This window comes from Pelobates fuscus, chromosome 6 (genome assembly GCF_036172605.1).
Source record: "Pelobates fuscus isolate aPelFus1 chromosome 6, aPelFus1.pri, whole genome shotgun sequence".
In the NCBI taxonomy this organism is placed as follows: Eukaryota; Metazoa; Chordata; class Amphibia; order Anura; family Pelobatidae; genus Pelobates; species Pelobates fuscus.
Window position 1 is genome coordinate 301,724,704 of NC_086322.1, and position 144,179 is coordinate 301,868,882.

Below are 144,179 nucleotides of genomic sequence, written 5' to 3' on the forward strand. Positions count from 1 at the left end.
GTAACACAAGTCTAGGGGACGGTGCTGTGGGTTCAGAGTAACACAAGTCTAGGGGACGGCGCTGTGGGTTCAGAGTAACACAAGTTCAGGGGACAGTGCTGTGGGTTCAGAGTAACACAAGTTCAGGGGACGGTGCTGTGGGTTCAGAGTAACACAAGTTATGGGGACAGTGCTGTGGGTTCAGAGTAACACAAGTTATGGGGACAGTGCTGTGGGTTAAGAATAACTCCAGTTTAGGGGACAGTGCTATGGATTCTGTGTAACCCCAGTTTAGGGGACGGTTCTATGGATTCTGGGTATTGGTCTTTGAGGGCACTACATTTTGGATTCAGGGCAGTGTGCCCTATATACTGCATTGTGGGTTTAGTCGTACTATGTTATGCTTCCATACTAGGTTTATCGTGATGTGCTATGAGTTTAGATGTACTGTGCTGTGGGTTTAGATTTACGGATCTGTGGATTTAGATGTTTCGAGTTGTGGATTTAGATGTACGGAGCTGTGGGTTTAGATGTACGGAGTTGTGAGTTTAGATTTACTGATCTGTGGATTTAGATGTTTCGAGTTGTGGATTTAGATGGACAGTGCTGTGGATTTAGATGTACTGTGTTGTGGGTTTAGATGTACGGAGTTGTGAGTTTAGATTTACGGAGGTGTGGGTTTAGATATACTGTGTTGTGAATTTAGATGTACAGAGCTGTGGGTTTAGATATATAGAGTTGTGGGTTTAGATGTACAGAGCTGTGGGTTTAGATATATAGAGTTGTGGGTTTAGATGTACTGTGTTGTGGGTTTAGATGTACGGAGCTGCGGATTTAGATGTGCAGAGCTGTGGGTTTAGATGTACGTAGTTGTAGTTTTACATGTACGGAGCTGTGGGTTTGGATGTGTATTTAATTGTACGGAGATGTAGGTTTAGATGTACGGAGCTGTGAATTTAGATGTACGGAGTTGTGGGTTTAGATTTATTGTGTTATGGGTTAATTATACTGTTCAGTGTATTTAGATGTATGGATCTGTAGGTGTAAATGTTCAATGCTGTGGGTTTAGATGTACCGATCTGTAGGTGTAAATGTTCAATGCTGTGGGTTTAGATGTACGGATCTGTAGGTGTAAATGTTCAATGCTGTGGGTTTAGATGCACCGATCTGTAGGTGTAAATGTTCGATGCTGTGGGTTTATATATACGGATCTGAAGGTGTAAATGTTCGATGCTGTGGGTTTAGATGTACGGATCTGTAGGTGTAAATGTTCGATGCTGTGGGTTTAGATGTACCGATCTGTAGGTGTAAATGTTCAATGCTGTGGGTTTAGATGTATGGATCTGTAGGTGTAAATGTTCAATGCTGTGGGTTTATATATACGGATCTGTAGGTGTAAATGCTCAATGCTGTGGGTTTAGATGTATGGATCTGTAGGTGTAAATGTTCAATGCTGTGGGTTTAGATGCACCGATCTGTAGGTGTAAATGTTCGATGCTGTGGGTTTATATATACGGATCTGTAGGTGTAAATGTTCGATGCTGTGGGTTTAGATGTACGGATCTGTAGGTGTAAATGTTCGATGCTGTGGGTTTAGATGTACGGATCTGTAGGTGTAAATGTTCGATGCTGTGGGTTTATATATACGGATCTGTAGGTGTAAATGTTCGATGCTGTGGGTTTAGATGTACGGATCTGTAGGTGTAAATGTTCGATGCTGTGGGTTTAGATGTACCGATCTGTAGGTGTAAATGTTCAATGCTGTGGGTTTAGATGTATGGATCTGTAGGTGTAAATGTTCGATGCTGTGGGTTTATATATACGGATCTGAAGGTGTAAATGTTCGATGCTGTGGGTTTAGATGTACGGATCTGTAGGTGTAAATGTTCGATGCTGTGGGTTTAGATGTACCGATCTGTAGGTGTAAATGTTCAATGCTGTGGGTTTAGATGTATGGATCTGTAGGTGTAAATGTTCAATGCTGTGGGTTTATATATACGGATCTGTAGGTGTAAATGCTCAATGCTGTGGGTTTAGATGTATGGATCTGTAGGTGTAAATGTTCAATGCTGTGGGTTTAGATGTACCGATCTGTAGGTGTAAATGTTCGATGCTGTGGGTTTATATATACGGATCTGTAGGTGTAAATGCTCAATGCTGTGGGTTTAGATGTACGGATCTGTAGGTGTAAATGTTCAATGCTGTGGGTTTAGATGCACCGATCTGTAGGTGTAAATGTTCGATGCTGTGGGTTTATATATACGGATCTGTAGGTGTAAATGTTCGATGCTGTGGGTTTAGATGTACGGATCTGTAGGTGTAAATGTTCGATGCTGTGGGTTTAGATGTACCGATCTGTAGGTGTAAATGTTCAATGCTGTGGGTTTAGATGTATGGATCTGTAGGTGTAAATGTTCGATGCTGTGGGTTTATATATACGGATCTGTAGGTGTAAATGCTCAATGCTGTGGGTTTAAATGTATGGATCTGTAGGTGTAAATGTTCAATGCTGTGGGTTTAGATGTACCGATCTGTAGGTGTAAATGTTCGATGCTGTGGGTTTAGATGTATGGAGTTGTAGATTTTGATGTTTGATGCTGGGGTTTAAATGTACAGAGCTGTGGGTTTATGAGTTTTTAGATTACAGTATCAACACACAATGAATGGACACTAAAAAAGTAACTGAAGTAACTGAAAAATGCTAATCTTATATATATATTTCTATATAATATGCAAAGTATATTAGAAATTATTGCAGTAACAGAAACCAAAAAGCACTTAAAAAAAAAAGAAGGATTTTGTTATATTGAATTAAATCGTCAATACGGGGACACAGACGCCTCGGGGTTTCTTTGCTAAACAGTGAATTGTTGTGAACTGAAAACTAATTGCAAAATTCTGGCTAACATAAACGAGCTGTGACTGTAACCGAGCTGGAGAGCTTTTACAAATCAGCTACTTCCATCCCTAGTTTGCAGTTTGGTTTTCACTCTGTTTCAGTTTAATATTAATTAACGTACAAACTATAATAGTATTCAAAGAGTTTCTTGTATGAAGGACCATAATACAGACACTTACTGAAGTTAACCCGGTGTGATCCACTATTCCAAACACAAGGCTCCCCAGGAATGTCCAGACAATACACTCAGGTCCTTGTTTCCGTTCTGTGTAGTTGAATGAGCAATCCTTGGGGATATCCTAGCAGTGAATTTGCAATTAAAAAAGCCATTAACTTATTTCACAATTTATTAGGGCAAGAGAGAGTGCTTGGCATCAGGTCTTGAACATCAAAACATAAATGTCAGAAACCTGGCTCTCCCCCTCTGACACTGCCACCCCTGCATCTTTGTCCTTCGGTGGTCTCCAACTTACCCACAACCCAAGAAACTCTGAATGTAAAGGTGGTGGTGTTGGGTTTCTCCTCTCCCCTCACTGCTCTTTTAAACCTCTTCACACCCCCCCCTTCTCTCTCTTTCCCATCATTTGAAATACACTCAATTCGCCTTTTCAAACCCTTCTCTGCTAACATTGCTGTTATTTACCGTCCCCCTGGTTCCCCTCTTCTCTTCCTTGACCACTTTGCTGCCTGGCTACCCTATTTCCTCTCTTCTAACATTCCATCCCTAATTCTCGGGGACTTCAATATTCCTATAAACCCACCTTTGTCCTCTGCAGCCACTAAACTACTTTCAATGACTTCCTCCCTCGGGCTATCGCAGTGGGCAGATTCTCCCACCCATGTAGCTGGCAATACCCTTGACCTAATCTTCACTTATGCATGTACAGTATCTAATATCTGCAACACTCTATATCCACTCTCTGATCACCACCTCTTATCATTTGCTCTCACGTACCCCCTCACCCAAAAACCTCAGCCTAACCCCCCTCAACTCAGGAGGGACCTTAATTCTCTTGATCTCCAACAGTTGTCAGCTGACATTGATTCACAACTGCTGTCCATCCCTTCCCTCTCCTGTCCTTCACTGGCCATCTCCATATATAACTCTACTCTTACATCTGCCTTGAACACTGCAGCGCCACTCCAAACAAGCACCTCGAGGAGGACCCGCCCCCAACCATGGCATACTAAATCAACGCGCTACCTGCAAAGATGCTCCCGTTGTGCTGAACGCTCCTGGAGGAAGTCTCGTACACAATCAGACTTTCTCCATTATAGATTCATATTGTGTTCATACAGTGCAGCCCTTGCCCTTGCCAAACAGTCCTATTTTTCCTCTCTCATTAGTTCATGTTCTCGCAACCCCAGGCGTCTCTTTCACACCTTTAATTCTCTTCTTCGCCCTGCTGTGGCCACCCCCAAAACTAACCTTACTGCTGATAACTTTGCATGTTACTTCACTGACAAGATTGAACAGCTAAGGAAAGAATTCTCCCCTCCTTGCCTTTCTGTTTCTCAATCACACATAGATCATGCCTTTCCTACCCTTCAGACATTCTCCCCAGCTACTGACCAAGAGGTGGCTGCTCTTCTTTGCTCCTCTCGCCCCACCACTTGCCCGCTCGATCTTGTCCCATCTCACCTTATTAGATCTCTCTCCACTTGTCTTGTGCCTTCTCTAACACACATCTTCAACTGCTCGCTCTCTTCTGGCATCGTCCCTGCTGACCTTAAACATGCCACTGTAGTACCTATACTAAAAAAAACATCCCTCGACCCATCCACCCCCTCTAACTACCGTCCCATATCCCTGCTCCCTTTTTCCTCAAAGCTTCTGGAAAGACTTGTCTTTACCCGTGTGTCTCATTTCCTCAATTCCAACTCTCTCCTTGACCCCCTTCAATCTGGCTTCCGCCCTCTCCACTCTACAGAGACTGCCCTTATCAAAGTTACTAACGACCTAATCGCAGCTAAATCCAAAGGCCACTACTCCATACTAATTCTTCTTGACCTCTCAGCGGCCTTTGACACCGTTGATCATGCTCTCCTTCTTCAAACTCTTCAATCACTTGGTCTCTGTGACTCTGTCCTCTCGTGGTTTTCCTCTTATCTCTCCCAACGCTCATTCAGTGTCTCCTTTTCTAATGATACCTCCTCCTCTTGCCCTGTCTCAGTTGGCGTTCCCCAAGGCTCCGTCCTTGGTCCCCTTCTATTTTCTCTTTATACTGCCTCTCTTGGCAAACTTATTACCTCTTTTGGATTTCACTACCACCTGTACGCTGATGACACCCAGCTATATCTCTCCTCCCCGGACCTCTCCCCTGCCGTCCTGCAACGTGTCACTGCTTGCCTTTCTTCCATCTCTGACTGGATGTCCTCCCGCTTTCTGAAACTCAATCTCTCAAAAACTGAGCTCCTTGTCTTTCCTCCTCCTAATACTGATCCTCATCTTTCGCTCTCCCTCCAAGTTTGTGGTACCAACATTAGTCCATCCTTGCAAGCACGCTGTCTTGGCGTCATACTTGACTCTGGTCTCACCTTTGAGTCTCACATCCAGCATGTTGCCAAATCCTGTAGATTCCATCTTAAAAACATAGCCCGCATCCGCCCCTTTCTTGCACCAGATACTACCAAGGAGCTTGTCCATGCTCTAGTAATTTCCCGCATGGATTATTGTAACCCTCTCCTGATTGGTCTTCCCAATAGCCGTACTGCACCCTTACAGTCCGTAATGAATGCTGCTGCTAGATTGATTTTCCTCTCTAGTCGTTTCTCTCACACCTCACCCCTCTGCCAGTCCTTACATTGGCTTCCTGTATGCTATAGGAGTCAATTCAAGGTACTAACTCACACCTATAAAGCACTGAACAACTCTAGCCCCTCTTATATCTCCTCACAGATCCATAGGTATGTCCCTTCTCGGTCTCTCCGTTCTGCCCGTGACCACCTCCTGTCCGTTGTCCGCACTCGTACGGCCAACTCGCGCTTGCAGGACTTCTCGCGGGCGGCTCCCTTCCTATGGAATAGCCTGCCTACCGCCATCAGACTCTCCCCTAGTCTTGCATCTTTTAAGAAGTGCCTTAAAACCCATCTCTTTAGGAAAGCTTATGGCCTCCAAGACTAACCCTTACCTCACATACCTGTCTCTTGCCCTCTCCTAAAGGGCAGCCCACCTTATTTGATTGTAAATTCCTGTCCTAATGTGTTTTACACCCCACCTCCTATAGAATGTAAGCTCGTTTGAGCAGGGTCCTCTTCAACCTATTGTTCCTGTAAGTTTATCTGTAATTGTCCTATTTATAGTTAAATCCCCCTCTCATAATATTGTAAAGCGCTACGGAATCTGTTGGTGCTATATAAATGGCAATAATAAATAAATAAATGTTGCTATATTGCGGAGAAGATTCTGTAACAATTTTTCTCTCTATGACTTTTGATTACATTTTTTGCAGCAATTTCTAAAATATTAAATTGTAAAAGTATCTTTGAGTGATGGTGTTTTCTGAGTGCCGTTTCATTCTATGTTTATGTTTCTCATTGTGTTATCTCCTTTCCAGGGGCAGGAGAACCATTGTTAGTTTGTATACCGAATCGTTATACAAACCAGGCTTAGTATATGGGATTGTGAGTTTATGGTACCATGCACTTGGCTAAAGGGACACTCCCAGCACCATAACTTCATATCAATGGTGTTGCTGGTGTCTGGAGTGTCTGTTTAATAGTTCTTTTCTATGGGGGTGTTATACTGCATTGTAATTTGATGGTTCTTGTAGCGGAGCGCTAATTTAACATAGACTTTCTCCGCTGGTATTCCAAGAGTTGCTCAGGATCAAGTAAATTATCACAGGAGGAACAGCATAAATAGTAAATAAAATAATCCACGAATATCCCATCACCCTTCCCAATAACTGGACGAAACACAGTATCAGGGCAGAACTGAAGTTTAATGACACATACTCTGCTTTTATGCAATTCTCCCATGCAAGGGAGACACCCACAAAAAATAAGGCATTCTCCAATCACTGACTGGTTACATCCCACACATCTCCTCCCCTTAGCCTCAGAGATAACACAATTAACTGTACATTTGAAACATACTTTTTTACCCGTTGTGACGAAGTGGCCTTCGCCACTTGGTCCTGGAGAGGCCTGCTTGCCAGCCTCCTCCCCTGTGACTATGACTCTTTGATGTATTTGGCTGTAAAAAAGCCCCTGTTCTACCTTCAGACAGACTATTTATGTAGGTTGCTTTATTTCTCTTGTGTTTGTAATGTGTAGTGTAATTGTTTATAGTGTGTGTGTGTACTGTGAAATGTATTGCCTGCTCTCTTGTACTGCTGAGGTTTGCTACCAACTAGGGGGATTTGGCTATGGAGCTTGTCTAGTGCCCTCTGTTGGTAGCAACAGCAAAATGCACTACCGGAATAGCAAGACTGGTTCATTTGCATATTCAGGTAGATTTGCATATTGCTAATTCTGCAGGCACGTGAGATATTTTCTGTTAAATATTGTCTCCCTCACCCCTTTAAAACTATGCCATTGTGTTATAATAAGTCACTGTATGTTGCCTGCTATGATTTGACTGTTTGTAATTTTATTGAGTTTTCACAGCAATGTTAATGTAATGACTATATGGGCTAGTCCCAAGTAAAATAACGTTTTAGACAGTTCTTCTTGATCCCTCAAAATGTACTCTTGTCTCATCATTGGAGGGAGCTGCTATAAATACACTGGGGATTGCTATGCTCTGCTTGAATCACTTAGCTCTTTTAAGAGCTTGTTCCTGATATGCTCTCCTTGGAGGAGAGGTCTTCCCCACATAGTCCTGGATGCTGGAGGTTGATACAGGGTGGAAGGAAGAGGTCTTGCCCACACGGTCCTGGAGGACAGAAGCTATCCAGGGTGGAAGGAAGGCGACGAGACTCTAGTCAAGCTACGGCGGTTGAGGAGTCTGCGGTGGTTGTGGTGTCCGGTGCGGTGTTTGTGGTACTCGGCGCAAGCTAGGAAGCGTCCATCAACGGAGGGTACTCGATCGGAGTACGGAAGGTTCCTTTACACCCGTTTTCTAGATGTACCCCAAAACTATGACTTACACCCATACATTACATATATACCCTGATCTGGGTGGGCAACATACTCAAAAATCACCCAGATCGGTTCAGGGGTTCGGGAATTTCTTGGAGGTCTTCGTTTTACCGACCGCACATGAGGTGGTAGCCGAAATGAGTTCCATAGGTTTTGGCCTTGCGGTCGGTCTCCGTTCGTGTGGTGAAAACCACAAAATAATGGGCTCTGCCTCGGTTCATATGATTCCCCTCGTTCGGGTGCATCTTTTCACCGAACGCCGTGCCGTTTGTCTGTTTTCTCATGAACGGGTGGAAGTATGGAGGTCTCTGCGGTGTTCGCGTGGTTGAGTGTCCGATTTGGGTTCCAGACACTCGATGACCAATCACCGCTGGTGCGTTCGTATGGCAAGATGGCCGCCGCCACGTGTTCGTATGCCAAACAGCGCCCACCAAGGGAATACATAGTGTGTTCGTGTGTTTATCAATTAGGAAAGTGTGAACAATGGTGGGGAGGTCAATTAGAGCCACGTTCCTCTCCGGGGTGGCCTGGTTGTTCGGTAGTTTGTTTGTCAAACGGAGGTATTTAACATGTCTGCAAAGGGGTTTCTACCGAACAACCAGACGAATGCTTCAGCAGCTAACTTGTTACTTCTTTGCTTAAAAGTAACGAACTGTTGGGAATTGAACATAATACTGCAACAATCCAAGTTATGGACAGCCAAAATTAATGACGGTGATTAGTAGCCAAACGCAATTCGCTACAGTTCTGTGCTGGTGGGTCAAGGTTTTGTGCTCTGGGCGTGTTAGGGTTCTGTGTACGCTGTATTGTAGGTTTATGGTACTGTGATGTGAGTTTAGGGTTCTGTGTACGCTGTATTGTAGGTTTATGGTACTGTGCTGTGGGTTTAGGGTTCTGTGTACGCTGTATTGTAGGTTTATGGTTCTGTGATGTGGGTTTAGGGTTCTGTGTACGCTGTATTGTAGGTTTATGGTACTGTTCTGTGGGTTTAGGGTTCTGTGTACGCTGTATTGTAGGTTTATGGTACTGTGCTGTGGGTTTAGGGTTCTGTGTACGCTGTATTGAAGGTTTATGGTACTGTGCTGTGGGTTTAGGGTTCTGTGTACGCTGTATTGAAGGTTTTTGGTACTGTTCTGTGGGTTTAGGGTTCTGTGTACGCTGTATTGTAGGTTTATGGTACTGTGCTGTGGGTTTAGGGTTCTGTGTACGCTGTATTGTAGGTTTATGGTACTGTGATGTGGGTTTAGGGTTCTGTGTACGCTGTATTGAAGGTTTATGGTACTGTGATGTGGGTTTAGGGTTCTGTGTACGCTGTATTGAAGGTTTATGGTACTGTGATGTGGGTTTAGGGTTCTGTGTACGCTGTATTGAAGGTTTATGGTACTGTGATGTGGGTTTAGGGTTCTGTGTACGCTGTATTGTAGGTTTATGGTACTGTGATGTGGGTTTAGGGTTCTGTGTACGCTGTATTGAAGGTTTATGGTACTGTGCTGTGGGTTTAGGGTTCTGTGTACGCTGTATTGTAGGTTTATGGTACTGTGATGTGGGTTTAGGGTTCTGTGTACGCTGTATTGTAGGCTTATGGTACTGTGATGTGGGTTTAAGGTTCTGTGTACGCTGTATTGTAGGTTTATGGTACTGTGCTGTGGGTTTAGGGTTCTGTGTACGCTGTATTGAAGGTTTATGGTACTGTGCTGTGGGTTTAGGGTTCTGTGTACGCTGTATTGAAGGTTTATGGTACTGTGCTGTGGGTTTAGGGTTCTGTGTACGCTGTATTGTAGGTTTATGGTACTGTGCTGTGGGTTTAGGGTTCTGTGTACGCTGTATTGTAGGTTTATGGTACTGTGCTGTGGGTTTAGGGTTCTGTGTACGCTGTATTGTAGGTTTATGGTACTGTGCTGTGGGTTTAGGGTTCTGTGTACGCTGTATTGTAGGTTTATGGTACTGTGCTGTGGGTTTAGGGTTCTGTGTACGCTGTATTGAAGGTTTATGGTACTGTGATGTGGGTTTAGGGTTCTGTGTACGCTGTATTGTAGGTTTATGGTACTGTGCTGTGGGTTTAGGGTTCTGTGTACGCTGTATTGTAGGTTTATGGTACTGTGCTGTGGGTTTAGGGTTCTGTGTACGCTGTATTGTAGGTTTATGGTACTGTGATGGGGGTTTAGGGTTCTGTGTACGCTGTATTGAAGGTTTATGGTACTGTTCTGTGGGTTTAGGGTTCTGTGTACGCTGTATTGTAGGTTTATGGTACTGTGCTGTGGGTTTAGGGTTCTGTGTACGCTGTATTGTAGGTTTATGGTACTGTGCTGTGGGTTTAGGGTTCTGTGTACGCTGTATTGTAGGTTTATGGTACTGTGCTGTGGGTTTAGGGTTCTGTGTACGCTGTATTGTAGGTTTATGGTACTGTGCTGTGGGTTTAGGGTTCTGTGTACGCTGTATTGTAGGTTTATGGTACTGTGCTGTGGGTTTAGGGTTCTGTGTACGCTGTATTGTAGGTTTATGGTACTGTGCTGTGGGTTTAGGGTTCTGTGTACGCTGTATTGAAGGTTTATGGTACTGTGATGTGGGTTTAGGGTTCTGTGTACGCTGTATTGTAGGTTTATGGTACTGTGCTGTGGGTTTAGGGTTCTGTGTACGCTGTATTGTAGGTTTATGGTACTGTGCTGTGGGTTTAGGGTTCTGTGTACGCTGTATTGTAGGTTTATGGTACTGTGATGGGGGTTTAGGGTTCTGTGTACGCTGTATTGAAGGTTTATGGTACTGTTCTGTGGGTTTAGGGTTCTGTGTACGCTGTATTGTAGGTTTATGGTACTGTGCTGTGGGTTTAGGGTTCTGTGTACGCTGTATTGTAGGTTTATGGTACTGTGATGTGGGTTTAGGGTTCTGTGTACGCTGTATTGTAGGTTTATGGTACTGTGATGTGGGTTTAGGGTTCTGTGTACGCTGTATTGTAGGTTTATGGTACTGTGATGTGGGTTTAGGGTTCTGTGTACGCTGTATTGTAGGTTTATGGTACTGTGCTGTGGGTTTAGGGTTCTGTGTACGCTGTATTGAAGGTTTATGGTACTGTGATGTGGGTTTAGGGTTCTGTGTACGCTGTATTGAAGGTTTATGGTACTGTGCTGTGGGTTTAGGGTTCTGTGTACGCTGTATTGTAGGTTTATGGTACTGTGATGTGGGTTTAGGGTTCTGTGTACGCTGTATTGTAGGTTTATGGTACTGTTCTGTGGGTTTAGGGTTCTGTGTACGCTGTATTGAAGGTTTATGGTACTGTGCTGTGGGTTTAGGGTTCTGTGTACGCTGTATTGTAGGTTTATGGTACTGTGCTGTGGGTTTAGGGTTCTGTGTACGCTGTATCTTAGGTTTATGGTACTGTGCTGTGGGTTTAGGGTTCTGTGTACGCTGTATTGAAGGTTTATGGTACTGTGCTGTGGGTTTAGGGTTCTGTGTACGCTGTATTGTAGGTTTATGGTACTGTGATGTGGGTTTAGGGTTCTGTGTACGCTGTATTGTAGGTTTATGGTACTGTGCTGTGGGTTTAGGGTTCTGTGTACGCTGTATTGTAGGTTTATGGTACTGTGCTGTGGGTTTAGGGTTCTGTGTACGCTGTATTGAAGGTTTATGGTACTGTGCTGTGGGTTTAGGGTTCTGTGTACGCTGTATTGTAGGTTTATGGTACTGTGCTGTGGGTTTAGGGTTCTGTGTACGCTGTATTGTAGGTTTATGGTACTGTGCTGTGGGTTTAGGGTTCTGTGTACGCTGTATTGTAGGTTTATGGTACTGTGCTGTGGGTTTAGGGTTCTGTGTACGCTGTATTGTAGGTTTATGGTACTGTGATGGGGGTTTAGGGTTCTGTGTACGCTGTATTGTAGGTTTATGGTACTGTGCTGTGGGTTTAGGGTTCTGTGTACGCTGTATTGAAGGTTTATGGTACTGTGCTGTGGGTTTAGGGTTCTGTGTACGCTGTATTCAGGGCCGGCCTTAGGGGTGTGCGAGCTGTGCGGCCGCACAGGGCGCCATGGTGCAGGGGGCGCCCTGCGGCCGCATAGCTCACACGGCATGTCTGTTAGCCGCAATGCTAACAAGACATTTGCCTTGGGCGGCATTTTCCAGGGGGCGGCAAAAAAAGCCGCTCACAAATGCCCAAGGCAAATGTCTTGTTAGCCTTGCGGCTAACAGACATGCCAGGCTGCTGGGCGGTTGGGCGGCGCTGGCGGGCGGCTGGCGAGGGAACACTTCCTCTGAGCTGTATGCTCAGCTCCCTCGCGCGCCGCAGAGTGAGGCTGGGAGCCGGAATATGACGTCATATTCCGGCTCCCAGCCTCACTCTGCGGCGCGCGAGGGAGCTGAGCAAACAGCTCAGAGGAAGTGCTCCCTCGCCAGCCGCCCGCCAGCGCCGCCCGCCCAGCCCAGCAGCCACTGGACCACCAGGGAGGAAGAGACCCCCCCAGCATTCCCAAAGGTAAGGAGGCTGGGGGGGTGTCTAAATAAATTTTAAAAAATTTGTTAATGTGTGTGTGTCTGTGTCTGTTAGTGTGTGTGTATGTTAGTGTGTGTCTGTGTATGTTAGTGTGTGTCTGTGTCTGTCAGTGTGTGTGTATGTTAGTGTGTGTCTGTGTATGTTAGTGTGTGTCTGTGTCTGTTAGTGTGTGTCTGTGTATGTTAGTGTGTGTCTGTGTATGTTAGTGTGTGTCTGTGTCTGTTAGTGTGTGTCTGTGTCTGTTAGTGTGTGTCTGTGTATGTTAGTGTGTGTCTGTTAGTGTGTGTGTGTGTCTGTGTGTCTGTGTCTGTTAGTGTGTGTGTATGTTAGTGTGTGTCTGTGTCTGTTAGTGTCTGTGTATGTTAGTGTGTGTCTGTGTCTGTTAGTGTGTGTCTGTGTATGTTAGTTTGTGTCTGTTAGTGTGTGTGTGTGTGTGTGTGTGTATGTTAGTGTGTGTCTGTGTTTGTTAGTGTGTGTCTGTGAGTGTGTTTGTCTGTTAGTGAGTGTGTGTGTGTCTGACTGTGTGTGTGTGTGGCTGTCTGCCTGTGTGTGTGTCTGTTTGCCTGTGTGTGTGTGTGTGACAGGGTGTGTGGGAAGGGGTAAGGAGTGGGGGAGGGGGGGACGGGAAGGGGGGGCGCTGTGAAGATTTTTTGCACAGGGCGCCCAAATGCCTAAGGCCGGCCCTGGCTGTATTGTAGGTTTATGGTACTGTGCTGTGGGTTTAGGGTTCTGTGTACGCTGTATTGAAGGTTTATGGTACTGTGGGTAATTATAGCCGGCCAGTTAACAGACCGAGTAATCCTTTCTATGCTGACTGCTGTCATATGAGATATAAGCTCTCCGTAGCTTTTTTGCATATGATTCTTTATTAAGAAACACATTTTAGCTTTGCCTGATACCAGATATCTTGACTTAACCATTTTAAGAGACAGACAGCAATTGACAGGCTCATGTATGGAAATCACCAGGTTCAAATCATGTATAGAAAAACAAGAAAATGCGCATTGTGTAAATAATAACAGATTATATCGCTGCATGTAAAGCATGATCCAGTTCAGACTAGAGGCCAGTGGGTTAATGCACCACTTGTAGAAATCTGTGTGCGACTTGAAGGCTACGGTTCGAATAACATCTGCCATTCAATTTTAGCTATGTGCCTCACTATAAAAGGAACACTCCAATGTCCGATGTAGTGAAGGCGGGGAGTGGGTCCCAGCGGATCCAAGGTAAGAAGTCAAACCATTCTAAAACAATTTGACTACTTACAATTGGATGTTGCCTGGACACTGTAGTTTGTTATGATGCTTTAATATTAGCTGTAACATATTCCATATGATTACACAGATTCTCACCTGTTACTTTTCTGAAACCTTATTTGTGCAAAGTGTCATTACAAATAAAAAGAATAGGCTGTTACTCGAGGCCTCTGGAAACCAGACTAAAACTTCTCAGAGTTTGGTAGTTACTGGGAACTTGTACTGTCAGGTCTCTGCAGGCGGTGGCTCGTCGCGATACCTCAGCACTTCCGCTTTCTGCGAGCGGCGACTTACGGTGCCCGCATGCCGCTCAGATATGTCAGCATCCTCCAGTGGCCTGCGGGTCGCTGCACGCTCACATGCGGCATGTTTAAATAGGCGCCCAGGTCAGTCATCTGACTCGGCGCAAGAGTGACATCACAGGTCAAAGTGGGAGGTACAAGTACCTTCCACATGTGATAATTAACTCTGATTGGAAATTAGCTAATCAGAGTTAACTTAAGGGTATTTATACTTACTTTTCCCATGTCTCCTTGTCATGTTGTGGTCTTTTGATAGCCCAATAGCGCGTATACTCTGTCCGTTTGTCTGATTGTCTGGTTACCAAATTTTTGGCTTGTCTCACTGTTTATCCTGCTGTCTCTGATCCTTGACCTCGGCTTGTCTTATCGATTATTCTGTCTCTCTGGTTCCCTCTGACTTTGGCCTGTATTCTAACTTTTCTCTGTGTGCACAGCCCGGCCACTCTAAGGACCAGTACTGCACTTCCTGTGTCTGTGTTCTGTCAGCGTGTCTGGTCCTGGAGTTCGTGACATGCACGCTCTTATGACATTGAATGGAACATTTAGAGGGGTGTTCAGTAAAGGGAGAATTGTCAGAAATTCAAAGGAATTTCAAATTTAAGGTCGAAATAACCAAAAGGTAAGAATTCTCCAAATGAGCCGAGCTTTCAGTTCAGCCTTAAATTAGAAATTCACTTTGAATTCTCATTTTAGTGAATAATAGTGTTTAAATGTGTGACAATTCTTCTCACTGTAGAGAATAAGCCTGTTACATTTCAATGTATTAGAACTTACAGTAGTTCTAATGTTGAGCCTTCATGCAGTGGTTTAAGTGAGTCCTGGGCAGTATGTAGATATTGCAATGTTAGCACAATGAGCATTATTCATCAATAAATCAGATAAGGCAGGGTCAGTAAACGCCAAGGAAAGCCAGCCAAGTGAATCTAATTCTCAGAGAAAATAATCTCCCTAAAGATCAATCAACATCTGATCAGAGAAAGCATCATCACAGAAGAAGTAAGCAATATATTAATCCTATTTACATCAGACTTTATTCACTACACTTTAAGTTTACGATGAACTGACTTGGGAATTGGCAGCATTTAGCTCAAAATAGCCAAGCTTCAAATGTAGTATATTATTGATGGGAATTTTTGGAACACTAAGTGACTTTGAAATTTAGGCCATTTGAAATTTAGGAATTTTTCCAAATTCAACAATTTGGACCTAAAATGATAACTTCACCTTGCATGTCCAACAATTCACACTTCAGTAATAAACCTGGCAAATTATGTATTTCTCTTCCCAATCCATCACGATTCATCGTTTAGTGAACAAAGCTCATCATGTCTGTCTGTCGGAGTCTGTCTCTCTTTGCATTCTTTGTATTGATCCAATGATTGGCAGATTTATCATGTTTTCTAGAACACATTATAATTCTATATGCTAACAGATGGCTAATGAAAGTGTAGCCCTGCAGTATGTAATAAGCTGCAGCAAGAGCGGTCTAGGAGGAAAAAAATGCATATGTAAAAAACAAAAATGCAAAATTACGTGGTTTTTGTTTTGTTTTTTCTAAATATTTCCTATGTCCCCAAAATCAAACCTTGTCATGGCTTCAGAACTTGTTTCTGGAGCTATACTGAAACTACCCCTTTACTGCCAGGCACGACATTCCTTGTACATGCAGTGGCCAATCAAATGATTCCCATAGAGAATGCTTCCATAGACAGTGCTTCCATTGGAGAGAAAGGTGGATTGCGGCGATAGCCACGTATGTGCATTGTGTCCACAATGGATCCATTGGAGAGAAAGGTAGAATGCAGTGATGTCGTGTGGTCAGGGCTATCCTTATCCATATTTTGTTTTGACAGCAGTTTCATTATTTTGGATGTCTTCTTTCTTCAATTAGCTTACTGTGCATTAGAAGCAATGGCTTGTTCTGCTCTCCCACTGCAGGCTTAGCAATGTCGATGCTTGGAACATTATCCGGCTCTTGGCCTCGGACATAGGAATGTTCTTCTCTGGTATTTTAATCCGAAGAACCTGCAAGAAACTGGTGAGATCAGATGCCCCAAAGAGCTGTCTTCGTGTGAGCAGTCAGGAAGAAGAAGAGTATGATGAAGAGGTGCGATTTCCTTCCTTTCCTCCCTGCAGGTTTTTCACCTAATGTGTTATTAGGTATCAGCTATGGTAATGGGGAAAATATACGAAAACTTCAATTTGAGGAGAAGGGTGTATGTATTAAACAGAGATATAACAATGCAATTGGAAAATTAGACTTTGCGTTTTTTCTTGGCTTTTTTCCCCTTTTTTTACCGAGTTTAATGACTAAACCACCCTGGTCTAATATGAAGCCGAGGGGTAAGAATTGTGTTTCTTCCTATTGTTACTAGACAGTTCTATAACATTATGTAATACCTGCAGTATATATTCTTAGTAATATGTACAGTATATGCTGTGTAATACCTATAGTATACCTTCTTGTACAGTGTGTGCTTGGTGATGTGTACAGTTTGTGGGCTTAATATGTACAATGCGAGTTTAGGGATACGTACAGTGTGTGTGCCTGCTGATACGTACAGTGTGTGTGCTTGGTGATATATACAGTGTGTGCTTGGTGATATATACAGTGTGTGCTTGGTGATATATACAGTGTGTGCTTGGTGATATGTACAGTGTGTGTGCTTGGTGATATATACAGTGTGTGCTTGGTGATATATACAGTGTGTGCCTGCTGATACGTACAGTGTGTGTGCTTGGTGATATGTACAGTGTGTGTGCTTGGTGATATGTACAGTGTGTGCTTGGTGATATGTACAGTGTGTGCTTGGTGATATGTACACTGTGTGTGCTTGGTGATATGTACAGTGTGTGTGCTTGGTGATATGTACAGTGTGTGTGCTTGGTGATATGTACAGTGTGTGTGCTTGGTGATATGTACACTGTGTGTGCTTGGTGATATGTACAGTGTGTGCTTGGTGATATGTACAGTGTGTGTGCTTGGTGATATGTACAGTGTGTGTGCTTGGTGATATGTACAGTGTGTGTGTGTTGATATGTACACTGTGTGTGCTTGGTGATATGTACAGTGTGTGCTTGGTGATATGTACAGTGTGTGTGCCTGCTGATACGTACAGTGTGTGTGCTTGGTGATATATACAGTGTGTGTGCTTGGTGATATGTACAGTGTGTGTGCTTGGTGATATGTACAGTGTGTGTGCTTGGTGATATATACAGTGTGTGTGCCTGCTGATACGTACAGTGTGTGTGCTTGGTGATATGTACAGTGTGTGCTTGGTGATATGTACACTGTGTGTGTGTTGATATGTACACTGTGTGTGCATGTTGATATGTACAGTGTGTGTGCTTGGTGATATGTCCACTGTGTGTGCTTGGTGATATGTCCACTGTGTGTGCTTGGTGATATGTACACTGTGTGTGCTTGGTGATATGTACAGTGTGTGCTTGGTGATATGTACACTGTGTGTGCTTGGTGATATGTCCACTGTGTGTGCTTGGTGATATGTGTGGTACATAGAGCTGGGTTGGCATAATCACTGGATGATGATGCGGTTGCATTATGTATAACGGTAGCTGGTTTTATTTCATGTAAGGAGTCGGAGAATGAAAGTGAATTGGAGGAAAGTGGCGATGAGACGGGTTTTTCGACCGATGAAGACATCGTAGAGCAGGAAGGAAATGACACCAGAGCCAAATTAATGGAGAAAATCTCTGTGTTCATCACCGGAATAAAACTCCTGTTTGAAGCGCTTTTCACCACGGCTGGGAAGGTGGTCGTAACCCTCCTCCTTGGCATTGCAGGTATTACAGCCTTTCCTATCATTAGCCCTATAAACAGGGAGCCTAACTGTTAGTATGAGCAGCCACAACCTCCCTGCGCTCTGAGCTATATGTGCCTCTTCTGGAAAAAATAATATATTTTATTAATGTTGCTATGAATGAAAAAAGCAGGGGTCAATCTGTGTTGATGTTATAACCTGCTGGCATTTATTTGGGTTGGGCATGGGATCTGGAATATGCATCTCTTGGGGGCACCTTTTTGCATCCAGGGTAATGCAAGGGCCACTTTCTTTTCCAGGGATAATTCTGCCTTCGGTCACATCTGCGGTGTATTTTGTCATCTTTCTGTGGCTGTGCTCGTGGTGGGCGTGTAACCGCAGTGTTAGTCTTGTGCTCTTCAGCAGCCTCTGTGTCTTGGCTGCCATCTTCAGTGCTGGCCACTTGACTGCCATTTACCTCTATCAGTTGCCATACTTCCAGGAACTTATCCCCCCTAATGATTTATTCTCCAGGTGAGACTCTGAATACAGTGTAATGATACAGATACATTCATTTTTTTTGTCCTAAGATGTGCAGAGCAATGCGGTGGATCGGTGGCTGGAATACATTTTACTCACCAATCTGGATACCATGAAGCTGTGGTCCAGCGTTGAATGATGATGCTTGTCTGCATAAACACTTTCAATCGAGATTGTCTTCGTACCAAATTGGGGATATTATTATCTTATTCTCTCCCCCTTCTCTTCTGTTCATTCATTTAGGCTTTTTGGAATGACAGCCATCGTTCGAACCAATGGCACAGAACTGTGGGTCGTCTGTCTTCATCAAAACTTGCACTGGCCAGATTTTCTGAATCCCTTTATCTTGCTCATCCTGTATTATACACTGGTCATGCTCCTTCATCAGTGGGGTCCAATGCCGATGGTAAGGGCCCGAGGATATTCAAAATAAATTCTGTAAAATCAGCAAGGGTGTCTGTATAACACGTGGGCACTTCTCCCAAATGCATAAAATGTTGGTTTGGTGATATGGTATGGATTTGATGAAAGAAAAAAAGTAATTTTTAAAAAATAATTTTGACTGAAATTAGAATATTATGTAATATTGTGTATTATTTTGTCATGAATACAAATAAATTGGTACCTCTTTTTAGTGGATATCCTGACTTACTTATGTAATGTGAGGTCAGTCCTCATTTAGAACTCTCTGGTCAGACGCTCCACTTATCTACCAAGTCCATTCACCGTTTGAAGTAAAAGTGGATTTTTCCAGAGTCCACTTTTGCAACTACCTGCACAGTCTTTGGTCCGGTAAGCTATTCTTGAAACCAAAGAAGACTTAGAGGCAGCTGAACCCATAGAGCGCAGGTGAGCCAGTAGGTGCATTGAAAAGTGGTATTTACTTAAATGTATGCAAGATTACTCAGCTATACAAATCTAGATTACATTATACATGTCATTCTTTATTTTAAATAATAATAAAAAATGTTGAGAGCTTTCCTTTAATACAGTGTGGATTTAGTGATGGTGTGTGTGCTGTGTTGTGTTTGTCAGGAGGAAGCTGAGGACAACAACATTGAGCTCTCCAAAGAGAAGCTTGAAATGGACGGGATGCTGTGGGTCACAAATGCTGAAATGATTCAAGTAAGTTAGCAATTTCCAAAATAACTGTCTGTTCCCATGATTCTTTAAACCATTTATGGCTGTCATGAAACTATGTCTGTTCCCATGATTCTTTAAACCATTTATGGCTGTCACATAACGTATGTCTGTTCCCATGATTCTTTAAACCATTTATGGCTGTCACATAACGTATGTCTGTTCCCATGATTCTTTAAACCATTTATGGCTGTCACATAACGTATGTCTGTTCCCATGATTCTTTAAACCATTTATGGCTGTCATGAAACTATGTCTGTTCCTAAGATCCTTTACACCCTGTATGAGTGTCATATAATGTATGTGTGTCCCTAGTTCTATAGAACTTGATATGTGATAATTCATGTTACCAATCCATAGAATTTAGCAAGGGTTTATTAGTGTTACCAGTCTGCAGAATCTATTATATGAAGATCAATGTTACCAACAAGGAGTCCGTGCAACGTGATAATTACGTACTTACTCTTTTGGATCGTAAGGTTCTATCAAGTGATAATCAGTGTTACCAATCGTAAGGTTCTTTGAAGGGATAATCACTGTTACCAATCGTAAGGTTCTATGAAGGGATAATCACTGTTACCAATCGTAAGGTTCTATCAAGTGATAATCAGTGTTACCAATCGTAAGGTTCTTTGAAGGGATAATCACTGTTACCAATCGTAAGGTTCTATGAAGGGATAATCACTGTTACCAATCGTAAGGTTCTATCAAGTGATAATCAGTGTTACCAATCGTAAGGTTCTATGAAGGGATAATCACTGTTACCAATCGTAAGGTTCTATCAAGTGATAATCAGTGTTACCAATCGTAAGGTTCTTTGAAGGGATAATCACTGTTACCAATCGTAAGGTTCTATCAAGTGATAATCAGTGTTACCAATCGTAAGGTTCTATGAAGGGATAATCACTGTTACCAATCGTAAGGTTCTATCAAGTGATAATCAGTGTTACCAATCGTAAGGTTCTATGAAGGGATAATCACTGTTACCAATTGTAAGGTTCTATCAAGTGATAATCAGTGTTACCAATCGTAAGGTTCTATGAAGGGATAATCACTGTTACCAATCGTAAGGTTCTACCAAGTGATAATCAGTGTTAACAATCGTAAGGTTCTATGAAGGGATAATCAGTATTACCGACTGTAAGGTTCTACCAAGTGATAATAACTGTTACCGATTGTAAGGTTCTACCAAGTGATAGTCACTGTTACTGATCATAAGGTTCTACCAAGTGATAATCACTGTTACCGATCATAAGTCACTGTTTCCAAACTATCAGCTGAGTCTGCCACATGTCTCTCTCCATCTCTCAGTCAGAATACGTATCACATAATGGCTGGCAGGAGCTTCCATTACTAAAGTGTGAGCTCCATCAGGGGCATAGTGATTTCACCGTGCCGATTTACAGTGAGGAAAAGGACATTTCTGAAGGATCAGGTCAGTTCTCCACCACTCTATTTCACTATATCTAAAGTATTGAATGGATACTCTAACCAAAAAGCTGTACTTTACGAAAAGGAGGTTGAATGATGTTGTAGGGGTTTGAGGAAGGACAAGTGCGGCATGGAGGGAGTAACCATGGGTTGCTGACATCGGGTTCAAAATTACGCAGAATTTACATTAGCCATCTGGAACTATTGCCCACCCAGGGCCCGTGCAAGGATTTCTGCCGCCCTAGGCAAAGATCCATTTTGCCGCCCCCTCATGAAAGCAAATACAATCTCACAGGGGTTTATTCACTAAACTCTGAATTGTAGTGAGTTGAAAAACAAATTGAAAAGTTTAAGCAAAAACACCTGAACTGTGATTGAACTGTGTAGCCGAATTGGAGAATTCTTCTAGATCAGCTATTTTGGCCTAAATTATGACATATGGTTTTCAGTTAGGTCTGCCTAGTACACACATACTGCCTAATACCTACATCAATACACACATACTGCTTAATACACACATACTGCCTAATACCTACATTCATACACACATACTGCCTAATACCTACATCATTACACACATACTGCCTAATACCTACATCAATACACACATACTGCTTAATACACACATACTGCCTAATACCTACATTCATACACACATACTGCCTAATACCTACATCATTACACACATACTGCCTAATACCTACATCAATACACACATACTGCTTAATACACACATACTGCCTAATACCTACATTCATACACACATACTGCCTAATACCTACATTCATACACACATACTGCCTAATACACACACACTGCTTAATACACACATACTGCCTAATACCTACATTCATACACACATACTGCCTAATACACACATACTGCCTAATACCTACATCAATACACACACACACTGCTTAATACACACATACTGCCTAATACCTACATCAATACACACATATTGCCTAATACACACATACTGCCTAATACCTACATCCATACACACACACTGCTTAATACACACATACTGCCTAATACCTACATCAATACACACATATTGCCTAATACACACATACTGCCTAATACCTACATCCATACACACACACTGCTTAATACACACATACTGCCTAATACCGACATCAATACACACACTGCTTAATACACACATACTGCCTAATACCTACATCCATACACACACACTGCTTAATACACACATACTGCCTAATACCTACATCAATACACACATACTGCCTAATACCTACATCAATACACACACACACTGCTTAATACACACATACTGCCTAATACCTACATCAATACACACATATTGCCTAATACACACATACTGCCTAATACCTACATCCATACACACACACTGCTTAATACACACATACTGCCTAATACCTATATCCATACACACACTGCTTAATACACACATACTGCCTAATACCTACATCCATACACACATACTGCCTTATACATGCATTCATACATACATACATACATCCATAAACACACATACGGTCTAATACATGTATCCATACACAAAAATAGCCCTCTCCCCTCCCAGTAACTAATTATCTCCAAGCACAGAAAAAACATACGTTTTTCCAAACACCCCAAAAGTACCCTAAAAATACATAAAAACTCCACAAAAGTTACATCCCCTGATAGTCCTGATCTTAGTGACAAACATATCCAAAAATCACCCAGATCAGTTCAGGGGTGCAGGAATTTCCTAAAAGGTCGCAGGCATGGTCCCATGAACAAAACAGTTACAGAGAATCAGGGCTTGCGGTCGGTCTAGATCGGCAGTTTAAAAACGAACAAACTACCGAGTCAATGTTCTTACCCTGGAGCTTGTTCTCCTTGTTCGTGGGAACGTTTCCACTGAACAGTGTCTTTCTAAGTGTTGTCGAACCGAACACAGGCAATCATGGAAGTCCAGCGGTGTTCGGGAGTTTGAGTGTCCGAAAATAGTTCCATTAACTCGACGACCAATCACCGCTGCCTGGTTTCATGTGAACAAGATGGCCGCCACCTCGTGGTCGTCCATAGGAATTGCGGCCATCCAGACAAACATTTAGAACACTGCGGTGGAAATTGCTAGAAAGTATCATTTAGGCTTAGCAAGCTCCAGGGTGGTCGCCGGTCCGTGTGGCTGTTCGGTTCCCGAACCATATAGTCCAAATACACGAACGGAGACTTTTATGTCACATTTTACAAGGTCCATAGTCTGTGGGCAGGAGGCTGGCAAGCAGGCTTCTCCAGGAACTTGTGGCAAACTCACTTGTAAAGGGGAGTTTGTCACACACATACTGTCCAATATCTACATCCATAAACACACTCTGCCTAATACAGGCATCCATACACACACCCTGCCTAAGACATGCATCCATACACACATACTGCCTAATACAGGCATCCATACACACATACTGCCTAATACATGCATCCATACACACACCCTGCCTAATACATGCATCCATACACACATACTGCCTAATACAAACATTGTACATTGAATACATAATTTATCGATGTGGTAAATTATGTATTCAATGCATTTGGTGAATTTAATTTATAAGACTAGCACAGACGAGCACACACACTGGCAGACACACTTACTGACAGACACACACACACACACACTCACTGTCAGACACATACTCAGTCACTGATAGACACAAACACTCACAGACACACACTCACTGACAGACACACTCACTGACACACATACAATCACTGACACACAGACACACAATCACTGACACACAGACTCACACAATTGTATTTTTGAGGCAAATTCAGCCTCCCTACCTCCCTGGGGTCCAGTGTGGGGCAGCTTCTCACTCCTCCAGCTCGCTGTTTAGTACGCCGGGGCCGGAATTACGTCATATTCCGGCTCCCGGCATCACAGAAGGCGCGCAAGGGAAGTGTGAAAAGCTGCAAGAACAGCATCCATCGCCGCCCACAATACAGCCGCCTGTCTCCTGTCCCCCTCTCCTCTGGCATTTCTCGGCAGAGCTGACACCTGCCATCAAGGTAAGCAGGTGCCTGCTCTGTCATACTGAAGAAGGACAGCTTCGGGACGTCCTGAGGTGGCCAGTTGGCCACTTCGTGGGCCCCCTGTGACAGAGCTCCTCTGGGCACCCCCACTTTCCCTGGACTATTGACAACTTTGTTTCAGTTAGCTTTCCCCCTCCGGTTAATTTACCACTTATTATTTATCATTGCTTACTTTTGTCATTTTACTTTCTTACATTTATTTTCAGCAACTTTCAGTGTAATTACTCCCCACTGAATTACAGTGGACAGTCTCTTATTCTTGGTTTTTCATATTTATTTTTGTTTTACATTCATGTGTTCAAGCACGGATATCATTGTCCCATTTCATTCTCTTTTCTGTGAATGTGTTTCTGCTTGATGACTCTCCTGTCTCTAGAGAAGAGAGCTCTCCGGGTTTATTCCCACTTTGTAAGTTAGTAACTGTATCTTTTCCTGTGTAGAAGCTGAGGAATCAGTGGAAGTCCTGGAGACGGATCAGAAGCCCAGTGGACTGGCTGTGCTGGGGCAGTTTATCATGCGGCAGAGTTATGTCAGCGCTTTAATTGTCATGATGGTGAGATCTTGGCTATCCTCAGACACGCAGTGGGTACTGAATCCAGCAGTATACCTAAGGTGGCAATGAGTTCAGGGACATGACTCCTGGAGTGTGTTCCAGGTGATCTAATGCTAGCAAGATGGGGGATTGTTCCCCACCCTTTACTCTGTGAGTGTATGGCTTCTGCATTACCTGATACAGCCACTGTAATGGAAGATATCTCTGGTCCCTCACTCTAGATCCCCAGAAGAACAGTCCTGGGGACACTTGAAATGTACCAGCATGCACTCTGATCTGTGCTGGTGCATTTAGATGCGATGCTGGGGAAACATCTGCATTTTTGTTTTCTTTCTTTAAGCAGCATTTGAAAGCAGTTTGACAGAAAAGAAAATGTACAGCAACTCCTAGCATCAAAACTGCTACAATAAGCTGTAGTCACCATTGTGAGTGGGGGTGGAGGGGCAAATATTTCCAAGCTCCAAGCATCCTAACTACTACAGTTACTGCATAGGATATAATGCTAGTAATGTCCCCTGTCCAATAGTGTCCCTTGCCCCAATGTTCCCTGTCCGGTCGTGTCCCCTGTTCGGTAGAGTCCCCTGTCCCAGAGTACCCTGTCCTGTTGTGTCTCCTATCCCAGAGTAACCTGTTCGGTAGTGTCCCCGGTCCTAGAGTACCCTGTCCTTTTGTGTCCCCTATCCTAGAGTACCCTGTCTGGTAGTGTCCCCTTTCCCATAGTAACCTGTCTGGTAGTGTCCCCGGTCCTAGAGTACCCTGTCCTGTTGTGTCCCCTGTACCAGAGTAACCTGTCCTGTTGTGTCCCCTGTCCCAGAGTAACCTGTCCTGTTGTGTCCCCTTTCCCGGAGTAACCTGTCCGGTAGTTTCCCCTGTCCTAGATTACCCTGTCCTGTTGTGTCTCCTATCCCAGAGTATCCTGTCCGCGTAGTGTACCCTTTTCGGTAGTGTCCCCTGTCCTAAAGTACCCTGTTCGGTAGTGTCTCCTATCCCAGAGTAACCTGTTCGGTCGTGTCCCCGGTCCTAGAGTACCCTGTCCTATTGTGTCCCCTATCCCAGAGTACCCTGTCTGGTAGTGTCCCCTTTCCCATAGTAACCTGTCTGGTAGTGTCTCCGGTTCTAGAGTACCCTGTCCTGTTATGTCCCCTGTCCCAGAGTAACCTGTCCTGTTGTGTCCCCTGTCCCAGAGTAACCTGTCCTGTCGTGTCCCCTTTCCCGGAGTAACCTGTCCGGTAGTGTCCCCTGTCCTAGATTACCCTGTCCTGTTGTGTCTCCTATCCCAGAGTATCCTTTCCGGGTAGTGTACCCTTTTCGGTAGTGTCCCCTGTCCTAAAGTACCCTGTCTGGTAGTGTCCCCTGTCCCAGAGTACCCTGTCCGCTAGTGTCCCCTGTCACAGAGTACCAATGTAGCTGAACTGGAACAATACTCCTTAACTCTAACTATTTTTCCAGCTCGCCTGTTATGGGCTAAACTGTTCAATTTCCTTGACAACTCCACACAATTGTCAATTTATTGAATATGTGAATAAGCCCCCGTGTACCATCTAACATGAATTTATTCCTAATGTTTTATTATGGTTTCTTTTCACACATCCTGTCCAGGTGTGGAGTATCACACACAACAGCTGGCTGACATTTGTCCTGTTAATCTGGTCATGTGTCATTTGGATGGTGCGAGACCGGCGGAGATATGCTATGCTCAGTTCCCCTTTCCTGGCTTTTTACGCCAATATCCTTGTTGTCCAGAACTTCTTTGTGGGACTTAAGCTGTCTCAGGATGAGCTTTTCCCAGGAATCCCCACCTCTGTGCTTATTGACTTTGATCTGAAGCCATACCCCATGCCGTGCATTCACCTGGGGATCAAGGTGAGATATTTTATCCCTGCTCTTAGGATTTAACCTTGTTACATTATAACCTAATTATCCCAGGTGTAACTGGGGGGATCGGTGGGTTTCACAGATTGCTGTAAGGAATAGTTATACTTGTGTCATCTATTAAATATATAATGTGTGTTAGCAGTGTTTGGGGGGCACTGGGTAAAGACGTGAGAGTTTACAGTAGACAGAGCTATATAATATGTGTTTATATGTGTGTAATACAGTTTCCCCTATACGTCTTTTAGATCTTATATTTTTTTTATGGACTTCTGCATGCTATGTAATAAAAACATTAGCTGGAACTATATGTAAGCCACCCCAGATCTGTTCACAACGTGTCAGTGAATCCTTACAAACAAGGGGAAGATATGATATTCCGTTATCATGCCGATATCTATTCCAGATATTCTATGCCTTTACCTTCTGGATCCTGTTAAGGCAAAACCTAAAGGAACGACAGCAGCTTCTGGAAGATGGTGAAGAGGATCTGAAAGAAGTTACCGTGGAAGAAAGTGGTGAGTAAGTCATTAAAAAGGGGACCATTGTTTCTCTGTAAATGACGCAATTGAATAAAACATTGAAAGACGCCTATTAATGTTAACCTGTTTTTATATCGTGCTCCATTTTCCTTTAAATTTATATTAAAGATTTTGCAAATTACATCCGCTTCAATCCAGGAACAGTCAGGGAAACCATTGCATGGAACGAGGAAAAAACATTGTATCTGTTTCTCCCTCTGTCTCTGTGCTGACTGACAGGTGCAAAGGGCGGAGCTTATAGCAATTATTGACAAATATCAGGACAATGGATAAAATGAGTGTAGTCACTGCTTCAACAGATACTTTGCAGGGAAATGCATTTTTAAGGATTAAACACAGTGTAAAACTCATGATTGTGTAGCTTGCAAAAAAGATTAATGTAATGTGAGGCAATGTAAATAGCAATATATGAAATGAATACAAGTATGCATTGTGTGCTTTTTCCTCCTGTTTACTGATACAGATACTCAGCAGCCTTCAAACGCTTTCGTGGAAATGGTGGGCTCCCTGGTGCGTGGCACCCTTGTGAAGTACTGGATTTACTTTTGTGGCATCATGTTTTTTGTCGTCAGTTTCAGAGGCAAAGTGATGGTCTACAAGATTCTTTACATTGTGCTGTTCCTGTTCTGCGTTTGTTTGTACAAAGTGAGCAATATTTGAGTTACAACCTATTTCCGTTTAAGCAATTGATAATTTTGTTAAACAGTACAGTATGGTAATGTTAGAATGCTCTTGGCAGCTGAATGGAATTGGGCAACACTGACGTCTGAGGGATTATGGAGGTGAAATAATACATCTTAAAGAGACACTCTAGTCTTCAAAGCAACTTTAGCGTAATGAAGCAGATTTTATGTATAGATCATGCCTCTGAAGTTTCACTTCTCAATTCTCTGCCATTTAAGAGTTAAATCACTTTTGTTTCTGCCTATGCAGCCCTGGTTGCACCTCCCCTGTCTGTGACTCACACAGCCTGCATGAAAAAATTGTTTCCTTTTCAATTAGATGTTAACTTGCTTTAGAAGTTTTTATTTCCTGCTCAGTAACTTGAACTTTAGTCACACACAGCAGGCTCCTGTAGGTTCTAGCAATCTATTAACAGAACAAAAGAAATAAGAATGTTATATGTCTGCTTTTTCGTTAATTAGTATCTTCTTATGGCATGGACCTGTGTTACAGATTCACTATGAGTGGTGGAGAAAGGTCTTGAAATATTTCTGGGTTACGGTCGTCTCGTACTCTATGGTAGTTCTCATAGCTGTCTATGTCTATCAGTTCAAGACCATCTCGGGATTTTTCCTCCAGATTCTTGGAATGTCCGAGGAAGGGTGAGACAATGTACACATAACTGTATAAATGGACCATGTTGAGCAATGCCCTTGGTCTTTCTTAACGCTCTTACTGTATCTGTATTCAAACAAGGATCTTTAATTGGATACACTAGTAAGATAAGCAACAGTTGTAAGGACTAGCTTTCATCTAATCAGTGTTCACTCTAAAGGGTCTCCTCCAGGACAGTATGACCAATAAACTGTCTATTCATCACATGAGTGTGCCTCTTTATCCTTTATCGAAATTTCTGTCACTTTCCCTGTGCTAAAAGTGCATCTGCTTTAGCTTTCCTCTTATGTCACTTTACCTTTGGTGCATTGCTTTGTGAATCTACACACTTGCATTTAGGGCTAAGTAACCACAGAACATTCATTGAACTTGTCCTGTGCTTGTTAACTTGTGATTTCTCTCTGAATCCCCTGATAAACTGTGCACAGCCTCATATGGCAGTTGATGCATAGAACACAATTCACAGATTACTTTCTCCATACAAAAGTTGTTAATAAAATGAACTTGCCATTTTTTACAGTAACTAATACCAAATACTGAATAGGCCACCTGACGGTAGCAGATTGATCTCACTAATAGGCCACAGGAGGCAAAATGAGAAAACACAGAATCAATCTGAAAAACTGCAGAAAGATCTCAAATGGAGTAATGATGGCGCAAACCAAGGGCACAATTTAAGATGACAAAATATATCACTTTTAGTACACAAATAAATTACAGATAAGAAAAAAAACACACTTTTCAGATCACTTTGATACATCTCTCACTTGGGATCTTTGCACGAGAATCTTCCATTCATCCCCCAAAACTTTCCTATCAACAGGAATCTGCCCCTTCACCCTGAGAATCTCACCTTCACTGTGAGACTTTGAGAATCTTCACCCTTAGAACCTGTGTATTCTGATTGGAATTAAAAGCCTTAATAGTTGGTTCTACAGATACCAGAGAAACTGATTTCTAAGTCCTTACTTTGATTATATAGTATTGAGACGATGTAAGAATGGTGATACTTGTATGGTGGTAGCTCTGTACTATTTGAAAGCACTGAGTAGATGTGATGTCTTTTCACCCACCAGCCTGAAGGACCTGGGATTGGAGCAGTACAGCACCGTGGAGCTGTTTGCTGGGATTCTCCTGCCGTCAACCTTCCTGCTGGCTTGTATTCTGCAGGTTTATTACTTTAACGATGACTTTCTGAAACTCACTGATCTCAATAACATCCCAATTAACCAAGAAGGCGTCTCAGACAGGTTAGTGCCGAGTATTTATTTATAAGGTTCCATAGAATACAGAACGTTCCCTCTCACATAAATAGACATCTGGAAATGTAATAAGCTTAAAGGCACACAGTATGCTGGACGTGAGCCTGTTTTTAATGCACTGTATAGATAAGTAATGGAACTAAACATAATGCTTACCTTTAAAAACCCTAAAAGCGTAGCACAGACAAGTATGTGCAGTAAGCGGCCCCCTGCCAGAGCGAGGGGAGGCTTCACCAGTTGAAAACCTTTCTTCTTTTTTTTCTTAACCCATAAACTCCTTTGGAAATGCAATTTTTACCCCAGTTTATCACACAGGATGAATCAAACTGCTCAATAAATTGGTAAAAGCTATACCTTGGCTACTATCAGTTTTTTTGCAGCCTCCTCACAGAGAGGACAGAGGTGGATACTCGTTGGATGGGTGCCCTCAGCATGCATACATTACACAGTTCTTGGACACATCACATCACTGAGGCAGTGGGCAGGTTTATAGCTGTGTGGTTTATTTAAATAGCTACACTTATGAGCCACACGGTGCAAGGCGCATCTCTCAAGTGCATTGCAATCTATGCAGAATGTAGGTAGTTATGGTACTTAGAATTATCCCATAAGGAACGCTCTTGGCTGGTTGACCCCATTTTGCAATTTCTTGCATGTGAACATCAAATTTGGTAAAATAATAATACCCAAAAATAATACTATAAAAAAATGCTAAACTTTGAAGTTCCTCAGTTTGCAGAAACCCTGAGGGTTTGCAGTTTTCTGCAATGAGCTTTGCTTAATCCATGAAGTAAGGGATGATGGGATATGTTTGGCACTCAGCGTTGACTCAGCAGTTACTTACCAGTACAGTTATAATACACTGTGTGCGGGGAGACAGGGGGCCTCCTTACACCATAACCTTATAGCTGCAGTTATAATACACTGTGTGCGGGGAGACAGGGGGCCTCCTTACACCATAACCTTATAGCTGCAGTTATAATACACTGTGTGCGGGGAGACAGGGGGCCTCCTTACACCATAACCTTATAGGCTCAGCTTTAATACACTGTGTGCGGGGAGACAGGGGACCTCCTTACACCATAACCTTATAGCTGCAGTTATAATACACTGTATGTGGGGAGACAGGGGACCTCCTTACACCATAACCTTATAGCTGCAGTTATAATACACTGTATGTGGGGAGACAGGGGACCTCCTTACACCATAACCTTATAGCTGCAATTATAATACACTGTGTGCGGGGAGACAGGGAACCTCCTTACACCATAACCTTATAGCTGCAGTTATAATACACTGTGTGTGGGGAGACAGGGGACCTCCTTACACCATAACCTTATAGCTGCAGTTATAATACACTGTGTGCGGGGAGACAGGGGACCTCCTTACACCATAACCTTATAGCTGCAGTTATAATACACTGTGTGCTGGGAGACAGGGGACCTCCTTACACCATAACCTTATAGCTGCAGTTATAATACACTGTGTGCTGGGAGACAGGGGACCTCCTTACACCATAACCTTATAGCTGCAGTTATAATACACTGTGTGCGGGGAGACAGGGGGCCTCCTTACACCATAACCTTATAGCTGCAGTTATAATACACTGTGTGCGGGGAGACAGGGGGCCTCCTTACACCATAACCTTATAGCTGCTGTTATAATACACTGTGTGCAGGGAGACAGGGGACCTCCTTACACCATAACCTTATAGCTGCTGTTATAATACACTGTGTGCAGGGAGACAGGGGACCTCCTTACACCATAACCTTATAGCTGCAGTTATAATACACTGTGTGCGTGGAGACAGGGGACCTCCTTACACCATAACCTTATAGCTGCAGTTATAATACACTGTGTGTGGGTATATAGGGGACCTCCTTACAAATCTGTATTACAATATGCAGTGTCCTATACCACATACTGTAGCTGCAATCTTATAATAATACAATTCATATTGGTTTTTATTCTGTTTTTTTTTTTATTCTTAGTGCGAAAAAGATGGAAAGCCGTGTCCTAATTCTGGCCAGCATGTGAGTTATATTATGTATAACTATAGTATGTATTATATGTGTGTCCATTTAATAATAAAAGCAGTGAGTCTGCAGTAGAAGGGTCACATTTTGGATGTAAAGCATTCTAGTCTAGTCTTTCTCCCATGGAGTTAGCTATATAAATGATGCTACTGACAAGCTTTTTGTAATCATTGCTTCTATTAGATTTGGCAACAGTCTGCCTGCAGACTTGGTCCATCCACATTGCACATGTTTAGCTGGACTAATTCTGTCTATTTACCAGTGCATTCGAGCATTCGGTTGCATATTTCCATAATATAGTTGCAGATTTTATTATATGATAATCACATTGACCTGGATGAAACCACAGAAAAACAAACATGCTTTCTGTTTATTTCCAGAATTAAAGAAAATATTGGAAGCCTTCAGAAAAAGTAAGGAAATGCCTGTAGATGATGAAGTGAATGTTATTATACTCAAGGTTATCTCACCACACCTTGTGTGCCGTACAGTCTCCTTACCCCTTATAAGCAGTTTTTGGTAAACATTGAGCACAATTTGCCTTGCAGGTTGGATGCTGACCGCCAAACCAGCGCTAGTCAGAGCACATTGGAAAAAATAGACAATATTACTGCAGACGGAGACGGGAAAAAGGACAGTCAGTCATCTGCTGGTAATTACTCAGGAGCGTTCTATCAGACGCACTCCATGATGAACATTAGCTAATGGTTAAATAAGATGCTTAGTCTGAAATACACTATGATGGTTGTCCAGGTTCCCACCTACTGATCACCCAACACCCCGATCTCTCTAGCTCCACACCCATCAACCTCCGAGGGGTGAATTAACTAACTCCCGTACCCCTCTTCTAAATGTCCATATGAAGCCTAACCATGTCATGCTGGCTGAGGGTGCATTGATACAATATTTTCCTTCAATAAAATCAAGCAATGAATATTAACCGAGATAACAGACACTGCCGCTTGCTTTCTGTGTTATTCCTTTAATACATTAAAATGACAAAGCTCCGAGTATTGGGCATGTCTGACCGGTGAAATGCTATCAGAGGGATAGCTCTCACAACCCCACCATATGCCCCATAGAACTCAATGAGAAACTAAGGACTGGTGTAAGTACTGCTGTAAGATGCTGCCATCCACTGTCTCTCTGTTTGTCCTCCCTAGAATTGTCAAACAAAAGTTCTGCTACCCTGGACACAGAGGTGGAGAACCCGTGGATTCTGGTGATAGACAAGTTAATGTCCATACTGCTCAGCACATTGAGACTTATCCATAATATCCAAGTGCTGATATGGAGACTCTTGGAGCTGCACATTATTAAGATTGTATCCACCATCATCATCTGGATCACACTTCAAGAGGTACCCAAGGGGATGAGGGTTGGTAACATGCCTCTGAGTAGACAGGTTGACATTCACATTCCATGGCAGGTACTGGGTGAGATTGGTAGGTCCCATGAGATCCCATTGTGCATCTCATGATAGAAGCCGTGGTTCACGTAGTCTTACTTTTTAGCACAAATGTTTCTTCTGACAGTTGAGTTAAATCAGGCAGTGCTCAGACAATGTGTTTTGTTCCCAGGTGTCACTGATGAACTGTCTATTCTACATCCCCTGGGTGTTTGCTCTGCCATACTCTCACCTCCGGCCATATGCTTCCAGCATCTCCACCGTCTGGTCCTGTTTCATGGTCATCTGTAAAATGATGTATCAACTGAAATTCGTCAAACCCCTTGATTATTCCTCAAATTGCACAGAGGTAAGCGGATCTTTTACCAGCGATAGCGATAGCGTTAGCAACAGACAGTTTTGATTGTACCCATGTTATGGGCGCCATATTTGCTCAAAATCCACACACTCTGTCCTTCTCATATATTCTATATAAATTAAAAGTTATGTTTATGGTATTTATGTATTGTATTGTATGGCTGTTAATCTTTTCTGACATGTGGGTTCTTGAAGTTGTTTTTTCTTTGTGCAAATGTCTGAACATAAGCTGAGAGACTCTCCCTATCAATGCCATCACAATACATACAAAACTAATGTTATTGTCGAAGTGCAACGTCTGCATCAGCAATTCAGCACTCAAACCTAGTTTATGATGATTTATATTATTTTGCTAGTTTAGAGGTTATGTTTAACCCCTTAAGGACCAAACTTCTGGAATAAAAGGGAATCATGACGTGTCAGGCACGTCATGTGTCCTTAAGGGGTTAAAGAACACCTCGAAATGAAAATAGTTGTGCTGTATTAATAGCCCAAGCTTTTGGTAAATAAGATCCATAAGGCTTAGTTAAAGCTGGGTGTAAGTTTTATTTTAGAAACTTGTTTTCTTTTCCTGGAGTTACGTAGCCTAGCACATTGTCACGGCTTTGATCTTGTCCCCAGGGCCTGTATCACAATGGAAGCCTGTACAGTTCAGTGACAGATGAGCTACTCCAGAAGTCTGTACTATACACGTCTCCTGTGGACCCTGCATTGTGGTGTGGTGGTCTCAGGAAGTGCACCGACAGCGTCTTACCCTGTCTCCAGGTGAGAAGCATTCCTGGAGCGATCGTGATTTACTGCCCATTCTCTCAGTGACTCCTTAAGTAAACCTTAGAGCCGAAACAGAGCTACTAAAGTTATTATTATTGCCATTTATATAGCATCAACTTAGTCCGCAGAACTTTATAATACTATAAAGCCGGAATTTAACTAGAAATGAGACAAACTAGCACACATTTGGACAGGAACAATAGGTTGATAAGGACTCTGCTGGAATGAGCTTTAAATCAAAAGGGAGTGGGGTATAAAATACAATAGGGACACGATACATGTCATTGCATGCTGGAGCAGAATTGTCTTATCACTTACTGGTGTGATCCGGTATTGGGGTCATCGAAGGTGGTGCGGGGAGACATCAGACTCCCATCTAACCCTGAGCTAGTGGCAGTATAAATCAGATGATCAGTATACAAGAGCCCCATATTAAACCAACTCTGTTCTACTAGCAACTTACAGAAAGCATGGCATTGCCATGGGGCACTGGGCACAGTGTACTTGGTGCTAACCGCAGTCCTTGATTCTCTGTCCTGCAGAATCATCTAACTATCCTGGCAATTATGGCCATTGAGGCCACTGTTTACCGTCACCAGCTGTATTATCGTGTCCATAACAAGCTCTCCGCTCCCATCACTGGCAGCATCTTTGATAAGATCACCCGAAGGCACCTAGATGATGGACTGCTGCAATGTATCAAGTATTTTGTCAATTATTTCTTCTACAAGTTTGGACTGGAGGTGAGTAGTATCACAGTATTCTAAATGAGAGTATGTAAAGCGGTGGAATGAAGAAATGCTTGAACAATCCGTGAAGGAACGTTCTGATTCTAGCTCTGGGTAGATTCTCGTGTAGGAGTTTTGAGGCTGATTTTAGTCAGTTTTTCTCTCTTGTCATGTATGTGAATACTAACAGGTCTAACCATAACCTTTAGTGCTGCACAGGATAGTGAACTCTCTGCAAGGCCATATTAAGAGCCCATTGGGCCTGGTGCTAACAATTATAATGGGCCTAAATATAGAATCGTAATGACAGAAAACACTAAAACAGTCATACCTCCCAAGCGTCCTGTATCTGGTGCTAGAGGGAAACTCACAGGATTTAGCTATCAGAAAAAACATACCGTATTTATCGGTGTATAACACGCACCTCATTTTCAGAAGGAAATTCCAGGAAATTTCCACCCCTCCCATAGTATTCCCCCCCCTCATCCCATAGTGTTTCCCCCCCCTTTCCATAGTATTCTCCCCCCCCCATAGTATTCTTCCCCCCCTCCCATAGTATTCTTCCCCCACTCCCATAGTATTCTCCCCCCCATAGTATTCTCCCCCCTCCCATTGTATTCTCCCCCCTCCCATAGTGTTCCCCCCTCCCATAGTGTCCCCCCCTCATCCCATAGTGTCCCCCCCTTCCATAGTATTCTTCCCCCCTCCCATAGTATTCTCCACCCTCCTCCCATAGTATTCTCCACCCCCTCCCATAGTGCCCCCCCTTTCCATAGTATTCTTCCCCCCCTCCCATAGTATTCTCCACCCCCCCATAGTGTGTCCCACCCCTCCCATAGTTTCCCCCCCCCCTCCCATAGTGTCCCCTAGTGCACTTTCCCTCTTGTCCCATATTTACTTACCTGCCTTGAAGCGTGGGCCGGCTTCACAGCGTGCACCGCGGTACTGGAACTTAAATTTCAGGTTCCGGTTTCTGGCAGGACTGAAAGGAAGTGTGCACACAATAGTGTGTGTGCACACTTCCTTTCAGTCCCGCCGGAAACCGGAACCTGAAATTTAAGTTCCAGTACCGCGGTGCGCGCTGTGAAGCCAGCCCACGCTTCAAGACAGGTAAGTAAATGTGGGATATCGGCGTATAACACGCACCCATGATTTTCCCCCTATTTTCAGGGAGAAAAAGTGCGTGTTATACGCCGATAAATACGGTATATTAATCTCTCGCTTTCATCTTTTTTTAATGTAAATCCATACCAACTAACAGCAGTGTTCAGAGGCGGGGGCGGGGTAAAAGGGCAGGCCACTGACGCGAATCACGTAACCAGAACCGCCTAAAGAGGCAATTATGCCCAAAAAATCTGCCAGAGGAATTAGAAGGTCAGCCCTTGCGTGAATGCATGTCAGGCTGTCTGCCAATCATGCAGGCTGGCCAACTAAGGGCATACTTTGCAGAGCCCTGAGCTTGGCATAAAAGGTCTAATGATACACTTGTTCCAAGGACAGTCCCCTAGCACTCGCTGGTCCACTTGTCTCCTTACCTTTTTACTAGGAGGCAGAAGTTCCTGGTATATAGTCTGGGACAGAGGAAAGGTGTATGTAGTGAGTGTAGAAGAAAGGGAACATACCACAGTGTTAGAGAGACTGAAGCAGCAAGAGCATTTTCACAAAGTGCACAAAGTCAGCTTTACCTTAACTAATTTAATCTACACAAGTCTTATTTCCCTATATTCACATGTGAAGAGTAGTAATGGGCCTATTTCATGTGCATGGCCCTGGAGCTGCAGCTCCATCAGCCCCTATGTTAATCCGGCCCTGACCCCCTGTTACAGGAGTATTTGTAAGATATGAAAACTGAAAAGAAGTGTAGAAATCCTCAGCTATTTCTCCTGTAACTGAGCGCCTCCATCTTAGCTCCCTGTCAATCACTCTTATATGTTCCGTCCTTTTCTCAATGTTGACTTCCGTGTGCAATGAAACAGTACTTCTTTCTCTTCTTTCCATTTAATAAGTTTCCCCTGGTTTTATCATGTTTGAACTGGATTATGATATAACTTGCTATGTGTTTAAAACAATAACAGAGCACATCATTAAAACAAAGGTTAACACAAGTTGTAGCTGATTTTCATTGTTTTTACTCAGTGTTGTAAATTCCAGAGAAGTGACGATTTCCCTTTAATGTATACTGATACAGATAAAGGCGCTGATTGCTGGAGCTCAGGTTATGTAAAGTCCCCACCCGATCCTTCCTTTCTCCTTTAGGTCAGTTTTGTGATATCTGTGAATGTCATAGGACAGCGGATGGATTTTTACGCAGTGCTTCACTCTTGCTGGCTAATGTACTTACTGTACCTGCGCCGACGAAAGACCATTGCCGAAGTCTGGCCGAAGTACTGCTGTTTCATAGCCAGTATCATGACTTTACAGTATGTGTTGTGTATTGGAATCCCCCCTGCGTTCTGCACAGGTAATCTCCCTAATCCAGACTGGGGATGTGGGGCATAATTCACCACAGCAGCAGGGAATTGGTACAATAGCAAGGTTCCATTCACCATGGCAGCAGGAAATGGGTACAATAGCAAGGTTCCATTCACCATGGCAGCAGGAAATGGGTACAATAGCAAGGTTCCATTCACCTTGGCAGCAGGAAATGGGTACAATAGCAAAGTTCCATTCACCATGGCAGCAGGAAATGGGTACTATAGCAAGGTTCCATTCACCATGGCAGCAGGAAATGGGTACAATAGCAAGGTTCCATTCACCACGGCAGCAGGAAATGGGTACTATAGCAATGTTCCATTCACCACGGCAGCAGGAAATGGGTACAATAGCAAGGTTCCATTTAACACTGTTAAACATGTAATCCATTAGCACAGGGGATCCCAACTCAGTCATCAAGTACCCCCTAACAGTCCAGGATTTAGGGATTACCCTGTTTCTAAAATATATATTTTTTCTAAAAACACCTTAGACACATCTGAGTAATCCCTAAATCCTGGACTGTTAGGGGATACTTGATGACTGAGTTGACTGGATTGGGAACCACTGCATTAGCATGTAAACATGTAGATATTCACAGGCTTCAATGTAGCTGTCTAGTTTAAACCATAACCTTAGGTAAAACCCAACGACAATAAGTGTATTGTTCTTATATTTTTTCATTTTACATAACACAAGAAGCCGGTAGTCAGATTACGTTTCTGAACCAGTTATTGCTTCGAATTCTGGTAAATATTTGGAAACATAATATGTCAGAAATGCAATGTCCAAGGTAAATTGTTTCCAATGTCTGCCTTGTGATACGTACGTGATGCACAATAAATTTAGAATTTGCATCAATCTTTCTTTAATACTTACCTATGTGCTCCCAGAAAGATTGCACACCAGAACCAGAACTGGCGCCATGATGATGACATGTAGGTTATTTGCAGCAGATTACCTTGGATTTACCTATTCCTCTGAAAGGAAACTGATGAATTATGAGAAGGGCCTCATAAAGGCACAAACCCCTATCTGCACAAGTGCCTATTGAGTTTATCTTCACAGGAAGTAACATGTCCAACCAACTGATTGACAGCCAGGGAGGTGTACCAAGATTAAATTATAACAAAATGCTGATTTCTATTGAAATTGGCACTTTTATAAAATTAAATAAAAAAGTGGAACTCCTCACACATAATAAACCAGTTCACGCAGTGAGAGAGAGAGGGACAGTGTGTGAATGTGATATGATTCAAGAAATTAAACACTAGCATGTTTATCGCTTTACTATGACCTTTATATCATGTGTTACAAAAAATGAGAAATAGAATGTTGAGTAATGTAGATGCTGTTGTGTGAAATGCTATGCCTTGTTGTTCTGCAGATTATCCATGGAGGACATTATCTCCAGCGATCCGATCCAACCTTATTAAGTGGCTTTATCTGCCGGACTTTGCTCGGAGACCGGATCCTAAGTTTCTGCTCTGTAAGTACATTCTTACATTGCATTAATTGCTCGTCATTGTCATTGTTGGGATTGCACTGATTGGTCAGAGGCCCTGAGTTCACTTTCTCTATCTATTTCATGGGATTGCGCTGATTGGTCAGGGGCCCCGAGTTCACTTTCTCTATCTATTTCATGGGATTGCACTGATTGGTCAGGGGCCCCGAGTTCACTTTCTCTATCTATTTCATGGGATTGCACTGATTGGTCAGGGGCCCCGAGTTCACTTTCTCTATCTATTTCATGGGATTGCACTGATTGGTCAGAGGCCCTGAGTTCACTTTCTCTATCTATTTCATGGGATTGCACTGATTGGTCAGGGGCCCTGAGATCACTTTCTCCATCTATTTCATGGGATTGCACTGATTGGTCAGGGGCCCCGAGTTCACTTTCTCTATCTATTTCATGGGATTGCACTGATTGGTCAGGGGCCCTAAGTTCACTTTCTCTATATCTATTTCATGGGATTGTACTGATTGGTCAGGGGCCCTGAGATCACTTTCTCCATCTATTTCATGGGATTGCACTGATTGGTCAGGGGCCCCGAGTTCACTTTCTCCATCTATTTCATGGGATTGCACTGATTGGTCAGGGCCCCAGGTTCACTTTCTCTATCTATTTCATGGGATTCTACTGATTGGTCAGGGGCCCCGAGTTCACTTTCTCTATCTATTTCATGGGATTGCACTGATTGGTCAGGGACCCCAGGTTCACTTTCTCTATCCATTTCATGGGATTGCACTGATTGGTCAGGGCCCCAGGTTCACTTTCTCCATCTATTTCATGGGATTGCACTGATTGGTCAGGCGCCCCAAGTTCACTTTCTCTATCTATTTCATGGGATTGCACTGATTGGTCAGGGGCCCCAGGTTCACTTTCTGTATCTATTTCATGGGATTGCACTGATTGGTCAGGGGCCCCAAGTTCACTTTCTCTATCTATTTCATGGGATTTCACTGATTGGTCAGGGGCCCCAGGTCACTTTCTCTATCTATTTCATGGGATTGCACTGATTGGTCAGGGCCCTGAGTTCACTTTCTCCATCTATTTCATGGGATTGCACTGATTGGTCAGGGGCCCTGAGTTCATTTTCTCTATCTATTTCATGGGATTGCACTGACTGCTCAGGGGCCCCAGGTCACTTTCTCCATCTATTTCATGGGATTGCACTGATTGGTCAGGGGCCCTGAGTTCACTTTCTCTATCCATTTCATGGGATTGCACTGATTGGTCAGGGGCCCTGAGATCACTTTCTCCATCTATTTCATGGGATTGTACTGATTGGTCAGGGGCCCTAAGTTCATTTTCTCTATCTATTTCATGGGATTGCACTGACTGCTCAGGGGCCCCAGGTCACTTTCTCTATCTATTTCACAGTAGTGCAGGTATCTGTCAGGGGCCCCGAGTTTACATGCTCCATTTATTTCACAGGAGGTTCTGTTACACAGGATTGCTCTATACATGTTGCAGCCTGTTTCCTACCATTACTTACCTTGTGTCAGGCAGTTGCTGTGTGAGTGAATAATGTGGAGTGCTCGTAGTACGATGATGTTAGTAAGTGGCACACATTTTCTCGCAGATGACTTCCTGCTGCTGCTTTCGGCCTCTCTGCAGTGGCAGGTGTTCGAGGATGAGAACTTGACGTGTGTCAGGATGGTAGCAGGGGATAATATAGAGATCAGCAGAGACCTGGATCCAGGGGATCTGAGTCAGTACAGCCCAGTACCAAACTTCATCCACTGCCGGTGAGTACAGACTGGAATAGCCAAGCTGCCAAGTGATCCCTCTCCAGCTGTTTAACCTCATTTCCTTTCCTCCATCTCACTCGTAGATCTTACTTGGACATGGCCAAGGTAGTTGCGTTCAGTTTCCACTTTTGGTTTGTTTTGTCTCTGATCTTCATCACGGGGACAACTCGAATTAATATTCTGTGCATGGGATACCTGATGGCTTGCTTCCACTTCATGCTGTTTGGCGGCAGTCTTCTCCTGAAACCTGTCCGCCATTTGCTGAAGTTGTGGGATTATCTCATTGCTTACACTTCCTTCGTAATAACCATGAAAAACATTCTATCGGTAAGCACACACGTACTGCTTTTATAATATATAATGCAGAATGCTCTGGTTGTCTCACGACATTCACAAACCTAACATACTTAGGTCATACACTATGTGAAATGTATTAAAAAGTTTTTGTTAGAGCAAGGTTTATAATCTTGGAAAGTGGTTGCCAAACGCTCGTTCCTGATTTAATTTGCAGATTGGGTCGTGTGCTTATCTGGATAAACTAATGAAGAATAACTGCTGGCTCATCCAGACTTTCAGCATGTTCTGTACAATAAAGGGATATGATCTGAGTAAGTACCAGACTCTGCATTCACTGCCTCTCCGGGCTTCCTTATGTGATCATGGGGGATCAGTCTGTGCCTCAGTTTTAATCACAGGGGATCAGTCTGTGCCTCAGTTTTAATCACAGGGGATCAGTCTGTGCATCAGTTTTAATCACAAGGGATCAGTCTGTGCCTCAGTTTTAATCACAGGGGATCAGTCTGTGTCTCAGTTTTAATCACAGGGGATCAGTCTGTGTCTCAGTTTTAATCACAGGGGATCAGTCTGTGCCTCAGTTTTAATCACAAGGGATCAGTCTGTGCCTCAGTTTTAATCACAGGGGATCAGTCTGTGCCTCAGTTTTAATCACAGGGGATCAGTCTGTGCCTCAGCTTTAATCACAGGGGATCAGTCTGTGCCTCAGTTTTAATCACAGGGGATCAGTCTGTGCCTCAGTTTTAATCACAAGGGATCAGTCTGTGCCTCAGTTTTAATCACAGGGGATCAGTCTGTGTCTCAGTTTTAATCACAGGGGATCAGTCTGTGCCTCAGTTTTAATCACAGGGGATCAGTCTGTGCCTCAGTTTTAATCACAGGGGATCAGTCTGTGCCTCAGTTTTAATCACAGGGGATCAGTCTGTGCCTCAGTTTTGTTCACAGGGGATCAGTCTGTGCCTCAGCTTTAATCACAGGGGATCAGTCTGTACCTCAGCTTTAATCACAGGGGATCAGTCTGCGTCTCAGTTTTAATCACGAGGGATCAGTCTGTGCCTCACTTTTAATCACTGGGGATCAGTCTGCGCCTCAGTTTTAATCACAGGGGATCAGTCTGTGCCTCAGCTTTAATCACAGGGGATCAGTCTGTGCCTCAGTTTTAATCACAGGGGATCAGTCTGTGCCTTAGCTTTAATCACAGGGGATCAGTCTGTGCCTCAGTTTTAATCACAGGGGATCAGTCTGTGTCTCAGTTTTAATCACAGGGGATCAGTCTGTGCCTCAGTTTTAATCACAAGGGATCAGTCTGTGCCTCAGTTTTAATCACAGGGGATCAGTCTGTGTCTCAGTTTTAATCACAGGGGATCAGTCTGTGCCTCAGTTTTAATCACAGGGGATCAGTCTGTGCCTCAGTTTTAATCACAGGGGATCAGTCTGTGCCTCAGTTTTAATCACAGGGGATCAGTCTGTGCCTCAGTTTTGTTCACAGGGGATCAGTCTGTGCCTCAGCTTTAATCACAGGGGATCAGTCTGTACCTCAGCTTTAATCACAGGGGATCAGTCTGCGTCTCAGTTTTAATCACGAGGGATCAGTCTGTGCCTCACTTTTAATCACTGGGGATCAGTCTGCGCCTCAGTTTTAATCACAGGGGATCAGTCTGTGCCTCAGCTTTAATCACAGGGGATCAGTCTGTGCCTCAGTTTTAATCACAGGGGATCAGTCTGTGCCTCAGCTTTAATCACAGGGGATCAATCTGTGCCTCAGCTTTAATCACAGGGGATCAGTCTGTGCCTCAGTTTTAATCACAGGGGATCAGTCTGTGCCTCAGTTTTAATCACAGGGGATCAGTCTGTGCCTCAGTTTTAATCACAGGGGATCAGTCTGTACCTCAGTTTTAATCACAGGGGATCAGTCTGTGCCTCAGCTTTAATCACAGGGGATCAGTCTGTGCCTCAGTTTTAATCACAGGGGATCAGTCTGTGCCTCAGTTTTAATCACAGGGGATCAGTCTGTACCTCAGTTTTAATCACAGTGGATCAGTCTGTACCTCAGTTTTAATCACTGGGGATCAGTCTGTGCCTCAGTTTTAATCACTGGGGATCAGTCTGTGTCTCAGTTTTAATCACAGGGGATCAGTCTGTGCCTCAGTTTTAATCACAGGGGATCAGTCTGTGTCTCAGTTTTAATCACAGGGGATCAGTCTGTACCTCAGTTTTAATCACAGTGGATCAGTCTGTGCCTCAGTTTTAATCACAGGGGATCAGTCTGTGTCTCAGTTTTAATCACAGGGGATCAGTCTGTGCCTCAGTTTTAATCACAGGGGATCAGTCTGTACCTCAGTTTTAATCACAGGGGATCAGTCTGTACCTCAGCTTTAATCACAGGGGATCAGTCTGTGTCTGAGCTTTAATCACAGGGGATCAGTCTGTACCTCAGTTTTAATCACAGGGGATCAGTCTGTGCCTCATTTTTAATCACAGGGGATCAGTCTGTGCCTCAGTTTTAATCACAGGGGATCAGTCTGTGCCTCAGTTTTAATCACAGGGGATCAGTTTGTGCCTCAGCTTTAATCACAGGGGATCAGTCTGTGCCTCAGCTTTAATCACAGGGGATCAGTCTGTGCCTCAGCTTTAATCACAGGGGATCAGTCTGTGCCTCAGCTTTAATCACAGGGGATCAGTCTGTGCCTCAGCTTTAATCACAGGGGATCAGTCTGTGCCTCAGTTTTAATCACAGGGGATCAGTCTGTGTCTCAGTTTTAATCACAGGGGATCAGTCTGTGTCTCAGTTTTAATCACAGGGGATCAGTCTGTGTCTCAGTTTTAATCACAGGGGATCAGTCTGTGTCTCAGCTTTAATCACAGGGGATCAGTCTGTGCCTCAGCTTTAATCACAGGGGATCAGTCTGTGCCTCAGCTTTAATCACAGGGGATCAGTCTGTGCCTCAGCTTTAATCACAGGGGATCAGTCTGTACCTCAGTTTTAATCACAGGGGATCAGTCTGTGTCTCAGTTTTAATCACAGGGGATCAGTCTGTGCCTCAGCTTTAATCACAGGGGATCAGTCTGTACCTCAGTTTTAATCACAGGGGATCAGTCTGTGTCTCAGTTTTAATCACAGGGGATCAGTCTGTGCCTCAGTTTTAATCACAGGGGATCAGTCTGTGCCTCAGTTTTAATCACAGGGGATCAGTCTGTGCCTCAGTTTTAATCACAGGGGATCAGTCTGTGCCTCAGCTTTAATCACAGGGGATCAGTCTGTGCCTCAGCTTTAATCACAGGGGATCAGTCTGTACCTCAGTCTGTGTCTCAGTTTTAATCACAGGGGATCAGTCTGTGCCTCAGCTTTAATCACAGGGGATCAGTCTGTACCTCAGTTTTAATCACAGGGGATCAGTCTGTGTCTCAGTTTTAATCACAGGGGATCAGTCTGTGCCTCAGTTTTAATCACAGGGGATCAGTCTGTGCCTCAGTTTTAATCACAGGGGATCAGTCTGTACCTCAGTTTTAATCACAGTGGATCAGTCTGTGCCTCAGTTTTAATCACAGGGGATCAGTCTGTGTCTCAGTTTTAATCACAGGGGATCAGTCTGTGCCTCAGTTTTAATCACAGGGGATCAGTCTGTACCTCAGTTTTAATCACAGGGGATCAGTCTGTACCTCAGCTTTAATCACAGGGGATCAGTCTGTGTCTGAGCTTTAATCACAGGGGATCAGTCTGTACCTCAGTTTTAATCACAGGGGATCAGTCTGTGCCTCATTTTTAATCACAGGGGATCAGTCTGTGCCTCAGTTTTAATCACAGGGGATCAGTCTGTGCCTCAGTTTTAATCACAGGGGATCAGTTTGTGCCTCAGCTTTAATCACAGGGGATCAGTCTGTGCCTCAGCTTTAATCACAGGGGATCAGTCTGTGCCTCAGCTTTAATCACAGGGGATCAGTCTGTGCCTCAGCTTTAATCACAGGGGATCAGTCTGTGCCTCAGCTTTAATCACAGGGGATCAGTCTGTGCCTCAGTTTTAATCACAGGGGATCAGTCTGTGTCTCAGTTTTAATCACAGGGGATCAGTCTGTGTCTCAGTTTTAATCACAGGGGATCAGTCTGTGTCTCAGTTTTAATCACAGGGGATCAGTCTGTGTCTCAGCTTTAATCACAGGGGATCAGTCTGTGCCTCAGCTTTAATCACAGGGGATCAGTCTGTGCCTCAGCTTTAATCACAGGGGATCAGTCTGTGCCTCAGCTTTAATCACAGGGGATCAGTCTGTACCTCAGTTTTAATCACAGGGGATCAGTCTGTGTCTCAGTTTTAATCACAGGGGATCAGTCTGTGCCTCAGCTTTAATCACAGGGGATCAGTCTGTACCTCAGTTTTAATCACAGGGGATCAGTCTGTGTCTCAGTTTTAATCACAGGGGATCAGTCTGTGCCTCAGTTTTAATCACAGGGGATCAGTCTGTGCCTCAGTTTTAATCACAGGGGATCAGTCTGTGCCTCAGTTTTAATCACAGGGGATCAGTCTGTGCCTCAGCTTTAATCACAGGGGATCAGTCTGTGCCTCAGCTTTAATCACAGGGGATCAGTCTGTACCTCAGTCTGTGTCTCAGTTTTAATCACAGGGGATCAGTCTGTGCCTCAGCTTTAATCACAGGGGATCAGTCTGTACCTCAGTTTTAATCACAGGGGATCAGTCTGTGTCTCAGTTTTAATCACAGGGGATCAGTCTGTGCCTCAGTTTTAATCACAGGGGATCAGTCTGTGCCTCAGTTTTAATCACAGGGGATCAGTCTGCGCCTCAGTTTTGTTCACAGGGGATCAGTCTGTGCCTCAGCTTTAATCACAGGGGATCAGTCTGTACCTCAGCTTTAATCACAGGGGATCAGTCTGCGTCTCAGTTTTAATCACGAGGGATCAGTCTGTGCCTCACTTTTAATCACAGGGGATCAGTCTGTGTCTCAGTTTTAATCACAGGGGGTCAGTCTGTGTCTCAGTTTTAATCACAGGGGATCAGTCTGTACCTCAGTTTTAATCACAGGGGATCAGTCTGTACCTCAGTTTTAATCACAGGGGATCAGTCTGTACCTCAGCTTTAATCACAGGGGATCAGTCTGTGTCTGAGCTTTAATCACAGGGGATCAGTCTGTACCTCAGTTTTAATCACAGGGGATCAGTCTGTGCCTCATTTTTAATCACAGGGGATCAGTCTGTGCCTCAGTTTTAATCACAGGGGATCAGTCTGTGCCTCAGTTTTAATCACAGGGGATCAGTTTGTGCCTCAGCTTTAATCACAGGGGATCAGTCTGTGCCTCAGCTTTAATCACAGGGGATCAGTCTGTGCCTCAGCTTTAATCACAGGGGATCAGTCTGTGCCTCAGCTTTAATCACAGGGGATCAGTCTGTGCCTCAGCTTTAATCACAGGGGATCAGTCTGTGCCTCAGTTTTAATCACAGGGGATCAGTCTGTGTCTCAGTTTTAATCACAGGGGATCAGTCTGTGTCTCAGTTTTAATCACAGGGGATCAGTCTGTGTCTCAGTTTTAATCACAGGGGATCAGTCTGTGTCTCAGCTTTAATCACAGGGGATCAGTCTGTGCCTCAGCTTTAATCACAGGGGATCAGTCTGTGCCTCAGCTTTAATCACAGGGGATCAGTCTGTGCCTCAGCTTTAATCACAGGGGATCAGTCTGTGTCTCAGTTTTAATCACAGGGGATCAGTCTGTGCCTCAGCTTTAATCACAGGGGATCAGTCTGTACCTCAGTTTTAATCACAGGGGATCAGTCTGTGTCTCAGTTTTAATCACAGGGGATCAGTCTGTGCCTCAGTTTTAATCACAGGGGATCAGTCTGTGCCTCAGTTTTAATCACAGGGGATCAGTCTGTGCCTCAGTTTTAATCACAGGGGATCAGTCTGTGCCTCAGCTTTAATCACAGGGGATCAGTCTGTGCCTCAGCTTTAATCACAGGGGATCAGTCTGTACCTCAGTTTTAATCACAGGGGATCAGTCTGTGTCTCAGTTTTAATCACAGGGGATCAGTCTGTGCCTCAGCTTTAATCACAGGGGATCAGTCTGTACCTCAGTTTTAATCACAGGGGATCAGTCTGTGTCTCAGTTTTAATCACAGGGGATCAGTCTGTGCCTCAGTTTTAATCACAGGGGATCAGTCTGTGCCTCAGTTTTAATCACAGGGGATCAGTCTGCGCCTCAGTTTTGTTCACAGGGGATCAGTCTGTGCCTCAGCTTTAATCACAGGGGATCAGTCTGTACCTCAGCTTTAATCACAGGGGATCAGTCTGCGTCTCAGTTTTAATCACGAGGGATCAGTCTGTGCCTCACTTTTAATCACAGGGGATCAGTCTGTGTCTCAGTTTTAATCACAGTCTGTGTCTCAGTTTTAATCACAGGGGATCAGTCTGTACCTCAGTTTTAATCACAGGGGATCAGTCTGTGTCTCAGTTTTAATCACAGGGGATCAGTCTGTGCCTCAGCTTTAATCACAGGGGATCAGTCTGTACCTCAGTTTTAATCACAGGGGATCAGTCTGTGTCTCAGTTTTAATCACAGGGGATCAGTCTGTGCCTCAGTTTTAATCACAGGGGATCAGTCTGTGCCTCAGTTTTAATCACAGGGGATCAGTCTGTGCCTCAGTTTTAATCACAGGGGATCAGTCTGCGCCTCAGTTTTAATCACAGGGGATCAGTCTGTGCCTCAGCTTTAATCACAGGGGATCAGTCTGTGCCTCAGCTTTAATCACAGGGGATCAGTCTGTGCCTCAGCTTTAATCACAGGGGATCAGTCTGTGCCTCAGTTTTAATCACAGGGGATCAGTCTGTGCCTCAGTTTTAATCACAGGGGATCAGTCTGTGCCTCAGTTTTAATCACAGGGGATCAGTCTGTGCCTCAGTTTTAATCACAGGGGATCAGTCTGTACCTCAGTTTTAATCACAGTGGATCAGTCTGTACCTCAGTTTTAATCACTGGGGATCAGTCTGTGTCTCAGTTTTAATCACAGGGGATCAGTCTGTGCCTCAGTTTTAATCACAGGGGATCAGTCTGTGTCTCAGTTTTAATCACAGGGGATCAGTCTGTACCTCAGTTTTAATCACAGTGGATCAGTCTGTGCCTCAGTTTTAATCACAGGGGATCAGTCTGTGTCTCAGTTTTAATCACAGGGGATCAGTCTGTGCCTCAGTTTTAATCACAGGGGATCAGTCTGCACCTCAGTTTTAATCACAGTGGATCAGTCTGTACCTCAGTTTTAATCACAGGGGATCAGTCTGTGCCTCATTTTTAATCACAGGGGATCAGTCTGTGCCTCAGTTTTAATCACAGGGGATCAGTCTGTGCCTCAGTTTTAATCACAGGGGATCAGTTTGTGCCTCAGCTTTAATCACAGGGGATCAGTCTGTGCCTCAGCTTTAATCACAGGGGATCAGTCTGTGCCTCAGCTTTAATCACAGGGGATCAGTCTGTGCCTCAGTTTTAATCACAGGGGATCAGTCTGTGCCTCAGCTTTAATCACAGGGGATCAGTCTGTGCCTCAGTTTTAATCACAGGGGATCAGTCTGTGTCTCAGTTTTAATCACAGGGGATCAGTCTGTGTCTCAGTTTTAATCACAGGGGATCAGTCTGTGTCTCAGCTTTAATCACAGGGGATCAGTCTGTGCCTCAGCTTTAATCACAGGGGATCAGTCTGTGCCTCAGCTTTAATCACAGGGGATCAGTCTGTGCCTCAGCTTTAATCACAGGGGATCAGTCTGTACCTCAGTTTTAATCACAGGGGATCAGTCTGTGTCTCAGTTTTAATCACAGGGGATCAGTCTGTGCCTCAGCTTTAATCACAGGGGATCAGTCTGTACCTCAGTTTTAATCACAGGGGATCAGTCTGTGTCTCAGTTTTAATCACAGGGGATCAGTCTGTGCCTCAGTTTTAATCACAGGGGATCAGTCTGTGCCTCAGTTTTAATCACAGGGGATCAGTCTGTGCCTCAGTTTTAATCACAGGGGATCAGTCTGTGCCTCAGTTTTAATCACAGGGGATCAGTCTGTGCCTCAGCTTTAATCACAGGGGATCAGTCTGTACCTCAGTTTTAATCACAGGGGATCAGTTTGTGCCTCAGCTTTAATCACAGGGGATCAGTCTGTGCCTCAGTTTTAATCACAGGCGATCAGTCTGTGCCTCAGCTTTAATCACAGGGGATCAGTCTGTGCCTCAGTTTTAATCACAGGCGATCAGTCTGTGCCTCAGTTTTAATCCTAGGCGATCAGTCTGTGCCTCAGTTTTAATCACGGGGGATCAGTCTGTGTCTCAGTTTTAATCACAGGGGATCAGTCTGTGTCTCAGCTTTAATCACAGGGGATCAGTCTGCGTCTCAGTTTTAATCACGAGGGATCAGTCTGTGCCTCACTTTTAATCACAGGGGATCAGTCTGTGTCTCAGTTTTAATCACAGGGGGTCAGTCTGTGTCTCAGTTTTAATCACAGGGGATCAGTCTGTACCTCAGTTTTAATCACAGGGGATCAGTCTGTACCTCAGTTTTAATCACAGGGGATCAGTCTGTACCTCAGCTTTAATCACAGGGGATCAGTCTGTGCCTCAGCTTTAATCACAGGGGATCAGTCTGTGCCTCAGTTTTAATCACAGGGGATCAGTCTGTATCTCAGTTTTAATCACAGGGGATCAGTCTGTGTCTCAGTTTTAATCACAGGGGATCAGTCTGTGTCTCAGTTTTAATCACAGGGGATCAGTCTGTGTCTCAGCTTTAATCACAGGGGATCAGTCTGTGCCTCAGCTTTAATCACAGGGGATCAGTCTGTGCCTCAGCTTTAATCACAGGGGATCAGTCTGTGCCTCAGCTTTAATCACAGGGGATCAGTCTGTACCTCAGTTTTAATCACAGGGGATCAGTCTGTGTCTCAGTTTTAATCACAGGGGATCAGTCTGTGCCTCAGCTTTAATCACAGGGGATCAGTCTGTACCTCAGTTTTAATCACAGGGGATCAGTCTGTGTCTCAGTTTTAATCACAGGGGATCAGTCTGTGCCTCAGTTTTAATCACAGGGGATCAGTCTGTGCCTCAGTTTTAATCACAGGGGATCAGTCTGTGCCTCAGTTTTAATCACAGGGGATCAGTCTGTGCCTCAGCTTTAATCACAGGGGATCAGTCTGTGCCTCAGCTTTAATCACAGGGGATCAGTCTGTACCTCAGTTTTAATCACAGGGGATCAGTCTGTGTCTCAGTTTTAATCACAGGGGATCAGTCTGTGCCTCAGCTTTAATCACAGGGGATCAGTCTGTACCTCAGTTTTAATCACAGGGGATCAGTCTGTGTCTCAGTTTTAATCACAGGGGATCAGTCTGTGCCTCAGTTTTAATCACAGGGGATCAGTCTGTGCCTCAGTTTTAATCACAGGGGATCAGTCTGCGCCTCAGTTTTGTTCACAGGGGATCAGTCTGTGCCTCAGCTTTAATCACAGGGGATCAGTCTGTACCTCAGCTTTAATCACAGGGGATCAGTCTGCGTCTCAGTTTTAATCACGAGGGATCAGTCTGTGCCTCACTTTTAATCACAGGGGATCAGTCTGTGTCTCAGTTTTAATCACAGGGGGTCAGTCTGTGTCTCAGTTTTAATCACAGGGGATCAGTCTGTACCTCAGTTTTAATCACAGGGGATCAGTCTGTGTCTCAGTTTTAATCACAGGGGATCAGTCTGTGCCTCAGCTTTAATCACAGGGGATCAGTCTGTACCTCAGTTTTAATCACAGGGGATCAGTCTGTGTCTCAGTTTTAATCACAGGGGATCAGTCTGTGCCTCAGTTTTAATCACAGGGGATCAGTCTGTGCCTCAGTTTTAATCACAGGGGATCAGTCTGTGCCTCAGTTTTAATCACAAGGGATCAGTCTGCGCCTCAGTTTTAATCACAGGGGATCAGTCTGTGCCTCAGCTTTAATCACAGGGGATCAGTCTGTGCCTCAGCTTTAATCACAGGGGATCAGTCTGTGCCTCAGCTTTAATCACAGGGGATCAGTCTGTGCCTCAGTTTTAATCACAGGGGATCAGTCTGTGCCTCAGTTTTAATCACAGGGGATCAGTCTGTGCCTCAGTTTTAATCACAGGGGATCAGTCTGTGCCTCAGTTTTAATCACAGGGGATCAGTCTGTACCTCAGTTTTAATCACAGTGGATCAGTCTGTACCTCAGTTTTAATCACTGGGGATCAGTCTGTGTCTCAGTTTTAATCACAGGGGATCAGTCTGTGCCTCAGTTTTAATCACAGGGGATCAGTCTGTGTCTCAGTTTTAATCACAGGGGATCAGTCTGTACCTCAGTTTTAATCACAGTGGATCAGTCTGTGCCTCAGTTTTAATCACAGGGGATCAGTCTGTGTCTCAGTTTTAATCACAGGGGATCAGTCTGTGCCTCAGTTTTAATCACAGGGGATCAGTCTGTACCTCAGTTTTAATCACAGTGGATCAGTCTGTACCTCAGTTTTAATCACAGGGGATCAGTCTGTGCCTCATTTTTAATCACAGGGGATCAGTCTGTGCCTCAGTTTTAATCACAGGGGATCAGTCTGTGCCTCAGTTTTAATCACAGGGGATCAGTTTGTGCCTCAGCTTTAATCACAGGGGATCAGTCTGTGCCTCAGCTTTAATCACAGGGGATCAGTCTGTGCCTCAGCTTTAATCACAGGGGATCAGTCTGTGCCTCAGTTTTAATCACAGGGGATCAGTCTGTGCCTCAGCTTTAATCACAGGGGATCAGTCTGTGCCTCAGTTTTAATCACAGGGGATCAGTCTGTGTCTCAGTTTTAATCACAGGGGATCAGTCTGTGTCTCAGTTTTAATCACAGGGGATCAGTCTGTGTCTCAGCTTTAATCACAGGGGATCAGTCTGTGCCTCAGCTTTAATCACAGGGGATCAGTCTGTGCCTCAGTTTTAATCACAGGGGATCAGTCTGTGCCTCAGCTTTAATCACAGGGGATCAGTCTGTGCCTCAGTTTTAATCACAGGGGATCAGTCTGTGTCTCAGTTTTAATCACAGGGGATCAGTCTGTGTCTCAGTTTTAATCACAGGGGATCAGTCTGTGTCTCAGCTTTAATCACAGGGGATCAGTCTGTGCCTCAGCTTTAATCACAGGGGATCAGTTTGTGCCTCAGCTTTAATCACAGGGGATCAGTCTGTGCCTCAGCTTTAATCACAGGGGATCAGTCTGTACCTCAGTTTTAATCACAGGGGATCAGTCTGTGTCTCAGTTTTAATCACAGGGGATCAGTCTGTGCCTCAGCTTTAATCACAGGGGATCAGTCTGTACCTCAGTTTTAATCACAGGGGATCAGTCTGTGTCTCAGTTTTAATCACAGGGGATCAGTCTGTGCCTCAGTTTTAATCACAGGGGATCAGTCTGTGCCTCAGTTTTAATCACAGGGGATCAGTCTGTGCCTCAGTTTTAATCACAGGGGATCAGTCTGTGCCTCAGTTTTAATCACAGGGGATCAGTCTGTGCCTCAGCTTTAATCACAGGGGATCAGTCTGTACCTCAGTTTTAATCACAGGGGATCAGTTTGTGCCTCAGTTTTAATCACAGGCGATCAGTCTGTGCCTCAGTTTTAATCCTAGGCGATCAGTCTGTGCCTCAGTTTTAATCACGGGGGATCAGTCTGTGTCTCAGTTTTAATCACAGGGGATCAGTCTGTGTCTCAGCTTTAATCACAGGGGATCAGTCTGTGCCTCAGCTTTAATCACAGGGGATCAGTCTGTGCCTCAGCTTTAATCACAGGGGATCAGTCTGTGCCTCAGCTTTAATCACAGGGGATCAGTCTGTACCTCAGTTTTAATCACAGGGGATCAGTCTGTGTCTCAGTTTTAATCACAGGGGATCAGTCTGTGCCTCAGCTTTAATCACAGGGGATCAGTCTGTACCTCAGTTTTAATCACAGGGGATCAGTCTGTGTCTCAGTTTTAATCACAGGGGATCAGTCTGTGCCTCAGTTTTAATCACAGGGGATCAGTCTGTGCCTCAGTTTTAATCACAGGGGATCAGTCTGTGCCTCAGTTTTAATCACAGGGGATCAGTCTGTGCCTCAGTTTTAATCACAGGGGATCAGTCTGTGCCTCAGCTTTAATCACAGGGGATCAGTCTGTACCTCAGTTTTAATCACAGGGGATCAGTTTGTGCCTCAGCTTTAATCACAGGGGATCAGTCTGTGCCTCAGTTTTAATCACAGGCGATCAGTCTGTGCCTCAGCTTTAATCACAGGGGATCAGTCTGTGCCTCAGTTTTAATCACAGGCGATCAGTCTGTGCCTCAGTTTTAATCCTAGGCGATCAGTCTGTGCCTCAGTTTTAATCACAGGGGATCAGTCTGTGCCTCAGTTTTAATCACAGGGGATCAGTCTGTGCCTCAGTTTTAATCACAGGGGATCAGTCTGCGCCTCAGTTTTGTTCACAGGGGATCAGTCTGTGCCTCAGTTTTAATCACAGGGGATCAGTCTGCGCCTCAGTTTTAATCACAGGGGATCAGTCTGTGCCTCAGTTTTAATCACAGGGGATCAGTCTGTGCCTCAGTTTTAATCACGGGGGATCAGTCTGTGCCTCAGCTTTAATCACAGGGGATCAGTCTGTGCCTCAGTTTTAATCACAGGGGATCAGTCTGTGCCTCAGTTTTAATCACAGGGGATCAGTCTGCGCCTCAGTTTTGTTCACAGGGGATCAGTCTGCGCCTCAGTTTTAATCACAGGGGATCAGTCTGTGCCTCAGTTTTAATCACAGGGGATCAGTCTGTGCCTCAGTTTTAATCACGGGGGATCAGTCTGTGCCTCAGTTTTAATCACAGGGGATCAGTCTGTGCCTCAGTTTTAATCACAGGGGATCAGTCTGTGCCTCAGTTTTAATCACAGGGGATCAGTCTGTGCCTCAGTTTTAATCACAGGGGATCAGTCTGTGCCTCAGCTTTAATCACAGGGGATCAGTCTGTGCCTCAGTTTTAATCACAGGGGATCAGTCTGTTCCTCAGTTTTAATCACAGGGGATCAGTCTGTGCCTCAGTTTTAATCACAGGGGATCAGTCTGTGCCTCAGTTTTAATCACAGGGGATCAGTCTGTGCCTCAGCTTTAATCACAGGGGATCAGTCTGTGCCTCAGTTTTAATCACAGGGGATCAGTCTGTGCCTCAGTTTTAATCACAGGGGATCAGTCTGTGTCTCAGTTTTAATCACAGGGGATCAGTCTGTGCCTCAGTTTTATTTTATTTATGTGCTTGGATTCATTTGAGGAGATTTACAGATTAAAAGTGTTCTCTCTGCACAGCTATTCCTTCCGAGGAAGACTGCGAGCTGCCGAAGAATGAGGCAGGGATTGTGTGGGACGCCATCTGCTTCACTTTCCTTCTCATCCAACGCCGCATCTTCACCAGCTATTACTTCCTCTACATGGTGGCTGATTTGAAGGCGTCTAAACTCCTGGCTTCCAGGTAGGGTTCATAGAACGACTTGCTTATTGCTATATCATTCAGTGCCTCGCTAGTCCCTGTACTGCACCGCAGAATATGTTGGCGCTCTATATATAATATTAATTAAGTATTCAGTGTTAAGGCAGTTGTTGTTCTGTCAATCCTACAGGGGAGCCGAGCTGTTCGAAGAGAAAATCAAAAAGGTGGTGGCTGCCCGTCTAGAAGAAGAGCAGAAATGTGCCCAGGCCATGAAGAAACAGTAAGTGAACATGCTATCAATATGTGTCCATTGTTATTGAATGTGATGTAAGAGTTATTCAGTTTCAGATGTAATTTATCCCATGTAACAAATCAATGTCACATGTTAATGCTGCCAGAACAGAGCTCGAGGCACATTTAAATAATGACCACTGTCAAATAAATACAAAATGGCAATAATCTCACATGGGACCTCGGAATGTGACAGTAATCTGACATGGGACCTGGGAATGTGACAGTAATCTGACATGGGATCTGGGAATGTGGCAGTAAGCTGTCATGGGATCTGGGAATGTGGCAGTAAGCTGTCATGGGATCTGGGAATTTGGCAGTAATCTGTAATGGGAACTGGGAATGTGGCAGTAATCTGTCATGGGATCTGGGAATGTGGCAGTAATCTGACATGGGATCTGGGAATGTGGCAGTAATCTGTCATGGGATCTGGGAATGTGGCAGTAATCTGTCATGGGATCTGGGAATGTGACAGTAATCTGTCATGGGATCTGGGAATGTGACAGTAATCTGTCATGGGATCTGGGAATGTGGCAGTAAGCTGTCATGGGATCTGGGAATGTGGCAGTAATCTATCATGGGATCTGGGAATGTGACAGTAATCTGTCATGGGATCTGGGAATGTGGCAGTAATCTATCATGGGATCTGGGAATGTGACAGTAATCTGTCATGGGATCTGGGAATGTGACAGTAATCTGTCATGGGATCTGGGAATGTGACAGTAATCTGTCATGGGATCTGGGAATGTGGCAGTAATCTGTCATGGGATCTGGGAATGTGGCAGTAATCTGTCATGGGGATCTGGGATTGTGACAGTAATCTGTCATGGGATCTGGGAATGTGACAGTAATCTGTCATGGGATCTGGGAATGTGGCAGTAAGCTGTCATGGGATCTGGGAATGTGGCAGTAATCTGTCATGGGATCTGGGAATGTGGCAGTAATCTGTCATGGGATCTGGGAATGTGACAGTAATCTGTCATGGGATCTCGGAATGTGGCAGTAATCTGTCATGGGATCTGGGATTGTGACAGTAATCTGTCATGAGATCTGGGAATGTGACAGTAATCTGACATGGGATCTGGGAATGTGGCAGTAATCTGTCATGGGACCTGGGAATGTGGCAGTAATCTATCATGGGATCTGGGAATTTGGCAGTAATCTGTCATGGGATCTGGGAATGTGGCAGTGATCTGACATGGGATCTGGGAATTTGGCAGGAAAGGGTCACTGGATCCGGGAATGTGACAGTAATCTGTCATGGGATCTGGGAATGTGGCAGTAATCTATCATGGGATCTGGGAATTTGGCAGTAATCTGTAATGGGAACTGGGAATGTGGCAGTAATCTGTCATGGGAACTGGGAATGTGGCAGTAATCTGACACGGGATCTGGGATTGTGACAGTAATCTGTAATGGGACCTGGGATTGTGACAATAATCTGTCATGGGATCTGGGAATGTGGCAGTAATCTGTCATGGGATCTGGGAATGTGGCAGTAATCTGACACGGGACCTGGGATTGTGACAATAATCTGTCATGGGATCTGGGAATGTGGCAGTAATCTGTAATGGGATCTGGGAATGTGGCAGAAAAAGGTCACTGGATCTGGGAATGTGAAGGCAATTGGCCACGGGGTATGTGGTAGTAAAAGGTCAATGTAACTAGCAATGTAAAATGTGGAAGTAATTGATTAAAGACCACGGGAGCTGAGAATGTTGCCCAATGTGTCTGATTGACAGGATGGAGCAGATTAAATTAAAACAGAAGGCACCAAAAGAAGGCACCAAAAGTAGTGAAGAGAATACTGGGGAAGGCACCTCGGAATTGGCCATAAAGGATAAAGGTAACTAGACAGATGCATCACGGTCGTTTCTTACATGAGATGGATTTGGCAGTCGGGTATATGGAGGTAACTTTATATACAGATAGAATGGCAGGACATTGATGGTATATGGAGGTAACTTTATATACAGATAGAATGGCAGGACATTGATGGTATATGGAGGTAACTTTATATACAGATAGAATGGCAGGATATTGATGGTATATGGAGGTAACTTTATATACAGATAGAATGGCAGGATATTGATGGTATATGGAGGTAACTTTATATACAGACAGAATGGCAGGACATTGATGGTATATGGAGGTAACTTTATATACAGACAGAATGGCAGGACATTGATGGTATATGGAGGTAACTTTATATACAGATAGAATGGCAGGACATTGATGGTATATGGAGGTAACTTTATATACAGATAGAATGGCAGGATATTGATGGTATATGGAGGTAACTTTATATACAGATAGAATGGCAGGATATTGATGGTATATGGAGGTAACTTTATATACAGACAGAATGGCAGGACATTGATGGTATATGGAGGTAACTTTATATACAGATAGAATGGGAGGACATTGATGGTATATGGAGATTAAGTTATAAACTCAGTTCCAGGAGTTTTTAATAACTCCCGGCATCTTCCTTCCAGATGATGGTGATAAAAAAGATAAAGATGGGAAGAAAAAATGGTATCAGCCGTGGGTTACCCACACATCAAGTAAGTAAGACTTTCCTCCCCTGAGTTTCACATTGATAGGTTTTTCTGATGGGGCAGTTTAGCCCCATGCGTCGTATGATTAGAAAGAACATCACATGAAATCCTCAAATGGTCTTCGGATTAGACTCTTATCAGAAGACCACTTGGGAATTTCATGTGATTTTCTTTTCATCTCTTTTATTGCAATATATTCAGATTCCTTACGCTGTGAGCTCAGATGTAAATTAAATTTTGCTTCCGAAAACGTCAAAGTAAAATAAACTTAAATAAATCATGACCCCTCGGATCTCCCCCTCCCCCTCTTAACCCCCCCCCTCCCCCGCCTCTTCTCATCACATTTTTCTCTCTTTTTATTTGTTCCTTTTCTTTTCTTCTTTATTTTTCCTACTTTTGCTTTCTCACATGAAGATTATAACTAGTGTTCGAAGTGGTTTGGGCCTCTTATTTTGTTTAACCATTTTTTCGGTGACATTTTTCTGTGGCTTTATCCCTATTTTGTACTGAATTATATGTCTGGTTATATTTATTATCTTTTAATTGGTGCGTATAACATCTATTATATATAATGGGCAAATTGTCTTATTGCATGTCATTTATTAACTGAGATTTTGTTTGTTTTTTTTATCTACTCTAAATACAGATTTATTAAAAAAAATAAATGACCCCTGCAAGTCTCAACTACAAGCAGTCTAGCACTTCCTCATTGGATAAAACCCATGAGAGGGGTATATAGATGGTGTATAATGGTATCCTCCTCGTGGCACTCTCAGCTCCTAATTGTGGTCTTGTGGTCCTGTGGCCAGGAGTTTCCTAGATTGTGACCACTTAATAAATTTTTTTTTAAAAAACAACAACTCCCCACCCTGACTGTTTTTTTAAGATGAATTTGTTATGGGGGAAAAAATATTGAATTCATGATTTTTGTAATATAAGTAACAATGTATCGTGTGTGTTTGCAGTGGTCCGCAGCGGGAGCTACAGCCTGTTTGACACAGACAGTGAGGATGAAGAGGAGGAGACTCGTGAGGAGAAGAGGGAGGAAGAGCCTCCGAAGAAGAAAACCGCGTTCCAGGTGTCATCATCTTCGTGATTTTACCGTTAAACGTGGATAGTTATTTCTTACAATATATAGGGAACATCTTTTTGCCATAGAGTATGTCCTCTAACTTGCATGAAAATAATGCAGTAATAATAGCACGACTGCCAATAAACTCCGTTACTGGGAGTTACGTACGTGCGTGGTTTGTAGGTTTTAGGGATTCCTTCGTTTAGGGTAACCCCCCCAAACCCAGTATCTCTGATTAGGGTTAAGGAAATATCATTGATTTAGCACAAGCCTAATGCAGAGGCTGGCTGAGGGTGATAGAATTCTTGCTCCAGAGCATGTGCAGTGCCCATTTTAGATTAAGGGATTACTCTTTTAAGGATGTCTGGTTACAAAGCAGGTAACGCCGCATATGACCGACGTTGTGATTTAATGAATTCTGCTCACTTGCGATGTCCCTGTGTGATTAAGGAAGCAAGTTTAAACATGACTTTTTAATTGTGATCATTTAATGGACAGTTGAAGAGCGACTTCCTTGATCTAGCTTTGTATTTTGGCTTTTACGCAGGGATTCATGTTACTGAAAGTGAGCTGGCGTAAATTAAATGCACTACAATTTCAATATATATTTTTATTATTTCCTGCTTTGGGCTGAGGTCATGCCGGTTCCCTTCTACTATAACCCGGTGTTGTTCTTCTTTCTCCAGCTGGCTTATGAAGCGTGGACTATAAGCTCCAAATCTGCTCTGAAACTACGAAAAAATGATGAGAATACCTTCCGAGAGCAGAGTCGCAAGGAGGGCGACAGATTGCAAGTGGAAGGTTTGTAGTGATTAGTGAGCTCTGGAATGGTATAGGTGTTTGTAAAGGCACCCCTGGTCCTGGCACAGTGGGTGAAACGTGCGTCGAGGGCTCTGATGATCTTTTCTTTCTAATTCAATTAAATTTCATAAATATATTATGACTTAGTAGCCATTCCCCCTATTTGATTTAATTATTTTTATTTTCCAATTTTCGGTACACCAACTCTCTAGTGCCACATGGCTGCCAAATAAGCAGGGCATACAGTATTTATTCTCTCTGCAAATTAGGGATTGTTAGAGAACCGCTATAACAGCACTGCAGGACTCAATATAGTTGGTGTACAGGCTCAGTGATTGCATTTACATTCCTTTAGTCTAGATTACATTTTAAGGGGATTGCTTTATTCTATTTTTTTGTCTTTTCCCACTTTCTTTTTTTCTCTCTACATTTATTTCTACTGAGATTGACTGAGCTGTTTATATGGTATATGGGATTAATAGTGCCCCCTATTGACCATATGAGTGCAGTATAGTAAAAACCTTACAAAACATTATTTTGGGTCGGGTTCTCTACTGGCCTCTGCTGACCTTAAAGAAGTACTACAATTCCAGTTTAGGCTATTAGTTTATATTTTATTGGGTTTGCTATATGTTAATCGCATTATACAGTACTGGCGCTATTATTTTATATATATTTATTTGGTGACTATTTTGTCTTTCATTTCTCCTTAATTGTTTTTTTGTTGTAGACACTGAGATCCTGAGTAACTACTCAAATAGCAATGGGATTTCTCAGTACCCACAATCAGTTTTTTTTCCTAGACTACCAGATTATATTTGGAAAAGGGAATTTGGTTATTACTACAGCTACTTTAATGTATATGAAGTTTTAACTAACTCATTGAAACTAGGATTTTTTCTGTATTAGTTCAGTAGGTGACGACTAATTATCAACACTGAGTTTGCACACACATTTATGAAGTTTATAATAAAAGTTGCGTCTTCAAAGTTACTGTTCCACATATTGCTTTCTTTTTCAGTTATATATTTTAAGGGTGGAAAGCCCTGCGTTGTATTTTAGCATCCTTTGTTTTCTCTAAATGTTAAGGCAGGGAACAATAAACTTTAAGAATTCCCTAGCTGTATGCTGGCTTGAGTTGGTGCAGGTAAGTGTTTGCTTCAAACCTGCAAGAGTTAATTAGAATTGTTAAGACACTCACCGCTTAAATAGATGAAACCGCTGTTTAGACGATAATCCCCCTTTCCAGAAATGCAGGGTCTGCACGGCCGACCACCAAACTCCTGAACCGAGTGTAAGGGAACGCGGTAAACTCCGAATTCCTTTCACGGCTAAAACAGACAAAATAAATCCTTCCAAGTAGCAATCCCCCCAAACACGAGACCAAGCTCCGTCTTGAGGGTAAAACAGGAATCTGTTTAATGAGGGTTACCTGCGCGGTATTTATGCAGGTCTCCCACCTGGTGGACACTCCCCTAGGGGACCAGATGGAAGACTTAGACATATATTGGACAGTAGCCAATCGCAGTGGCTCAGGTTTAAGCACTCCCCTTTACATGCATAAATCCCTCCTCTCTATCCTGGAGATAATTGGGAAGGAATCTAATTATCTCCAGGGATAGAGGCAAATCGCCATTTTAAATCCAACTGTAAAAACACATAAAAATATATAATTATACAAATACCGAATGCATGTGCTTCGTGCAACGTATCTCCAGATAGCCTGGATCTGAGTGCATATTTCTACCGAATAGCGCTCAGATCCAATGCGCACAGTTCAATCGCCATGGAGTCAAAGTCTTTCACATGTCTTTCGGTATACGATTGACTCCATGGGATGGCTATCTGGGCTAAGTCCATGCGTACGTTCCAAACTCCCGAACGGACCGGTGCTCGTATGCCTCGACGAAAACGAAGGACGATCGGTAGTTTCAGCGGTGTTCGGTAGATAGAGTGTCCGTTTATAGTTCCATAGAATCCTCGCTGAACACCGCTCGTCTTTCGCGTGTTTAAAATGGCCGCCGCCTCGTGGTCGGCATACGAACGACGACCACCCTGCATACGGATAGAATAGAGAGGTGTCTGCGGTTAACCACAGCTTCTGGGAGGTAAATTGCCGACGCACTCCAGCTCCCAGGTGGCCCAGTCATTCGTGCGTTAGGTTGGTAGATTGAATCTACCGACCACCGGGCAGAAAGGCACGAACAAGCCTTTTCTGCAGGTGAAAGGACGACTTTTAAACATGGGGCCATAGTCCAGAGGCAACAGGCGGGCAACCAGGCTCCTCCAATGTAATGTGGCGAGATTGGTCTCGTCACAAAAATAAAGTAAGCCGAACTGTTTTATGGGAGATGAGTGGTCCTTTAAGGGTTATCAGTGTAATAAAGGCACTCACGTGATTGTCCTGTTGCTGGAGATACCCCGAACCAACATAAATTAAGAAACAAAGTCTCTGTGCACTCCATGTTTAGTGATGAGTTTTATTAAACCAAGCCACAACAAGAGGACCTGGCAACATTGTAGGACCGTAGTTCCTTTGTCAAACCTTATACATCCTTTACAAAGGTATGGAGGTACAAAAACATTGATGGGTCGTTTTGGCATTTAATCCAGTGTGACAGTGCTCTAAATTTCAACTCGCCATTAGACTGGTGAAATGTAGCCCTGGCCTGTAGGTGGTCATCCATGGTAAGTGTGCCATGGACCCTCCAAACTTGCAGTGGCAAGTAACGTTTAGATCCATGCTAGTAACGTAGTAATTGAAATTCTAAGCTATGTAGTATGGTCTTCATAAAAATGGCACTATGGGCTTTATACCCGACTAAAGGGAGACAGTGCCGGGATTTTTATTCTTGGTGAAACTTTTTACTCAAGCTTTGTAAATTTTAACACTTTAGAGATAATATAACATTTTGTAGAATTATTTGTACATTATCTGCAAGATGTTTAACCTGTAATAGGAAAACTTGGTGCAGCTGGATAAAGGTTTCATTTACTGTTTTTTTTGTTTGTTTTTTCTTTAAAACCCAAGTGGGACATGATGACTCTACACGTGATCAAACTCTGACAGGAAGCAAAGAGGATAATGCTGAAGGTCCAGGTAGATAATTAAGACGTGTCATTTTACCATGTTCCAGTTAAGCTTTGTCAGAGTAACCTAACGATATCTTTGAATGTTTTTCATGTGACAGAAAATAGTATTCAGAGGATCATCAACATAGTCAAGTTTTCCTGGGTCTTCATACAAGCTCTCGCCGATGACACCATAGAAACACTAAACTCTTTCTGCAAAAACAGTGTGGATATCGCAACGGTCTTAAGAATGGAACGATGTATGCTCCAAAGAAATCTTGACAAGGTAACTCTCCAGAGAATTCTAGACAAGGTAACTCTCCAGAGAAATCTAGACATGGTAACTCTCCAGAGAATTCTAGACAAGGTAACTCTCCAGATAAATCTAGACATGGTAACTCTCCAGAGAAATCAAGACAAGGTAACTCTCCGGAGAAATCAAGACAAGGTAACTCTTCAGAGAATTCTAGACAAGGTAACTCTCCAGATAAATCTAGACAAGGTAAGAGAAATCTAGACAAGGTAACTTTTCAGAGAATTCTAGACAAGGTAACACTGCCGAGAATTCTAGACACGGTAACTCTCCAGATAAATCTAGACATGGTAACTCTCCAGATAAATGTAGATAAGGTAACTCTCCAGATAAATCTAGACAGGGTAACTCTCCAGATAAATCTAGACACGATAACACTGTAGAGAAATCTAGACACGGTAACTCTCCAGATAAATCTAGAAAAGGTAACTCTCCAGTTAAATCTAGACAGGGTAGCTCTCCAAAGAAATCTAGACATGGTAACTCTCTAGAGAAATCTAGACAAGGTAACTCTTCAGAGAATTCTAGACAAGGTAACTCTTCAGAGAAATCTAGACAAGGTAACTCTCCAGTTAAATCTAGACAGGGTAACTCTCCAGAGAAATCTAGACAGGGTAACTCTCCAGATAAATCTAGACAAGGTAACGCTCCAGATAAATCTAGACACGATAGCACTGCAGAGAAATCTAGACATGGTAACTCTCCAGATAAATCTAGAAAAGGTAACTCTCCAGTTAAATCTAGACAGGGTAGCTCTCCAAAGAAATCTAGACATGGTAACTCTCTAGAGAAATCTAGACAAGGTAACTCTTCAGAGAATTCTAGACAAGGTAACTCTTCAGAGAAATCTAGACAAGGTAACTCTCCAGTTAAATCTAGACAGGGTAACTCTCCAGAGAAATCTAGACATGGTAACTCTCCAGATAAATCTAGACAAGGTAACGCTCCAGATAAATCTAGACACGATAGCACTGCAGAGAAACCTATCCCAGGTCCATCCCACTTTACACCACGCACCTAAGTTGGATGAAACCAACACATCAAAGAAGGTGTGTCTGTGCAAGGGCAGTCATATATCTGTTATATTGTTACCCATCGCCGCAGTGTTACGTCACTGTCTGTATTGGGAGTGGTATGCCGGTGACACTTTGCAATCATGTAAGGTTGTCATGGTGCTTAGACTGCACCTTTAAGTAATGATTATTCTTCCTAACCATCTCAGGATGCACACGTATGATCTCACATGTAACCTGGCACAGCACTTTATTTTACCAATAAACTTTTATCCCTGCAGGGAAAAGAAGCCTCCCAGGAGTGCATTACTGAATATTATAAAACCAAACAGATCTCTCGAACACAAACATTGTCCAGTGAGGAGAATGAGGAGCCCGTCAGTCTGGCCAGAGAGGACATTCTCCAGTCCAGGAGGTTGGAAATTAATAAAATACTCAGTGTGGAGTCTCACTATTCCCAGGACAGCTTTCTGTCTAGGTAAGACCATGGACAATAACTAAAACCAACCAGGTTTGGTAAATACTCACACTGTTATCAATGGTCATCTGTGAATACTCCCACATTACATCCTTTTAATACCAGTTCAATGTTTGTGCGCCAAACTGGTTGGAATGCCATTTTCACTTATCTGTATAAAAATGGTTGGGACCATATCTGTATGTAATTAAAGTGATAATGAGTACAAGGATTATGATTTACCATTGCCGGCATGTGCTTAAATGACAGCTGTCCTACCGAAGATATGGTTCTGTCCTGCGAAGATCTTGCTGAACCTGTAGAGAGCACTAGAATCCGGAGACCCTGCCGCATGCTGGCCTTTGATACTACCTCGGATGATAGTTTGGATTTGAGGTAACTTACCAAACATTTAAAAGCAAAGAAAGATTAAATAAAATAAAAAGCAGAACAATGATACCATTATAGAAGCAAATAAAAAGCCATTGCCCCATCTGTCTACAAATACTTTGTTCTTCAGCTTCATTTTACACAGATCCTGAGCATTTACTTAATGCTTTTAATGCATTATCCTTTACACATCCCGAGCTTTCTTCCTGAGTATTCTTCAATTCCTTTACTGTGTTAGCTTTATACACATCCCGAGCATTCTTCAATTCCTTTACTGTGTTAGCCTTATACACATCCTGAACATTCTTCAATTCCTTTACTGTGCTAGCCTTATACACATCCTGAACATTCTTCAATTCCTTCACTGTGTTAGCCTTATACACATCCTGAGCATTCTTTAATTCCTTTACTGTGTTAGCTTTATACACATCCCGAGCATTCTTCAATTCCTTTACTGTGTTAGCCTTATACACATCCTGAGCATTCTTCAATTCCTTTACTGTGTTAGCCATATACACATCCTGAGCATTCTTCAATTCCTTTACTGTGTTAGCCTTATACACATCCTGAACATTCTTCAATTCCTTTACTGTGCTAGCCTTATACACATCCTGAACATTCTTCAATTCCTTTACTGTGTTAGCCTTATACACATCCTGAGCATTCTTCAATTCCTTTACTGTGTTAGCTTTATACACATCCCGAGCATTCTTCAATTCCTTTACTGTGTTAGCCTTATACACATCCTGAACATTCTTCAATTCCTTTACTGTGCTAGCCTTATACACATCCTGAACATTCTTTAATTCCTTCACTGTGTTAGCCTTATACACATCCTGAGCATTCTTTAATTCCTTTACTGTGTTAGCCTTATACATATCCTGAGTATTCTTCAATTCCTTTACTGTGTTAGCTTTATACACATCCCGAGCATTCTTCAATTCCTTTACTGTGTTAGCCTTATACACATCCTGAGCATTCTTCAATTCCTTTACTGTGTTAGCCATATACACATCCTGAGCATTCTTCAATTCCTTTACTGTGTTAGCCTTATACACATCCCAAGAGTTCATTTATTTGGACGATGTGGTGTTTTTGTAAATGTATACATTCTCTGTTAAAGCAGTGAGTAGTATGCAAACAATTGGTAAATTACAAAGGGCTACAATGATGTTACTGTCAGCTATAACCATATCTACGATACAGGATAAGGCTTAACTCATATTTCTGTGTACCTTATAGTCGTGACCCTGATGAAGGCGAGGAAACAAATGATGATGAGGAGCTTGAAGATAACAGAGATGTAACTGAGGAAACGAGGACTGACATCCCACCTTCATACAGCACTGTGGTCCTCAAAGAGGAGCTGCAGACGTCCAAATCCGAGGGGGTCTCCCATGAGCTGGATGAAAGTGGCAGGCCACTGGTAGAGGTCCCTGCATTGTTAACTGCCAGCGAACTTCTGCTCAACAAGTAAGCACGAGGATTCCTCAGGATCTAGATTTCTTGACGTCAGCTGTGTGAGCCCATGCTCCTGTCTCATTTGTAAAGTTTTGTAAATTTGTAAATGCTTATTACAATGAGCTGAAGACAACCTTACTATGAGAAAGAGCATTCCCCATGGTGTTACATTGTTGAAACAGCCTGAGCCTCTGCATGCACATTTTTCGTTTTTTCTCAATCCATCCTATAAAGCCAACCATTTTAAAGAATCCATGTCATGTTTTTACCAGGCTAATTTCCGTGAACACTCTCCTAATTTACTCTCCTTCTCTCTTTGTCTTTCTCATTCTTTCTTTCTTTCCCCTATTTTCTTAGCATGTACTATGACGAGGAGCTGGATCAATCAGAAAGGTTTTACCAAACTCTGCCACGCCCCCTGCGCCTTTGCTTCGCCCTCTATAACACTGTTGTGTCCAAGTCTGAAATGCTTTGCTACTTTGTTATCATCCTTAATCACATGGTTTCAGCTTCAATCTTGTCACTGATTCTGCCAATCCTAATCTTCCTCTGGGCCATGTTGTCTGTGCCACGACCCACCAAGCGCTTCTGGATGACCGCCATTATCTATACAGAGGTTCGTTGGGGATTTCCAGTTACCGCACATTGTAACAGTCACATATGGAAAATTCTGCTAAAAAATACATTTTGCAATTTTAAAAAACCTGTAAAGTTTTCCAAATCAAATAAAATTCTGACAGATCTTCTATGATGCTTCTCTCCTACTTTGTAAAAATTTGTAACTCTTATTTCTCCTTTTTTTCCCCTAGATTACTGTTGTCATCAAGTATTCCTTCCAGTTCGGATTCTTTCCATGGACCTCCACTGTGTACCGTAGTATGAACGCTGACAAGCCGTTCCAGCTCCCCAATATTATTGGCATTGAAAAGAAAGATGGCTACGTACATTTCGACCTGGTCCAGCTTCTGGCTTTGTTCCTGCACAGGTCCATCCTTAAAGTATGTTTCCTCGATTTATTTATACGTACCATATACTGTCACCGCTCCTCGCCTTTGTCCTTTTTGCTCAGAACACAACTAGAACACAGTAATTCCTAGTCATGTGCATTAGTTTTCGTCCGAATACGATTTCATCCGAAAATTTGTATTTTGGGTTTTTTTCGTATTCGTTTACTAAAACGTAAACGAAAGCTCTACATACAAAATATAAACGAAACGAAAGGGCAAATGCCGAATGCATTACCTTTTCGTTTTGTTTGTTTCAACCTGTGCTTGTGGAAAATAGCACTGCACATGCGCAAACAAAAAGCACAAAGGGAGCCGGGAGCGCTACCAGCTTCCTCCTTGTAATAAATATTAATTCCTACCCCCTTCTTCCCCCCACATTATAAACTACGGGTCTCACTATAACCCCCATATTAATAAAATGGAGGTTTAATCCTCCTGCATGCCCCTACTCACGGCATGCCAGTGGCTGTTTGCTGTCATTTGAAATTACTAGTGATTGGGCAGCTTTAGCCATGACTGTTGGGTGGTGGCCTTAATTAATTAAATAAATAATGGGGAGGACCTAATATCCCCACTGGTCCCCACCCATATTTAATTAAGGTCCCCACCCACCGGTCATGGATGGGGGCGTTTATATTAATACACGACACTATGTTCCCCCCCCATTTTAGTTATTTGGGTTCCCCACCATCGGGGGACGGGGGGAACCTGTGCCATGTCCCCCCTTATTGCACTAGTGACTGGGCAGCAGTACCTGCCCAGTCACTTGTAGTTTTAAATGACAGCGAGGAGCCACTGGCGGCTCCCTGTTTAGGCGACATGCTCCCACTCGCGGCATGCCGAGAGTAGGGGCATGCGGGAGGATTTAACCTCCCTTTTATTAAAATGGCAGACATAGTGACCCCCATAGGTTTTGATGCAGGGGAGGGTAGGAATGGTTAATGTTTATTACAATGAGGGAGCTGGTAGCACTGCCGGCTCCCTCCTTGTTTGTTTGTTTTTGCATATGCACAGTGCTATATTTGTCCTAATAGACAAAAACAAATAATTTTTTTAGCAAATTTTCGTCTAAAAAGCGAATGGTTTATGGCCAAATGTAATTTGTATTTAGTATGAAACGAAAATTTCACTGGTGCACATGTCAAGTAATTCCTGAATTTTATTAGAGTCCATAGAACCATGATGTACTGGTAAAGCACAGTCCAGAAGGCATTACTGTAAGGTGGATTTGTTGCTCTTTAAATCATTTATAAAATGTGATGTTTCTCACAGTGCCATGGTCTGTGGGACGACAAGGAAGTCTGTTTGCCAGAGTCTAAAAAGAAGAAAAAATCCCGGAAGCAGAGAAAACGAGGGAGCAAGGGCGAAGACGACACAGCCTCCGGGATTGCACCTTGGAAACTGTTCACCCACCAACATTCTTCCAAAAACGTGTTCAGGAAAAGAAGGATTTGGAACAAACAGGATATTGAAGGTGCTGGGGCCTGCGCAGCATTTGTAATTGTTAGTGTAGCAGCTCTTATACCCTGCTTTCATAGTGTGATCACACAAAGTAATGTCATGTTTTCTAGACTCTGATTCCACTTGTGCACTTCTTCAATTGTTTTTATCACAGTACATCCCCGTGCTTCACAACAACTGTCAGGATCTCTCTGTAGGTTTATTGGAACAAAGAGCATTGTTTCGATCCCACAAGAGGGATCTTTCTCAAGCTATCGAAAGCTAGCTTGAGAAAGATCCATTGTGGGATCGAAACATTGCACTTTGTTCCAATAAACCTGCTGAATTCATCCTTGAGTGCCTAGACTACAATTTTTTCTCGTTGCACCAGGATTGTAATACGTGTGTGGTATTCCTCTGTTTTTTTGTTTATTATTATTGCCATTTATATAGCGCCAACAGAGTCTGTAGTGCTTACAGGATGTCTCTGTAGTCAGGGCACAATCTATGCTCAGATTATCACAATCAGCCTTTCATCCTACCTAGGTCTATGAAATGAGTCTCACTGAGGTCTCTGGACCTAGTTGGAAAATTATCAGAATCTAAATATCGCTGTAATTAATTGTTAGCATTGTTTCTCCCCCAGGGAATACCCAGAAGAAGGAATCAAAGAGGTGGAATTGGTTCAGACGGAATCCTAAAAAGAGACGGCTGACGTTGAAAGAGTTCCTCAAGCAACAGTGGATAAAAGCCAAAAAGATGGCGGTGAAAATGTAACATTATTACAGAACAATCTTTTAGCCACTAGAGACCAGTGAATGCCAAGAGACGTCTCGTACACTTATATACACAGCTGGCAAAAACACAAGGTTTATTTTCGTAGTTTTTTTTTTTCTAAGTGCAAATATTTGGATAATAAAGATTTTTTTTTTAATCTGTTTTTTCCAACAGAGCGCTGCAGATTTACCTGCCCATCAGACAGTTTTTCTATGACATCATACATCCAGAGTACAGTCCGGTGTGCGATGTTTACGCCATCATGTTCCTGGTCGATGTCATCAATTTCATCATTGTCATCTTTGGATACTGGGCATTTGGGGTAAGAACATTTTACCACTCAAGGAGGCAGTTACCATAGCAAACAATATCCATCTTATCTACAATCAAAATCTCATCTCATCTCCACACAGGGATTGTATGAACTACATGTTATATCATGTCAGTGCTATATTGTATCTCTCTCACCATCACACTTCCTCTAACTGTTACATAGTATAATGTGTTTACCATCTCTCACTATTGTGATATTGTAACTGGAAACAATACAGAGGGTTAGCAGTCCAGTTCCATGAAATAATCTCTCCTGTCACCTGTGATATTACCCGTTTTCTAGCAGGTTGTTTTTAAGACAGACAAGTCTCCCTCCTAGCTTGCTGGCTGTTATCATGCTGAATTGAACCCAGTAAAAATCAATCTGCCATTGGCAAACTACAGATGTGGTCAGGATTGGAGTGAGCTGCCCTGATTAGAACTGTAAGCTCATGTTGTGACTGTCTTGTTCTTCCAGAAACATTCGGCTGCTGCAGATATCACAGAGTCTCTGTCCGAGGACCAGGTGCCAGAAGCTTTCCTAGTAATGCTTCTCCTGCAGTTTGCCACCATGATTGTGGATAGGGCCATCTACCTGCGCAAAACCATGTTTGGAAAGTGCGTTTTCCAGGTGGTGCTTGTCTTTGGGATTCACTTCTGGATGTTTTTCATCCTTCCTGGGGTCACCGAGAGGTACCAGCACCATCACATACCTGCTTCATTCCCAGATAGCGTATTTCCATCCTGGTGTCAATAAAAGCCCAGCAGAGTGTGTAAAGAGAGAACGTAGCGCATGTTAACAGGGACAGATTGCGGAGAGTGCAGTATGCAGAGGGAGTCTGGGGAGAGTACAACGTACAGGAAGAGAGTGGTGCAATACAGAGGGTGCAATGCAGAGGGCGAGACTTGGGAGAGTGCAGTACGCAGTGGGAGCCTGGGGAGAGTACAGTCTACAGGGAATGAGTGGGAGTAATGCAATGCAGAGGGAGAGACTGGGGAGAGTGCAGTACGCCGTGGGAGCCTGGGGAGAGCACAGTGTACAGGGAGAGAGTCAGAGTGATGCAATGCAGAGGGAGAGACTGGGGAGAGTACAATGTACAGGGAGAAAGTGGGAGTGATGCAATACAGAGGGAGAGACTGGGGAGAGTGCAGTACGCAGTGGGAGCCTGGGGAGAGTACAGTCTACAGGGGATGAGTGGGAGTGGTGCAATGCAGAGGGAGTCTGAGGAGAGTGCAGTGTACTGGGAGAGAGTCGGAGTGATGCAATGCAGAGGGAGAGACTGGGGAGAGTACAGTGTGATGGGAGAGAGTCGGAGTGATGCAATGCAGAGGGAGAGACTGGGGAGAGTACAGTGTGATGGGAGAGAGTCGGAGTGATGCAATGCAGAGGGAGAGACTGGGGAGAGTACAGTGTACAGGAATAGAGTGATGCAATGCAGAGGGAGATACTAAGGAGAGTGCAGTGTACTGGGAGAGAGTCGGAGTGATGCAATGCAGAGGGAGATACTAAGGAGAGTACAGTGTGATGGGAGAGAGTCGAAGTGATGCAATGCAGAGGGAGAGAGTGCAGTAAGCAGTGGGAGCCTGGGGAGAGTACAGTGTACAGGAATAGAGTGATGCAATGCAGAGGGAGAGACTGAGGAGAGTGCAGTACACGGTGGGAGCCTGGCAAGAGAGTTGGAGTAATGCAATGCAGTGGGAGCCTGGGGAGAGTGTGGTGTACAGGGAGAGAGTCGGAGTGATGCATTGCAGAGGGAGAGACTGGGGAGAGTGCAGACCACACAATACATGCTCTGTGGAGAGATAATGAAGCATATACTATGAATTTGTTGAGCATGAAGAACACATGATAGCGCAGTGGGAAAAAGTTAGAGAACAATACAGTGCAGTCTATGAATACCATGAATAGTATGGAACAAGTGTTTTTTGGTGAATGGTATACACTTTGTGAAAGTATATTATCGGTACAGGCTATGTACTTTATACACTGTTTGTCGCTGCCCATTGCTCTGTTATCCCAATGTCCCAGCTGGTACCAGGTAAAATCAATCAGCCCAAATCTGACTGACTTGCTGTGATGAGCTTCTTTGTTTACTTAATCCACATGGGTTTCCGCATGTCTGAGATGGAACCATGTGCTTTGTCAGGACACAGTGAGAATCAGATTCAACGTTTGAGTTAATATTAATACTTGTATTAATGTATGCTGTTTGGCTTTTATTACTGTCACTTCCTCTGGTAGACTGCATTTTTTTGGTCTGTGTTTTTGTATTTTCTACAGACTCTGTTAGATTTGTTAGATATTAGAGGCCGCCATGGATTCACTCTGTCTTTGTTCTCACGTCTGTAATGCGTTCGCTCTTTTACAGGAGGTTTAACACAAACCAGATTGCCCAGCTGTGGTACTTTGTGAAATGCGTTTACTTTGGGCTCTCTGCTTACCAGATTAAGTGTGGCTACCCGAACCGAGTCCTGGGCAACTTCTTGACCAAGAGCTACAATTGCATCAACCTCTTTCTTTTCCAGGGGTGAGAGTGTCATGGGCTCATGATCTATCCATTCATTCACACACACTGTGTGCCACTGAATCATGATCTGTCCATTCATACACACTGTATGCACCACCGAATCATAACCAGTCCATTCATACATACTGTGTGCCACCGAATCATGGCCTGTCCATTCATACACACTGTGTGCCACCGAATCATGACCTGTCCATTCATACACACTGTGTGCCACCGAATCATGACCTGTCCATTCATACACACTGTGTGCCACCAAATCATTACCTATCCATTCATACACACTGCGCACCACTGAATCATGATCTGTCCATTCATACACACTGTATGCACCACCGAATCATAACCAGTCCATTCATACATACTGTGTGCCACCAAATCATGGCCTGTCCATTCATACACACTCTGTGCACCACTGAATCATAACCAGTCCATTCATACATACTGTGTGCCACCGAATCATGGCCTGTCCATTCATACACACTCTGTGCACCACTGAATCATGACCAGTCCATTCATACATACTGTGTGCCACCGAATCATGGCCTGTCCATTCATACACACTCTGTGCACCACTGAATCATAACCAGTCCATTCATACATACTGTGTGCCACCAAATCATGGCTTGTCCATTCATACACACTCTGTGCACCACTAAATCATAACCAGTCCATTCATACATACTGTGTGCCACCGAATCATGACTTGTCCATTCATACACACTGTGTGCCACCGAATCATGACCTGTCCATTCATACACACTGCGCACCACTGAATCATGACTTGTCCATTCATACGCTCTGTGTGCCACCAAGTCATGATCTGTCCGTTCATACACACTGTGCACCACTGAATCATGACCTGTCCATTCATACGCACTGTGTGCCACCAAGTCAACATCTGTTAAAAAACATGGCAATAGCTTCCTTCCCTTTCTCCCAGATCCCTCCCACTATTTATTTATTTATTATGAGAAATATGATAGATAATATTGATCTTCGATGCTCTTATTAGACAGATCAGATTAAAGGGGAAGGGTAATCACAGCTAGTTTTCCACCATTCCACTAGCCATATGAGATACCAGATACCTGTGCCGTGCATTCTTCCAGTGCCGGTGATTCCTAGCGGATAGATTTACCATCATCAGGAAGTAAATCACATCTTGCAAAATAAATAACGAATGGTACATGTGTGATGACAGGTTCCGCATGGTGCCCTTCTTAACAGAGATGCGAGCTGTGATGGATTGGATTTGGACAGACACCACCCTCAGCTTGTCCAGCTGGATCTGCGTGGAAGACATATACGCCAATATCTTCATCATGAAGTGCTGGAGGGAGTCCGAGAAGGTAAGGAATCCCTGTGTGTAGAGACACAAGTGAAGGTAATCAGTGCAAAATCGTATTATTTTCTACACAAGAATGAAAAATGTAAACCAGCATAAAATATAGCACAAATAGTAGGTACAGACAATATGTGGGGGTATAGAGATCACTCTTACATATAGACAACAATCTGTACCTATTATTATTATTATTTGTGTTGTATATAATGTAAATTTAATTTTGTGAACAGAATAAAATCTAAAAATGTTATATGTTTTTGGAGTGCATGTGTTGTTTATGGTTATTGTTTGCTACATTGTGGCTGACCTATGGATCCAGTCTTATTGGATTTGATCACCCACATTCTATTTTTATTTTAGTGTGAGGGTCATTTCCATGTTTGCGATACCAACACATTTTTAATTCATGGTTTGAAAATAATCATTTTAATTTGGGTTACTGCAATAAATATTTCACCTTTGCAATATGTTTCATCCGTACGAAGGTTTCTATTCTGTTTGTGTTTTATAGAAATACCCGGAGCCACCCGGGCAGAAAAAAAAGAAAATTGTAAAGTACGGGATGGGAGGAGTGATTATTTTTGCCCTTATTTGCATTGTCTGGTTTCCATTACTCTTTATGTCATTGGTGAAATCCGTGGCCGGGGTGACTAACCAACCATTAGATGTCTCCATTCAGATCAGCATCAGTGGATATGAGGTAATTTTCTGGTGAAGAGAGGGTGGAACTTCTTTAACTGACAGTCCTACCTGAAGACAAACAAACTGTAGTTTGCCTGACCCCCGCTCAGCTCTGTATTGCTCCATTCTCACTGTTTGTGAATTATCTGGTGCCTTGCCGCAGGGTATTATTAAAATGATTATCTGAAACGATTGAGGAGTGAGCCAGGTCTATATTCTTTGCTATAGAAGATAAAAAAATAATGTGTATCTGGTAGTCCAATTCTGTAGTAACACTTTCCAATCAAATGGCTTGTTGATATTATACAAAGCTACATTTAGTTCTGCAGTTTGCTGTAATGTCCGGTTTATAATAATTATGCAGGTCCATTCCTCTAAAAGTTACTAAAAAGTTCCAGTTTTCAAATCAAATTCTTTCATTCTCTCTCCTCCTGCAGCCTTTATTCACCATGAGTGCTCAGCAACAGAACCTAGCCCCGTACTCGCAGGTTGCGTACGATGAGCTGACGTACAGATACGCCCTCCACCCTGTGAGTGACCACTCTGGCTGAGTATGGGGGAACACACCTCAATAACACCAATAACTTCACTACAGAAGCAGAACACAAGGGAGACTTGCTGAGTTCAGTCCTATAGAGTGAAGAGTAGATACTCTGTAAATGTACACGGGAACTTGAAAACAGAAGGGAAATTGTGGAGAAAACTAAAAATAAACACGAGTTGTGATTAAGAATGTTGTTATTTTGACTTGATTTGGTTTATTGCGTATTCTGGAGTACAATGAAAACCTTGTTGCAATAATGATTTTTCTTTTACAAAAAAAAAGAATGATAGTATGGTAAAAGCTATATTGCTCAATACTAAAAGAGGATCAGACCCTCCTATACCCCAGCAGCACTCACGGTCTGCCAACGAACAATTTAAATATTGTAATAACTGACTGATTTGGCAAATGGTCTACATCTTGCTGGAATTAATGTTTTTTGTTTTAGACCCCATGATTCACTCATCTTATGCTTCTTCAATTTATAAACTGAATTAATAAATGGTTAACTGTATTTATACATCTTGCTTTTCACTGGTTATTGATAACCTTTACTTATAAGCCAAGCCTCTGATTGGTTATTGCTGAAAGTAACATATTAGCTATTCGAAATATCATCATTTTATTTCTAAGCCATTGATTTCTATCTTTTTTTTTTTTTTTTTAACATTTCGCAGTCTGCAATGCAGTTTATAGTGAATTACATGCCCGAAGATATTGTTACAGCAAAGATAAAAAGCAACGCCAGCCTTTTATGGACCATTAGCCCTGCAAGTCGTGAGGCCATGATAGAAGAATTGTCTGATTCAAAGCAGATCTATGTCAATATATACTGGACCATTCTCAGGTATTAACTAGTTCTGACCTCTGTATTTAGCGCTAATAAATAGGGACGTGGAAATCTAAACCGAGCCACTCGTGGCTATACAGCTTCCACTGGGATAAGCACACAAAGCAATGTATGTTATGTTATGTTCTATAAAGGGCAATTTACTATAACCCGTCTATCCCCCTCCTTCCCAGGAACGCATCCATTGTGAAGAGTGCAGAGACCTCTGGGAAATACTCTGTGTGTTATGAAGATGCAGAGACTAGAGATTCCATCGTACAGATGTTGCGAGGGGAGCGGCAGGAGCCACTGTATGTATTGATTGTGTTAACATGTATCTGCTCGCTGTCATGCTCCGGGTTCCAATCCCTTAACCCCTGTCTATTACACAAACCAGCTGGAAAGCTGAGTGTTCTAGCAGATTGCATGATCTCACAATGCTCTAACAGAATAACGTGTCTCATCTTCTGGTCCTAGGATGCTGCAGAATATCTTACCTAAACACCTGAGAGCAGGCGGCGGACCAGAAGCCAAAATTGCACACCGGCTGCAAACAGGTGAGAAGGTCAGAAAGGCTGCGGCTGACATGACATGCTGCTTGGGGCCCATGTTCTATGTAGTCTCATTCCAGGGTTTCTGACAACCAGTGGTGCCCGACGTGATGTCTTCCTCTGTTACTAGGACTCCTTCTCTCCACCCCCACATGGTATTGCTTACCTTCATGGCAGGGTAGAGTTTTGCTGGCTGTGGTTTTCATATAATGTGAGATACAGATTACATGGTGAACCGTAACCACAGACCCCTCCATGGTGGGATTTATCTTAATATAAGGGTAACTGATTTAAGACTCAGCCAAGTATCACAAATACACAGATTTTACATTTTTCTGGTGTTATCTTAAATCCTGCTCATACACACGCTCTGTTATGCCACTGGAGTTTTGTGCGTTTTTGAATCAGCAGTGTTATTCTCTAAATCTAAATTGTCAGGAATTCAACAAAGCCTTTCCACATTTTGTTCACGAATTGTTAAAATTCTCCTACACAGCAGTGTCTAGATAATCTGTTTTTGTGTAAATTTCTAACAATTCTTAGTTTAGCTGCATGTGTTAGCTAATTTGCTAAAAGAATCTGTGTGGGGCCAGAATCAGGGCCGGTCACCAATGGGTTTATTTGTGTTAAACAGTTGGAAACTACCAGTGTAAAAAGCCACACTTCCAAAAGTCTTTCTTCTGCATTTATATTCCAGTCTATAGGGAGATGCAGTAACAACGCGTCATGTACATCATGTCCTACTCACCGTAGATGCTGAACATCTCTTCATTGTGTGTTATTTTCAGGAGTCTCTGAGAAAGCTGAGGACATACAGAAATATGCATTCTTCCGCAACCTGACCTTGAAATTACAACAGATGTCTGTTAATTCCTCATCCAACCAAGTGACGGAGTGGTGGACGGTGCAGGAGTGGAGTCCAGCATGTGCACCTGCAGGGTGTAGTAAGAACATCGAGCTGGTCATATATAACGATAAGGCTAGTCCACAAAGCTTGGGATTCCTGGCCGGATATGGGTGAGTTATTCTCTAATCAAGTTATCGCATGCATTTTAAAGATCTCTTTTATAATGGTGAGCGCTAAATAGCAAGGGTCACTTGAAGGGAACAAATGTGTATCAGCAGTGCCTTGAGCATTAAGAGATCATAGTTGTTACAGTGCACAACGAACCCCTACAATTTGTGCAATGGCAACAAACTTTCACAAAAAAGGGAAATCCAACTAGCAGCAGAAGCTTCACTAATGAAGCTTCTCCTGCCGCCGTTCGTTTCTCTTTTTGAAATGCTGAAGTTTGTTGCTGTTGCCCGTGATGTGTATGCTAGATCGTCAGATACAAGTTTATGATTGATAAGACAAGGCTCTTGATTCACTCTCCTACTAACAAGTCTTTACTTAGTTCCAAAATAGGTGAATTATTCAAAACAAAATTGCTAAGATTTTGTGACTCATCAAAGTAAGTCTTTATGGAGCATTTTAGTTATAAAGAAAGATTTAAACCTCTTTAGTTTGGAAAAACGGCGCCTCAGCGGGCATATGATAACATTATACAAATATATTCGGGGCCAGTACAAACCATTATCTGGAAATCTATTCATAAACAGGGCTATACATAGGACACAAGGTCACACATTTAGACTGGAAGAAAGGAGATTTCATCTAAGGCAAAGGAAAGGTTTTTTTTACAGTAAGAACTATAAGGATGGGGAATTATCTGCCTGAAAGGTGGTTTTATCAGAGTCCATACAGATGTTTAAACATCAATTGGATAAATACTTCCAAAAGCATAACATACAGGGAAATACTTTCTAATTAGTGGGGTAATAGCTGCTTAATCCAAGTAGATATTGGACTTACATTTTGGGGTCACGAATGATTTTTTTTCCTTAGTTTGTTGCAAAATTGGAAGCGCTTCAGACTAGGTTTTTTGCCTTCTTTTAGATCAACAGCAAAAACATATGTGAGGAAGGCTGAACTTGATGGACGAAAGTCTTTTTTCAGCTTTGTAACTATTGTGATGTATTTATCACCTCCAAAAAAAAGATTGCTGCTGATGCAAACAGTGGAGAATTTGCAGTTATTTGCAACTTTCGCAAACAACTGCGCTCTTTGAATAAGCCCAATTGTACTGTTTTTATTCTGATTTGTATATTATAGATATGGCACTTGTCACTTCTGAATATGTATATATTTATTTTCAGCATCGTTTAGTGGGGTTATAGCCCTCCCCAACATGTATTGTTCCGAAAGTCACAACTAGGGATACTTTCATTAAGATGTTGTGTATGGTTATTTCATTAATCATTCTTTGGCTGGTGAAGAGTGGTGAGAGTTATAGTGCAACAACATCCTGAAGACCAGTACTCCTGTATCTCCTGTATCAGTAGGTGCAATCTGCAGACCTTGTCTTTTCACAGCCAGTTTCAGTTTACACATTTTTATTTGTCTTACAGCATTGTTGGTCTCTATATGTCTGTAGTCCTGGTTATTGGGAAATTCATCAGAGAATTCTTTAACGGGATTTCCCGCTCCATCATGTTTGAAGAGCTGCCCAATGTAGATCGTATCCTAAAGCTTTGTACGGACATCTTCCTCGTCAGAGAGACTGGAGATTTGGACCTGGAGGAACAACTCTTTGCAAAACTGATCTTCCTGTACCGCTCTCCTGAAACCATGATCAAATGGACCAGGGAAAAGGAGGAGCATTGAGACAATGAAACAAAAGCCTTCTGAACATTGGGCACTAAGGTCTATCCAATGCTTTCCCATCTCCACCACAAAATAGAGAACACTCTTGAAGAAGATGCCTTCAACTCTGAGTTAAAGACATGGACCTGGCCTGCAAAGGTGTATTTATGCAGCCACAATCTTTCTTACTGTACATTAATATAACCCAGCTTACACTGAATTGTATAAAATTATCACACAATAAATTGTCATAAATTATATCCAGTGTGGACAAAACTATAGTCCAGACAACATTTCTTATTTTTTTTTTCCCCATCCCCCTCCCCGATAGCTTCAAACCCTCCCATTTAAAAACACAGACTCTAAGGAATGCAAACCGCTTTAATTACATTTTGAGCCATAGAAAAGGTTGAAGAAACTAATTGGGGGGGCTGGGGAGCTGCCATCTGAAGGGACACAGACAAGGAAGCAGGCTCTCTCCAGGGTAAGAGGAGGGACACGTTAAACACAAAGTCTTGCACTGTCTAGGAGAAAGCAATAATGAGAAGATCACACCATATAAAAATGGCAAAAAAACATCATTAGTGGTCAGAGGTTATACACTGGTCTGAATAAGAAGCACGATTTGCACATAAGATTTGGAGAAAACAGAACTGATTGGATTACATGATGAATTGGGTTCACTGGCACACGAGCTAGCCAATCACACAAGGCGTCTTCTTTTGGAATCTCTCTGAAGGTTTTCTTCTTCATCCTCGCCCAAGGGAGACACGGTGTAAAGCAGGGGGTCCTCTGAAGCACGCCCGAAGAGGGAGAGCAGCAGTGCCACCCCATAACCAGTGGCTCTCTCACCCTGCGGGGACATAGTGGGTTCAACATGATTAGAGCAAAAGATATCCAGTCATGGAGCTAGCCAAGATAAAACTATAAACCATTTATAAGATGATGTGATTCTAGTATAAAATCAATGTCTGTGCCCTTCCCCTATTATGGAGCCAAGTCCTTTAAATTATTCCATTCCTGGCATGGCATAATTTACTTTTTAATTAAAGTAAGGACTGGTGGAGGACTCAGACATCTTTGGAAGTCAGGGTACTGCTATTATGTAGGAAGCCACTGGGATTATGGGATGGTAAATTGTAGAAATATAGTGATTGAGAATGCAATCCTCTTTTCTGTGTGTTGTGTAATAAATAACATCACAAACATTGAAAGCTAGCCTTCCTGGGATCAAGACGACCTTGTACTTACAGTGTGAACTGGAGAAGCAATATCAACATGGACCCACACGCCTGGCCAGTCAAACCCAATGTGAGAAGCAATGAATAGTCCAGCACAAGAGCTCTGTGCGTTCTCGCGATCCTACAGGTACAAGAGCAGAGTTACAATCCTAGCCGAGTCACTTACTACAGAGGAAGCCAAGCTATGGCCTAATCCTTATAGTGAACGATTACACAGGGCTTCAAAGAAAACAGATTGCAGCCAGACTAGGGGGTTAGGGATTCCAAGAAAATACAATCCTTACTTGCATTTATATTCTATAACTATAAGAACTACTACGTATTATGGAGTTTTGAAAAATATAAGAAATCCCATTTTTAAGTTAAAGCATCTTTTATTATAAAGCTCCCCCCCACCCCCCCAAAGCTGAAGTGGTCTAGGTGCGTATAACGTCCCTTTAAAAGCAAAGTTCTGCAGCAGATTTTAGCTTGCTGACACACTGTGTGCACCCTCTCACTAACCAAGCAGTGTCTGCAGACAGACTGTGTGCACCTCCTCACTAACCAAGCAGTGTCTGCAGACAGACTGTGTGCCCCCTCCTCACTAACCAAGCAGTGTCTGCAGACAGACTGTGTGCCCCCTCCTCACTAACCAAGCAGTGTCTGCAGACAGACTGTGTGCCCCTCCTCACTAACCAAGCAGTGCCTGCAGACAGACTGTGTGCACCTCCTCACTAACCAAGCAGTGTCTGCAGACAGACTGTGTGCCCCCTCCTCACTAACCAACCAGTGTCTGCAGACAGACTGTGTGTACCGCCTCACTAACCAAGCAGTGTCTGCAGACAGACTGTGTGCCCCCTCCTCACTAACCAACCAGTGTCTGCAGACAGACTGTGTGCCCCCTCCTCACTAACCAACCAGTGTCTGCAGACAGACTGTGTGCCCCCTCCTCACTAACCAACCAGTGTCTGCAGACAGACTGTGTGCACCGCCTCACTAACCAAGCAGTGTCTGCAGACAGAATGTGTGCACCCTCCTCACTAACCAAGCAGTGTCACCCCTAACTCCCACGTTGGTTGACAAAGCATAACTACACTCACCGCAACAGAATTCTTCATATCCGCCATGGCGGAGGAGAACTCATTGAAGTGAAGCTCAGGGCAGTAGACCAGCGGGTGAACCAAGTCTCCGCACTTCCTGCCTGCCTTCACGCAGGCATTCTCCCATTCCTCGCTGTTGGTCAGTACGGCTGCGTGGTACTTGCCAGTCGCAATACCCTGAGAGAACATGTTCACATCTCAATATAGTGCAGGATACAAGCAGCAGCATTAAAGATCTCTCCCTGGTCCCAGCCCAGTACCTGCGCGCCAGTCAGCGTTGCTATGTCAAGAACGATTTCCGCACCCAGGTCCTTGCAAGCATAGGAAACTCCATCCGCGAGCACCAATCTGCCTTCTGCGTCGGTGTTATTTATTTCAACCGTTCTACAGTTTGGAGCAAACTTTATGTTATTTGACAGACTTTCCAAAGGAGTAAGGAGGGGGGGAGCAGGCACAAAGCCAAAAACCCTTGATTATTACGGTGGGCACCATCCTACAAGGACTGGGATTCTCCCTTTCACCCAGGGGTATTAGTGAACAAGCAGAGAGATAAAAAGGGTCTTCTGAATGAAGACATAAATCCCACCAATACAATTACCAAAGCTCTCACCATGTGAACGTGTTAGCAGTGATATCACTACTTTCTGCCACCACCACATCTAATTTCTGCTGCCCTGTCTCAGCAAGTCATTTTCTTGAATAAGACCCTCCACTCCAGATGTCTCATACTGGAATAACATAAATCAGAGACAGACAGCAGGTTCTTACTTTCCGGAGTACAGCGTGTGAATATCATCAGGCCGTGTTGCACTAGGGCCAACAGAGTTCTCTGCCAAACAGAACAGGGCGTGAAGATTGTCCTTAAATCCCTAAAACACAGACAAAAAAAAAACATCAGACTTTAGCACAACCAGAGAGCCAACAGTTTGCTGGTTAGATGAAGAGCTAAACTTTTATATTTTAAATACAATTCCAAGCTATCCTGGCACAGCAAAAACACAACGTGAGTTAATAAAATCTGCGGTGCCCCATGCTCACCCCAAAAAGTGCAACTCCACCAACCTGTTTAACTGCAATAACTAATTCCAATAAGTGCTACACCACTCACCTGTTTAACTGCAACCTTGAAAGCCCCCAGTACAGCAGCAGCTCCACCGCAATCTCTCTTCATTCCAGGCATTGTGGTCTGGGACAAATAAGAATACACATTAATACTCAACGTTTCCATGCATTCTCATATTAACAATTTATTGAAAGAAAAAAAAAAAATAATAAAAATACACAAATTAAGGTTAGTCTTTAAAAAGAAAAACTGCCTAGAATTTAAGGCCAAAATAGTAAAATACATAAATAACGGTCACTTTCCCCAGATGCTGCTAGTGATGGCTGTGGGAATAAGGCATTGCTCATCACAAGAAAATATATGCAGGATCCTTCATAAACCTCAAAGTTGTGCGCTCATGTATGCCCAACAGTACAGCACGGACGTGGGCTCCGGGGGGATGAACGTCCAGGAGCTGAACCAGCAGAAAGTCCATGATGGTGGGATAGAAGGGGAGTTTCCCCCTTTCACCCTGTGGCCACTGGACACCAAGCAGCGATTTCATCATGTTTGCAAATTATGCATCGACCCCAGAAGGTGACAAATCCACTTTAATAATATTTTAGATTTATTGTACAACTAATGGACCGGGCACAGGCTATGATATCAAAAAAAATAACAATTAATAACTAGAAAAGCTACAATTTCTGGGGAAATTGTGTGAAGTGTTCTTGCCTCCACCAGTAGTCTACAACTGAAGTGGGCGGAGTAACCGTATTTATTTATATAGCACATTTAATTGCAACGTTGTTGCCCAAAGTGCTTCACAGTTACATTAAAACATACATTTATAAAAACATTAGCAGGTGTACAAAAGGCCCTGTCTATGACATCACTTGCTGCTCAGGCCTGGCACAGTATTTTGGCAGTTGCCATCTTCAAATGGTCGAGTGAACCTTACCCTTCAGCTAAAAGAGAACTCCACTAACACTGCACACCAGTCCAAACCCAGCCCCCTGGACGGCTGCAGTCCAAAACCCAGCCCCCTGCAACATGACCACCTACTGGCTGCAGTCCAATCCCAGCCCCCCAGCCACGTGACCCCTAACTGACAGCAGTCTGATCCCAGCCCCCTGCCACGTGAGCCCTAACTGACTGCGGTCTGATCCCAGCCCCCTGCCACGTGACCCCTAAGTGGCTGCAGTCTGATCCCAGCCCCCTGCCACGTGACCCCCTAAGTGGCTGCAGTCTGATCCCAGCCCCCTGCCACGTGACCCCCTAAGTGGCTGCAGTCTGATCCCAGCCGCCTGCCACGTGACCCCTGACTGGCTAGTCTGATCTCAGCTCACTGTCACGTGACCCCTGACTGGCTACAGTCTGATCTCAGCTCACTGTCACGTGACCCCTGACTGGCTACAGTCTGATCTCAGCTCACTGTCACGTGACCCCTGACTGGCTACAGTCTGATCTCAGCTCACTGTCACGTGACCCCTGACGTAACTAGAGAGAAAGAGAAGAGAAATAAGTAGGCTGATTTTCTGCACAGATGACATGGAGATTGACGAGTTGTGGGAGGTTCAGAAAGATCAAAATTGGAAAGACATAACGGTGTTATTTGGTGAGTGAATGTCACAAACCCACCTTTCCCTTAATGCTCAGTCCTCCGGTGTCATACACAATGCCTTTACCAACCCACGCAATGGTTTGTGTGGCTCCCACCGGTGTGTGGCTGAGAATCACCAGGGCAGGGGGGTGCTCGGCAGCTTTCCCCACCCCATAGATACCTGGAAATAGAAGACAAGAATGAGCACCTGTCTACCACTCCCCCCGACAGTACAGCACATTCTCAGTGACAGAATGAAGCCAGTGACAGAATGAAGCCAGTGACAGAATGTCCATCCTAGTGTTCATCAGGAAATGTTTACCTCCAAAGCCTCGCTCCTTTAACTCTTCACCACGTATAATCGTTGGAATGATTCCCAGGTCTTTTGCAACAACTTTAATTTCCTGCAAGACGTGTAGATAAATTAGAAAATGAACTTACACACAGAGTATCACTACAAAAGTGCTGAAAAGATTAATTCACACAACGCACCCCTACCCACAGTCCAGCACCCAGAAACAACCTGATCACCGAGATTCTCAAAAGCCTCATCCCATTACCCAATCCCACTGGTGGAAGCACAGAGCGCCATGTAAACGTTTGGCATTACTGAGATTTGCAAGCAAAGGAATTAAAGTTGCTTTCCTAAAAGGCGTATGAATGCTAAAACTGGTTTTCATATTATCATCTCAGGGGGGAAAGCAGAGCAAACTATCCCTGTCCCACGGGTACCCCAATATGACAGACACTGAATTGGGCGCCGCTCTGTCAACATGTACATTTTAGGGATCCTCACCTCAATGAAGTCATCAGTATTCATCTCATTACACGGCGTATCCACAATGCGAGCTGCAAGCCTCACGCCCTCAGCGGCATTCGCCAGACACTGCCAACCAATGAAAGTGTTAATATCTGAATCAATACCAGGAGCAGCTAATATTAATCATTAATGCAACCTACGTTTAGCGTGGTCACATCCATGGGTCCGTTATTGTGACCAGTCAGCAGAAATTCCACGGTTACACTTTTTTTCTCCGAACGGCGTGATGCACTCGAGCGCCGGCTGAATAGTGGGAAGGCCCGAGCGATAGCACACGCACTGGCAAACACTTCTGAACGCTCACACACCATCTAGGAGACAGAGAAGCCCCGCACAAGCTGAGTATCGCACACCTTGCATGGTGCAGCACAGACTGCAAGCTCTGTATAACATCTTCCAGAAAACAGATGTGCTCCACACAGACGCACACACACACACAAAAAAGGCTGAATGGGTTTCAGATTCAACACGCCCCGTTTGTGAGACAGAATTGTCCACCACACAGAGTTACATATATCATTTAGACATAGGGACTGCCAGATTCAACGCACTTGATGTTGTTGGGTAGGACATGAAAAGTGCTGACATGCACGTACAGTAGGTGAAATATAAAGAAAGTACCGTATATACTCGAGTATAAGCCGAGTTTTTCAGCCCATTTTTTGGGCTGAAAAACCCCAACTCGGCTTATACTCGAGTCAGAGTCTGTATTATGGCAATTTGCATTGCCATAATACAGACTGGGGGGAGAGGGGGGCTGGCAGAGCTGTACTTACCTTTCCTGCAGCTCCTGTCAGCTCTCTCCTCCTCCGCCGGTCCGTTCAGCACCTCGGTCAGCTCCCAGTGTAAATCTCGCGAGAGCCGCGGCTCTCGCGAGATTTACACTGGGAGCTGACAGAAGAGCAGAACGGACGGCGCAGAGGAGGAGAGAGCTGACAGGAGCTGCAGGAAAGGTAAGTACAGCTCTGCCAGCCCCCCTCTCCCCCCCACTGAACTGCCACTGGACCACCAGGGAAGGAGAGCCCCCCTCCCTGCCATATATCAAGCAGGGAGGGGGGACGAAAAAAAAAATAAGAAATAAAATAATTTAAAAAAAAATGAATAATAAAAAAAAAAAAGGGGTATAAGGACCACTATGGGAGGGGGGGGGGGGTATAAGGACCACTATGGGAGGGAGGGGGTGGGTTAAGGACCACTATGGGAGGGAGGGGGGTATAAGGACCGCTATGGGAGGGAGGGGGGGGGTAAGGACCACTATGGGAGGGAGGGGGGGGGTAAGGACCACTATGGGAGGGAGGGGGGGGGGATAAGGACCACTATGGGAGGGAGGGGGGGGGATAAGGACCACTATGGGAGGGAGGGGGGGTATAAGGACCACTATGGGAGGGAGGGGGGTATAAGGACCACTATGGGAGGGGGGGTATAAGGACCACTATGGGAGGGAGGGGGGTTATAAGGACCACTATGGGAGGGAGGGGGGTATAAGGACCACTATGGGAGGGAGGGAGGGGGGATAAGGACCACTATTGGAGGGAGGGGGGTATAAGGACCACTATGGGAGGGAGGGGGGGTATAAGGACCACTATGGGAGGGAGGGGGGGTATAAGGACCACTATGGGAGGGGGTGGGATAAGGACCACTATTGGAGGGAGGGGGGTATAAGGACCACTATGGGAGGGAGGGGGGGTATAAGGACCACTATGGGAGGGAGGGGGGTATAAGGACCACTATGGGAGGGGGTGGGATAAGGACCACTATGGGAGGGAGGGGGGGTATAAGGACCATTATGGGAGGGAGGGGGGGGTATATGGACCACTATGGGAGGGATGGGGAGGGATAAGGAACACTATGGGAGGGAGAAGGGGGATAAGGACCACTATGAGAGGGAGGGGGTGGGATAAGGACCACTATGGGAGGGGAGGGGGAAGTAAGGACCACTATGGGAGGGGAGGGTAAGGACCACTAGGGGAGGGGTGAGTCAGGACCACTGGGGGGGGGAGTGAAGGAACACGGGGGTGGGGAGGTAAGGACCACTGAGGGAGGAGGAGGGGAAGTCAGGACATATGGGGGGGAGGGGGCGGCAAAAATTTTTTGGCCTACGGCGGCAAATATCCTTGCACCGGCCCTGCACACACTGCATTCATGCACACACACACTGCATTCATGCACACACACACTGCACTCATACACACACTGCACTCATACACACACTGCACTCATACACACACGCTACACACACATACGCACATACGCACACACACATACGCACACACTGCATTCATTATACACACACTGTAAATAAATATTCAATTAATATATTTTTTTTAGGATCTAATTTTATTTAGAAATTTACCAGTAGCTGCTGCATTTCCCACCCTAGTCTTATACTCGAGTCAATAAGTTTTCCCAGTTTTTTGGGATAAAATTAGGTGCCTCGGCTTATATTCGGGTCGGCTTATACTCGAGTATATACGGTAATCCTTAAATAATGGCCATGCCCAACGAATTTCTCTTTACATTGTGCAGGGCAGCAGTTCTGAACTGTCAGAATTAGGATGTGATATAGGTCTATGAAACAATGGTGGACCAGACAGCTATCTGGAAGAATCCCACCACGCAAACACTACAGAGCCTCCAGCTACAAGGGGTGGAAAACCCTACGCAACCCAAAATAATAACCTTAATTTAAATTGCCATTGAAAAGGAGATTCTTCTCACATATGAAAAAAAGAGAAGAAAGTTATTAACAATCAAAACGTGTAATTAATAAAGAAACACGGAATATTAACCCCTTAAGACCGCAGGACGTACTATGCCGTCCTTATTTTGGTGGCTCTAAACGCCGCAGGACGGCATAGTACGTCCTGGGCGGTCTTCAGCCCCACGTGGCCGGCGGAACATGGCCGCTGCAGATCGCGGTCGGGGGGCATGCCTGGCCCCCCAGGCAGCCCCCCTGTGCCTGGGGACCGCGGTCTGCAGCTTCCGATCGCAGTGACAGGCTGTCACTGCGATCGGTATTTACCATGTGTCAGCCGATTTTAAAATCGGCTGACACATGGAGCCGGCGGAATTCTCTGCAGCAGATCGCGGTCGGGGGACATGCCTGGCCCCCCAGGCAGTCCCCCTGCGGTCAGTGACCGCGATCTGCAGAGTATGATCGCAGGGAGAGGCTGTCTCTGCGATCTGAATGCAGAGACAGCCTCTCCCTGCGATCTGATCGCAGTGACAGCCTGTCACTGCGATCAGAGGTTACTATGTGTCAGCCTATTGGCTGACACATAGTAACTGCAGGCAGGATCCCCCTGCAGATCGCGGTGGGGGGCATGCCTGGCCACCCAGGCACTCCCCCTGTGGCCAATTACCGCGATCTGCAGGAGGTGATCACAGTGACAGCCTGTCACTGTGATCACTGATCCTGTGTGTCAGCCAGTGATGTAAAATCACTGGCTGACACTGTCTCTGCCCCTCTCCTCCCCTATTAACCCCTTAATGTAAAAAAATAAATAAATTAGAGTTAAAAATAAAATACACTTACATCATTTATATATATATTATATATATGATCTATATATAATATATATATATATATACGCACACATTTACACATACACTAAGTGTATTTTAATATTTATATATATATAATTATATATATATATATATTAATATCAAAATACACGTAGAAGGATATTGATTAAATATATACATAATTATATATATATATATATATATATTATAATAAAAAAATATGTAAATACGTAAAAAAAATTAAAATAAAAAAATAAATAATTAAAAATATATATGTGTGTAATTTCGTTCTAACTGTATTTTGATAATATATATATCTATCTATCTATCTATATATATATATAGATAGATATATATATATAGATATAGATATCAAAATACACGTAGAACGAAATAATATACCCAAGTATATACGTATACATCACTATATGTATACCTATATATAAATAAAAATAATAGTAAAAAAATTATATACATATATATACATATATATATATATACACACACACGTGTATATATAATAATTTTACATATATATTTATGTAATAATTTTACATAATTAGGTATCCTAATTAATTACAATTAGCGGGACCTGCCTAACAACCCAGGCCGAAAGTATAGGGAATTTAATTTGCTAGCACTATATTTAACCCTATAACTTTCCAAGACACTATAAAACCTGTACATGGGGGGTACTGTTTTACTCGGGAGACATCGCTGAATACAAATATTTGTGTTTCAAAACCGTAAAATTTATTACAACAATGATATCGTCAGGGAAAGTGAAATTTATTGCCTTTTTCGCACACAAACGGCACTTACACTGACGATATTTTTGCTGTCATACTTTTTACTGTTTTGAAACACAAATATTTGTGTTCAGCAAAGTCTCCTGAGTATAACAGTACCCCTCATGTACAGGTTTTATGGTGTTTTCAAAAGTTACAGAGTCAAATATAAGGCTTGCGTTTCAGTTTTTTCACAATGAAATTCGCCAGATTGGTTACGTTGGCTTTGAGACCGTATAGTAGCCCAGAAATAAGAATTACCTCCATAATGGCATACCATTTGCAAAAGTAGACAACCCAAGGTATTGCAAATGGGGTATGTTCAGTCTTTTTTAGTAGCCACTTAGTCACAAACACTGGCCAAAATTGGCTTTCAAATTAGTTTTTTGCATTTTTCACACACAAACAAATATTAACGTTAACTTTGGCTAGTGTTTGTGACCAAGTGGCTACTAAAAAAGACTGGACATACCCCATTTGCAATACCTTGGGTTGTCTACTTTTGCAAATGGTATGCCATCATGGGGGTAATTTTCATTCCTGGGCTACCATACAGTCTCAAAGGCAACATAACCAAACTGGCAAATTTCAATGTGAAAAAACTGAAAAGTGTAACATGCTATATTTGACCCTGTAACTTCCCAAAACACCATAAAACCTGTACATAGGGGGTACTGTTTTACACGTGAGACATCGCTGAATACAAATATGTGTATTTTATTGCAGTAAAAGCAAACAGTATTATGACATTCACAGTTAGAATGTCACATAGAACTAAGAAAATTTAAAAAAAATCATATTTTCTCTCATTTTTTTATATTTTATTCATATTACGTTATGTTCCATACCTAAATATTGGATGTTAAATGAAAGCCCTGTTTCCCCTGAACAAAATGATATATAATAAGTGTGGGTGCATTTAATATGAAAGAGGTAAATTATTGTTGAACAGACATATAGTCAAAATCTGTGGTTTGTTTACATTTTTTTTGGTTCACAACTTGTACATTTGGCTGCGGTCTTAAGGGGTTAAAAGTCTTCCTGATATATGGTAGAGTCAAATAAACAGGGGAAACAGACACTAATGTATCCGGCTGGTAAACCGTGAAACACGGACTTTGTATGAAATGTCAAAATCAGCTCCCAATCTATTGCTCAATATATTGAACAGGGGTGTGGATAGAAAAAATTCCGGAAATAAAATCTTAGACAAAGAAAACAAACATTCTTTGAAAATTTGTAGACGAGAGAAATGACAATCTCCCTCTACTCATCAAGTATAAAGCATCCTGCTATAGTCAGAGGTACATATACAGGGCACTCAGATTTCTCCAGAAAAAGAGAATAAGGCTCTCATCCTTACCCAGGCTTCATCTAAGCTTAAACAATGTCTGAAATATCTCCACATTGATTGGTGTGAAAAATTCTTAAAAAAAACAAAACATCATTCTAACTATGACAGCTAGGCACCTGCGCACGTTTCATTGGCAAAGTGAAAGGAACACAGAATTCAGATGGTCCACGGCTTCTATGCTTTTTAAATGCTAAGGGCAGGAGTTTTTCACTACAAGCCAAGATCCAGGGTCTCATTACATGCTATCGAGGAAGAGCCCACATGGCTGCGTCCAAAGGATGGAGGTATTGGCTCGCCTCTGTGAAGCAATCCCTAACACCTGAACTATTTGGAGAACGGTTAAACCACCATAAGGAAAATGACACCAGGTTCCTTGAAATTGCCCAAATCTGATTGAATGAAGGTTGTTCACCAAACATAACCTATAACCATCTCAGAAGACACGACGGGTTTCTATTCATCAACTTACAACGATACATCGCTTTGCTCCACTGGGAAGGCAGTTTCTGATGAGGCGAGTGATGAAATGTGCTGCGGAGGGACTATTGTGTCGGCTGACACGTGAAGGAAGAGCAGCAACTGTGGCTAAATTCAGGTAGAGAGGACAGTTGTCTGTCGGGTTCGGAGTTAGCGAGTTTAAAGCAGTTTGCCACATCTGAAATAAGTGTAAAAAAAAGAAAAAAAAAGTATCAAGAAAATTCCCAGTGATAATTAATGTACACACTGCACAAGAGATCACCCATAGGAACGACCCCAAAGAGCAGATAGACCTCTCAGTATTTCTCCCCCTCAGTCTCACACAGCCACAGAGGAGATTATGCTCGCCCTCCCTCAACCAGGCGGTAGGTACTTTTTATCTCCACCCCCCTCCCTCAGTCAGGCAGTAGGTACTTTTTATCCCCCCCCCCCCTCAGTCAGGCGGTAGGTACTTTTTATCCCTCAGTCAGGCGGTAGGTACTTGTTATCCCCCCCCTCCCTCAGTCAGGCGGTAGGTACTTGTTATCCCCCCACCCTCAGTCAGGCGGTAGGTACTTTTTATTCCCCCCCTCCCTCAGTCAGGCGGTAGGTACTTTTTATCCCCCCCCCTCCCTCAGTCAGGCGGTAGGTACTTTTTATCCCCCCCCCTCCCTCAGTCAGGCGGTAGGTACTTTTTATCCCCCCCCCTCCCTCAGTCAGGCGGTAGGTACTTTTTATCCCTCAGTCAGGCGGTAGGTGCTTCCCCCCCCCCCAGTCAGGCGGTAGGTGCTCCCCCCCCCTCAGTCAGGCGGTAGGTGCTCCCCCCCCCTCAGTCAGGCGGTAGGTGCTCCCCCCCCTCAGTCAGGCGGTAGGTGCTCCCCCCCCTCTCAGTCAGGCGGTAGGTGCTCCCCCCCCCTCAGTCAGGCGGTAGGTGCTCCCCCCCCCTCAGTCAGGCGGTAGGTGCTCCCCCCCTCAGTCAGGCGGTACTTCCTCCCCCCCGCAGTCAGGGGGGTAGGTACTTCCTCCCCCCCCCAGTCAGGGGGTAGGTACTTCCTCCCCCCCCAGTCAGGGGGTAGGTACTTCCTCCCCCCCCAGTCAGGGGGTAGGTACTTCCTCCCCCCCCAGTCAGGGGGTAGGTACTTCCTCCCCCCCCAGTCAGGGGGTAGGTACTTCCTCCCCCCCCAGTCAGGGGGTAGGTACTTCCTCCCCCCCCAGTCAGGGGGTAGGTACTTCCTCCCCCCCCAGTCAGGGGGTAGGTACTTCCTCCCCCCCCAGTCAGGGGGTAGGTACTTCCTCCCCCCCCCAGTCAGGGGGTAGGTACTTCCTCCCCCCCCAGTCAGGGGGTAGGTACTTCCTCCCCCCCCAGTCAGGGGGTAGGTACTTCCTCCCCCCCCAGTCAGGGGGTAGGTACTTCCTCCTCCCCCCCCAGTCAGGGGGTAGGTACTTCCTCCTCCCCCCCCAGTCAGGGGGTAGGTACTTCCTCCTCCCCCCCCAGTCAGGGGGTAGGTACTTCCTCCTCCCCCCCCAGTCAGGGGGTAGGTACTTCCTCCTCCCCCCCCAGTCAGGGGGTAGGTACTTCCCTCCCCCCCAGTCAGGGGGTAGGTACTTCCCTCCCCCCAGTCAGGGGGTAGGTACTTCCCTCCCCCCCAGTCAGGGGGTAGGTACTTCCCTCCCCCCCAGTCAGACGGTAGGTACTTCCCCCCCTCCAGTCAGACGGTAGGTACTTCCCCCCCTCCAGTCAGACGGTAGGTACTTCCCCCCCTCCAGTCAGACGGTAGGTACTTCCCCCCTCCAGTCAGACGGTAGGTACTTCCCCCCCTCCAGTCAGACGGTAGGTACTTCCCCCCCCAGTCAGGCGGTAGGTACTCCCCCCCCCCCTCAGTCAGGCGGTAGGTACTACCCTCCCCCCCTCAGTCAGGCGGTAGGTACTCTTTCCCCCCTCCTCAGTCAGGCGGTAGGTACTCTTTCCCCCCTCCTCAGTCAGGCGGTAGGTACTCTCCCCCCCAGTCAGGCGGTAGGTACTCTTCCCCCCCCAGTCAGGCGGTAGGTACTCTTCCCCCCCCAGTCAGGCGGTAGGTACCCCCCCTCAGTCAGGCGGTAGGTACTTCCCCCTCCAGTCAGACGGTAGGTACTTCCCCCCCTCCAGTCAGACGGTAGGTACTTCCCCCCCCCCAGTCAGGCGGTAGGTACTCCCCCCCCCTCAGTCAGGCGGTAGGTACTCCCCCCCCCCCCTCAGTCAGGCGGTAGGTACTCCCCCCCCCCCCCAGTCAGGCGATAGGTACTTCCCCCCTCAGTCAGGCGGTAGGTACTTCCCTCTCCCCCCCCTCAGTCAGGCGGTAGGTACTTCCCTCTCCCCCCCCCTCAGTCAGGCGGTAGGTACTCCCCCCCCCTCAGTCAGGCGGTAGGTACTCCCCCCCCCTCAGTCAGGCGGTAGGTACTCCCCCCCCCCTCAGTCAGGCGGTAGGTACTCCCCCCCTCAGTCAGGCGGTAGGTACTCCCCCCCCCTCAGTCAGGCGGTAGGTACTCCCCCCCCTCAGTCAGGCGGTAGGTACTCCCCCCCCTCAGTCAGGCGGTAGGTACTCCCCCCCCTCAGTCAGGCGGTAGGTACTCCCCCCCTCAGCCAGGCGGTAGGTACTCCCCCCCCTCAATCAGGCGGTAGGTACTTCCCTCCCCCCTCAGTCAGGCGGTAGGTACTTCCCTCCCCCCCAGTCAGGCGGTAGGTACTTCCCTCCCCCCCAGTCAGGCGGTAGGTACTTCCCTCCCCCCACCCAGTCAGGCGGTAGGTACTTCCCTCCCCCCACCCAGTCAGGCGGTAGGTACTTCCCTCCCCCCACCCAGTCAGGCCCCCCGGTAGGTGGTTGCGGCCTTGCCTCCTCGCTCAGCCTGGGCTGTAGTTTCCCGCTGATTTGGCTCCAGGAGACGCGCTGCAGGTTGGGTAACTGGCCCAGGAGGAGCACGGACCTGGCCTGGGGGTCCGCATCCCCGGCGCTCGCCTTGAACTCCAGCCGCACATTGGCCATGACAGCCCGGATCCCACTGTAAGCCAGGGCTGCGGGTCAAGCCTCGCTCTCACTGCAGGCCGCGCCCCCTGAGATCTGCGGACCAATCATATAGCTCTGCTGTATGACGGACTGGAGGCTTGACACGCATTGCGTTCCACTGTGTAACACACAAATCCGTCCGCAGGAAACACGGGCTGCAATATTAATTCCTTGTCAGAGCAGGCAGGCTCCATAGATATAGGTGTATTCTATATCTATGGCAGGCTCACACATAATCAAACCTGCCAGCAGCAAGTCCCTCCAACTGCCCCCCCTGCCTGGAAATATTTAATTTTAACCCCAATGCTATGCCTACAGGAGGAACAATAACAATAAGGACACCAAAAATAGGCCATAGTATTTTAATAGTCATACATTAAAAGATGACACAGACATGATTGGAACAGAAAGAATTCAGATAGTCATACAGCCAGTATCCCTTATTTTACACAAATTATTAAATTAGCAATTAAGATTTCATTAAAACTATCTGTGGAGGGGAAAATAAGCTCTAAACATGATGGATGGAATGCAGTGGGTTAACCAGTTTCCAGTTCGATTGCCCTTTGGCATAGACATGGCACAGACACATGAACTTTGATTTTAAAGCAATGTCTGCTTCAGGCAATTGGAAGAGGGCCCAGAGATAATGTAAGTACGATGGGAGGTTGGCCCAGGTATCCATCTCATTGTCAGCAGGTAATAAACAGGTTAATGGGGACATTTATTATAAAAGAAAATTATGACAATTTTTCCAAACTTCTTACCTCTGCTACAAGTACACGGAAAGCCTTCATAAACAAGCACAATGCTTTTACAAAGTGTTAAATGATAATTCAGCATGGAATTCATTGTATTTAATCTGCGACTCATTTACCACGATTCATGCAGAGCCAGCCTAAGCGGCCATTAAGGCAGAAGTGCTGCATTTAAAGAGTAGTTTTTCTCAACATGGAATGGAGAAGAATCCACAAAGGAAGCACCCGTTTAGGCCTAGACTTTGCACTACAATCTGTACATTACCTGCCGAATGGATCCTTCAGCAACAACAGAAGAATGTTTGGATAGAATTTAACGAAATTTACGGTAACTTGTAGAAATGTCCTCACTAACCCACAAGATCTTCATTGAGCTCGCCCTCTTATAAAAACACTGACAACTGCAAGCGAGACACGTTTATTAATGGTCCCACAAAATCAGAATTCTAACATTTAAACTATTAATATCGGCCTGTATTGGGAATTGATTAGTGTCTAATCAAAGCTACTGGTTAAATGACTGCCGTGAAGTGAAGGCGATTTCATTTTTCCCAGATACCATTAGCTTTCTGCGTTATTAAATTAATTTTCCTGACAGAGGGAACAGCGAACAACAAATGGATTATTTGGAAAATGACAGACAGATCTCCATTTCTCAGAGCAACAACACTGTCAAAGAAATGCCAAATTAAGCAAAGCAGATGAAAATGAAAGCTTCCTATACTTAGAAACTGATACATTCCAAATATACACTTGTATGAAACATTTTACTCACAAATTGCTAAATCTCTGATAGAAGCACAGCCTCCAATAATCTCATGATTTTCAAGTTGTGAAAACGGGACGCAAGCCCTGTACATCTAAACAATCATTTTTAATGCATGTTTGCTTCTGCCAAAGAAGAAAGTCAAATTTATAAGCTCAAAAGTTTGGGCGCTTCCTGGGTGGCAGCGTATACGTGTTTTGGGTTTTATTTACTAACCTATGAATTGAGGGGAGATTAAATCAAAATAGCCAAGTTAGAAGAATAAAATGACACTAACATAGTTTCTGCTCACATTTCACAAATTCAGAAATCACTTCACGCTTTCGGGCACAGATCCCTTTATTTGCGCAGAGAAATGCCGGAGCAAAGTTGTAAGTGAAGAAATGGTCATGAAAACTGATGGAAAGTTCATACTGATCTCTCCAATGCTCTGCACTGTTCCCAGAATCTCTCTTTACTGATAGTTTTCCATATAAAGCCTGCATATAAAGAAATGCCAGCTGCTATGGAATTTGAAACAAAAGTAACATGCAATGGTTGGATCCCAGTACGGGAGCTGGTGTAATACTACCCAGTAAATGACACCGTATTACTCTTCAATCATAAATAAGCCGTGTATCCACTTCATTCATCAGCAATGATTCAGAAAATATACAAACTCCTTGATACTTTTCCAGACCGGAATAAGAATATGTACACGAGAGGATTTTGTGTATAACAGAAAGCCTAGAAAGTGCTTTGTAGTGTGAATCCTCCCAATTTTCCTACACCTGTCTGGCCACCTACCAATGCAGGAGGCTCTGCAGTCGTTGAGGAGTTACCCAGGAACATACAGACACGGGCAGCTCTGCAACGCACTATCCGCTGCAGACATTTCTGTTAGAAACATCCAGTTCTGCACCCGATGCTGCCAACACTGCCACAATTGTTTATAGTCGAATGTAAGAGGGCAGGGAAGGGGGTACACACTGTGCCATTCTGAATAGATAGAAATCGATCATTTATATTTAGATGCCAAACAAGTACGATAGAAGAAGGGACGCTGGTAAGAGCAGTACGAACCCTTCCAGGCTCTGATATGGGATGGGTTAACATCACAATTTGCCAGCAGTCCTCCTTACACACAGGGTAATCACACAGAATAATCCACTGACTACTGTCCAAATAATAATTAAAATAATAAAAACACCCTAATGAGACTTCACACCAATTAACGCAACAATAAGGACCAGAACGAGCACAGACAGGATGAGGATAACAAGCATTTTGCGGTTCTTCTTTTGGTATTGTTCAGCCTGGAAAAGATAAAGAAAAGTCCATTAGTAACAGACAGGAATTTGGTTCCAAAAATGAGGCCAAAATTTGTCTTTAAACTCCAGCCAATGAAACAGAGACTGCGATTGGATGACTGTTATGGTGACGCTGTAAGTGTCTGGTGTAAAATAACTTGTGTCAGTTTCAATTTAACTTTATTTGTGAAAGAGCATGTTAAAGCGCATCTGTCACTTTTTAGAATTCCATAAAGATATATTCTTTAATTTCAGTGAAATTCAAACAATCTAAAAGTACCATAAGAGAAAGTAAGGACTACATTGTCTTATGGTAAAGGAGGAGCTCCTCTGTCAATACTTGTCCAATCCCAGCAGCCAGCAATAATGATGTCCGTAGTATTCAGGCCCTGTCTGGGGATGGTTCCACGGAATCCTCCATAGATCTCAGTGTTGCGCTCTTGCATGTGAGTGAGAGTACAGCACTAATGTGGCTCCTGGCAACTTAAAGGGACACTCCAGGCACCCAGACCACTTCTGCCCATTGGAGTGGTCTGGGTGCCAACTCCCACTACCCTTAACCCTAAAACTGTAAATCTTGCAGTTTTCATAAACTGCAATATTTACCTTGCAGGGTTAACTCCTCCTCTAGTGGCTGTGTACTAGTGGCTGTCTACTAGATTTTCTGTGCTAAATAATGATGTCGCGAACATGAAATTTTCCGTTCGCAAACGCGAACTTCCGCAAATGTTCGCGAACGGGCGAACCGCCATAGACTTCAATAGGCAGGCGAATTTTAAAACCCACAGGGACTCTTTCTGGCCACAATAGTGATGGAAAAGTTGTTTCAAGGGGATTAACACCTGGACTGTGGCATGCTGGAGGGGGATCCATGGCAAAACTCCCATGGAAAATTACACAGTTGATGCAGAGTCTGGTTTTAATCCATAAAGGGCATAAATCACCTAACATTCCTAAATTGTTTGGAATAACATGCTTTAAAACATCAGGTATGATGTTGTATCGATCAGGTAGTGTAAGGGTTACACCCGCTTCATAGTGACAGACCAAACTCCCCGTTTAACGCACCGCAAACAGTCCATTTGCACAAGGTTGGATACCAAACTAGCCATGTCCCGTTCTTTGTCCTCACTGATGTCATTGAAGGTCTCTTCCTCCACCCAGCCACGTACAACACCAAGGGTCCCCGAAAGGTGACAACAAGCTCCCTGTATTTTTTTTTTTTTTTTTATAAATGTACACTACTGTTACACCAGATATGAGTTGCACTGGTGTGACACTGTGCCCTGGCAGGCCCTGAAACGCACACGTGTGAAGGAAACTGACTGCTATTATATTACAGTCAAATTTCTAGTTTTTTTTTTAATGTACACTATTGTTACACCAGATATGAGTTGCACTGGTGTGACACTGTGCCCTGGCAGGCCCTGAAACGCACACCTGTGAAGGAAACTGACTGCTATTATATTACAGTCAAAAAAGTTTGTTTGTTTTTTTAAATGCAAGCTATTGTGACACCAGATAGGAGTGGTGGCACTGGGACCACCTTAAAAATATTGGATATTGCTAAAAATCATGATCACTATATACTTTCTCTACAAACCTCTAAAACGAACCAAACTACTCATCCATCCACTATACCACTTTATCCCACCTAGAACTAGTGCCCAGCTAAAATACTTGACTCTTACTTACCCACACTCAGTCATGCCACACACATTTCACCACTACTCTCACTGAATCCCTCTGACTACGGCTAAATTAATCTTCTACATCAGAACACTACTCCTAAGATTGGATTGTATCCATGTCTCGGGTCTTTCATTTAGAATAGGGGCAGCTTCGGTCTCCTTCAACACTGACACTCCAGTGCATATTATTAAAAGATTGAGCAGATGGAAATCCTCAGTCTACAACCGATATATTCCTCATCCCGAGAAAGAAATGCGGAAAGCTTTTAAAAGTTTGGCTTTGTAAATTTGATGCAATAAGTGTTTTTTTTCTTTAATACCTTTTCACCCTCTTTGCATGAACCCAATTTACATATATTACTAATATGTTTCTGACATATATATTATATTATTCACTCACTCACTCTCCGGCCTAAGACATCATGCTGCCTAGGTCCAACGATAAATGACTATGGGGGATAATGTATAATAAACACAGGTTACTGGCAATGGGGGGATAATGTATAATAAACTCAGGTTACTGGCTATGGGGGGTGGATAATGTATAATAAACACAGGTTACTGGTTGTGGGGGGATAATATATAATAAACACAGGTTACTGGTTGTGAGGGGATAATGTATAATAAACACAGGTTACTGGTTGTGGGGGGATAATATATAATAAACACAGGTTACTGGCTATGGGAGGATAATGTATAATAAACACAGGTTACTGGCTATGGGGAGGATAATGTATAATAAACACAGGTTACTGGCTATGGGGGAGATAATATATAATATGCACAGGTTACTGGCTATGGGGGGATAATGTATAATAAACACAGGGTACTGGCTATGGAGGATAATGTATAATAAACAAAAAAAATGAATGCAGCTTCAGAATTCATCTAAATTGTATGCTGTCTAGGAGGTGGAAGGGGCTGGGAGGGAGGGTCTGCTGCTGATTGGCTGCAATGTGTCTGCTGACTGTGAGGTACAGGGTCAAAGTTTACTCAATGATGACGAATAGGGGGCGGACCGAACATCGCATATGTTCGCCGGGAACTATTCGCCAGCGAACCGTTCGGGACATCACTAGTGCTAAAGCGTTGCTGGACGTCCTCACGCTGAAATCCCCCGTCGCCGGCCGCGAATGCGCAATAGATCTACCCGCCAGATGAAGTCGGCAGGGGAGGAGCATGGGCGGACCCTGAACCAGCGCCAAAGGACATCGGCGCTAACTACAGGTAAGTCACTGAAGGGGTTTTAACCCCTTCAGCAACATGGGATGGTGGGGGGTAGGTGGGAGAGGGGACTTGCAGTGCCAAGAAAACTGGTTTCCTGGCACTGGAGAGTCCCTTTAAGCGCCAGGAGCCCGAAGAAGACCTGCAGCTTTGATATGAGGATGGCCGCAGGGACAGCCGGACGCAATTAAAAGTCATCTCACCAGCACCGCAAAATTGACAGACTTTAAGTAGAAGATTTCATATGGAATCCTAAATCACCTTTTTGTACATTCTTGCAAATAATTGATAACATTATAGGGACACCAAGTACCAAAACAACTTTAGCTTAATGAAGCAGTTTTGGTGTATAGATCATTCCCCTGCAATCTCACTGCCCAATTCTCTGCCATTTAGGAGTTAAATCAATTTATTTCAGTTTATGCAGTCATAGTCACACTTTCCCTGGCTGTGACTCATGCAGCCTCCCTACACACTTTCTGTGAAGAGATATCTGTTTTTTCCCCCAAACTGCCTTTATTTCACAGTGTGTTTAATTTTGAAGTTATTTTTACTGTTCTGTTAATAGTCTGCAAGAGCCTCCTGTGTGTGATTAAATTTCAAGAGAGCAGAAGATAACTTCTAAATGCACTGCAAGATCTGATTGAAAATAAATGTAAAAAAAATTCATGGAGGCTGTGTGAGTCACACAACCAGGGAAGGTGTAGCTAATAAACAGAAACAAAAATGATTTAACTCCCAAATAGCAGAGAATTGAGCATGGAGACTGCAGGGGCATGATCTATACTGCTTCATTGTACTAGAGTTGTTTTTGTGCCTATGGTGTCCCTTTAAGTCATTTAATGAGAAACACAAGATCCCTTAATGGCTACTTACTTTTTGCAAGTGCTTCAATCCATCCTCTGTTTTAATGCAGGATTGCTCTACATTATAGTCAATTCTATCCAAAACCGTACCCTGAAAAAAAGAGAAAAGAAAGGAATTCAAGTCGGTTTAAATTAAATGTCCTTATTTTATTAACATGAACAGATGGATCCTGGTACTCACAATGACGTGTGAATGTTTAAAATGCAGCATGCCTGTTTATTGAAGATCAATACCAAACCAACGTTCTTTGTTTTGTGATTTTTACAGTTTGCTAATGATTATGATTATTAAGTCCAAACTGTAAAAGTGGCAAAATGTGTAAAAACCTTTGAAATCATAAAACCGTATATTAATAGTCAATAAAAATGGCGTTGCTGATCGGATATCTGCTACGTTTTCTGCTATGTGTTAACCGCTCTGCTTGGGAAACGGACTTGATATACCAAAGCACCAACTTATCTGCTTGGCATCAGGACATTAAAGGGTTAATCCAAGCATCCAGCCTACTGTAAGGATTATGATGTCAGGAGTACAGCAGTAATGGGGAAAACTATTTATTGGCAGTATTATAGGAAAGAGAGCTGGAACGTTAAAGGTCTAAAGGCGATAGGGCAAACAAGGGGATAACCCTAGGTAAGCAATAAATAAAGAGAAACTGCTCTATACTATTAATGATTTCTAAAACGTAACATTTAATATTTTCATTAAAAACACCGTATCATGGGGGCGGAGCCAAGCAGGCAAGCAGCCCAGACGTGCCTCGCCAGAGCTCCCGCGTCTGGAGGGGAAAACCGGGGTACAGCGTCCGAAAACGACACCCCACAGACTATTGCCCAACATACCTCATCTCAGGAGGGGCTACCGACTAAAACGGTGCCTCTCACGGCCCCCTGCACAGCCATCCTGACGCAACGAGGCTTGCGGCCTACCTGGCGGGGGTCGGGGGTCATCCCGGTCACCAAGCAGCTCGACTCACCTGAACATCCCCAACGGGACAGCTAACGCTGCACGCATTGACAAGCTATGGAGACTAAGATGGCGGCAGCTGCCCACGAACTGGAGACAGATGAGCGGCACAAAACGCTAGAACAGCGACTGGACGCCCTGTTCCAGAGATTCTGACGCAAGCTCAAACACAAAGCCGACCACCACAAACAGGTACAGCAGAGACACACCCCCACAGGGGGTAGACATCAACAAGGGGAGCCCCCCGGGTCAAAACGAAAGTCAAGCGCTAAACACGTGGCAGGGCCCGCCATTGTTACCATGCGCGCCACGCCAAAGATCCCACGAGGCCCCATGAGGGCGGACAAACCGGGCCAGCCAGGGAGACCCCACCACCCCCCAAGGGAGCGAACAGCCTTCCACAGACAAGTACAGCACAAGCGGCACATACATGCCCTGAGAAGGGAAAAACCAAGGTGCCCACTGGGTGTAAAGCACCAAGACCACCCACGACTCCACCTAGCCCAGCTAAACACTGGGACAGCACCACAAACCATACTTACAAGCAAGCAATCACCCACAACTTCCTCCCGCAGGCCGTAGCCCCGGGATGCATGGAAGCAACTCCCAGCGGCACCACCGGCGGACCCGTTTGAACCGACCTCACGCAAGGGCATCGGCTAAACAAAACTACCTGGACTATCCATACAGCCCCAGGCACACCATACACGGACATAAGCACGCCTAAATAACTGTGCGTGTGGCTGAATTTGAACTTTCAGTCCTTAGAGTTTACCATGGAAGGACTATGCTCAACCCCTGCAGGGAACTGGCTGACTGACGTGAGAGGTTCAGGACTCCATCTCTGGTATCAAAAGTTTACCACCTTCTCACATGATAGTAACTATTTAGCACCTGTTTTGCGTAATACTCATAATTTGAAGTTTTCAACTACAGAGCTTTATTTAGCAGATTGTTTTTGTTTATTTTATTGCGCAAGGGCTTTAGCTTAAATACCTCTGACATCTCTAGGCTATATATATGGGCCATAACGCCTCCCAGTGGCAGTTTTTTGTGTCGCACCGTCATAAGTACTTTGTGGAAAGCTTAAACTAACTAAACGTACCCTAATCTCAAATCACAGTTAAACCCAGCCTGTATTACTCAGACTGTTACCTTAGAATGAACAACTGTTTAATCAACCTACTAACATAACTTTCTTTATGATATTACCAACCTAACATGATCTTATACTACAATTGCGCATGTTACTCATATGACTTAATAATTACAAAAATGTGCATGACTCATTTACCCCAATGTAATACTTAAATGTGAAACGCTAGAGGATTGTCTTTGGGGAACCTCACAAGCGAATGTTACATGTCTATGCACAGCAAAAAAAAAACAAAATTACAAAAAAATAAATAAAAAAAACGTATCAGAAGGTAAAGTGGTAAAGAAAATAAACCAACTCAATAACTTCAAGTCCGTATTAAATAAAAAAAAGTGAGAAAAGAAAAAGATATTTAGATAAATTAGTTTCTGCTACGTATATGTGGAGGTAGAAAAGTATCCGTGATCTTGTGATGATAGTTAGACTTCCAGGAAAAGACTGGCTGTCTATAATCACAAGGAGAGCGAGTGTAACAAATAGAACGTATTGCAGCTGGATACTAATGTAACAATTATCCTTGAAGTGAGCTGCTAACTGAACTGTTGCTCGAGCTCTGGCTTGATCAAAAAGTCTACCTATACCCAATCGTAGTGCAAATATCATTGTGTAAAATTCTCGTTCACCTCCCATTTCTTATTGCATTAATAACCGTATATATTCTTAGCATTAACCAATCATTTATTCCATTTGCCCTAATGCATTAGACAGTATTTTTTCTTAAGTTTCATTTTCACAACGATATTCCAGCTTTGCAATTGGCTACCTACCTGAAATTAGAAATTCAAAAGACCTTCCTCCCCTTCCTTCCCCTTTTGTGGTTTCTGATTGGATCATACTAATGTCAGTCAAAGGAAACTGACATGATTGGATCATCCAGATAGACCTATCGGTTAGATTTACCCGATATACATTCAGCCGAAGTGAGTGGTCTCATTTCCCCAGCCGCCTGATATTTCGCATAAATAACAGACCACACAATAAACACAGACACAGTTTATTTTATTTAAATGGGCTTGGCCGGGGTGTTTATTTAAAGCTTAAAAAGGGCATACCACCGTAACTTGATAACGGTAACATATTCACATAAGAGTTTTGGAAGTAAAGTGAAAACGTTTAACTTTCACCATCACTTAATTGCCAGTCAGTCATAGCTAACCTGACCTTTTATACACAACCATTTAACTAATATCCTTCCTCAGAACATGAACCTGAGGATGACTTTGCCCCACCGCCTCAGCTGAGGTAGAACTCCCCCAGCTGAGGCCCCCCACAGCCAAGACCTTTTCTATCATGTTTGCAGATCCAGATTAGAAATATCCAGACCGATATTTGACAAATAAACCTGGTCTTTACTAAACAGGTTCTTTCTGATCCCATTTCAAATGTCTGTACGAAAATCCGCCCAACCATGGCAAAAATCTTGACATTGCTAAATTCAGTGCTTTTAACTCTCGGTTCACTAACCATCGCCAGCGCTGGACCATCTCTGACCAAACTAGAATGGTGTAAGGGGAATAACTTTCTCAATTCCAAACAAACATTTTTAACATTATGTAATAACTGCACGGATTTAACAACACCTGTATCATTACCCCCCATATGAGTTATTAGAATATCTGGAGCAGGCCAAGTCGATGCACACTCATATGAGCGCCATTAACTGATGAATTCGCAGACCACCTACACCTTTCCAATATATTGCGACGTCATCACGATTGAAGTCCAAATTCAGTCCATATATCCTTGCTCCTGCCCTTAGCATGGCCCGTTTTACAAAGGAATGACCTAAAACCCAAATATTTGTTACGATACCTGAAGAAAATAATAAAAGAGTGAAAGGAGGAAAAAACAAGCATTGCATAATTTCGCACATATAACTTAAAACAGTTTGACCCCAACCTCCTAATCTTCTTAATTGCATCTGCACCAAAACCTAATTTCGTCACTTCAGTTGCTGCCCCAATTCTGAAGGAATGAGTAGTAAATTTGCCTTTATAACCAAGCCTTTCGAAGCATCTCTGAAATGGAAAACATGTTAGAGGAGAGCCTGAGATATGGACCGTGTACCACAGGGCAGACAGCTAAATAAGCACGCAACGTCTCCACTGGGCAAACTCTACCTTCCTTGATACTGGACAAATGAATCCATCTGCCTTTTCCCATTTGATCGATATTTGAAGATTGCAACCAAATATCTACCTGTGAATCCCTTATAATCACATTCTTAAAGTGACAGTCTGAATCTACTGAAAGAAACCAACTCACTGATCCTAAATGCTGCACAAAAGGCTAAAGAAAAGGCTGCTGAAAACAAAAATACTTTGAATTGCAAATAACAAGCCGCGTTTAAAACATCAAGCAAATCTAACACTGAATGTGTTATGGGACGCCTAACGTCATCAACCCTTTTAAAATAACCTTTTAACAACGGTTTAATCATAAATGCATTCACAACTACTGGCTTACTTAAAAGCCGCAAAAAATATGTTAAAACCGCTAAGCGTCTGGAGATGGCATTTTTTTATATGCCATTATTAATACATTGGATCACAAAAGAGAAGGCAGATTCTATATTACCACCTACTGGATCAACCCGGATTAGTTCATGGAATTTATACCATTCATTCCATGCGGACAAATATGCACTCCATGTGCCCAGTGCAAGTGCTTTCATGAGAAATTGCCCGGATCTCCCCAGATTAATTGCCAAAGGCATTTTGGCAATTCCACGCTCTCTTCCTCTGTGTCCGGCACTAAACTTCTAAAAGCGCTGAGCTGAAAACGAGAAATAGCATCAGCTATCTTATTCTCAATACCCGGAAAATGCACAGCCTTCACCCAAATATATTTTAAACATAACAATACTAGATTTCGCAACAAATTAATATCAAAGCAAAATTTAGAATGCATAGAATTAATGACCTGTATCACCGACTTATTGTCACAGTGGAACAAAATCTAGCAGTTCCTCGCCCCATACTAAAATTGCTGATACAATTGGTAACCGTTCCAGCAGAGTTACATTGCTTGGTTAACCCTTGCTCCACACATTCATCTGGCCACTGCGCAAAGGCCCATTTATGTTCCAGAATATGCCATGAACAGCCATTGTATTCTTGTAGGAATTGATCCCACACTTTCAAATATTTAAATTTCTGCAGAAATCCTTCCGAAACAGAGAATTGATTTATTTTTTACACAAGCCAAAGCCATTCGCCTACAAAAAAAATTCTTCCTACAGGAATAATACGACCTGCCAATAGGCCTAATAACAAACTGCTTTAATGTTGCTTTTTTGCTTGCCAAAAAGAAACCGATTTTATCTTTGAGCTTAGAAATCTTTTCTGCCGGCAGTTTACATTCAAAGGCAACAGAGTCAATTGTTATCCCTAAGAATTGAAGACACGTCACTGGCCCCACTGTCTTCTTCACTGCTAGCGGAATACCAAACCATTTGGCTAAATACAGAAAAACTATAACAACATAAACACATTCTGAAGCGAAACTAGGACGAATGAACAAAAAATCATCCAGATAATGTACAATAGAATATAAACCGGTCTCCACATTAACAACCCATTCCAAGAATGGAAAAAAGGCTTCAAAATAAAAACAGGAAATGGAGAAACCCATTGGGAAACATTTATCAAAATAAAACTTGCCATGGAATGAAAAACCCAACGAGTTGAAACCTTCCGCATGCGCTGGCAATAGCCTAAGAGGTGACTGAATGTCTACCTTTGCCATCAGTGCACCCGGTCTGAATTCACATTCCCATCTGAGTGCATCATCAAAATATGCATAGGACACTGAGCACGTATCCTTGTCAAATTCGTCGTTTAATGACGCACCAGAGGGATAAGATAAATGGTGAATTTGCCTGAATGACCTCGGCTTTATTCAGGAATTAAACCTAAAGGAGAAAGGTGAAAATTAGCAAAAGGAGGGCAGTCAAAAGGACCCTCTACTCTGCCTAATTTTAACTCCTTTTGCAATTTCCTGCAAAACCGATTTAAAATCATTAACTGAACAACCTGAACCGTAAAACATTGGAATCTTAAAACCTTCAGCAAAACCTTGAAGCAATGACTTGGCTCTCTCCCTGTTTGGGTACGCCTGAAGATAAGGACGGAGCCTTTCCAGCTGCATTGGCGTCCATGCCGTTTTGAAACTGGTCTTTTCCCTGACTGGATCCGGCTGCAATTCCTTTAAAGCAGCGAAAGGCTGAATGATTTCCGCCACAGTCTGAGCACTCATGCTTAAACCTGCACGTACTGGGCCATTTACAATGCCCTTCATTAAATGTCCAACATTGGCCTTTCTTCATCACTCCTACTACGCTAGAAGTGCCGACATTAGCCGCTGGTTTAACCGACAATCTCTGAGGCAGCATCAGATTAAGCCAAAGCCAAAGATTAAGCCAACATCCTTCATTCCCCATTTCAGGGAAGAGTGGACAGACAGTTTTTCTCTGAAAAGATCATGCTAGTTAAACCACGCTAACCCGCCAAAATTCTTACAAGCCTCTAGTATAACTTCCACACGTTGGAAAAGCCCGCTACATAACTTCGGCTTCTTCTCTCTCAGTACGGCTGAGAAAATACAAAATGCTTGCATCCAGTTATTAAAATTACGTGGGATCAATCCACGCTTTTCCTCATCCTTTTCACTCTCTGCTCTGTGAAAATCCTTTGCTGAAGGCAAAAGTGATCGCAAATCGCAATCACAATCGCAAATTTCTCTTTTACATGAGCGTTAAATAAAACCGTGAACTTTCACATGGCGGAGCTTTTTTCTTACAATATCCATGAATAAATCCTTTTTTAGAACTACTACTCCCACTACCCCAAGCCTGAGCTGGACTTTTTTCTGTAAAAACCTTTACCATTCCAGTCACCGCTGCTAACACCTCACTAATCTTAGCCAATTCAGCAGTTTTGTTCATACTCACCGCCTGAAGTACCAGCTCTGCCTTGCATCTCCATTTCATCTAGGACTAGCATGTCGTCCAGATGACACTCACTCCCATCATTCGAACTTTCTTCAATCCTCGACAGGATGTCTTCAGCCCAGCCCTCTACTCTACCCTGACCCACAACAGATACAGGGAAAGAGGGCAGGCTTTTTTTACACCTTCTCTTCTTTCCAGGAGCTGTGTCTAAATTCTGGAGCCAATTTTTGCACCGTCGTGCATTCTCTTTTTTCCCCAGCCGGTGGCGCTCTTCCCCGGTTGTACCGCGCATGTGCCCGCAGTGTACGTCGTGCCGCCGGCCGAAATCTCCGTCAGTTGTCGGGAGCATTCTGTAGGGGAGGATGCTGCTACCGGAGGCTCCCGGTCAGCGTTGGAAGCCCCTTGCGTTGAAATTAATCAGTCTCTTAACAGGATTCCCCTCCAGACGGGACATCAGGTCTTCAGAGGACATGATGTTGTGGCTGGAACAGCTGAGATGCTGGGGGTCCGTCCGTGCTTCTCCTGTCCTGCAAACAACTGACAGGAACTGCGCTTGCGGTGCCATCTTTTATTCTTACCTGGCTTCCCGCACTTCGTTGGCTTGTGGCCAGCAACCAATCCTCAGCCAGCTCTTGTCCCCAGCTACAGCTGTGTCACCAAATCTGCCCAGCTACTTGTCCCACCCTGCCCAACAACCTACCAGGGGTCATGCCTCTAGCATGTAAGCTCATTGAGCAGGGCCCTCAACCGCTCTGTTCCTGTGCGTCCATTTGTCTGGTTACAATTACGTGTCTGTAAGGCCGCCCATTGTACAGCGTACGGAATTTGATGGCGCTATATAAATAATACAATAATAATAAACTCTCTAAACTTTCCCTAACTGTACAAATTAACAGGACAAATTAACCCTCTATTGCCTCCATACATACATGCCACAGTGCTTAACGACTATGGCATCTTAATTGTCCACAGAGGAGTCAGAATTACCTGTGCTGTTTTTTTCTTCACAATCATTTAATTTTCCTCAATGGTGCGGACTTTAGATTAGCAGATAGAAAATCTATACAGAATAGGTGCCCTCAAAGGCACAGTTTAGAATACTTTGATTTATTGATTATAGCGCTATTTGGGGCAGATGTTCTTTCAATTTAGTTTGTTTTCTTGCTACACTTACGATTGGGTATAGGTAGACTTTTTTGTTCAAACCAGAGCTCGAGCAACAGTTTAGTTGTCAGCTCACTACAAGGATAATTGTTAAATTAATATCTAGCTGCAATACGTTCTATTTGTTACACTCGCTGATTATAGACAGCCAGTAATTTCCTGGAAGTCTAACTATCATCACAAGATCACGGATACTTTTCTACCTCAAGATATACGTAGCAGAAACCTAATTTATCTAAATATCTTTTTCTTTTCTCACTTTTTCTTTATATAAATTACGGACTTGATTTTATTAAGTTGGTTTATTTTCTTTGCCACTTTACCTTATGATACGATGTTTTTAAAGAAAATATTAAATGTTACGTTTTAGAAATCATTAATAGTATAGGGCAGTTTCTCTTTATTATTTAATATTTAATAGCAGACTGCACTCCCACCGGACTCAGGGGTTCCTCTCCTGCTGGGGGACGCGCTTTTGGCTTTAGGAAAAGGCGGAAGCTGGTCCAGTCGAAAATTCTGTTTTGGAGCATTCACACATTCAGAACCATAGGCTGGAAGATCTCCTTTACTCTGGACATGTAATTAGTGCTGGTTTCAATTATTGTACTCTGCTTTACAACAGAATAGTTTAGTATATAACTGTGTTTAATGAAAAGAGTCTATAAAACCAGGCTGCCTTGCTAGGGGCCCTCAGTCTGCCACGGAACTCATCCTATTGGTATCGCCGCTCACATTACACTTCAAAGAACGCCAAGCAATGCAAAGCTCAACACTGGCACACACTGGACAACCCATCATGGCTAGCAAAGCATCGTGGGAGATAAGTCGTCTCTAATAGCTCGTTTAGCTGACTTACCTGCTCCACCACCATCCCAGCTAACTCTCGGAAGATCTCATTAAGGTCTGAGATGGATTGCACAATCTGTCGGATTTCCCTCTCCCGTTCCTCAACCACCAGCGTGTTCTGCTGCACCAGGACCAACTGGTCATCAGTGAAACCCTGCAGGTTAATGGGCATCGGGAGCAAGTTAACAGCCATTCACGGAAGAAGACAAGGCGTTAGCGACTATTCAAGTATAACACACCGTACAAATATCTCACATATATTGGTCTCTCGGGTGATTTTGCTGTGCACAGCATATAGGAAAGAGGAAATAAGAGTGTCCACCCAGTAAGTTCTACATTAGGCATGTTGACTGCCATATCACTTTTTTTTTAACCATTTCTCAATTAAATTCTGCTCCTGTTTCATATCTCTCTACAGACTGGAGGCAAACAGAGAGCTCTCAAATGGCCTAACCACAACACCCATGGTCCTAAGCCAGCATTTTCATGGACGTTGCTGGCCAAGCTTCACGATAGAAATTCCCACTGGATGGTGAGGAATCAGGGGTGTTCATGACAAGATATCACCCCTCCTAAGGACATTAGACTCCAACCAACGGGATAAAGGATTTCAATAGTTCAACCTTAGCAGCGGGAATTAAAGAGAACCTCACCCGATCATATAATGTATTGTCTTCACCGTCATCAATCAGAGGAACCGACGTGTCAAAGAAATGCTTAGATCTCTCCTCTCGATTCTTCATTCCTAAACATGGATACATCATATCAAGACAGGCTTTAATAAGGTTTTGGGTTATTTCACAATACAGGCTTTCTTTGGAATTTGATATAGGGGTTAATATAGGGATTCTGCCATTGCATAGGTTAAAAGTTTGGGTCATTATAGAGATTCTCACAATGTGGCTGGGAGAGGGTTAATAGGGAGATAATGTCAAAGGTTCAATGCCCCAAAAAGTAACTGCCCATTTCTCCCTGGGTGGACTGGGTAATTCACTTGTGGAAACTATAGGAAATTCAAAGTGAATTTCACATTTTAGGACAAAATCGTCATATTGGACATGTTTTCTAAATTAAATAGGTCTTTTATTTTGATATTTTAATTTAAAATTCACTTTGAATTCCCCACGATTTCCCTTTTAGTTAACCCTGCCATGGATGTAATATTTTATGGGTTTTCGTTGCGCACGGGAAGTGTCTGTCCTTGGGAGTTTATTGAGTAAATATATTGGGATACACGCTGCCATATCCGAGACTGGGAAAGGGGAACGCTTACGTTTCAGGTATTCTGATTGCGTGTGCCTAAAGTTGGTGGAGAGATCCTGAAGAGACTGTGCGAGCGAGGACACTACGTTTCGGAGCACTCGTTCCTCTTGCTCTGTACAGCTGCGTGATCGGCTCTGTAAAGTCTGCACGGCGCGCTGACAGCGGTGAAACATCTGCAGGAAATGGAGAATTGGACAGAAAGACAACAAGAGACAAACATCAGATCCTGAAAACGTACTGTTCCTGTAGTTGGTGCTCAGCCAGCCCTATTTACTATTATTTTCTGTCTCCATCACGTGATCTGTGATGGCAATCATTTCACGTGGAAACACATCAGCCATTCAGGATACAACGCGGTCCCTTCCATCTTGTACTCACCTGTGTGACATCCTGTGTGGTAATTTCGATTGCATGTTCTTCTTCTGTGCTGTCATCGAGGGTAGGCCTGTTTAAATGCTTATCGTGAAGACATGCCAGATCTTTCATCTTCTGTTTAATCCGTGTAATATCATATTGGATCTACAGAGATAAATGAGTAATATTACAGCCAATCACCAAGGAAAACGGAGAGACAATGAAGATAAAGAAATAAAAAAGCCCAAATACCCGACTGATTTGAACTGGATGGCATATCCGGGAACGCAGCTTCGGTAAAATTATGAGAATGTGAAAATGAGGTCTCTGTACAATCTATCTTTTGGTCTTCACATTGAAAAAATCTCCGAAACTAGGTGCCCTGTACAAAAACAAATCCTGCCTAAGCCCTACAGTAAGAAAACAGATAGTGCAACAAATGCTAATGCCGGTCATTGATTATGGGGATGTAGTGTATGCTGCCGCACCGTAAACCCACCTTAATACGTTATATAATTAATTCTGCCGCTTTGTACTAGAATGTAATTACTTTGCCCACCACTGTGACATGTTAAAAGAGCTAAACTGGCTGTTGCTGGCGCACTCTTCATCTTTCCAGCCTTGTGTTTCAGAGCATTTCTGGGAAGCTCCCACCATACCGGAGCAGAATGCTCTCCCCAGCTGCTCCCACCTCCTATAACCTCCGATCCAGTACTAACACGATATTTAGCATACCGCAATACAAAAATAAAGTGGCTCGATCCTCCTTTTCCTACAGAGCCCCGCAATTATGGAATAACCTCAGGGACACAGTCAGATCTTCATTCAATCTAAAATCTTTTAAGAGATCTATGGCAATAAACCTCAGCACAGAATGCACCTGTCATGGTTGAATATATTTATCACCTGTTATGTATTAAATTTGTGGGTGTGTGTATATATATATATTGTGTATATTGTATTTTTTGTAATATTGTATCCTATTGTAACATGCAATGCATGTTTTGTGGATTCAGGACATACAAAATATTTGATAAATAAATAATTTAGTAAATTAAAATTGAAAAGAAAGTTGTCAGTAACAAGCACAGAACTGTGGAAAATGTCTGACAAAAACCCACAAATATAATAATATATTTTATTGCTATATTTTAAATTAAAACATATGTGTACGGTATTTATCCCTGTGTAATAACAGTGTGTGCAGGACAGTCTCTCTCTCCAGCCAAAAAAAAACAAACAAAAAACAACAACACTATTTTGACAATTTTAATATAAACAATAAACATGTAGCTTTAACCCATTCAGATCTGAATCATTAAACCCGAAGATTACTAAACATTTTAGGGAATTAACTTACTTCTTCCACGCCGTCCACCCATTTGGGCGGCAGACGCTTTGTCACGCCAACTGCAGCTTCAGGATCCAAGGTGAGCCCAGACACCAGGGCCATGCGATCATCAGCCAACTAGGAAACACAGAGGTAATCAGTGACATTTCACTCCGAATAACGGACCTTACCCACTGCATACGGCTTAATACAGAGACAGATCAGAAAAAGACAATTTTTGCATCAAGCTTGTGACCCTGGCCAAACTGTGCCATAATTTATAACCCGAGTCCCCTCCCACCTCTACTGAAAGACCGTTCCAAAACAATTACTAGTTTTTCTGAATATTTTCCGTAGTTTGCTAAACACGGCTAGGTTATGGAAAACGTTCTTTCTGACAGTTGAGACATTTGTAGAACAGGATATAGTTAAAGAATGGGTAAATAATATGTTTCAAATAAATAGTCACACTTGCTGAGCCTCTATTTCCACGTATTACGGCTCCTAGAATTGAGTGTGCGCATCACATATGAAGTGATATCACATCATGTTTATTAAATCATTTCCCATCCAGGGTCTACAGGGGTCACTGTGTGCAAGAGGAACAAATATCGGGGATCCGATTCTACGGGCTCCCTGTAATAACAGTAACCATGTACAAAATGTCCCATCCTGAGATCAGATCGTACCTCATCCAGTTCCTGGTTCAAATATCCAGCACATCACAGACAGCAGAGAGGAAATAAAAAGTAAAATCAGCATTAATTAACCAGCATTCCATTACATTCCCGATTATCCAAGCAATGAGCATTCTAACCCATTCCCGATTATCCAAGCAATGAGCATTCTAACCCATTCCCAATTATCTGAGGAATCAGCATTCTAACCCATTCCCGATTATCTGAGCAATCAGCATTCTAACCAATTCCCAATTATCCGAGAAATAAGCATGCTAACCCATTCCCAATGATCTGAGCAATCAGCATTCTAACCCATTCCCAATGATCTGAGCAATCAGCATTCTAACCCATTCCCAATTATCAGAGCAATCAGCATTCTAACCCATTTCCAATTATCCGAGAAATAAGCATTCTAACCCATTCCCAATTATCAGAGAACTGAGCATTCAAATCCATTCCCAATTATCCCAGCAGTAATCATTCTGATTAATTGCAGATTATCCCAGCAGTAAGCATTCTAATCTATTTCAGATTATCCAAGCACTGAGCATTCTAAGCATTCACGATTATCCCATCTGTGAGCATTCTAACACGCACTCCATTTATCTCAGCAATGAACTAATGTTGGGATAATTTGCTAATCTTGGAATGTTGGGAAATGGTTAAACCAATTACACATTTTAGGCCAAAATGTATTCAACCCAGCAGTTCTGGCGTAAAATCTGCAAATGTCTAATTTGTGAATAAACCCTATTGAATGTGGTACGGTCTGTGGTTCCTTTACCAATACCACAGTCCCCACGATGACCAGATACCAACATTAAATATGTTACTGTACGGTTTACAGACTGCAAAGACAAGGACTGGTTAAGCTCACAAACAGGTGGCAGACATAGAATAAAAATGAAGCAGATCTCTCCACAAACATATAAAGAAAGGACCACACACTGTATAGAAATCCCACTGAAACAGACTCCGTTAAAACGAGGCCACACATTCGATATATACCGTATATATCACATATTACAACGAGGCCACACATTCCATATATACCGTATATATCACATATTACAACGAGGCCACACATTCGATATATACAGTATATATATCACATATTACAACGAGGCCACACATTCGATATATACAGTATATATATCACATATTACAACGAGGCCACACATTCGATATATACAGTATATATATCACATATTACAACGAGGCCACACATTCGATATATACAGTATATATATCACATATTACAACGAGGCCACACATTCGATATATACAGTATATATATCACATATTACAACGAGGCCACACATTCGATATATACAGTATATATATCACATATTACAACGAGGCCACACATTCCATATATACCGTATATATATCACAAATTACAACGAGGCCACACATTCCATATATACCGTATATATCACAAATTACAACGAGGCCACACATTCCATATATACCGTATATATCACATATTACAACGAGGCCACACATTCCATATATACCGTATATATCACATATTACAACGAGGCCACACATTCCATATATACCGTATATATCACATATTACAACGAGGCCACACATTCCATATATACCGTATATATCACATATTACAACGAGGCCACACATTCCATATATACCGTATATATCACATATTACAACGAGGCCACACATTCCATATATACCGTATATATCACATATTACAACGAGGCCACACATTCCATATATACCGTATATATCACATATTACAACGAGGCCACACATTCCATATATACCGTATATATCACATATTACAACGAGGCCACACATTCGATATATACAGTATATATCACATATTACAACGAGGCCACACATTCCATATATACCGTATATATCACATATTACAACGAGGCCACACATTCCATATATACCGTATATATCACATATTACAACGAGGCCACACATTCCATATATACCGTATATATCACATATTACAACGAGGCCACACATTCGATATATACAGTATATATCACATATTACAACAAGGCCACACATTCGATATATACCGTATAGATCACATATTACAACAAGGCCACACATTCGATATATACCGTATAGATCACATATTACAACGAGGCCAAACATTCGATATATACCGTATATATCACATATTACAACGAGGTCACACATTCGATATATACCGTATATATCACATATTACAACGAGGTCACACATTCGATATATACCGTATATATCACATATTACAACAAGGTCACACATTCAATATATACCGTATATATCACATATTACAAAAAGGCCACACATTAGATATGTACAGTATATATCACATTATATTACAATCACGTCACACAGAATTTAGCCATGCAATCTCTAACGATGTAACCATGTGTCGGTCCTCTTTAGCTCAGGACACTTATGACAAACACATGCTGCAAGCTTACATTAAAACTAATATTATAGCGCAGACAGAGTTAAAAACCAAATACAGCTCTCCAAGTTTAAAGGGGAACTATCACTTCACAGATCTTTAATATGTTTTACTAATCCCTATATTTAGAAAATATGTGTTTCGGAAAATTAAAATGAAATGTTGAAACGGACATTGCTGTATTTACATCTATACTAGTACTGGGCACCTCCATCTTATTCCCCTGTCAATCATTGTTATCAACTATGTCTTTTGGCACAATGCTTATTCTCCCACAATGCAATGTGTGCCTTGGCTGTGCCAGGATTTAACTGGATTGTGCTGTTAATTGGTGAAACGTTAAGATACATTTAAAATAAATCACATGATGTAAGTGATGATTCCCCTTTAAACAATTGCAATATAGATAATGTTCCTTTGCTTAGGGCAAACTGAGGACTGAACCCACTTCCTCAGCCCTACCCATTCTATCAAAGTATCATAGTTAATTCCATAAATATGGAGTATCGCAGGAACCTGCATGCCATTATACCAATGTGTGGCCAGCAAAGATGGGAGATGGGTCAATTGCCACCTAGAAAACAAAGCGACCAAACGGTAGGATGTGACATACACTACTAAAACAATGTGAAATTTAAAGGGACACTCCATTGCCAAAATAAATAAATATCACTGTTTAGTTGATCATTTAATAATGCATTTTTTTTTTAAATTGGTTTATATCTAAAAAGAGCTTGTAAATGCTGCAGTCTTTGCAACCCCTCCCCTTCTAACCCTGCCCAGTCTTTCTGTGGCTGTCCAATCACAGACTTCCCAATGAGCTCAATGAGACAGGTGCAAGACAGGTGCTCTGGGCAATTGCTGCCATTTGAGTTTCTCTCCACTGAGCTAAACAACCAGGAAGTAACAGGACCTGTAATCAGATTCACAGCCAGGGGGTGTTACAAGATTCATTTCTAAAAGTGTAAATGTTTATTGCAATATTTTCGAAGCGTTAGGGATCCGGAGTGTCCCTCTAAGAAGCAATACAGAAGCCTTATATCAGGGTTTAAATCTTCGCGTTCTATGCTAGCCCAGCCTTACAAGTTATTGCTAGCTTGGAAGGTGTATGGCATCTAACAATTGAATTTATATTCCCCAGAGCTGAATTTTGTCTCACTAAATGGGTGATGGAACTTTTGAGCCCTGCGAATACTCTATATCAGGCAATTATATTGAAAAACTGTTGAATACCTTATATTTCTAAATTAAGTAAATTACACATTCCAGGCACAGAAACACTCAAATATCAAAAGTTTAGATAAAAAGCCCAACACACAGGGCCGGAAAGTCCAGCACGGAGACTCACCGCTCCGCTGCTCCGGGCACTCACCGGGTGGCTGTAATTACTCACTTGCTCGGCCAATATATGGCGGTTCTGGGCCGCATTGTTCCGTAATAATAAGAATGCATCGGTCAGACGACGAGTGGCCATGTTCCCCCCGCTGATACCCTGCACTCACTCTCCCCAGGGTGCGTATGAGGGGTGGAGGTCACCTGTAACAACACTCCACGGGTGGGAGGGAACTTGCACTTACTTCTCCTGGGGGGATCGAACACTTAAACTCATCAAGATGGGGAAGGAACACTGTACTCACACGTTCAGAGCTTGAGGATAGGGCAACACTCACAGAGGATGAGGACAACCCTGCACTTTGCTCCCTAAGCCGAAAAAGGCCGAAGAGGGTTGGAGAAACCTACACTCACACTACATGCGCAGGAATGAGAGCTGTAACCTGCACTCACACTACCTGGCAGAAGGAATGAAAAACCTGCACTCACTCTACATGGGCAGGAGGAAGGGGCAGTCTGTATTTACATGATCTTTTGCTGGCAGAAGGGGCATCCTCCAATCACCCCACCTAGGCAATAGGAGGTGCAGCCTGCACTTTCACTACCTGTCAGGAAAAGGTGCAGCCTGCACTCACACCACCTAGCAGGAGGATGGGTAGCCTGCACTCACACTACCTGAGGGAGTGCAAATCTGCACTCACACTACCTGGGGAGAGGAGCGGCAGCCTGCACTCACACTGCCTGGGGGGAGGAGGGGCAGCCTGCACTCACACTACCTGAGGGAGTGCCAACCTGCACTCACACTACCTGGGGGAGGAGGGGCAGCCTGCACTCACACTACCTGGGGGAGGAGGGGCAGCCTGCACTCACACTACCTGAGGGAGTGCCAACCTGCACTCACACTACCTGGGGGAGATGGGGCAGCCTGCACTCACACTACCTGGGGGGAGGAGGGGCAGCCTGCACTCACACTACCTGGGGGGAGGAGGGGCAGCCTGCACTCACACTACCTGGGGAGGAGGGGCAGCCTGCACTGACACTACCTGGGGGAATGGGATCAGTATCACACACTCACACTCCCCGTCTCTGACAAGCCGAACCGATTCTCGGCATCACAGAGACAGCCACTTCCGCCCTCACCACAGTGCTTCACCAAATACTGTCCCACTTCCGCCCACACCACAGTGCTGCACCAAATACTGTCCCAATTCCGCCCTGACCCCAGTGCTTCACCAAATAATGTCCCACTTCCGCCCACACCACAGTGCTTCACCAAATACTGTCCCACTTCCGCCCACACCACAGTGCTTCGCCAAATACTGTCCCACTTCCGCCCACACCACAGTGCTTCGCCAAATACTGTCCCACTTCCGCCCACACCACAGTGCTGCACCAAATACTGTCCCAATTCCGCCCACACCACAGTGCTTCACCATATACTGTCCCACTTCCGCCCACACCACAGTGCTGCACCTAATATGTCCCATTTCCGCCCTCACCACAGTGCTGCACCTAATATTGCCCCACTTCCGCCCAAACCACGGTGCTTTGCGAAATACTGCCCCCACTTCCGCCCTCAGTGTGGTAAACACTGTCCACATGTTCAGCCAGTGACACTCATTCACTCCCATACATTAAGCCTCACTCATAGTAAGTGTGTTCCCTCCTCCATGACACCCTAAACTGTTATTCAGTGTTTTGGAAGCCATTCCCCTATGGTGAGATAAAGCCAGCATAATAGCTATTCCTTCATACTGACAGGATGATCTCACAGACTGCCTCAGCATGGATTACTAGCACCGGTATGTCATATTATAGGGTAACTAGCACCGGTATGTCATATTACAGGGTAACTAGCACCGCTATGTCATATTACAGGGTAACTAGCACCGCTATGTCATATTACAGGGTTACTAGCACCGGCATGTCCATATTACAGGGTTACTAGCACCGGTATGTCCTATTACAGGGTAACTAGCACCGCTATGTCATATTACAGGGTTTCTAGCACCGGTATGTCCATATTACTGGGTTACTAGCACCACTATGTCATATTACAGGGTAACTAGCACCGGTATGTCCATATTACAGGGTTACTAGCAGCAGTATGTCCATATTACGGGATAACTAGCAGCGGTAGGTCTACATTACAGGGTTACTAGCACCGGTATGTCATATTATAGGGTAACTAGCACCGGTATGTCATATTACAGGGTAACTAGCACCGGTATGTCATATTACAGGGTAACTAGCACCGGTATGTCATATTACAGGGTAACTAGCACCAGCATGTCCATAGTACAGGGTTACTAGCACCGGCATGTCCATATTACAGGGTTACTAGCACCGGCATGTCCATATTACAGGGTTACTAGCACCGGCATGTCCATATTACAGGGTTACTAGCACCGGCATGTCCATATTACAGGGTTACTAGCACCGGCATGTCCATATTACAGGGTTACTAGCACCGGCATGTCCATATTACAGGGTTACTAGCACCGGCATGTCCATATTACAGGGTTACTAGCACCGGTATGTCATATTACAGGGTAATTAGCACCGCTATGTCATATTACAGGGTAACTAGCACCGCTATGTCATATTACAGGGTTACTAGCACAGGTATGTCATATTACAAGATTACTAGCACTGGTATGTCCATATTACAGGTTTACTAGAACCGGTATGTCATATTACAGGATTACTAGCACCGGTATGTCCATATTACGGGGTTACTAGCATCGGTACATCCATATTACAGGATTACTAGCACCGGTATGTCCATATTACAGGATTGCTAGTACCGGTACGTCCATATTACAGGATAACCAGCAACGGTATGTTATATTACAGGGTTACTAGCACCGGTATGTCCAAATTGCAGGGTTACTAGCACCGCTATGTCATATTACAGGGTAACTAGCACCGCTATGTCATATTACAGGGTTTCTAGCACCGGTATATCCATATTACTGGGTTACTAGCACCACTATGTCATATTACAGGGTAACTAGCACCGGTATGTCCATATTACAGGGTTACTAGCAGCAGTATGTCCATATTACGGGATAACTAGCAGCGGTAGGTCTACATTACAGGGTTACTAGCACCGGTATGTCATAGTACAGGGGTTACTAGCACAGGTATGTCATATTACAAGATTACTAGCACTGGTATGTCCATATTACAGGATTACTAGAACCGGTATGTCATATTACAGGATTACTAGCACCGGTATGTCCATACTACAGGGTTACTAGCATCGGTACATCCATATTACAGGATTACTAGCACCGGTATGTCCATATTACAGAATTGCTAGTACCGGTACGTCCACATTACAGGATAACCAGCAACGGTATGTTATATTACAGGGTTACTAGCACCGGTATGTCCAAATTGCAGGGTTACTAGCACCGCTATGTCATATTACAGGGTTACTAGCACCGGCATGTCCATATTACAGGGTTACTAGCACCGGTATGTGTATATTACAGGATTACAAGCACTGGTATGTCATTTTACAGTCAGTATCACACACTCACACTCCCCGTCTCTGACAAGCCAAACCGATTCTCGGCATCACAGAGACAGCCACTTCCGCCCTCACCACAGTGCTTCACCAAATACTGTCCCAATTCCGCCCTGACCCCAGTGCTTCACCAAATAATGTCCCACTTCCGCCCACACCACAGTGCTTCACCAAATACTGTCCCACTTCCGCCCACACCACAGTGCTTCGCCAAATACTGTCCCACTTCCGCCCACACCACAGTGCTGCACCTAATATTGCCCCACTTCCGCCCATACCACGGTGCTTCGCGAAATACTTCCGCCCACACCACAGTGCTTCACCAAATACTGTCCCACTTCCGCCCACACCACAGTGCTGCACCAAATACTGTCCCAATTCCGCCCACACCACAGTGCTTCACCAAATACTGTCCCACTTCCGCCCACACCACAGTGCTGCACCTAATATTGCCCCATTTCCGCCCTCACCACAGTGCTGCACCTAATATTGCCCCATTTCCGCCCTCACCACAGTGCTGCACCTAATATTGCCCCACTTCCGCCCTGACCCCAGTGCTGCACCTAATATTGCCCCACTTCTGCCCAAACCACGGTGCTTTGCGAAATACTGCCCCCACTTCCGCCCTCAGTGTGGTAAACACTGTCCACATGTTCAGCCAGTGACCCTCATTCACTCCCATACATTAAGCCTCACTCATAGTAAGTGTGTTCCCTCCTCCATGACACCCTAAACTGTTATTCAGTGTTTTGGAAGCCATTCCCCTATGGTGAGATAAAGCCAGCATAATAGCTATTCCTTCATACTGACAGGATGATCTCACAGACTGCCTCAGCATGGATTACTAGCACCGGTATGTCATATTATAGGGTAACTAGCACCGGTATGTCATATTACAGGGTAACTAGCACCGGTATGTCATATTACAGGATTACTAGCACCGGTATGTCATATTATAGGGTAACTAGCACCGGTATGTCATATTACAGGGTAACTAGCACCGGTATGTCATATTACAGGGTAACTAGCACCGGTATGTCATATTACAGGATTACTAGCACCGGTATGTCATATTATAGGGTAACTAGCACCGGTATGTCATATTACAGGGTAACTAGCACCGGTATGTCATATTACAGGGTAACTAGCACCGGTATGTCATATTACAGGGTTACTAGCACCGGTATGTCATATTATAGGGTAACTAGCACCGGTATGTCATATTACAGGGTAACTAGCACCGGTATGTCATATTACAGGGTAACTAGCACCGGTATGTCATATTACAGGGTAACTAGCACCGGTATGTCATATTACAGGGTAACTAGCACCGGTATGTCATATTACAGGATTACTAGCACCGGTATGTCATATTATAGGGTAACTAGCACCGGTATGTCATATTACAGGGTAACTAGCACCGGTATGTCATATTACAGGGTAACTAGCACCGGTATGTCATATTACAGGGTAACTAGCACCGGTATGTCATATTACAGGGTAACTAGCACCAGCATGTCCATAGTACAGGGTTACTAGCACCGGCATGTCCATATTACAGGGTTACTAGCACCGGCATGTCCATATTACAGGGTTACTAGCACCGGCATGTCCATATTACAGGGTTACTAGCACCGGTATGTCATATTACAGGGTAATTAGCACCGGTATGTCATATTACAGGGTAACTAGCACCGCTATGTCATATTACAGGGTTTCTAGCACCGGTATGCCCATATTACTGGGTTACTAGCACCACTATGTCATATTACAGGGTAACTAGCACCGGTATGTCCATATTACAGGGTTACTAGCAGCAGTATGTCCATATTACGGGATAACTAGCAGCGGTAGGTCTACATTACAGGGTTACTAGCACCGGTATGTCATAGTACAGGGTTACTAGCACAGGTATGTCATATTACAAGATTACTAGCACTGGTATGTCCATATTACAGGTTTACTAGAACCGGTATGTCATATTACAGGATTACTAGCACCGGTATGTCCATATCACAGGGTTACTAGCATCGGTACATCCATATTACAGGATTACTAGCACCGGTATGTCCATATTACAGGATTGCTAGTACCGGTACGTCCATATTACAGGATAACCAGCAACGGTATGTTATATTACAGGGTTACTAGCACCGGTATGTCCAAATTGCAGGGTTACTAGCACCGCTATGTCATATTACAGGGTAACTAGCACCGCTATGTCATATTACAGGGTTACTAGCACCAGCATGTCCATATTACAGGGTTACTAGCACCGGTATGTGTATATTACAGGATTACAAGCACTGGTATGTCATTTTACAGGGTTGCTAGTACCAGTATGTCCATATTACAGGAATACTAGTACCGGTATGTCATATTACAGGATTACTAGCACGGGTACGTCCATATTACAGGATTGCTAGTACCGGTACATCCATATTGCAGGGTTACTAGCACCGGCATGTAATATTACAGGGTTACTAGCATCGGCATGTAATATTACAGGGTTACTAGCACCGGCATGTAATATTACACTATTACTAGCACCGGTATGTCCATATTACAGGATAACTAGCACCAGTATGTCCACATTACAGGATTGCTAGCACCGGTATGTCCACATTACAGGGTTTCTAGCACCGGTATGTCATATTACAGGGTTTCTAGCACCGGTATGTCATATTACAGGGTTTCTAGCACCGGTATGTCCATATTACTGGGTTACTAGCAGCAGTATGTCCATATTACGGGATAACTAGCACTGGTATGTCCATATTATAGGATTACTAGCAGCGGTAGGTCTACATTACAGGGTTACTAGCACCGGTATGTCATAGTACAGGGTTACTAGCACAGGTATGTCATATTACAAGATTACTAGCACCGGTATGTCCATATTACAGGTGTACTAGAACCGGTATGTCATATTACAGGATTACTAGCACCGGTATGTCCATATTACAGGATTGCTAGTACCGGTATGTCCATATTACAGGATTACTAGCACCAGTATGTCCAAATTGCAGGGTTACTAACACCGGTATGTCATATTACAGAGTTACTAGCACCGGTATGTTATATTACAGAGTTACTAGCACCGGTATGTTATATTACAGGGTTACTAGCACCGGTATGTCCATATTACAGGGTTACTAGCACCGGTATGTCCATATTACAGGGTTACTAGCACCGGTATGTGCATATACAGGATTACAAGCACTGGTATGTCATTTTACAGGGTTGCTAGTACCAGGATGTCCATATTACAGGGTTACTAGCACCGGTACATCCATATTACAGGATTACCAGCACTGGTACATCCATATTACAGGATTACCAGCACCGGTACGTCCATATTACAGGATTACTAGCAGCGGTAGGTCCACATTACAGGGTTACTAGCACCGGTATGTCATAGAACAGGATTACTAGCACAAGTATGTCCATATTACAGGTTTACTAGAACCGGTAAGTGATATTACAGGATTACTAGCACCGGTTTGTCCATATTACAGGGTTACTAGCATCGGTACGTCCATATTACAGGGTTACTAGCATCGGTACGTCCATATTACAGGATTGCTAGCACCGGTACGTCCATATTACAGGATTGCTAGCACCGGTACGTCCATATTACAGGGTTACTAGCACCGGTATGTTATATTACAGGGTTACTAGCACTGGTATGTGCATATACAGGATTACAAGCACTGGTATGTCATTTTACAGGGTTGCTAGTACCAGTATGTCCATATTACAGGATTACTAGCACCGGTACGTCCATATTACAGGATTGCTAGTACCGGTACGTCCATATTACAGGGTTACTAGCACCGGTATGTTATATTACAGGGTTACTAGAACCGGTATGTCCATATTACAGGTTTACTAGCAGCGGTTGGTCCACATTACAGGGTTACTAGCACCGGTATGTCCATATTATAGGATTACTACCACCGGTATTTCCACATGACGGTTTTACTAGAACCGGTATGTCATATTACAGGGTTACTAGCACCGGTATGTCCATATTATAGGATTACTAGCAGCGGTTGGTCCACATTACAGGGTTACTAGCACCGGTATGTCATATTATAGGATTACTAGCAGCGGTTGGTCCACATTACAGGTTTACTAGAACCGGTATGTCATATTACAGGGTTACTAGCATCGGTACGTCCATATTACAGGGTTACTAGCACAGGTTTGTTATATTACAGGGCTACTAGCACCAGTATGTCATAGTACAGGATAACTAGTACCGGTATGTCCAAATTGCAGGGTTACTAACACCGGTATGTCATATTACAGAGTTACTAGTAACAGTATGTCATATTACAGGGTTACTAGCACCGGTATGTGCTTATTATAGAATTGCTAGCACCGGTATGCCGTATTACAGGGTTTCTAGCACCGGTATGTCAGTACAGGATAACTAGCACCGGTATGTCCATATTACAGGATTACTAGCACCAGTATGTCCAAATTGCAGGGTTTCTAACACCGGTATGTCATATTACAGAGTTACTAGCACCGGCATGTCCATATTACAGGGTTACTAGCACCGGTACGTCCATTTTACAGAATTGCTAGCACCGGTATGTGCATATTACAGAATTGCTAGCACCGATATGTCATATTACAGGGTTACTAGCACTGGTGTGTCCATATTACAGGGTTACTAGCATCGGTACGTCCATTTTACAAGATTACTAGCACCGGTATGTCCATATTACAGGATTGCTAGTACCGGTACGTCCATATTACAGGGTTACTAGCACCGGTATGTTATATTACAGGGTTACTAGAACCGGTATGTCCATATTACAGGTTTACTAGCAGCGGTTGGTCCACATTACAGGGTTACTAGCACCGGTATGTCCATATTATAGGATTACTACCACCGGTATTTCCACATGACGGTTTTACTAGAACCGGTATGTCATATTACAGGGTTACTAGCACCGGTATGTCCATATTATAGGATTACTAGCAGCGGTTGGTCCACATTACAGGGTTACTAGCACCGGTATGTCATATTATAGGATTACTAGCAGCGGTTGGTCCACATTACAGGTTTACTAGAACCGGTATGTCATATTACAGGGTTACTAGCATCGGTACGTCCATATTACAGGGTTACTAGCACAGGTTTGTTATATTACAGGGCTACTAGCACCAGTATGTCATAGTACAGGATAACTAGTACCGGTATGTCCAAATTGCAGGGTTACTAACACCGGTATGTCATATTACAGAGTTACTAGTAACAGTATGTCATATTACAGGGTTACTAGCACCGGTATGTGCTTATTATAGAATTGCTAGCACCGGTATGCCGTATTACAGGGTTTCTAGCACCGGTATGTCAGTACAGGATAACTAGCACCGGTATGTCCATATTACAGGATTACTAGCACCAGTATGTCCAAATTGCAGGGTTACTAACACCGGTATGTCATATTACAGAGTTACTAGCACCGGCATGTCCATATTACAGGGTTACTAGCACCGGTATGTCCATATTACAGGGTTATAGCACCGGTATGTGCATATTACAGAATTGCTAGCACCGGTATGTGCATATTACAGAATTGCTAGCACCGATATGTCATATTACAGGGTTACTAGCACTGGTGTGTCCATATTACAGGGTTACTAGCATCGGTACGTCCATTTTACAAGATTACTAGCACCGGTATGTCCATATTACAGGATTACTAGCAGCGGTAGGTCCACATTACAGGGTTACTAGCACCGGTATGTCATAGAACAGGATTACTAGCACAAGTATGTCCATATTACAGGTTTACTAGAACCGGTAAGTGATATTACAGGATTACTAGCACCGGTTTGTCCATATTACAGGGTTACTAGCATCGGTACATCCATATTACAGGATTGCTAGCACCGGTACGTCCATATTACAGGGATACTAGCACCGGTATGTTATATTACAGGGTTACTAGCACTGGTATGTGCATATACAGGATTACAAGCACTGGTATGTCATTTTACAGGGTTGCTAGTACCAGTATGTCATATTACATATTACATTTAAAGCACTGAACAATTCCAGCCCTTCTTATATCTCTTCACTGATCCAGAGGTATGCCCCTCCTCGTACCCTCCGCTCTGCCCGCGACCACTTCCTGACCGCTGCTCGCACCCGTACGGCCAACTCACGCTTGCAGGACTTCTCACGGGCGGCTCCTCTCCTATGGAATAACTTGCCTACTGCCATCAGACTCTCCCCTAGTCTTCAATCATTTAAGAAGGGCCTTAAATCCCATCTCTTCAGGAAAGCGTATGGCCTCCCAGAGTAATCTCTCCCTTACATACCTGTCCCTATGGGATAGTGCTTTGCTCTCTCCTCCAGCTCTGCTTCACTCCTACTTGATATTTCCTATCCTAATGTTTCTAATACCCCACCTCCTATAGACTGTAAGCTCATTTGAGCAGGGTCCTCTTCAACCTATTATTCCTGTAAGTTTTCTTGAAATTGTCTTATTTATTGTTACATCCCCCCCCTCTCAAAATATTGTAAAGCGCTACGGAATCTGTTGGCGCTATATAAATGGCAATAATAATAATAATAATAATTACAGGGTTGCTAGCACCGGCATGTCCATATTACAGGGTTACTAGCACTGGTATGTCCATATTACACGGTTACTAGCACCGGTATGTCCATATTACACGGTTACTAGCACCGGTATGTGCATATACAGGATTACAAGCACTGGTATGTCATTTTACAGGGTAGCTAGTATCAGTATGTCCATATTACAGGATTACTAGTACCGGTATGTCATATTACAGGATCACTAGCACCGGTACATCCATTTTACAGGATTACTAGCATCGGTACGTCCATATTACAGGATTGCTAGTACCGGTACGTCCATATTACAGGGTTACTAGCACCGGTATGTCCATATTACAGGGTTACTAGCACCGGTATGTCCATATTACAGGGTTACTAGCACCGGTATGTCCATATTACAGGGTTACTAGCACCGGTATGTCCATATTACAGGGTTACTAGCACCGGTATGTCCTTTTTACAGGATTACCAGAACCGGTATGTTCTTACGAGCCACTTGGGAGAACAAATTCTAAACACACTGATCATCCCTTGGCAAACTTTCTTCACCTTGAATCAAACACTGCGATCTACAAACCAGGTCCATTCATTGTAAGATTAGTTATTACTGCATTTGCGAGCGGAGACCTGGAGGATTTGTGTTTTTGGCAGCAGCCCATGTTAGGTTGTAAAATGAGAAGTGTCAGGTTCTCTGAACCGAGATTAGGAAGGGATGGGGGAGTAAGACGTCAGAGGAATGGTTAGACGTGAGCAAAGAGAACTTTGGATGAAATGTGGTCGGAACTAATGGGCAGCAGACCTGGTATTTGTAAACGTAGGTAGGAATATGGCGTGGTGGACGATTTCTGCCATTGATCAGCAAGTCTTCCTGTATAATATTGGAGATTCTAGCAGCCACAGGGCCCAGTGAGGGAGGATGTCAGGATTGGGGTGATAGGATCTGTGTTGTGATTATTGGTGAGGAGTCATGTCTGCTAATTTCCCCACCCGCACACACAGGGAGTTATGAACGATGATCTGAGAGTTTTCATGCAGGGCTCTGTCGGTTTGCCATGATCCAGGTCAATGTGCCTTTCCCAGGTAGGAATATTTCCAGGCTTTCCCACCCAGCCCACTGCACCACAACACCATTTGCATGCTAAAATGACATCAACGAGCCTAGCTGGGGACAGTTAATGTGTCCAACCGGGAAATTTATATATTGCCCCACTGCAGTCTGTAATGAATGCTGCCGCCAGACTGATTTTCCTCTCTAGTCGGTCCTCTCACACCTCTCCCCTCTTTCAGTCCTTACATTGGCTCCCTGTATCCTCTAGGAGTCAATTCAAAGTGCTAACCCATACCTATAAAGCACTGAACAATTATAGCCCCTCTTATATCTCCTCACAGATCCATAGGTATCTCGTTCCCTCCACTCTGCCCGTGACCACCTGCTGACCGCTGCTCGCACCCGTATGGCCAACTCACGCTTGCAGGACTTCTCGTGGGCGGCTCCCATTATATGGAATAGCCTGCCAACCGCCATCAGACTCTTCCGTAGTCTTCAATCGTTTAAGAAGTGCCTTAAAACCCATCTCTTTAGGAAAGCTTATGGCCTCACAGAGTAACCTCTACCTCACATACCAGTCTCTTGCTCTCTCCTAAAGGGCAGCACTCTACTCTCTCCTCCAGTTCTGCTTCACTCCCACCTTATTTGATTGATATTTCCTGTCCTAATGAGTTTTATTCCCCACCTCCTATAGAATGTAAGCTCGTTTGAGCAGGGTCCTCTTCAACCTATCGTTCCTGTAAGGTTTTTTTTGTAATTTTCCTATTTATAGTTACATCCCCCCTCTCTTAATATTGTAAAGCGCTACGGAATCTGTTGGAGCTATATAAATGGCAATAATAATAATAAAGTATTTGACAGATTGAGGCTCTTAGTCTAAGGAGGGACACAGCAGTCTGCTACTCACCAAGTTCAATTTAGTCTTACTTTTAAAGGATTTTGGCTTTGAAAATAACTTTTCATTATCATCTATGTAAGTAAGCAAGGGAGTCGGAGCACTTTCGGACCCCGGTGAGGTTGTTCAAAGGGTAAGATCTAATGCCAGACGCTCGTACCCTGTGCAATCAGGTGCCAGAGGGAATAAACACCTTTCAGAGGGCAACTTGTGACTTTACAACCCTTTAAACCTCCCCTAAAAGGCAAAGCCGTCTAACAATCAGGACCTTAAGAATAACCGCTCAGCTCAGGGGAAGGATTTGCAGGAAACAGAAAAGTAAATATTTGAAGACGTTTAGAGAACACCAAATGTATGAGCAAAGGTTTTTGGCGCTTTCATAGAGCTCAGAGCTTGTCACACGAGGTACTGGAGCACTTTGTAAGGTTCTGCTAATCTGGGGCATCTGTTGATAGTCAAACTGAATCCAGGAAATGAAATGAGGGAAAAGTCAGTGTTTTCTTTGTAATTATCGGATATGGTTTATGATCGGCCGGCTATTGTGGTGCCTACGTCATGTGAGTTATGGAGTGTGTAAAGTAAGATGACATCATGGCTGGAAGATGAAAGGTTGGGGCGATGAGGCCTTCATTGCACACAGAGGTGTATTTAACCATCTGGTACCTAATGGAAGGTGGCAGTCAGGCTTTTAACCCAGTCTAAATATCCTCACAACAGAACAAGCACTCACTGAGCTCTGCTAGTCTACACAAAGCGTAGCGGGTCTACAGCAGGAGGCTGGGAGACATTAAACCTCATTTATGGGGAACATGTCTATTTAATGAGAATGAAAGATATCCAATAAGGTATGGAAGAAGACGTTGGCGCTGTCTGCCATCTCTTTATCAAATACTGTCAGGGATCTATTATGGGAGAGGATTCAGTCCATGGCTGTAATAGTGAAGTGCTATTCTGCTATTTCAGGCAGGAGTCTTATTTACAGACTGATTTCTAAACACATTTATTGTAGTTGCTGTGGGGCTGTGTTATACGCTCAGACACTGTAATGGGAGTATTATTGCTGTGGAGCTCTGTGATACACTCACACATTACTGGGAGTATTATTGCTGTGGAGCTCTGTTATACACTCACACATTACTGGGAGTATTATTGCTGTGGAGCTCTGTTATACACTCACACATTACTGGGAGTATTATTACTGTGGAGCTCTGTTATACACTCAGATACATTACTGGGAGTATTATTGCTGTAGAACTCTGTTATACACTGACATATTACTGGGAGTATTATTGCTGTGGAGCTCTGTTATACACTCAGACACATTATTGGAAGTATTATTGCTGTGGAACTCTGTTATACACTCAGACACAATACTGGGAGTATTATTGCTGTTAAGCTATGTAGTACACATGTGTCCCTGGTGTCTCGGTGTCCCCATGTCTTCAAGGGGCCCCCAAGTTTCCCAGTTTCCCCATGTGTCCCAACCAGTGTCTGTGTCCCCATGTCCCCAAGTGTCTGTGTCCCCATGTCTCCCAATGTCCCCATGTCCCCAAGTGTCTGTGTCCCCATGTCTGCCAGTGCCCCAAGTGTCTAAATGTCCCTATGTCTCCATGTCAGTGTCCATGGTGTCTCAGTGTCCCCTAGTCTCCTAGTGTCCACTATCTTCCCAGTGTCCCCTAGTCTCCTAGTGTCCTCATGTGTCCCAGCCAGTGTTCCTATGTCTCCCAGTGTCCCTAGTGTCTGTGTCCCCATGCCTCACAGTGTCCCCATGCCTCACAGTGTCCCCATGCCTCACAGTGTCCCCATGCCTCACAGTGTCCCCATGTCTCTCAGTGTTCCTAGTGACATGGGGACCCTGTGAAACATGGGGACACAGACACTAGAGGACACTGAGAGACATGGGAATACTGGGGGACACAGGGAGACTTGGAGACACTTGGCGACATGGAGACACAAGAGGACACTGGGAGACATGGGGCACTGAGACAGTGGGAGAATTGAGACATTGGGTGACAGGGAGACACTGGGAGCAATCCATCTGTACAGCAGAATCAAACTGGAAGTAGTTTTTTCGTGATTTTGCAGCATTTTCTCTTATGTCACTCTTTGTGATTTACATCATGTGATGTTATCCATACATAATTAATTATGCAAATTAGTAAGGCCGGTATGTTTTTCCAATAAAGGTGGCAACCCTAACTACTCTTGCTTAAGTATGGAAAGTGAAGAGGGATGTATGGGAACAAAACTTGTGTGGACTGGCTGACAATGAATATAGTTTAGGTAATGCTGAGTTTGGTCTCTCTAACACTGTGGTATGTTCCCTTTCTTCTACACTCACTACATACAGCTTTTCTCTGTCCCAGACTATATACCAGGAGCTTCTGCCTTCTAATAAGAAGGTTAGGAGAGAATGAACCAGCGAGTGCTAGGGGACAGTCCTTAGACAGTGTTGAGCGAGCGCATCATTTGACGCATTTATGCCAAGCTCAGGGTGCTGTCTGCATAGTATGCCCTTAGTTGGCCAGCTGCATGATTGACAGGCAGCCTGACATGCATTCATGCCAGTCTGGCCTTCCAATTTTTTATGCAGACATGCCCCCTTTTTAAGGCATGTCAGCCCCTTTTGGCAGGTTACGTGATTCGTGTCAGTGGCCCACCCTTTTACCGCGCCCATTGACTTCCTGCTTCACTTGACACTGCTGTTAGGGGGTATGGATTTACTTGAAAGATGAAAACTAATTAGAGAGATTAGCATAGGATTTCGTATAGCTGCTGTTTTCTTTCCCTCCAGCACCATCTCCATCAGATACATGATGCTTTGGAATGTTGGAGTTTTTGGTCGATAAGATTCTGTAATTAGGCCCATCATAATTGTCAGCACCAGGCCCACTGGGCTCTTAATCTGGCCCTGGATTTGGGCCCAAATTAGAGACTGTTCCTCCTAAATAGGGACCCTTGGGAGATATGGTACAGAGTTTGTAAAGACATACACAGGATTGTGTCCACCAGAAATAGCCTGCACTGTTCAAACATTGTGTGAGTATGTCCACGTGCTTGCTGTGCATTCTGAGGACTTTCCTTTGGTACCCCTGGAAGATAAACCCAGGATGTTTGGACAGAGGTCGCAGATCACAGACTGTTAAGAAGATCGCCTTCCTCCACCTCTCACAGAACATGTCTGGCGTAATAAAGCCTTTATTTTAGGCTAGTGAGATTGCTCAGTGGGCTAATGCATCATCAGTTGAATGTGTTGAATTGGGGGTTGCAGGTTTAATTCCCAGCAGGCTTGAATTATACATCATCCTTCCGAGGTAGATAAAATGAGTACCATTAAATTGGTAGTAGTAACATCCCCTGGATGTACTTGGAAACCAGAGTAATCGAAATGTACCTTTCCCGGTTAAATACTTTTATTATTTCTCCTTCGGAACAAATATCCACTCTTTCCTCCTGTACACATCGAGTCGCTGACAATAGTTCGCTGCATATTACAAATATTAGCACATCGTCTGCTAATTTCGCAACGTGTCTTTTCGGTATTCTTAACTAAAAACCATTTACGCAATATTGACAACATTCTCAGAGTCAACTATGTGTTCAGCTCTGCTGTTTGGCCTATAATTTCCTATTCACTTTGAATTCCAGACAAATCGCACTTTATTGAATAACACGTAAGCTTGGGATTGACGACAAATCAGAAAATTCTGTGAAAATTCCTAAATTTGATCCATAAAGAGCATCTCGGCATTCAATGTACAAAACTGTACCAAACGTGCTGGTCGGGTTACGAGCAAGACATTTTCTGCAATAAGGAGAGACATGGACCAAAAACATGCAACAGTATAACCTCACAGTCTCTTTTCCCAACCTGCTCCGAGCCTTTAGGACCTTCGGCGGTATATCCAACCTGAAACTTAACTTAAGCAAGTCGGAAGCCTTGCCGATATCTCTCACGGCAGAGAGGGTCGCGCACCTAAAATCGCAATTCCACTTCTCCTGGTGTGACTCCAAACTTAAATATCTCGGCGTCTGGTTGCCCAATGACTTGACACACCTATATCGACTAAACTTTCTACCCATACTCACGGCAGTACAGTCAGACCTCCAACGTTGGAGGAACCTCTACGTTTCCTGGTTCGGCCGCATCAATGTGGTGAAAATGAACGTGCTGCCGCGTCTCCTGTATCTGTTCCAGGCTGTCCCCATAACTATCCCCAGAGCATACTTCCAATCGCTGAACACAGCCATACGGCAGTTCGTGTGGAACGGGAGGGCGAGCAGGGTCAGCAGGGCGCTACTAGAGCGCCCCAAAAGCAAGGGGGGCGCGGGCCTCCCATCCCCACAAGGGTACTATCACGCGACGCACCTACTCAGAGTGATAGACTGGCATGCCCACCCCACGGCTAAACTGTGGGTCCCCATGGAACATGGGCAAGCAAGGGGAACGCTCCCATCCCGCCTATGGCTCAGCTCCCTCACGCTTTCGTCATTACAAACAGGCAATCCCTTGATTGATGCTACACTACGGGTTTGGTGCTCATTGAGGTATACACGTCAACTCACCTCTACTGACAGCCCCCTCACACCCATTACACACAATCCGGGAGTGGGAGGAGGTCTCACGCCAGCAGACCTGCGCTCATTCCCCGACCCCGACTGGCTTAGCTTCCGACAGCTCCTGCAGGGACAGCAACTTAGACCCCTCGCGGGTATCATGGGTGATAGGGTACCCACTGGTCTGGATCACTTCCACTATGCTCAAATAAGGGCTTACTATAAGACCTTTTCAAACAAACCGTGTCTACATAGATCCCCCACGCAGTTTGAATCCCTATGCATCTCTCGAACCCACCCGGACAAGGGAATCTCATTGCTATATGCGACATTTTTAAACAGCGAACACCAGACACACCCCAGATATGTAACAAAGTGGGAAGAGGAGACTGGGACTACTCTCACAGCTCAGGAATGGGACAAGATCTTTATACTGACACACAAAACCTCCATCAGCTCCAAAGTTCAGGAGACAGGCTATAAGATTCTCACGCGCTGGTACAGGACCCCTGACATTGTACACCGCATAGATCCTTGGATCCCTAATGAATGCTGGAGGTGCGGAGGGCCAGACGGATCCTTCCTCCACATCTGGTGGAAATGTCCTGATATTGTCCCCTACTGGACACAGATCAGAGAAGCTATCCGCCTCATAACGGATGTCACCCTCCCCTTCCACCCCCTCACTATGCTCCTACACCATACTGACATGTCTATCTCTGCCTACAAAAAATCCTTGCTTAGACACCTACTGACCGCAGCCATAGCGCTAATACCAACCAAGTGGAGACAAAAGGGCGCGCCCACCTTCCAGCGGTGGCTTGACAGGGTTGGGGAGATACACCACATGGAATCACTCACGGCAGCCCTACAGGGCAGATTGGAGAAGTGTGACCACACCTGGATGCCATGGCTGTGGTACCTTATGATGGACGGGGCCGGGAACCGTGGATCCTCCTCCCTCCTCCCCTACCCTCCCTGCTTACCTGCAATGAAGCATAGGCCAACCATCACCCAGGCTTTGCCCCGCTTTGACTATCTGACACCCATATCTCGACCTCGGATACAGGGTCGTTGACCCCTCCCGTTCTTAACCGTACCGAACCCACCCCGACGACAGCCCGACACTACGGACCCTGCATGACTTGGATCCCTAGACTGTGGATCCTGACAATCCCTACCTGCACTTACCAGACCGACCCACAGCCACTACATGACCAGGAGTAGCGAAACATCTTTTTGGGTCTGGGTACCCCACCTTTCCTCTACATGACATGCTCTAGGCCGCTCACCGATACCCACAGTTACTGACAGCCACATAAAATGGAATCTCAACTAACACTTTGGTCAGACTGAGAAACCCCACATGTGGTTCCCACCTGATTTCATTGTTTTGGGCTATATACCCTCACGCAGTCTGCCTACGTTAACCCCGCATGTTCCTGAAACTAAATGTAAATTACACTCTATTCTTGTTACCTTTCATGCTTGGCACAACCCACAATTGGGAGAAGGTCTCTGTATGCCCCATGGGCTCGAGAAGCTCCGCCACTCCCCTCCATTGCACGATACAGGACACGCTCTGTTGTCAGCGGTTATTGATGATCATGTACACCTGAATGTTTACTAGCCAATGATTGCGCTTAGACTGTGTCCCCTTATTATGTGACTCACCTATGCCTTTGAAACTACGCTTGAGGTATATGTGGCGAAACCGACCTCGCCACGTGTCCTTGGAGGGGGCTTATTGCCCGCCTCTTGCCTTTGGACTATGGACCAGACTTTATGGGAATGTGATACCCCAGATAGCCATACCATGGAGCCTATTCATATAATGAAAGACTATGGGAAAGACTTTAGCTCCATGGCAATTGTACTGTGTGAGTAGGATCTGCGCGCTATTCGGTAGTTTTGTGCGTGCAGATCCCAGCTATCTGGGGATAGGTGAAATGTCTGTGTGTTATGTGTAAATGTGACTTTATGTATTTTAAAGTGTTTTATGTTGTTTTGCAACCATGTGGTTAATGGAGTCTGCCTTTAGTCCTGGGTAATTGGATTACTTCTCCAATTAACTCCAGGGCAGAAGGGAGGAAACCAGGGTGCATTGTGGGGATGTTTTTCTGCCAGCCAGAAAGGAACAAAATATACTTTTAGTAACTTTTTAACCCCTGGTCGGATTCATGCCATTTTTTAATATGTTGTTCCCCTGAATGGATTGATTGTGGATATGTATTTTTATGTGAATGTGATGTATGGTTTTAAAGTTATGAAAGTTGTGTAAAAGTATATGTTACACTGTATGCATAATGGGATTATGTGTCACACTAAGGGGAGGGGATGTGTGGGAGGTAACATCTATGTCATTGGTTCTTTTATGCCTCCCCCTGGGTGTGGCCTGTATGTGTGAGTTGGAAATAAAAGCCAGGCTGGATGAGCCAGTCCAGAGTTCCTGTTTTACCCTCAAAGTGATGTGTCGTCTCATTATTGGGGGGAAGGATTTATGGCATGCTGTTCCAGTTGACTGCTAGGAGTACAAGCCTATTCGTATGGTTCCTATTCAATGGTCTACAGCATTCATACGCTTGGGAGAATTTAAAGGTTCTCGGATTCGGTGATTGGGGTGTCTGCCAGAGTGCTTGGAGTCCTCAGGAAGCACTAGGAGCATCCATTAACGGAGGTACCAAGTCGGGGTGCCAGGCGATCCGTTACAGTATATGTCAATACCGCTACCACCACGCTTGCTACTGTTTACGTTTGGGAGTATTCCCCAGTACGCCCCATTGGTCCGAGGCAACCCAAGTCTCCCCTATGTAGCACGGTGCGGACCACATGATAGTATCAACCGCTGGTTACAAATATTTCAGCATGAGTGTCTACCAGTTGCATATTTTGGTTACTCTATAGCTCCCCATACCTGCCTTCGATGTGACTTAAATGTGACGTGTCATTAATCCGTATGCCATTCATTTATGTTAACTTTTTATGTTGTTGATGATGAGTACATACTACAGCTTATCTTTGTTCCTTGTCAAGTGTAAATTGAAAATTGAAAATAAAGATTGTCAAAAAAAAAAAAACATGCAACAGTAGAGCCTATGGATGGGCCTAACCTCTGCCGTATGTTTGAGGGCACAGAATGATGCCAGGAATATTTTAATAATGTCATGGGCAATGGGCATCCCCTCTCACAATGATGGGTGAGTTGCCTGTTATTATGCTGTGTGATTGGGCATCCCCCATTAGTAATTCAAAGGGTATGTGTAATTATTATTATTAATGTTAGGAACTGGGCCTCACAGAAAGGTATCCGAGGGAGCCTCAGGACAGAGTGACTACTGGACCATATTAGTAAATGTTAATCCCTCTCCTGACATAGATGAGATGATAAGCGGAACCAATGAGCAGGTTTACCCATCTAGCATCAGGTGACTCCAAAATAAATTATTTTTGGTCCCTTAACTCACAGCCCAGAGTTTGATTACTAACCATTCACCAGTGCCTGGACAAGATAGGAGATGGGCACAAGGTCCAGGGACGTCTTTATCATTTGTGCTTGTTACTTGTATACAGAGGTATTTCTGAATTCAAGAAAATACTCTGCAATCATTTGGGATTGCATTTGCTGAATAAGTCTTGGGTGATGCACCTCACTTTTAGGGTCATTAGGCTGATTCGGATTGGGTTATGATTCGTAACTCATCTGAATCAATTCAGAGGAACTCTGTGGACAGAACTTTTTGCCTCCAGATTGCCCCGTTAAGCCCCGAATGGTTTCCTCCAGATTTGTTTCAGCAATTTTTGAATGACCCTGTGTGTGCAATAGGGCTAGGTCTGGAAACAGTAGATTAATATCGGGCTGGAAATTTTATAAAGATAGGCACCAAATGTTTAGAATTTACTACAGTCGGCAATACATAAATCTGTGATCCAGTCTCAATGGAACAGAAATCATAACCTTCCATTGCAATATATTAAATTAGATGACTGCCGTGTCCTGACACTATAAAAACAACCCAATGATTTGTGTTTATTGTTTCTCCTGGTTTGGGGTTATAGCATTATGGAGTCCTTTCAACACTCTAGTGTTTTGTTATAGGAACAATCTGATAAATTAGGGTTTAAATAAAACTTGAAGTATTTTACGATTGTTTAAGGGGAACTGTGATGAACTGAACCTGGTCACGGTTCTTGGAGGGGTCTGCTGGCCAGCCTCTTGCCTCAGGACTATGGGCCCTTCAATATACCTTGCCCAATGCACTTTAAAAGGCTCTGTTCATGTGAGTTATGTACTTTTGTACTCCAGACAGAGAGACCAACCGTTAGCCCTAATTCTCTGGAACTGGTTTGGACATAGGACCATGTGCACGGTTGGTCAAAAATAAGACTTGCAGGAAATTCCTGAACTAATCTGGGTGATTTTTGAATATGTTGGTCATCTAGATCAGGGCTATCAGGAGATGTAACATTTGTGGGGTTTTATGTATTTTAGGGTACTTTTGGGGTGTTTTTAAAAAATATTTTTTTTCTAAGATTGGAGATAATTGGATTAGAATAAGTACAGTTACTGATCCAATTATCTCCCAGGCAGAGGGGAGGGATTGTGTGTGGGAGTGTCGTGCCTTGTAACCTTATTGTTATTGGTCTGTGAAGTTGCAAATCAGTCTACCATCAGGTCCATGTGGGCTTCCCCCTTGCATGGGGATTGTCATATAAAGCCAAGTGTGGTTCCCATTAAACTCAAATTCGTTTACCCCTTCATGAAGTATTGGCTCATGTTTGGGGGATTGGAGAACTATATTCACTATGGAAACTGCTATAATCACAATACTCCCGTGAGTATAATCACTAGCTCCTCTAAGAGCTGTTCCAGCTCCGCTCTCTGGACTAGGAGAGGTCTACCCACTGGAAGCTGGATCCTGGTCTTGGGGCCAGGGTGGGTGGAGGACAGCGAGACCCCAACCAAGCTGCGGCGGTTCGTGGAGTTTACGGTGGTTATGGTGTTCCAGTGCAATGCTTGTGGTGCTCGCAAGTACTATGAAGCAGTGATTGACGGAGGTACCCGGTTAGGGTGCCAGGCGGTCCGTCACAGGAACTGTAATTTTTCTAGAAAGTAAACCTTTGGGATAAATATTTAGAATCACCTATAACTTGTTTAACCTTTTTCACGATGCTATATTTTCTTTCAAATGTATATTAAAGATTTCGCCATTGGCCCCAAAATCCAGTTATGTCTTGGCACAGCCAGGGCACACCTTGAATTGGATGCAGGGGAACAAAAACATTGCTCTCTTTGCTGACTTAACGGCATAGAGTGCTGTCTTCAGCCCGCAATGCACTCGGTGGTTTCTCTGGCTCAAGCAGTGAATTCGTAGGGCAGAGACGCAAATATGAAAGAAGGCAGTGTGAGCGTTTTATGCTGCACTCGTTCCATAACACATTGCCGTACAAACCACTAAATTAAAATGGAACCCCAAAATGTACGGTCACCGCAAGTATTTAAAAATTAAATAATTCTATTAATTGTACAAAGTAACAACAAATTAAGAATGTAGCGCTTATGTGTCAATAAATTATTCACCTTTTGGAGTTAAGAGCAGAATTTCACTGTCAAACCAACAGGTAGTAGCCTATAAAAAATAATCATACATAGTGTAGGTCACACTTTATACAACAATTTGTATTTATATAATAATATGCGCACTCACAAACAGAGAACTATAAACCCAGCTCTGGTGTGGATAATTTCTGGGTCCGTACAGGCGACCCACCCCTAATTTTGATGTAAATTGGAGGTCTGTAAAACAGTAAAGTGGGTACTCACAAGTGTGGAGTCAGGATATACGGACTCACTTTTGCAGCGTTGTGCAGATTTGGGACTGCACTCCCTGTTGGATAAAATGATGCTGGGAACCAGGATCCGTAAAAACAAATTCATTTAATAATACAATATAATACATAAAATAAAATAGCTTGGAGGGATACTGAGCACCCTACCCTTAGGGAATGGTTTGCGAAAATGGAGGACCTCAGGGTGACGGAAGACTTACACCTGACGGCTACGGACAGTTCACAGCGATACTTAGACACCTGGACACATTGGATCCTGACGACTTCAGGAGTTAAATTCCTGGAAGCACTAGACCAATAGCCCCAACGAAGTCCACAGTAGGAGGCTAAGCCTGACGACCGAACCCCGACAGCAGGCCCCGGGAGAATATCCCCCCCCTTCCCTCCTCTTTCTCTTCCCCATCCACCCACCCTACCCTACACCGACGGACTCTTGACTGACGGACAAGCGGAGTCACACAGGAACCTCCGCCCACCCTAGCACCTAACGTACTAAACAATGTCAAACACTGGCTAGGGTACCACAACATGGTTCTCCAACGATGCACAGTCAATAGCACTGAGCACGGCAAAATTGCGTAATGTTAATATTTACTTTTTGAACTGCTTCGGACTTGGATAATATAATGATGTTTGTATTCAGCTGCTGTTCATAACTGTGCACTTATCATGCATAACTAGCCTCTGCGTAGGCACCTTCATGCTTTCTTATTGCAATGTTATATATATCATTTTACTATGCCAACAAAATAACTACAATTCTTTACAAACAAAAAACAGAAAAGGACCTGCGAGTCCTCAAAAATGTAGGGCATATGCGCCCGCAAAACTCCGCAACTGCATGTAGCTAACATCAGAAGTAATATAATCTATCAAGGAGACCTGCGAGTCTCGCTATGGGATTTTTGAAAATTGTTGAAAACCTAATAAAACAAGATTTAAAAAAATAAAATAAAAATAAAATAGCTTCAATGAGCTGAAAAAAGCCGGGACGCGTTTCGCCACTACAAGCGTGGCTTCTTCAAACCCAGTTTGAAGAAGCCACGCTTGCAGTGGCGAAACGCGTCCCGGCTTTTTTCAGCTCATTTAACCCCTTAAGGACCAACATTCTGGAATAAAAGGGAATCATGACATGTCACACATGTCATGTGTCCTTAAGGGGTTAAGCTATTTTTTTTTTTAATTCTTTATTTTTCTCGTGCATAAGAATAACAAGCATAGACAATGTGCCACAATAGCACGCATTCAGGTTACATCAGCGGATCATAGTGGCATTGAATGTGCTGCACAATTTTTTTATTTTTTTTTATTACAGAAGAGTGAAAACCTAAAACATCTGTCGAACGGACATTCTACCCAGTCTGCAATATGGTGTTAGCTGGGATTATAAACTCTTTAAGTGTTTGTGTGTGGAGAGGAAGCATTAGTAGATCTCTTATTGCGGGTGTATGGGCAAATCAGTGTGACCTGTAGCTTTACAGCACAGTGTAGGTGATTGAAGTGTACTCATGAGCCATAATTGGCTTGCATCCAGTGGGGGTTTAAAAAGACCAGCGGTCGTCATGCGTGTGGTGGAGTGCCCCTCTGGTTGGGGGGGGTTTAGTCGGGGTTCTGGGTGTGTGCTGTGAGTCTATGGAGGTAGCCTGTGGGTAAGAGTATGTGCCTTGCCTATGAAAGTGAAAGTAGGGCTACTTCAGAGGTTCTCGTCAGGGCCCGGAGCCATGGGGGTTAAACGGTATCGGTCTGTATAAAGTGTGGTTGGACTGTAGAGGGTGATGTCTCATCCCTATTCTGCTCCCGAGGGGAGCATTGTACCTCCAGGCCCGACCTGGAACAGAGCGTGGTGCCTAAGTTGCCAGTGTTGCGTGACCAGTGTCAATGTATGGGTAGGTCATGAGTCTACCTGTAGGTACACGGGGAGGGGGTGTGTGGTCATTGGTCTCAGTCCTTCATAGAGAAAAACAAAAAGCAAGTGGAAAACATAAAGTAACATATGAAAGAATAATTATAGAATTTAAACATTAGTTATCGGAGTGGTCACCAGTCCTAGTGGGCTGGTATCAGCCGGTCTCTGCCGAGTGTCCGTGGCCATTCAAGTGGTTACCGCCACATAGGCATCTGGCCTTGTCTCCCGAGGCACAAAAGGCAGTAGTGTGTCCGGATTCCACGCTTGGGTCGCCGGGACCGTGATGAGCGGTTTAGCAGCTTTCAAAGCGTCCTGAGACAGTCCCAAGGTCGGCAACAGGCCTCTTGCTTCCTGTAGGTCCCGGATAGGGTGTGTTTCGGTGCCATGTTGGACCTCTAAAGTGTGCTGTAATCTCCATCGATACAGGATGCCTTTGGCACGGAGCAGGGTTGTGAAAGCCTGCAACAACCTTCTCCAAGCCATGGTGTATCCCGATAAGTCCGTCCGTGAAGAACGAGAGCTGCATTCCTTCAAAGGCGTAGGGTGAGTGATTCCGGACCGCTCCCATAACTGCTGATCTATCTTTGCTACTCCGAAATTTCACCAGGAGGTCTCTTGGTGCTGAGCTCGGCGCTTTCGTCGATTTTTGCAGGCGGAACATCCCCTCCAGGCCCACCTGTTTTGCCTGCCTGGGTGGCAGTACTGCTGCGAGGAGTCGCCTCAGCAGGTGTGGTGTCTCATCTTCCAGAGTCTCCTCCGATACACCTCTTATCTTGAGGTTTAGGCTGCGCCTCTGGTCCTCTGCCACCGCCATCTTCTGTTCTGTTTTGGCTTGTTGTGCCTGCAGGTCCAGTACTGCCTTCTGAAGTTGGGTTGTTTGTTGGGTATTTTTGTGGGCATCGTTTTCTAGGACTTCCATGCGGTTTGTTAGGCCTCGAACCTCTTGTCGGATTTGGGCCATATCTGCCTGGAGAGAGAAACAAAAGAAGCGAAAACTGTCCTTGGGCGCATATACGTGTATGCGGTATCAATAAACAACAGTTAAAAGAATAACCTTTTCGCCCTCTATAGACGCCTACCATCACGTGTCTCTCTTCTCTTGGAGACCGCAACCTATTGTGGATTGCTCCCATTAGAGACATATCTAGTGATATCGGCATCTAACGCGATTATATACTCCAATAGGTGGACTGTGTTATCCCTTAGGTACCCTGGAGTCAGATTTTTTCATTTACTTACCCAGCTAGGGTTTTTGTATATATTTCATCTAGGTGCGTTGCACCTTACTCCCCCTTCCCCCTTTCCCTTTATATACGGTTAAGTTTTCATTTGTTTATATAATAAAGGTTATTCTTTTAACTGTTGTTTGATACCGCATACACGTATATGCGCCCAAGGACAGTTTTCGCTTCTTTTGTTTCTCTCTCAATTTACTTAGGGTTACCCCCTGTTCTGTCCTTCAGGATTTATCTTGGCCTTTTTTCTTTATATATCTGCCTGGAGGTTCCGTCTGAGTTCCGCAAGGAGCCCTCTCATGATAGTCGTCGTTACCGGGTAGAGTCCGGTGGAGAGGTGGAGGGTATGGTGGGTTGCGGCTCCACTGTATTCCCCTCTGGCAGTCCCATGCAGTAATCCTCCGATATTTCTGTATCTGCGTCTGAGCAGTCGGCCATCTTGGGCCCTGCTCCACTCCGGTCCTGGCGCCACAGGTCTCCGATATTCATGCCCATATGTGGTTTGTCGGATTTTTGTTTTTCTTACCCATGGCATGTCGGTCAGGGCTTGTGGTGATTAGCTGGCGATTTAGGGCTTTTCAGACCCGATGTTGCGGCTATAAAGGCTTTTGTCGGCTCGGAGCTGCAGTAGCATGCGTTCGCTCGGTTCAGTGGCTTGGCTCCACCCCCAAAGCTATTTTATTTTATGCATTATATTGTATTATTAAATTAATTTGTTTTTACGGATCCTGGTTCCCAGCATCATGCAAAAGTGAGTCCGTATATCCTGACTCCACACTTGTGAGTACCCACTTGGGATAAGTGCATTATATATCTAGAAATATTTTCAAACAATACTGCGCAATTGGGTGTACCTTTACTGTTTTACAGACCTCCAATTTACATCACAATTAGGGGTGGGTCGCCTGTACGGACCCAGAAATTATCCACACCAGAGCTGGGTTTATAGTTCTCTGTTTGTGAGTGCGCATATTATTATATAAATACAAATTGTTGTATAAAGTGTGACCTACACTATATATGATTATTTTTTCTAGGCTACTACCTGTTGGTTTGACAGTGAAATTCTGCTCTTAACAACTCCAAAAGGTGAATAATTTATTGACACATAAGCGCTACATTCTTAATTTGTTGTTACTTTGTACATGTATTGAAAATAATTATTTGAATGTTTAGCAGCTATACTAATTGATAATAGCGGTATTGTCATTTTGCTTTTTTATTATTATATTTCATAAGCGCTGGTTCCATCATACACTCAATTCTTTTAATTGGGTACATTGACCTTTCACCCTCACTGCACTTACAATAAACCGTGTCATGATGTTAGACTGTCTGGTTATTTTACGCTTTTTGTTTTATCAAGCAGTAAAGCCGAGCCTTTAATGGATAGGTAAATATTTGTGGAGAGGGGATTGGGAGAGGTCTATTAGGAACCCCACAGTCTCCGAATTGAATGGAATGAGTGTAAGGGGTGATGTGATATCGACCGTTGAATTATTGCTGAATTCCTTCGTATTGTGCGTCTGTTCCAGGAAGGGCTGGGCGTGAACAGAGAATGGTACCCAGCACTAATTAATACATAATTAAGTGTCTGTACATCTTCTCCGGGATCTACAGCCTGTGTTTTGGGAGCAAGGTCTAGAAAGGCCCTAGAAATCCTGTTCATGATGGATAGTGGGGTCTGTGTCCTGAAATGGAGATTATCAAAGCACCGACTATCTCATCATTCATTTCTGAGATCAAACCACAGCCGCCCCATTAACCTCAGTCTATGCTGGTTTCATGCTACGCTTGTCTGCAGCTCCATTAACCCTGACACAGCTGTTTCCCATTTTACTGGAACTGCATCACTAAGTCACATCCAAAAAATACATAGTCTATCCTCACTGACTACAGTAATTAACCCTGTGTGAATTGGAATCATTTACTCTTTAATAACTGTACAATTGTACACCCTTCCCTTCAACTAACTTCAGAAACCAACCCTTCACCAACCCACAAAGCCAACTGTTAACTAACTTCAAAAAGATAACCTAAACCAAAAAATGTCAACCCTTTACTAACCTCATAATCTTACCCTTTACTAACCTCATAATCTTACCCTTTACTAACCTCATAATCTGACAATT

At 43.8% G+C, this 144,179-nt stretch overlaps 3 protein-coding genes across 11 annotated transcripts; 1 reads left to right on the forward strand and 2 right to left on the reverse strand.

The window, feature by feature from the left end:
* Positions 1–17,702: 17,702 nt before the first annotated feature.
* On the forward strand, positions 17,703–78,608 carry LOC134566217 (piezo-type mechanosensitive ion channel component 2-like). The gene is made up of 49 exons (XM_063425925.1): positions 17,703–17,805; positions 18,083–18,296; positions 18,546–18,708; positions 19,338–19,427; positions 20,754–20,877; positions 24,383–24,495; positions 26,239–26,358; positions 26,774–26,885; positions 27,373–27,554; positions 28,086–28,234; positions 29,324–29,497; positions 31,501–31,542; positions 31,926–31,958; positions 32,094–32,197; positions 32,709–32,905; positions 33,126–33,302; positions 33,932–34,075; positions 34,624–34,824; positions 37,066–37,270; positions 38,669–38,770; positions 40,368–40,533; positions 40,620–40,863; positions 41,048–41,144; positions 54,137–54,299; positions 54,448–54,537; positions 56,291–56,394; positions 57,047–57,115; positions 58,075–58,187; positions 58,868–58,982; positions 62,014–62,082; positions 62,174–62,340; positions 63,662–63,858; positions 64,108–64,233; positions 65,470–65,700; positions 66,046–66,304; positions 66,498–66,686; positions 67,968–68,169; positions 68,782–68,908; positions 69,087–69,234; positions 69,703–69,917; positions 71,594–71,752; positions 72,954–73,101; positions 73,609–73,797; positions 74,216–74,308; positions 75,000–75,169; positions 75,346–75,462; positions 75,629–75,708; positions 76,491–76,719; positions 78,154–78,608. Exons 1-49 carry the CDS (start codon positions 17,703–17,705, stop codon positions 78,407–78,409), a joined length of 7,281 nt encoding a protein of 2,426 aa, XP_063281995.1. The 3' UTR covers positions 78,410–78,608.
* Positions 78,609–78,751: 143 nt separating this feature from the next.
* Positions 78,752–93,509, reverse strand: NPEPL1 (aminopeptidase like 1). Its single transcript, XM_063459638.1, has 12 exons — positions 93,167–93,509; positions 90,310–90,495; positions 84,314–84,484; positions 84,150–84,239; positions 83,676–83,757; positions 83,392–83,534; positions 81,817–81,894; positions 81,477–81,577; positions 80,969–81,092; positions 80,709–80,885; positions 79,640–79,750; positions 78,752–79,241 (listed from the first exon to the last, which is right to left on the reverse strand). The coding sequence occupies exons 1-12, from the start codon at positions 93,314–93,316 to the stop codon at positions 79,092–79,094; spliced, it is 1,563 nt and encodes a 520-aa protein (XP_063315708.1). The 5' UTR covers positions 93,317–93,509; the 3' UTR covers positions 78,752–79,091.
* Positions 93,510–93,685: 176 nt separating this feature from the next.
* STX16 (syntaxin 16) lies at positions 93,686–117,570 on the reverse strand. Of its 9 annotated transcripts, none has more exons than XM_063459645.1 (10): positions 117,458–117,570; positions 117,090–117,190; positions 116,431–117,019; positions 111,993–112,100; positions 110,657–110,797; positions 110,289–110,451; positions 109,669–109,760; positions 109,026–109,169; positions 99,942–100,022; positions 93,686–96,156 (listed from the first exon to the last, which is right to left on the reverse strand). In XM_063459645.1, exons 3-10 carry the CDS (start codon positions 116,554–116,556, stop codon positions 96,052–96,054), a joined length of 960 nt encoding a protein of 319 aa, XP_063315715.1. In that variant the 5' UTR covers positions 116,557–117,019; positions 117,090–117,190; positions 117,458–117,570; the 3' UTR covers positions 93,686–96,051. The 9 variants fall into 9 exon arrangements, with proteins under 9 accessions (XP_063315715.1, XP_063315713.1, XP_063315709.1 ...); XM_063459643.1 differs by having other exon boundaries at positions 117,090–117,389; XM_063459639.1 differs by having other exon boundaries at positions 117,090–117,424.
* Between the last annotated feature and the right edge of the window lie 26,609 nt (positions 117,571–144,179).

Excerpts from the sequence above, each read along its gene's own strand:
- LOC134566217 (XM_063425925.1), top strand. The coding sequence starts at position 17,703 with ATGGAGAAAATCTCTGTGTTCATCACCGGAATAAAACTCCTGTTTGAA. Across the intron at positions 41,145-54,136 it reads AATAAAGGGATATGATCTGA|CTATTCCTTCCGAGGAAGAC; the intron begins GTAAGTACCAGA and ends CTCTCTGCACAG. Across the intron at positions 71,753-72,953 it reads AACCTCTTTCTTTTCCAGGG|GTTCCGCATGGTGCCCTTCT; the intron begins GTGAGAGTGTCA and ends GTGTGATGACAG.
- NPEPL1 (XM_063459638.1), bottom strand. The coding sequence starts at position 93,316 with ATGGCCAATGTGCGGCTGGAGTTCAAGGCGAGCGCCGGGGATGCGGAC. Across the intron at positions 81,093-81,476 it reads CACACGCTGTACTCCGGAAA|AACGGTTGAAATAAATAACA; the intron begins GTAAGAACCTGC and ends TCCAAACTGTAG. Across the intron at positions 79,242-79,639 it reads TTGCTTCTCCAGTTCACACT|GGTGAGAGAGCCACTGGTTA; the intron begins GTAAGTACAAGG and ends ATGTCCCCGCAG.
- STX16 (XM_063459645.1), bottom strand. The coding sequence starts at position 116,556 with ATGGCCACTCGTCGTCTGACCGATGCATTCTTATTATTACGGAACAAT. Across the intron at positions 110,452-110,656 it reads CCACACAGGATGTCACACAG|ATGTTTCACCGCTGTCAGCG; the intron begins GTGAGTACAAGA and ends CATTTCCTGCAG. Across the intron at positions 100,023-109,025 it reads CTGGGATGGTGGTGGAGCAG|GGTACGGTTTTGGATAGAAT; the intron begins GTAAGTCAGCTA and ends TCTTTTTTTCAG.